We start from the raw sequence: 139,570 nt of genomic DNA, 5'->3' as shown, positions 1-139,570 counted from the left end.
AATAATTACGAAAGACAACAAACCTTAATTCAACTTTAATTTTTCGTGTGCCGGCCTGAGTGCCCGAGCGGTTCTAGGCGCTACAGTCTTGAACCGCGCGAACGCTACGGTCGCAGGTTCGAATCCTGCCTCGGACATGGATGTGTGTGATGTCCTTAGGTTAGTAAGGTTTAAGTAGTTCTATGTTCTAGGGGACTGATGACCTCAGAAGTTAAGTCCCATAGTGCTCAGAGCCATTTGAAACATTTTGAACCAATTCCTAGTGTCGCATACGTCATTTAATGGATATTTAAAGTGTCTTTGTGGAATTAACTGATTCTTCGTATAACATAAAAGTGAAAAGTGATTTAGTGACAATTTAACTGTAAACAGCAATAAATTTACACCGAAACAAGACGCATTCTGAACATTGATCAAGGGTATGTTACCTCTGGAATTACGTCGTGTAGTTGTTGAATACGAGACGTAGCGACGCCTTGACGACGGAATAATAATTTACAACTCAATATTCTAGCAAAACCCATGATGTGACATCGGCTTGGGTGATGGATTGATGATTGAAGACACTATATTTTCAACGGTTGAATATCCATTCTCAAACCGGGCATAAGAACTACAGTCAGCAAGTTCGCGTAAACATGAAAAGTCTGTCGAACTTTTGGTTATCATTTCCGATCGAGGGAGTTATCGCGTTATCGATTGGAGCAGTCGCTATATTTATAAGTGGAGAAGATCGATAGACACCGAACACTAGTGCTTTAATTACAAGCAAGGGCGGTGCACACACTCCGGCGTGCTGCTTCATCGAGACGTTGATATCGGTTTTGAGAGGCAGTATCTGAAAAATAACCAAACCGCGCGAGGAGTTTGCTTTTATAATAGTTACAGATTGGCGTTGTCGTTATCGACGGACGCCGTTCCACGTCATCTCGACTGGGACACCCATCACCATCGAGCCGAGACAAAACGAGACGTCACACAGCATCTTTATCGGGGCAGTCACAACCACTGCCTGCAAAAGTATTCGAGTCACAATGTTTCCTCTCTCCCCGAGGAGCCTCGAAGAATATAAAGTGCAGGATGACCTCGCTTCTTAACGTCCTCTAGCGCCTGCTCTCTCAAGGTTGTTGTTACGGCCAAGGCCTTCTGAGGTCACGGTTCCCACAGGTCTCCCAAACGATCGGGATCGCCGCCAGACTGCTGCCGAAACAACATTTTCGTTTGTACTTAACTCAGTGCCATTTTAATGAAGGAGTGAACTAACATCAAATACAGCCCAACCCGAGAAACGAGAAACTACTGGTTATACTGCACGCGCAGGCTTCTGTGACATGAGTTGTGAAATATGCATGTGGCTCCACGTTGTCAGAGTAAAAAGAGGAATGGGGTGACGAGCTATGGGAGAGCCATTCCGTTAAAGAGCAACCCAGCCAACATCTAGTTATTTAGCGAGAATGCTGTATTTTTGCTTTTCAAACATAAACATATTTTTTAAGCAAAAGGCTGTGTTTCCAGTTTATGACAAGTGACGGAGAATATACAGCTTACTTGCTAGTAGACTCTTCAATCCCTTTCAAGTTTGACTTGTCAGTCCACTTTCAAGATAAAATCTATTTTATTACAAAAAGAGGATGGTGAGGTTGCACGTATCTACATGAGTACCCCACAACGCACCTAACGGTGGGTGGCGGACGGTACTTCTGGTACTAACAACTGATCACCCCTTCGCTGTTCCATTCGCGAATGGCGCGTGGGAAAAATGATTGAAAGGTAACCTTCTGCTTTAGCTCTAATTTCTCGAATTTTCTGTTGTGGTTGTTCGGCTCTTCCTGGAAAGTACTCTCTCGAAATTTGAACAGGAAACCTCTGTGTGGTGCACAGCGCCTCTCTTGTAGCCTCTGCCGCTGGAGTTTGTTGAGCATCTCTGCAACGCTCTCGCGTGGGCTAAACGATCCTATGACGAAACGTGCAGCTCTTCGTTGGATTTTCTCTGTCACATGTATGAGTCCTAATTGGAAACCGCCCCACACTGATGAACGACACTTGAGAATCTGTCGAACGAACGTCTTGTAAGCAACTTCCTTTAGGTATGAGTTACTTTACATCTACATCTACATCTACATCTACATTGATACTCCGCAAGCCACCCAACGGTGTGTGGCGGAGGGCACTTTACGTGCCACTGTCATTACCTCCCTTTCCTGTTCCAGTCGCGTATGGTTCGCGGGAAGAACGACTGTCTGAAAGCCTCCGTGCGCGCTCTAATCTCTCTAATTTTACATTCGTGATCTCCTCGGGAAGTATAAGTAGGGGGAAGCAATATATTCGATACCTCATCCAGAAACGCACCCTCTCGAAACCTGGCGAGCAAGCTACACCGCGATGCAGAGCGCCTCTCTTGCAGAGCCTGCCACTTGAGTTTATTAAACATCTCCGTAACTCTATCACGGTTACCAAATAACCCAGTGACGAAACGCGCCGCTCTTCTTTGGATCTTCTCTATATCCTCCGTCAACCCGACCTGGTACGGATCCCACACTGATGAGCAATACTCAAGTATAGGTCGAACGAGTGTTTTGTAAGCCACCTCCTTTGTTGATGGACTACATTTTCTAAGCACTCTCCCAATGAATCTCAACCTGGTACCCGCCTTACCAACAATTAGTTTTATATGATCATTCCACTTCAAATCGTTCCGTACGCGTACTCCCAGATATTTTACAGAAGTAACTGCTACCAGTGTTTGTTCCGCTATCATATAATCATACAATAAAGGATCCTTCTTTCTATGTATTCGCAATACATTACATTTGTCTATGTTAAGGGTCAGTTGCCACTCCCTGCACCAAGTGCCTATCCGCTGCAGATCTTCCTGTATTTCGCTACAATTTTCTAATGCAGCAACTTCTCTGTATACTACAGCATCATCCGCGAAAAGCCGCATGGAACTTCCGACACTATCTACTAAGTCATTTATATATATTGTGAAAAGCAATGGTCCCATAACACTCCCCTGTGGCACGCCAGAGGTTACTTTAACGTCTGTAGACGTCTCTCCATTGATAACAACATGCTGTGTTCTGTTTGCCAAAAACTCCTCAATCCAGCCACACAGCTGGTCTGATATTCCGTAGGCTCTTACTTTGCTTATCAGGCGACAGTGCGGAACTGTATCGAACGCCTTCCGGAAGTCAAGAAAAATAGCATCTACCTGGGAGCCTGTATCTAATATTTTCTGGGTCTCATGAACAAATAAGGCGAGTTGGGTCTCACACGATCGCTGTTTCCGGAATCCATGTTGATTCCTACATAGTAGATTCTGGGTTTCCAGAAATGACATGATACGCGAGCAAAAAACATGTTCTAAAATTCTACAAGAGATCGACGTAAGAGATATAGGTCTATAGTTTTGCGCATCTGCTCGACGACCCTTCTTGAAGACTGGGACTATCTGTGCTCTTTTCCAATCATTTGGAACCCTCCGTTCCTCTAGAGACTTGCGGTACACGGCTGTTAGAAGGGGGGCAAGTTCTTTCGCGTACTCTGTGTAGAATCGAATTGGTATCCCGTCAGGTCCAGTGGACTTTCCTCTATTGAGTGATTCCAGTTGCTTTGGGTTCTTCTTATGAATACCGTCAGTCGGCCATCTGCTTTTCCTATTCTTTGTTTTAGGTGATCATTCCACCTAAGGTCGCTCCGGGTGGATATTCCTAGATATTTTACTTTTTATTGTTACCCGTAACTTGTCGTCAACAGTGTATTTGTGCAGTAGCAGATTTATTTTGCTATTTATGCGCAATATGTTACATTTACTTACGTTCAGGGTCAACTGCACTCCCTGCGCAATTCATGAATCCTCTGAAGGACTTTTAGCTAATATTTACTGTCTTCCGGCGTTCCGACCTTCTTACCAACAACCACACCATCTGCGAACAGCCTTAAAGAGCTACCAATGCGTTCTACTAGACCTGGTATATACATTCTTAACAGCAACTGTCCTATCACTACCTGTACATCTGTCGGTTGTGTTCCATTAACAGCGACGTGTTGAATTCTATCTGGAAGAAAGTCTTGAGTGCAGTCGCAATTCCGATACTCGGTAAGGTCGTATTTTCTCACTAATCGGTAGCGCGTGACGGTGTCAAATGCACTCCTTAAGTCCAGCAACAAAGAATCAACCTGAGTGCCGATGTAGTAACAGAGCGAACTGAGTTTCGCAGGATCTGTTTCTGCGGAATCTGTGTTGATTTTCATAGAGGTGATTTTCGTTTTCTCCTGAAACGTCATGATACGTGGGAATATACTATGTTCCATAACTCTATCAGATTGATGTCAATGAAATAGGCCTGTAACCAAGTGCATCTGGTCTACCCTTCTTGAAAACGGGAATGACCTGTGCTTTTTCCAGTGGCTAGGTACCCTCCGTTGTTCTAGCGACCTACGATAAGCTGTTGCTAGAAGGGGAGCAAGCTCTTTCGCATAAACTCTGTAGAATCTTAGAGGTATCTCCTTTGGTCATGATTCCTTTCCACTACAAAAGGATTGTTTTTCTGTTACGCAATCACTTATCTCAATATCTGCCATATGGAAAGTCATACGACAGTTGAAAGGAGAGATCGTGTTACGATGTTTCGCCGTGAAACAATTTCGGAAGAGCGAAGTCTGATTTCGGCCTCCTATCTGATGTATTCCTTTTAGGTGTAATAGCCGTCAGTGAGTGTCTGGATATGTGGTTTCGAACCGTTTACTGATTTTACGTAAGACCAAAACCTGTGATTTGTAGCCTCAGAATCGTCGTTTTTCAAGGACCAGCAGCTGTCAGAAAACGTTGTGGTACTCTATGTGCCTTTATAATGCTTTTCCATTTGAGAGAAGTCCTGCTAGAAACGTTCTGCATGTTTATCACTAATGGCGCAAGGTTTGCGAAAAGAAAGCTAAAGCATCATTCAAGAAAGGTAGTTTAAATGACATGTTACATTTCATAGGATAGTATGATACAAGTAGTTATTGTAGAGGAATGTTTATGTGAACTTGTGCATGAACCTGTACATGAATTAAGTTGAAGTTTTGTACAACACAGACACAAATGGTTCAAATGGCTCTGAGCACTATGGGACTCAACTGCTGTGGTCATAACGCCCCTAGAACTTAGAACTACTTAAACCTAACTAACCTAAGGACAGCACACAACACCCAGCCATCACGAGGCAGAGAAAATCCCTGACCCCGCCGGGAATCGAACCCGGGAACCCGGGCGTGGGAAGCGAGAACGCTACCGCACGACCACGAGATGCGGGCACACAAACACAAATTGCAAGTATAAATGTTTGGGGTAAGCAAGACGTTTATTCACCACAGTTGTCAGTCACTACCAACAACTGCCAGAACTGTAAATACTGAGATAAATGTGGCTACAAACATAACGTGATTCTGTATGTTCAAATGTGAATCATCAGCACTACTGTCTAACGACATTCAGTTTTTGGATAAATATTTCTGAACTGGCACACTTTAGTTATTTTTCTACAGTTAAATCTGTTAAATATAAAAGTTTCGCCAAAGAAGAGTAACTAATAGGACGAGTTTTCTAGGAATGCAATAGGCAGAAGATAGCGGTATGCTATAAAGTAGAAAAGGCAAAGAAATTAAAGTTTTTCGTTAGTTTAGTTAGCACATCAAGTGGCTGCACTAGGCAGAAGTAGTGACATAGCTATGCAGCAAAAATACTCAACATTGTAAGTCAGTAAGAGAGAGAGAGAGGGAGAGAGAGAGAGAGAGAGAGAGAGAGAGAGAGAGAGAGAGAGAGAGACAGAGAGAGAGAGAGAGAGAGACAGAGATATATTCCTTATCTCTTCTTATGTGAAGCAACAAGGTCTACCTCAGATACAATAACATATTTCAGAGAGTTGATAGTGCATTTAAGAGCCTGTGGTCTAGGGGTAGCGTCTTTGATTCATAATCATAAACGTCTTCGGTCCCGGGTTCCATCCCCGCCGCTGCCTAAATTTTGATAAATAATCAGCATTGGCGGCCGAAGACTTCCGGCATAAGAAGTCAGCCTCATTCTGCTAACGGCCTTGTCAAAGAGGGCGGAGGAGGGGATAGAGGTTCACTTCACTCTCTTGTCCTAGGGGTGGGAAATTGCCCCTAAAGGCGGAAGAATCAGCAATGATCAACGACAAGAGGATGCAGAAGGCAATGGAAACCATTGCGTTAAAGACACGTAATGTATATCCACAGGACATGTTTCCTAAAATTGAAAAAGTGTCACGATGATCTCTCCATTGGCAAAAGATTCCGGAATAGTCCCCCATTCGGATTTCCGGGAGGGGACTGCCAAGGGGGAGGTTACCATGCGAAAAAGATTGAATAATCAACGAAAGGATAACGTTCTACGAGTCGGGGCGTGGAATGTCAGAAGCTTGAACGTCGTAGGGAAACTAGAAAATCTGAAAAGGGAAATGCAAAGGCTCAATCTAGATATAGTAGGAGTCAGTGAAGTGAAGTGGAAGGAAGACAAGGATTTCTGGTCAGATGAGTATCGGGTAATATCAACAGCAGCAGATAATTGTATAACAGGCGTAGGATTCGTTGTGAATAGGAAGGTAGGGCAGAGGGCGTGTTACTGTGAACAGTTCAGTGACCAGGTTGTTCTAATCAGAATCGACAGCAGACCAACACCGACAACGATAGTTCAGGTATACATGCCGACCTCGCAAGCTGAAGATGAACAGATAGAGAAAGTGTATGACGATATTGAAAGGGTAATGCAGTATGTAAAGGGGGAAGAAAATCTAATAGTCATGGGCGACTGGAATGCAGTTATAGGGTAAGGAGTAGAAGAAAAGAATACAGGAGAATATGGGCTTGGGACAAGGAATGAAAGAGGAGAAAGACTAATTGAGTTCTGCAACAAGTTTCAGCTAGTAATAGCGAATACCCTGTTCAACAATCACTAGAGGAGGAGCTATACTTGGAAAAGGTTGGGAGATACGGGAAGATTTCAATTAGACTACATCATGGTCAGACAGAGAATCCGAAATCAGATACTGGATTGTAAGGCGTACCCAGGAGCAGAAATAGACTCAGATCACAATACAGTAGTGATGAAGAGTAGGCTGAAGTTCAAGACATTAGTCAGGAAGAATCAATACGCAAAGAAGTGGGATACGGAAGTACTAAGGAATAACGTGATACGTTTGAAGTTCTCTAACGCTATAGATACAGCAATAAGGAATAGCGCAGTGGGCAGTACAGTTGAAGAGGAATGGACATCTCTAAAAAGGGCCATCACAGAAGTTGGGAAGCAAAACATAGGTACAAAGAAGGTAGCTGCGAAGAAACCATGGGTAACAGAAGAAATACTTCAGTTGATTGATGAAAGGAGAAAGTACAAACATGTCCCGGGAAAATCAGGAATACAGAAATACAAGTCGCTGAGGAATGAAATAAATAGGAAGTGCAGGGAAGCTAAGACGAAATGGCTGCAGGGAAAATGTGAAGACATCGAAAAAGAAATGATTGTCGGAAGGACAGACTCAGCATACAGGAAAGTCAAAACAACCTTTGGTGAAATTAAAAGCAACGGTGGTAACATTAAGAGCGCAACGGGAGTTCCACTGTTAAATGCAGAGGAGAGAGCAGATAGGTGGAAAGAATACATTGAAAGCCTCTATGAGGGTGAAGATTTGTCTGATGTGATAGAAGAAGAAACAGGAGTCGATTTAGAAGAGATAGGGGATCCAGTATTAGAATCGGAATTTAAAAGAGCTTTGGAGGACTTACGGTCAAATAAGGCAGAAGGGATCGATAACATTCCATCAGAATTTCTAAAATCATTGGGGTAAGTGCCAACAAAACTACTATTCACGTTGGTGTGTAGAATACATGAGTCTGGCGATATACCATCTGACTTTCGGAAAAGCATCATCCACAAAATTCCGAAGACGGCAAGAGCTGACAAGTGCGAGAATTATCGCACAATCAGCTTAACAGCTCATGCATTGAAGCTGCTTACAAGAATAATATACAGAAGAATGGAAAAGAAAATTGAGAATGCGCTAGGTGACGATCAGTTTGGCTTTAGGAAAAGTAACGGGACGAGAGAGGCAATTCTGACGTTACGGTTAATAATGGAAGCAAGGCTAAAGAAAAATCAAGACACTTTCATAGGATTCGTAGACCTGAAAAAAGCGTTCGACAATATAAAATGGTGCAAGCTGTTCGGGATTCTGAAAAAAGTAGGGGTAAGCTATACGGAGAGACGGGTCATATACAATATGTACAACAACCAAGAGGGAATAATAAGAGTGGACGATCAAGGACGAAGTGCTCGTATTAAGAAGGGTGTAAGACAAGGCTGTAGCCTTTCGCCCCTACTCTTCAATCTGTACATCGAGGAAGCAATGATGGAAATAAAAGAAACGTTCAGGAGTGGAATTCAAATACAAGGTGAATGGATATCAGTGATACGATTCGCTGATGACATTGCTATCCTGAGTGAAAGTGAAGAAGAATTAAATGAGCTGCTGAACGGAATGAACAGTCTAATGAGTACACAGTATGGTTTGAGAGTAAATCGGAGAAAGACGAAGGTAATGAGAAGTAGTAGAAAACCGAGCGAGGTGGCGCAGTGGTTCGACACTGGACTCGCATTCGGGAGGACGACGGTTCAATCCCGCGTCCGGCCATCCTGATTTAGGTTTTCCGTGATTTCCCTAAATCACTCCAGGCAAATGCCGGGATGGTTCCTCTGAAAGGGCACGGCCGACTTCCTTCCCCATCCTTCCCTAATCCGATGAGACCGATGATTACGCTGTCTGGTCTCCTTCCCCAAAACCAACCAACCAAGTAGTAGAAATGAGAACAGCGAGAAACTTAACATCAGGATTGATGGTCACGAAGTCAATGAACTTAAGGAATTCTGCTACCTAGGCAGTAAAATAACCAATGACGGACGGAGCAAGGAGGACATCAAAAGCAGACTCGCTATGGCAAAAAAAGGCATTTCTGGCCAAGAGAAGTCTACTAATATCAAATACCGACCTTAATTTGAGGAAGAAATTTCTGAGGATGTACGTCTGGAGTACAGCATTGTATGGTAGTGAAACATGGACTGTGGGAAAACCGGAACAGAAGAGAATCGAAGCATTTGAAATGTGGTGCTATAGACGAATGTTGAAAATTAGTTGGACTGATAAGGTAAGGAATGAGGAGGTTCTACGCAGAATCGGAGAGGAAAGGAATATGTGGAAAACACTGATAAGGAGAAGGGACAGGATGATAGGTCATCTGCTAAGACATGAGGGAATGACTTCCATGGTACTAGAGGGAGCTTGTGAGGGCAAAAACTGTAGAGGAAGACAGAGATTGGAATACGTCAAGCAAATAATTGAGGACGTAGGTTCCAAGTGCTACTCTGAGATGAAGAGGTTAGCACAGGAAGGAATAAGTGGCGGGCCGCATCAAACCAGTCAGTTGACTGATGACAAAAAAAAAAAAAAAAAACTGTAAAGAAAACACAATGGAACAAGGACTGCTGAGTGCTATTAAAAATGCAGGCCTCATTCTGTCACAATGAAGAAAACTCTACATCATTAAATTTTCTGGTATCTATAAATACTTCTGTTATCTATTTTTGAATATCATTGTGAGAAGGATATATGTTTAGAACATTTTTGCACCAATTTGAAGTACTTCCAGAAGATAGCATTCACAGCATCCTATGTCATCAGTACCACAGGATATCATCTGAATTAAAAATGTCCCTTCAATGTTTCAATGCTTATTAGACAGAGCACTTCACGGGCTGAAACCAAAGATATGTATGTTACCTTTTGACAACATAATACTTTTTCAAGAAATGTAAAAGACCATCACTACAGGCACTTCTGAGAGCCAGGGCCTGTCTGTTCAGTGGGGCCAGGATCAGTAAACTACACAACTTCCAACAGTGTGGCAGAAATGTTCAACAGACTCAGAACAGCTTATCTTACACTTAGTATACATTAAGTGTCATTTTGCTCAAACAAAAGTTGATTTCCTCAGGCATATTACCAGTGAAGAGTGAGTAAGAGTGGATAATCTTCTCATGTCAGCCATGCATGGTTTTGCAACACCACAGACAACAAAACATTTGCAATAATTTCTTGGCCATCTAACTTTGTAAAAGAGTTTGCTGAAAATGCATGACTGTTAGTTTGGTTACTTCAGAAGGAAGTTAAGTTTCAGAAGACATCATAATGTCAAGGGCCATTTCATAAATTGAAGGATATACTGATATCTGATCCTGTATTAGTATTTCCTGATTTCGAGAAACAATTTCATACTTGCCTGTGATGCAAGTAACAGTGTGTTAGGCTGTAACCTGAGTCGAAATTAGAATAGAAAGGAACAACCAGTGGCGTACACATCTAGAAAGTTGAACAAGGCTGAACGGAATAACTCAAGAACTGAAAAAGAGATGTAAGCATTAATTTATGGAATTTCTTATTTTCGTTGTTATTTTTATGGTAAGAAATTTATAGTGGTAACAAAAGATAGCCAAACAGTATGTAACATTTCACTTTGTGACTAGATGAAAATTCGTGAGTAGTTTTGCGACAAGTATTCACCTCAAGTCGATCCCTTCATGTATTTCAGAATGTGATTTTCAGATAATTAATAGATTTTGTCACATATAAGCTTCCCTCACGGCTCATATTACAAAATTTGCTGTACGTTGCGATTCCACTGTAACTGGATTAAGATATCTTGACTACAAGTTTGCCAACGAGCGACAGAGTGATGATGGTTCTCCACATTCCAATCCTGAAGTTAATTTGAGATACTCCTAACATCCCAATCACAATCGATCTGCGCTTTGTGTCCAGTTTGCTGACGTCCTTTGTTACTGGATGCAACTACGTTGAGGTCTTGCGTTTCTTTCATGATGAACTGCAACTCCTAACTAGCTACAAGAAAAAGCAGAAAGAAAACTTCTAACATCAGAAATTTTAATCATGAAAACTGAATGAAAGTCACACACATATTGGGAAACGGAGTGGGAAATTGCACTGAAGGAATTTTTTAAATGTGACTATTGGAGTAACCAAAACAGTTTCCACGGAATGTGCATGATGGTAGCAAGATAATATCTGTAAGGTTCTACGATTTAGTAGGCAGTTTTATTAAGAGGTATGACTGTTTACACGAGAGGGGTGAGAACAGATAAAATAAAAATATCGTTGCACCAGATGCTTCGAACTGAAGTAGCATTATTTTGAAACGCAGAACATAGATTTTCAAGGTACTGTACCATACTTTTTATTCGAATTTATCAGTTCTCCTACAGCACGACTTAGATGAAACAGTGGAAACCCATCTACAAAATGGCTGTGTGGCAGTGATATACCGGCAATGCATGTGGTGGTAACATTGTGCCTGCAACACCATCAGGTGTGTTTATAACCTATTAACAACAATAACAAACCAGGAAGTATCCTCTGAGAGAAACCTGAAACGAACGACGGTGAGTGACAACCTCTCTGTGCCAAAGTGCAGAGTAACTGAGGGCACAACTTAGTGGGGATTCTACATTGCCTCTACGGCAGTCGTAGAGGCGCCCTTCAACTTAAAATTACATAAGGCCGGAGACCCATTAAGAAATTAAATAAAAGAAAACGTCAAATAAGCTCAGATTTCTAGAAGACCCGCGATGGATGAAGGAATTTTATTTGTCCGACGTTGCAGTTTTCGAAATGAAAGGAGTGGCATTTATGTTGATGAAGGAAGTGACTGACAATCTGTAATGATGAAGGGCTATCACTCGCCGACGCGTATGAGTGGTTTCTTTGAAACTGAATTTTCATGGATCCCAAGTGACTGTAGAGGCCAATTCGGGAGTTACATATTTTCCACTGTTCTGTTGGGAACTGTCTGCGTAGCATTATTTACCCCCAGAGTTACCGTTGTTTCCTAGCATTGCGCATATCAGTTACTGCTTTCCGCCTCAGCTGCTCGAAGCGCTAAATTCCTACTCACATTTTGCGATACTATCCTGGAAGATTAATTGCAGTAATTTCCCAGTAACCAGATTCACTTTTACAGCTTTTCATTTTGTCCTTTAATAAATCTTTGTATCTTTTCTGTTGTCTTCCTAGTTTTCTTTGACCATCATTCAACCGGGAACACATAATTTGTTTTGGTAGACGGGATTCGGGTATGTGAACTATTTGGGCCGTGAGACGGAGCTGCTGCTTCGCGATCATGGCTTAATGCTAGCAAAGTTTGCTTCTTCCAGAACACTGATGTCACTGCGCCGACCTTGCCATTACACCCTTAGGATCATTCTCTCGCAGCAGTAATGGAATTTTTCCAGACATGGTTTGTGGCTTCAGTAAGTAGTCCAAACTTCACACCCATATACCTGTAGCTTGGTATACTTAGATGTTATGCTGACGTCATGGTTATTAAAGAACCATACCTGCAGACGATTAAAAGCCGTACTGGAACATTTGAGGTGATGTATTTCAACATCAATATTTGCATTTGCTGAAAGATGGCTGCCAAGGTGTGGGAGGAGTTAGTCATGGACTGTGATTCTTGGGTGTATGGCGATGGTACGTTGATATAGAATCCGCATCTTCTAGAAATAAAGGCTTAGTCCATTACTCGAATATGCTCCATTAAATGCGTTTAGAATTGCTTGTACATCTTCTTCTGAGTTGGCAAGAAAGATATTATGACTGCATATTGAAATTCAGTGATGGTTGTAGTGAGAACATCATTCTTGGCCAGCAGCCTAGTGAAGTTGAAGAAACCACCATAAATCCTGTATCTTAATTCTACGTGCTTTGGCAGCTTTCTCTCGACGAGAAGAAGTATGCTTCTCACGAATATTGAAAAAACGTAGGAGCTATGAGAAAACCTTGATTCCCTCCTGTTCTGACATCGAAATTCTCTCCAGGGCATCCACAAGGAGTCTCTCTTGACTGAGTCGAAAGCCTGGACAAGATTTGTGATTGCCATGTACAGAGCATGTTGTCGTTATTTGTTCTTTGCACTTCTCGTGCGTTTGGCCCAGAAAATAATGCCTTTGATACTGTGATTAGGCCGAATTCCACACTACGTACAACGTGTACATAGGGTGAAATCATTCAAAGTACTTTTGGACTTGATGTAAACTAGTGTTCCATAACAGCTTGCCGCGCGGGATTAGTCGAGCGGTCTTGGGCACTGCAGTCATAGACTGCGCGGCTGGTCCCAGCGGAGGTTTGAGTCCTCACTCGGGCATGGGTGTGTGTGTTTGTCTTTAGGGTAATTTAGGTTCAGTAGTGTGTAAGCTTAGGGAATGATGACCTTAGCAGTTAAGTCCCATAAGATTTCACACACATCTGAACATTTTGAACATAACAGCTTAGTATTAGGCAAGTTTCTGACAGTCGTTTGTTTTGCCACTGGAAGGTTAAACTACTCAGCAATGAGTTTTTTACTGAATTGAGTGGCAAGAGAAGATGTTAATGTAAGCTGGAACTACGGGCGACGGATTTTAATTTCTTCTTTCTCGTCAGCTCTCTTCTTAGATGGATGCTGCTCCAAGGTTCTCAGCCCCTCCTGTCCGACATCAGTGCTCCTACGTTACCATAACTGTGTCTCAAAAAATGATAAATGTAGTTCGCTGAACTGAACTGCTACAAAGTTTGGAGTTTGTATGGCTCTGAGCACTATGGGACTTAACATCTGAGGTCATCAGTCCCCTAGACTTACAATTACTTAAACCTAACTAACCTGAGGACGTCACAGACATCTATGCCCGAGCAGGATTCGAACCAGTGACCGTAGCAGCCGCGTGGTTCCAGACTGAAGCGCCTAGAACCGCTCGGTTACAGCGGCCGGCGAGTTTGCAGTTTTCACCACTGAAGGAAATACGCTTGCGAAGTTTAAAAACATGGGAGTGCATTGTACCACTACAAACTTTCGTAATATTTTTTTAAAATTTTGTTAATCACGAACAAAAAGCAATTTATGAATGCGCTACGGTATTAATTTGTTTTGTTAACTAGTTTTCGGCTTATAAGGTTCGAAAGCAGCACTGGAAAAGATGTTACACGTCGAGAGTGAGACACCAGCAGACGGTAAATATCTTTGACAGAACAGTGGTAGTAAAAATATAAAGGAAAAACAAAAAAAACATAAAAAATATTAACACTAAACTCGAACAAACAAATGCGTATTTAGCATCTTCTGCTGCAGTCAGACAGAGGACGCCGTTGTATCCCCTCTAAGCATTCCCCACGAAAGAGGACCAGCTGCCTGAACGGGGCTTTGTTGACAAGGACTATGCATAGCCTCATATGATTTCTCATGCACTCATACTCTGCCCTGGAAGTGCACTGAGTCGCCACAGCCCTTGTGACCCTTTTATCATGTTTGAATAGTGCTGTGGCGAGTGCTGTGGTGCTCTTTCTGCGTCCTTACTAATCGCACTCTGTGCCAAGCAATTAGTAGAGGTACAGGTGTGGAATGATGGTTTCTTTACCCTGGACTGCGTACTTTGTTCTAGATGATATGGTTGTTAATCAGTTGTCGTTCATCATTGAATTCTCGAGTATTTCACTGCACTTTGTATGTCTATTCGCTGCTCCCACTGTCATAGTCAATGGTACCAACTACTATCAACACGTTGTTGTATATCAGAATTGACTTTGGTTAGGTTCATATGGCTCTGAGCACTATGGGACTTAACAGCTGTGGTCATCAGTCCCCTAGAACTTAGAACTACTTAAACCTAACTAACCTAAGGACATCACACACATCCATGCCCGAGACAGGATTCGAACCTGCGACCGTAGCAGCCGCGCGGTTCCGGACTGCGCGCCTAGAACCGCGAGACCACCGCGGCCGGCGACTTTGGTTAGGACTGGTTGAGATATTCACGGAACATTCTTAGGTTAGTTAGTTATTTAATTATATTTCCGTATGTAGTGCACCGATCATATTTGCTCAGAAAGGCACAGAACTGGAGGTAGAATGCTGCAGTGTCAACCACGGGCACGCATGGGCGTTCTGCCTTAGAAAATACAACCCAGCCATCGCAACATTCTGAGGCGAGCTAGCCAGGCGAGGTATGGAAACAGTTGACACAGTAGTACCTTAGCAAAAGAAAGTGGAAGCTTATCCCCACAGGCAGCCATGGAAGTGTTGGCTTATGAGCTACAAGGTTCAGCAAAGACCTCAGCAAGCTTAGTCCGAAAGCATATAAATACCTAGCTAAAGTGATCTGTTTTTTCTGCAACTCTACCACCACAGATTTGTGGCGCTTGGAGGCACCATCCAGAATGCTGTTTGTGGACAGTATTTCGATTCTGCGACACGACAGTCCGCCTTGAAATCCATGGGAAGTGAGGCTGCCGTCATACTGGGCCTGCACCGGACATGGGAAGCAGTTTGCTGGCCATCAACCCATGCCAATGAGTCACGGCCATTACAGCACTTGTCCAGTGCGTGCTCGACAGCGCTGGGGGCGAGCCGTGTATTGCAGCACTCATGGGTAGCTGTTTCCCTCGAGTGCTGCAGTACTCGGCTCGCTACAGCTGCCAGCCAGCGGGGCCAGCGTCGCCACTGACAGAGGCATGTGCGTCGTGCGCCACCACTCAGCTGACGCCGTACTATGTCAAGATTCCCGGATGACACACACAGGGGGCGGATCGACATCTCAGCCACGCTGCTGTTGCCTCTACTAACCATGGCAGGGAACGGTAATGAAGATTCTTGTGAGAGTCTGGCTGTTTTAAGGCACCACACGGTGTCCCCTTGTTCCCCAAATCCGTCAGTCTCCTTCAACTGGTGTCAGAGGATTGACGTCGCCTTTTCAGTGCAACATCTTGATCTACAGCCCACAGTAAGGTGAGTCAAGAATTTTAATTGTTGTTAACAATGTGACTTGATCATGAAAAACAGTCTTGACTATCATGCTCTCTGTAACGTGAATATTGTTATAAGTAACAAGCCAGTGGATTTATTGCACTTTAGAGGTAATGGGGGTCACGGTTTTCTGTGTACCTGCCAGAAGTACCAGACAACTTTGGAGGTCATTCACTATCACGTACAGAATCAGTAGCATTAGTGTGTATCGTGTGTATTATGAGCCATGGCTAGGCGGTATCGAGAATGGAAATTGTTAATGATTAGGCATAAGAATTAAGTTAATGTACAGTCTAGATACTGCCCTATAAAAATAGAAGTGGTGAGAGGAATCATAATGGCGTCTAGGATGCGCTGTCTGTATCTGGGGGCGCAACTTATACGAGCTATGGCGACAGCAGCAGCCATCTTGAAATCCACCATCTTGGATTTAGGGTGAGTGTGTGAAAGGGGAAGGGGGTCACGTGATGCATGATTTTGAACTACCTCTTTCTTAGGATTACACATGTGAAATCTGTTTAAAGACATCTTTGTTTGTGTAGGAGTTATGATCTGTTAAAGTTTAGGACACTTGTCAGAGTTATGACCTTCATTTCGCTGTACACTTAGTCGGTGTCTTTGTTTTTTTGTCTTTTTTTGCCAGGCCTGCTGAACATGTCGCAGGATCTGTGGGTCCATAGAGGTACACGCCTCCTCAAACGCCGGTAGAGATTGGCTACAATGTTGAATTTTACCTCACACACAATTGATTTTAAATGTCCCCACAGATAAAAGTGAAGAGTTGTAAGATCAGGGGGAGGGGGGGGGGGGGCATTATATAGGACCTCTCCTGCCTGTCCAGTGAACTCCTGAATATTCATCCAGAAACTGTCTGACTTAAAGTTGCTTAGTGGGGAGATGCACCGTCTTGTTACAAGAAGGTTGGGAAATCACTCTGAGGATTCAACAGCGTTGGAAGCACATAATCACGGAGTGCGTAGAAAACCTCTCCCAATTCAAGATTTCATCGAGAGACACCTGGCCCAAGATTCTTGTGTCCCAAATCCCAAAGCAAACCATCACTTTTTTCACCACCAGCATTCTTACAGGGATTCACCCACGAACGCTTTGCATCTGACAAATAACGATGATTCTCTTTGTTCTTTTCTCATTTCACATAAAAATTAGCTTCGTCACTAAAACTACCTGTCATATGAAGTATGGATTCTTGTTACACTGATTCAGAGTCCATTCTGCAAACTGCACTCGCCGGCCATGGTCATCCTCCTAGAGATGATGTTGCAACTGTAACTTGTATGGGTGCCATTGTTGTGTGCGCCACACACAAAGAACAGGACGCTGACTGACACCCAATGTTACTGATAACCAGCGCGTACTGCCACAATTGCCGCTGCGGTAGCTGTTCTTGGACGTCTACTGCGTGGCTTGTCCACAACAGAACCTGTTGCAAGGAATTTGTCTAATTAACTTGGATACTGTCATAGGTGAAATTTCACTTCACTCAGCAGCAATCACGCTGATTAACACAATTTTAATCCATTCCTGCTGTGTAAGTGCCATTGTGGATCACCTGCAACAACAAAGAGAATTGATCATGTCTTTGCGATTTCAGATTTCAGCAGGTCATAACTCCCACACAAAAAACGATATCTTAAAACAGATTTCACATATGTATTCCTGAGAAAGAGACAGTTCTAAATGATGTGCCACATGAACCTCTTCTCATTTGAAACACGTAACCCAAATCCAAGATGATAGATTTCCGCCGGCCGGTGTGGCCGAGCGGTTCTAGGCACCTCAGTCTGGAACCGCGCGACCGCTACGGTCGCAGGTTCGAATCCTGCCTCGGGCATGGATGTGTGTGATGTCCTTAGGTTAGTTAGGTATAAGTAGTTCTAAGTTTAGGGGACTGATGAGCTCAGCTGTTAAGTCCCATAGTGCTCAGAGCCATTTTGATAGATTTCCAGACGGCTGCCACTGACGCTATAGCGCCTATAAGTTGCGCCCCCACTTACAGATGCCCGTACCATACGCCATTAAGATTCCTCACACCGTTCGACTTTTATAGAGGTGTATTGAGACTTATGCCTCACCCTGTATTTTACTTCGTGTGTCTTGTAATTGTTGGTGTTTCAAAATGGGCCTCAAGAAGGCTAACCTTAGGACGAATTAGGGACACCCAGAGATAACAACCAGAGGCAGTTCGTTTAATATTGTAAAAAATGGCGTATCTGATGGTGGATGATACGGTCTTGCGTAGTCTGGTGGAAGCGCAGTCACCACAGCAAAATATAGATACACCGAAGAAAGCTTTCTTGCTTCTATCTCTGGACAATCCAATGAGTACGTGCCAGCTTTTGTGGAGGACTCAGGCAAGAGGCAGAGATGGTTCGGTGGGCTGCCGCGGAAGTTTGGAAACTAGCAAATTTAAGAGATATAAAATCTTATGTAAGTCATAAGGAGGCTCTCACGCAATTTAGGAAGGGGCTACTTCAATGATACGCAAAGCAAAACAGTACATTTAGGGAAAAGTTGGGCATGGTAATGATTAGGCAAATAGAATAGGAGAGATAATTTATCGTACATGCGAGCTGGGGCAGAACACTATGGTGAATGAAGTAATTTTAGCGAAGGCTAAGCAGACGGTGCTTGATGCATTTTTAAAAGGTTTTCCTTCGCTAAAGTCAAGTAGAGTATCTACAAGGGCTCTGGTCAGTTTATACTCAGCGGTTTGACTGACAGAATGCAAGTAAACAGATATGTCAACTGGATTTCATGCTAGTGGGACACTGCTTTCAGCCAATATAAGATGTTATAGATGTGGGCAGACGTAGCATATGCGGAAGTAATGTCACCAACCACGAGATGCTAACGTAGAGGCAGAGTTCAACATAATGGCAACGGGAAAGAGACAGATGATTAACGCCAACGGGAGCACGAAGTACACCTACGAATGTTACTAGTAAAATTAGACACTACTATGTCGGATGCAAAGGTGGATTGTGTGGTCACAGGAATAGCAGGGCACATGAATTGCAGAATATTGTTGGACGCAGGGGTGATTCTGTCGTTTTCCAATGGAGATCTGGTGGAACATTAGCAATGGCACCTAAAACGCTATAGATGCGTGTGTTGCGTGATTGTTTTCCGGAACTAACTCGCGGATGGACTGAGGAGAAACCTTAGCAGAAAGGGCAATTGTCTGCTGAATGTAGAAACTTTTGAGATGGGAAGCCTCGAGTCTTTGAAATCTGTGGGACGCCACTGAATGTGTAGCTGTTACACAAAAACTTTGACCAAGAATATAAGACGGACAGACGGTGGTTCACAAGGAGTTTTTTCCCAGAGTGACTGCGAGCACGGCAATGCCGAAAGGAAGAGGCTGAAAGAGCGAGGAACTAAAATTTCTGAAGAAACTGTTAGGAAACATTTCCCTGGTAAGCCAACTTAAAGATAGTCCAGGGTAGGGAAACTGGAACTCTTAGACACGCCTTTTTCCTGGTCTGAAACTGCAAGAAATAGAATCCAGGCAGTCAAGGGAAGCTCCTAACGAAATATGATTTAAAGCGAGGCTTCCTTGACGGACGACGTCGCGCGGGACACCTGACACATCTTGATTCCTGGACGCCTTGCCGAGCTTCTCTGCAGGTTTTCAGCTTATGACGCCAACTCAGAAAGAACGATTCTGGCACCACCACAGAATGTAGTCGCAACACTTCTTCCTCACCAACTTCAATATGGCGAGATCGAGCCGCGTTGGCACACTATGTGGGGAGAGTCATATCTGTTCACAACTTCAACGTCTTAGATCTTCTGTCTACCGTTTTATGTCTTGCAAGGCATGCAAATTCCACAACAGGTGCGGGGTGCTATCTTTCACAATGCTACGTGTTGCCTATAGCAGTTCTATCCTTTACCAACCAATTTCAAGACGGTCACTCAGTAGTTAGATACAGTATTTTCACTGACCCTTACGCCAGATTAAGAGATCTGCGTATGCACATGTTACCTTATAAGTATTGATGACACAGGATGCCTTTATGAAATATTATTAAGGATTAAGCATTTTTAACATAATTGTGAACGTACGCTGAGGTGACAAAATCCATGGGACAGCGATAAGCACATATACAGATAGCGGGATTATCGCGTACACAAGATATAAATTCATTGGCGGAGCTGTCATTTGTACTCGGCTGATTTATGTGAAAATGTATTTTGGCCGAACAACGAACAGATTATGAGCGCGGAATGGTAGTTGGAGCTAGACGCATGGGGCATTTCATTTCGAAGATCGTTGGGGAATTCAATATTCTGAGATCCACAGTGTCAAGAATGTGCCGAGAACACCAAATTTCAGGCATTATCTCTCACCACTGACAATACAGCGGCCGACGGTCTTCACTTAACGAGCGAGAGCAGCGGCGTCGGCGTAGTTTTCAGTGCAAACAGACAAGCAAGACTGGGTGAAATAAAAGCAGAAATCAACGTTGGACGTACGATGAACGTATTTGTTAGGACAGTGCAGCATAATTTGACGTCAATGGGCTATGGTAGCAGATGATCGACGTGAATGCCTTTGCTAACATCACGACGTCGCTTGCACTGCTTCTCCTGGGCTCGTAACCAAATCAGTTGGACCCCCTCTGACTGGAAAACCGTCGCCTGGTCGGATGAGTTCCGATTTCAGTTGGTGGGAGCTGATGGCAGAGTCTAAGTATGGCGCAGACCCCTCGAAGCCATGGACCCAGGCTGTCGACAAGGCACCGTGCAAACTGGCGGTGGCACCATAATGGTGAGGGCTGTGTTTTACGTGCAATGGACCGCACCCTCTGGTCCAACTGAAGCGCTCACTGACTGGAAGTGATTATGTTCGGATACTTGGGGATCATTTGCAGCCAACAACGGTGGAAGTTTTATGGATGACAATGCGCCACGTTACTGGCCACAATTGTTCACGATTTGTTTGAAGAACATTCTGGGAATTTCGAGGCATGAATCCCATGTGTCATTTATGGGATACATTCGAGAGGTCAGTGCGTGCACAATAGTACAACGGTAACACTTTCGCAATTATGGTCGGCTGTAGAGGCAGCCTGGCTCACTATTTCTGTAGAGGAGTTACAACTGAAACTTCCCCTTTGAATGTAAAGAAAGACGGTGCTGGTGAACTTCTACGTTATTTGATATAGAAACAGCTGAGTAAAACTGAACGTACTCAGACAATTTTCTCTTTACTTATTCTGATCATTTCTAAATTGACGCGCAATATTTTAGCGCAACGCAATCTGACTTTTAATAATCCCTACAAAAGAATAGCCCCGACTAACAACAACCTGTATCCTTCATGTATCACTTACCTCACAAAAATCTTCGTTACTCGAACTATTGCAATGATGCGAGCGTCAATGCTGCCGACTAAATAAAAGATTCTAACTACTGAAGACTCTAACTACTGATAGGCGTATAGTTAGCAAATGGAAGACTTTGATAGAGAACAAACAATGTGTTTACCTTAATAGTGTTCAAAAGTCATAATATATGTACATATTCTTGATATCTATTTTGGCAAATTTCCTTTTTCTGACGGACACAGGTCCAGATCGTCTGCTCATATTAACATCTCAGAACTCTGGCATCTCTCTCCGCACATCCACCACTGCTGGCGGCTCACCTCCAACTGCTCAACGCTACGCGCTGTTCACACTCAACAGTCCAACACTACACTAGCGAATATTCCAACAATGTGTCCAACCAGCCACAGACTGCACACAGCACAGTCAGCGATTTTCATACAGAGCGATACGTGGCGTCACCAACATAAAAACCTAAACAGCCTACTTACACAACTACGTTTTGAGTCCATGCCACTTCGCGCTGCTTCACTATGTCAGGAAAATGGAGATGCGATACGATATTAGAAGGAATCCCATGATTCTGCTCTCCTCAGTGTTAACTGCTCTCCTCAGTGTTAAATCAAATGATTATTAATTCACTTTCATTCATTTCAAAACCGCCTAAGCATGGAGTGGGGTATAGAGCTGTCGCGTAGATATTGGTGTGGATACAATTCGGCTTAGACAATGTGTAGCAATAGTGCCAGGCGTGAGTAACAGCAATGACGTTTATGGGGTGGGATTTCTTGCATCAGCATTGTGCTAAAATCAATCTTTGGCAACACACGGTGGAGCTTGACGGAAAATGTTTCATTCGGTCCAAACAGCTGCCAGCGGAGCATTGTCGCGAAGTGTGTCTGTGTCTATTGAGTATCAAAAAGCATTTAAACCACGTACAGTCACACTACGATTTGACTTATGCAACTGCGTACACTCTTTGACACAAAACCGGGTCAGCGTCCGACCGCCGCAGAATGTAAATCCGCGCCAATCCTGGCATGTGACAAATAAACTGGTTATGCTGATAATACTCAATATCATGCTATCTGCCGGAAGTTTGTTTAGAGTACATTTTATGAAAAAAGCAGCAGTCTTGATAATAAGTATGACTAAAAATAAATACTGTAGCGTCCTGAAATATCTACAAATTTTCCAGTGTATAGTTGCTCTGTTCGTGCGTATCCGCTAATATTTTTAATAATCCTGAAATGTACCCACTTTTTGCAAGAAACTCTAGAGCTACCACCCAGAAAAATTACGAAAGGAGAGTTACTCGAATTATAATTTATTTCAACGTACATAGCTAAATCCAGTAAACAAAGAGTTTTTTAAGTTCTTTTCATATGCTTAATAACTAATACTGGACCCACAGTAGGTATATTTCTACCTGAGATACAGTGTCCCCAAACGTATCGTTGCTGTGCTGCTGACAGAAACATGTCAGATAATTTATTCTGTGCTTCTGTGTCTACCGTAATTATTGCATTTATAATGAGCTATAACGAGACCTAGTCGCAGATCTCAGATGGGAAATGAAAGACACCGTATGTACAGTGTCACACAATAGTAGGGTACGTTTAGCCTGTCTCTTAACCTCCGACATTGCTGCCATTTTCATTAATAGCATACAGGTGTAATATATAATAGTCAACAACTGTTTATCAACTTGATTTCAGCTAACGGACGTATATGTGGCATATATGTGGCAGGCCAAGAGTTCTAGTTCAAAGTAATACCTACTTGATATCCTGCAAAAGCCTTCGAAATGTGCACTAGGATGTTAGAAACAACCTGTATGTCCTTAACATTTTCTTTATTTTTTAAAAAAATTGTCGTAGAGTTCGGGAAACCTCATTTCTCTGCTGTTATTATTGGAGATTGATGATACATTTGCCACAAGACTAAAACACAAAATTTTACTACACTGCCAATTCTACGAACTAAGTGTAAGGCAAAGTAAATGATTTCCCCTCGCTGCATGACTGTCAGCAGTATAAGACATTGTTGGTCCGAACCTCAGAGTAGGAGGTGTTGCTCGACCAGCAGAACACTAGCTCAAAATCAGGTGGCGGAGCAAATTTTTTTTAACCGTGTTTGGTGAGACATAGGTGGAAGGTTTGTCGCTTCGCAGTCCTGAATACCAGCCTGTATGCTGATCCTAGGGTTAAGACGAAACTTCGTCACAATGTCCCGTGAAAAGAGGACATGTGACGCAGTATGTAGTACGTCGAATATAGACTTCAATTTCGGTGCTTCCGTTCAGGTTATTCTACCGGAGAATGGTATGTGTCTGCTATAAGTTTCGGCCTGTTCTTCTTTGCCTTGCAAGGTACATATCATAAATGAGGACAATACAGGGCGTGGTACGGCATGTGGTGAAAAGTACATGCGATACGTATGTCATCATCATTTCCAACTGCATTATACGTGAGAAGCGTATTTTCGTTATACAGCCTTAGCTGTTGTGAAAGATTATGTGGTGGCTGTGAAATGCTTTTTAATTATTTTGGTGCTTACGATCTCAAATGTACAAAAATAATTGTTTCCATAACACACGAGTGCTATTCGCAAGATAAGATCCGCTAGGTCGCGAAATGGAAACCGCATTGAAAATGCAAACTTTATTATTTGCAGCAGTTTGCTACACCTTCTAGATACTTCTCTACATAGTAACCGCACCTATTCAGACATTTGTCGTAGTGTTGTATCAGCTTCCCAATACGTTCGTCATTATGCTGCTCTGCTGTTTGTTATCTGCGCCAAAATGCCAGCTGTTTGTGTGACCAGAGATTAACGTCAGAGGAAGGCAAGTTCGGGTGTATGGTGGGTGTTAAACAACTTGTAACACCATAGCTCTACTGCTCTACTGATTTATTTTGCCTTTTTGTTTTATTTAATATTACATCATTGAGCTTATGTAAATGTTGTTGGATTGAATCCATACCATGGGAGTGGTTATTCTTTTCTCCGTTATAAACTTCATGTCTTTTGGAATGTGGGAAGTTTGACCTATGTAATATATACGATATGAGCAAATGATATGTTTGTCTTCTCACTTAATGTCTTTCTTTATCTTTGAGATTGAATAATTTTGTTAAGTAATTTTTTGTAGAAATACCAATACGTGCAAATGTTTTGTTTTAATTAATATGTTTGGCTGTTGTTATGTAATTGCTGATCCTCACTTAGGGTTCTTAGTTATTTTGTATGTAAAAGGTGTTGTGGTTCCCCTCGGGAACGGAACTGTGTAGCGCGCGCAAAGTGTGGTTGGCCTAGGTAGAAAAGGTGGAACAAAGAGTCAGTCGGGGACGAGCTACCAAACTAACAACTGCACATGTAAAAGTTGTATATTGTGCTGGTGCCGAGAGAGGCTTTCCGTGCCGCTTTCCAATTCCTCGGATGGATGGATGAAGAGCTGGAATTATTCTGAAATTGGTATCTATCATCGCCACCAAGAAATGACAGAGTCCAGCAACTCTACCTGTAAATCCACCTACCAACATGCAATCGCCACCACATTGCGCAACCACTGTAATGGAACACTATAATAATGTACAGTGAAGGATCAGCTCATTGGATGTTTAGTGTACTCAAATACAAGATAATTTTTAACTGAACTCTTGTACCCGATTTATCCTCAGTCACATATCCACTTAGGGTCCCTCCCACGCTACTGTGCTTACCGAGTGTCCTTTAATGAAAGAAAGTTAATGTGGCAATAGAGTGAGCTAAAGTACATGATGCTTGCTGAAAATAATTTTTCTATTAAAACTGCTTATTAATATATTATTGCCAACTTCAAAATTAAAAGTTCTTAAAACTGAGGCTTATAAAGTTTTGCTTAGTAAATGAGCACATTACTGCCTGTTGTAAATCGCAAAAGGTGAGTCAGTTTCTTACGGATATGTCAAGTTGTGTTCTACTGCAGCAAGAGTTGAGAACTAATATCTTGTTTCTTTAGTGTATTGAAAGTGTGTTTAGTATGCTCTGCTACAGTGGTCAAGATTAAGCCCCCCCCCCCCCCCTCCCCAGAAAGTAGTTCAAATGCGCAAAATTACTTAATTATAGCAAGTTTCAATTATTCTTACTATTCAAATCAAATTCTGTACAATATTGGGTTCCTATTGTGTAGTAAAAGTGCATATTAATGTTGTAACAGGATTCTTAGTTTGCCTATTGTGCTCATGCTACATAGCGATTAATAGAAAGACAAGAATCTATGAAAAAAGTAACTTCTTTATTCAAAAGACAGTGGGAAGTAATCCGTTAGTGAATTCCATTTAACTTTCATTCTAAATAGAAAAGTATTTAGCTGAGAGAGACTTTAACCTGTAATCAGTTCATAATTTTGCAGTGAACTACATTTACAATTTTATGTCAGCTAGGAAAATGTTTGAAAAGTAATACTGAACCTATGTCCAATTTATGATTCTACATTGAATATTAATAGTAATGTTATAAAAACCATTCAGTTTGAATAAGCCCTGAAAGTAATAGTGTGTATTGTTATTTGTTATATTTATGCAAATAGTTTGTTCTGCTCTGTCAGCTTCCAATCTTACCATGAACATATGCAGGTGTCAGAGTTCATTGCACTCGTGTGTGGCAAAGTACAGGTTGTGTTTGTCCGTTAAAGTTACTCATACTTATTTTCTTGAACAAGAATGTTAATAATTATCTTGCCTAATTAGGCTGGCGATCGTTTTCTTCATTCTTTGAACAGTGTGGATAAGTAAAATATTGTTTGTTACTGTTTAAATATTTAAGTAATTCCGACTTTCACTTCCGATAAGCCACCTCCGTTAGGTACAACACGGTCAACATAACGAAATTCCTCTCAGAGGGTAACAGTGCTCTGTTGCTTTATACCATAATTGCTTTAACAAGATAGTTTTATTTCACGACCTGCCTCCAACTTCAAGGTTATGGTATAGCAGTAACGGACGACAGTGTTATAAACTCCCATCGGAAACGCTTCAGAGACGTTCTCGTTTCCCCTGTACGGTCGACAATTGTCGAGAAGGAGGAAGTGCATGACAGTTACGTTATGTGGGGTTGCATGAAACCACGTGAAACCTCGCAGCAATCACCCATACTTGGGTGAAGACACTGTTGTTCTAGGCATCTTTATGTGCTCACTGTGTGCTCAGAACTGAAAAGAGTGACGTGAAGCGGTCGACAGGCATACTAGAGACACTGCCCAACACATCTGCCCAAAGCTTCATCGGATTTTCACCGTTTCCATTTCACGACCTACTGGATCTTACTTTCCGAACAGCCCTTGTATTGCGTCATTATTTTAGTGTGTCCCAATCTGATTTTGTTACATACATTTAATCTTTACTTACACCTGGCATATGGTGTCGAGGCCGTTCAGCCGATTATGCCACTAACACACCATGCTGAGGTAAGAAAAGGGATACCACAAGTCGTTTTTCATTAACTCGTACGTACGAAAACACGTGAAAAAAGATCACAATGTCGAGCTTCAAACAAAAGATTCAGAATCATACTGCGTTGTCATAACACCGTACGTGGTTCGCAATCTTTGAAGAAGCCGCCTTCAACAGAAACTGTCAAACATCGTACTAAAAGCGAGACATAGGTTTCTGAATCTGCGGGTCTGGAGCCCAGCAATGGAAATGAAGGAAGAAACATTCAACGAGAATCAACACAACATCTTCCTTAAGCGATTCAGTGCAACCAGAGAAAATCTAAATGTGGACGGTCCGCCGGGTATATAAACCCCTTCACTCCAGAAAATGAGTGCAGCGACCCAACACTCATGGCATCAGACTCATGACAGCGCAAAGATAAGATAGCCATATACTACAGACATATATACACTGCGCATCAGAATGAAAGGATCACTTTTTCTAAACCATGTAATTGTCTCCTACTCAGACACATAAGTTTGAAATTTGGCTCAAAGATGCCTGCAATCTTCCTCTGCAGCGGTACAATAGCGTTGTGTCCTCTGGTCTTACCCTCGGGTTGGATGAGACTTCATACATCAAGGTGCCGACACATGTGAAAAAAGCGCCAGAGTTCAGAAGTTCATGTGACTTGTTATGTTGGTTAATTATGCACCATTGGCATCAAATTTGGCCACAGTTCTGTTCAAAGTCACCGTGGACTTGTTACTGGGTAGCAAAGTCGTCACAGTCTCTCTTACCCACATTTCACCTCTTCTTTTGACACCTCTGCGATGGAGTTCAGAACAGCGACGCTCAGCGTTGTAATGACACGGTTTTTTAATGACTGGCTGAGGAAAACATTTAAACACAAAATGCCTGAAGGTGACATAAATGGCGTCAATGAAACCACCTCTTTTCTGGGACGTTGATTCCCATACATTCCGCAGTCGAAAAGGACAGTTCACAGTGCGCTGAGCAACATGAAGACTTTCTAGACGCCCTTTTGACACTGCTGCACCCTCGGACGTTTCAACCTTCTGCACGGTTAATCTGGAGCGGCATCGCCACTGGACATGATCGCGCCACTTTGCAATGCAGTACAAACGCAAGTTTTGCTTTCGTGTGCAGGCTGGAATCTATAGGTAGCATTCAAAGCCATTCGACAAAATCTGAACGTGATCCGAAGCAGCAAAATGTCTTTATGCTTCGTCTGTGTTCCTGTTTCACGCCGTACTGTGGCGTGGCCATGGAGGGCTGCGACACTGACATATGTAGAAAAAAAACCAGTTTATTAAAGCCCTTGGTGGCACCCTCTCAAATTTAATGGTAACTTCAAAAATGTACCTCTACAACAAAAAGAATTCAGTAGCCCAGGACATCAGCAATAGTTGACCGCTTAACACACCTCTGAGGCCAGCTGCCTAATGCAGGTGCGTAGTAGGACTTGCAGGCTCTTTGCAGATTCTTTCTGTAGAGGCACATTTTTAAAAGATTCAGTAGGTGTGTGCGGGTGCCAATGAGGGTTTTGCTGAACCGGGGGGAAGGGGGTAGGGGTGGATCCCTTTGTCCTCTTGCTCATTCCACAGGAGGGTGTGAAACAGGAGCACTACAAAGCGTAAGAACCCTTTGCAAATTCAGATCACTTTCAAATTTCTTCGAATGGTGGTCTAGGGGTAGCGTCTTTCACTAGTAATCAGAACGTCCTGGGTCGCGGTTTCGAACCTCGCCGTTGGTTAATGTGGATGAAAATCGTCACCAGTCACCCTCGTTCTGCAAATGTCTTGTCAATTAAGGCAGACAGCAGATAATGTTGCAGGGCACTCTCTAGCTCTTGGAATGGGAAACTGGCCCTAAAACGCGGAAGAATCAGCGTTGATCAGCGGTAAGAGAACCCGAAAGAAAATGGAAATCACTACATAAAGGACACAAATTTCTACATCAGTATGACTTGCAGCCATGACGATCTCGATCTCTCCGTTGGCAATATATTCCCGAATTGTTATCATTTCGGGTCTCCAGGAGGGGACTCCCAAGGGGGATGTGACCATGAGAAAAAGACTGAATATCGAACAAAGGGTAACGTTTTGCGAATCGTGGTATCAGGAGTTTGAACATCGCAGGGAAGTTACACTATACGAAAAGGGAAACGCGAAGTATCAATCTAGATATAGTAGGAGTCGGTGAAGTGAAATAGTAAAAAGGCAATGCTTTCTGGTCAGACGAGTATTGGGTAACACTAACAGCACCAAACATAGTATAACGGGAGAAATGGGAGAAGAACTCTTTATGAGTAGGAAGGTAGGGCAGAGAGAGAGAATTACTGTGAGCAATTCAGTGATAGATTTGTTTTCATCACAATCGACAGCATACCAACACTGGCAACGATGGTTCAGGAGGAGGAGGAGGAGGAGGAGATTAGTGTTTAACGTCCCGTCGACAACGAGGTCATTAGAGACGGAGCGCAAGCTCGGGTGAGGGAAGGATGGGGAAGGAAATCGGCCGTGCCCTTTCAAAGGAACCGTCCCGGCATTTGCCTGAAGCGATTTGGGGAAATCACGGAAAACCTAAATCAGGATGGCCGGAGACGGGATTGAACCGTCGTCCTCCCGAATGCGAGTCCAGTGTGCTAACCACTGCGCCACCTCGCTCTGTGATGGTTCAGGTATACGTGCCATCGTCACAAGCAGATGATGAAGAGACAGAGTAATTACATCAAGATGTTGAACGTGTAATTCCGTACGTGAAGTGAAATGAAAATGTAAGAGTCTTGGGAGACTGGAATGCAGTTTTAGGGGAAGGAGTAGAAGAAATGGTTCCAGGAAAATATGAGCTTAGTATTAGGAGTGAAAGAGGAGAAGGACTAAATGAGGTCTGCAATAAATTTCACTTCTAATAGCGAATAGTATCTTCAGGAATCACAAGAGAAGGAGATATACTTGGCAAGACGAGATACGAGAAGATTACCTCAATGTCAGGCAGAGATTCCAAAATCAGATATTGAATTGTGAGTTGTATCAAGGAGCAGGTATAGAATCACAGCAGAATTTAGTAACGTGAAGAGTTTGCTGAAGTTTGACTAGTCAGGAAAAATCAGTGCTCAAAGCAGTGTTATGCTGAACAACTAAAGAATGAAGAGATACGTGTTTATAGGTATTACCATAATGAATAGCTCAGTAAGCTGTTCAGTTGAAGAGAAACCGACGTCTCTAAAAAGGCTATCACACAAGTTTAAAAAGATGTAGGTACAAAAAGTTAACTGCAAAAAACCATGGATGACAAAAGAAATGCTTGAGTTGATCGACGAAAGAACTAAGTTCAAAAACGTTCAGGAAAAACTGAGTAATACAGAAATACAACTCACTTATGAGCGAAATAAATGGCAAGCGTAGGGAAGCAAAGGCGAAACGGCTTCATAATAAATGTGAAGAAATCGAAAAAGAAATCGTTATCGGAAGGACTGACTTAGAATATAGAAAAGTCAGACATCCTTCGGTGAAATTAAAAGCAAGCGTGATAACATTAAGAGTGGATTGAGATTTCCACTGCTAAATATAGAGCAAGGACGCATAGGTGAAAAAAAAAAATGAAGGCTTCTATGAGGGGGAGGGTTTGGCTGATGTAATAGATGAAACATGAGTCAACAGGGAAGATATACAGTATCCAGAATTAATCAGAATTTAAAACAGCTTTGGACGACCTGAGATTAAATAAGGCAGAAGAGAGAGACAACAATAAATCGGAATTTCTAAACTCATTGAGGGGAGTGGCAACAAAATGAGAATTTACGTTAGTATGTAGAATGCATGAGACTAGCGATATGCCCTCAGACTCCCTGAAAAATGTCAATCACACAATACCAAAGACAACAAGAGCAGACAAGTGCGAGAATTGTAGCACTAACAGCTTAACAGCTCATTCATCCAAGTTGCTGAAAAGAGTAATACACAGAAGAATGGAAAAGAAAATTGAGACTGTTAGATGACGATCACTTTGCCTACAGGAAGGGTAAAGGTGCACAAGAGGAACTTCTGACGTGACAGTTTATAATGGAAGCAAGACGAAGAGAAAATCAAGAAACGTTCATAGGATTTTTCGACCCGGAAAATATCGTTCGATAACGTAAAACTGTGTAAGATGCTCGAAAATCTGGGGAGAATAGAGGTTAGAGGATGAGACGGGAAATATACAATATGTACAGCAACCAAGATGAAAAGATCAGATTGGAAGACCAAGAGCGAAGTCCTCTGACCAGAAAGAGAGTAAGACAGGGATGTAGTCAGTCGCCCCTACTGTTCAATTTATACATCGAAGAAGCAATGACGGAAGCAAAAGAAAGGTTCTAGTGTGAAAATAAAATTCAAGGTGAAAGAATATCAATGATAAGATTGGCTAATGACGTTTCTGTCCTCAGCGAAAACGAAGAATAATTAGAGGATCTTCTGAATGGAATGAACAATCCAATGAGTACAGAATATGGACTGACTAAATCGAGTAAAGACGAAAGTAGTGAGAAGAATGGAATAAACTGTCTAATGAGTACTGAATATGGATTGAGAGTGAATCGAAGAAAGACGAAAGTAATGAGAAGTGGCAGAAATAAGAACAGCGAGAAACTTAACATCGGAATTGGATATCAACGATATCACATAGTAGACGAAATTAAGGGATTCTGCTACGTAGGTAGCAAAATAACCCATGATGGACAGAGCAAGGACGACATAAAAAGAAAACCAGCACTGTCAAAAAGGCCATTCCTGACTAAGAGAAGTCCACTATAATGAAACATAGGCCTCATTTGAGGACGATATTTCTGAAAATGTATACGTTTCGAGCACCGCATTATATAGTAGTAAAGCGCGGATCGTGGGGCGACTGGAAGAGAAGAATCGAAGCATTTGAGACGTGGTACTAGAGACAATTTTGAAAATTGTGCGGACTGATAAATGAGGAATGAGGAGGTTCTCCGGAGAATCGGTGAGGAAAGGGATACGTGGAAAATACTGTCATGGAAGAGGGACAGGATGGTAGGACGCCTGTCAAGACAGCAGGAAATAACTCTCATAGTACGAAACGGAGCTGTAGAGGATAAAAACTGTAGAGAAAGACCGAGATTTAAAGACATGCAGCAAATAATTGAGGACGTAAGTTGCAATTGCTGCTCTGGGATGAAAAGGTTGGCATAGGAGAGGAATTCGTGGTGGAGAGTCTCAAACTTATCAGAAAACGGATGACTCAAAAAGGTGCTAATTACATCGAAAAGAAATTGCTGATGAAAATTTTACAACTGTTTTTTATTGTAAGTGTTGTGTCTCTTAATGAAAGACTGTATTTCAGTAACCAGCTCTATTCCTCTATAGTGGAATCAGGAAATGGCAATGCAGGTGGATCCAGACTGTAAATATGTGTCTCTTGCTACGATGCCCCAGAGACGGGCTTGCGTTTCGTCATCGTGCAACGAGGCTTGTTATCAAGCCATAGCACTGCTAGAATAAATCATATCCTTCCTTGTCGCAGGTGGACAGTCAGCAAACACCCATTTGTCGAAACATATTGAGCCGGTGCGTTTCTGGCGCCAGTTTCCATCGGTCGTCATTTTGATCTTTGAGTCGACTTCAATGCTTTTTTGTCTTCTGCTCATCTTTGGCGGCTCGGATTTAACGACAGCGCGTACGCTATGCTGGGAGGTGTGTCGGGATCAGCGTGTTGAGTCGTGAGGGCAGATCCACCGCCCATGGCGATTTGGTTTTCCTAGAGGTCGGAAGGACAAGTCCCTTCGAGTCTCTTACAAGCTACGCCGGCCGTTTTAGTTGGAGTCGCCGAGTTGCTTCGGTTGGTTGCGTCCGACTTAACTGAATATGCCAGTGTACTAAAAATCCTTTGGAACCGTTTTCGTTGTTTATCATTTACTTCGGTGTCGTGACTAACTATCTTGACGGTAGTTGAGGTAGTGTGGCTACGCCCAACCAACCGACATGAAGCGTGGTTAAAGACGTAGCTAGAAGTCCAACGAGTAGTAAGTCCGGCTCTGGCGTTTCAAGACACGCCGAGATACGGCCTCTATTCTACCTTGTAGTTCATTTGGTAGTTTGGCGTGTAAATGTGCACCGAGATAATTCTTGTAATCTTAACTTTAGGGCATGATTTTTAGCGAACTTGTTAATCAAAGTTTAAGGCCTAGCACAGGCCAAGTAACTCAGGGAGGCTAATTTGTTTCTATTCGGTTTGTATTGATCACCTGTTCTCTAGATAAGATTGTGTACTTTACGTCTCAGAATATTGTCTACCGTTGATGTGTGTTGTGTTACAGATAACTGGCAGCGGTCGACGCGAGCATACTGGGAGCAGAGCACTACAGGGGCAGAGAGATATTTAAGGCCCTGTCCTCTCCTTTACATCTTGGGTTATGTTGTCACTGTTGTGTGATTCCATCTTTCGGTGGAGAATTATAGCATCTGAAGTTCAATTGCCGTGCGAAGTTGAGTACATTTCTATGTCATTTCCTGTCTCGTGGATCTCTCGTATTGATCTGAATCCTTAGTGTGCTCGCGTCTATCGCTAATGCACACGCAATATTGAAGCAACGTCATTTTATTGGTATTGTCATATGGTCATGTTCTAGTTGTAATCATTCTAAGAATATTGTTGATTAATCAAATGGGTAAGTAAATTTGAAGGTTGGTTTGGTCAATTAAAGCACCTCCTTAATTGTTTTAGTCATTTGTGTATACTTTTGTTTAGAAAAGTTGGCTAGAGAAACCTTAAAAGATCAGTGTTCTTACCCTTAATCTGTTCCTCAGCTGATTGGAAGTAATGAGAGTTCTGATGGGAATTGTATGGACGTTTGTACTATTTAAGTAAAGCTTTACCCAAGTATATTTACCTAGTCATATTCAAATTTCAAGTTTTATGGGTCTTGTTCCGGTTAAAGAAATTTATTTGTTATTTGTCCAAGTGATCTCGCCTTGTAAGGCAGTCTCCTGTATTATTGTGATTTTATAATGCTTTTGATTGTAATAAAATGTGTACAACTACAACGGATTAATATTGTGATTTTGGTGTGTCACAACCATTACACATATAGCTGTATTTACACAACTACAAATTTCGTGCTGTGAAAGACTTTCGTGAAGAACTATCCTTCAGGACAGTCTTCTTTTGACAGTTAGTGATTGGATAGCGATTTATTGATCAACTGCTTTCACACCAACACTTTTAATATGTACGTGTCTAAGCAAAGTAAGCTCTTCAGATATTTCTTGTAGTAAAAAATTCTGAGTAGTTTCTTGCAGAGTATTAATAACTGCAATATTATTTTTCGTTTCTTACAAAGCTCCTAATGTACCTAAAGTACGAGAGTTGCAGGAATGGCTGTCAGTTTGTGATAAGGAGTACGACACCATTGAGTACGACACCATTTCTAGCAGCATCTTAAATATGAAAACGTAGGACATTCAGACAAAAACAGATTTGTATTTTTAGGTCCACACATTCTCGTACGAATGACGCGCCTCCGCACCATAGGTCAGTAACTCGCACATCCGACAAGTATCTCTAGTCTCGGAGGTAGCCGGTTCAATCCCTATGCAGAAAGAAATGTTCACCGCCAGTTTTTGGACAGGAAGTGATCACGTGAAGTTCCTGATCACCGTCACTATTAGTGATGATTCGTTGCTCATGTTTTTTGGTTAGGTTCGGCGGCCTCCTTGGTGCTATCCGGATGGAGATGGATATGTGCTGGCATCAGATAGACCCCTCTCCATTCTGTCGTCATATAACACGGACACGACGCCATTTCGAAGTACTCGCAAACACCATTATGAATGGGGTTATTTTGTGTGGAGGTGGAAAACACTTTCCAATTAAGGGAATATACCATTCAGGATATCCCAGCCAACAATGTCATACGACCATAGGTGTCCGCTAAGAGAAGGTAGATGGTGAGCGTTTAGCCCCTCCTTGATTCTGGCGCTATGGACTTTATTACAAAACGGTCTCGCAGTTCTGACAATCATTGTTTGAGATGGTATAAAATCGCTGCAGTGGGAAGCAACTTTCATTTTATATTTATTTATTTAATTTTGAGAAGTACTCATTCAGCGTTTCGCTTCGTTACTTTTTATTGTTATCCATCAGGATTTTTTCAGACGTTCTGATTTAGTTTCGATTTCAGATTTTTAATTTCCAGTGACAGACTAACTTTATTGGTACACGGATGAAAATATTTCCGCTGAATAACTTGTTGAATACCCTGCAGTTAACTAAAGAATAATGTCATTTTAGATCGTTGAATGAAAATGCCGGCATTCATATTCATAATACAGATATATGTTATGTTTTACTGAAATAGAAGAAATTTTAAAATCTTCGCCCTCTTGGGTGCATTGCTGTGGATGCCCATGTATACAATAATTTCTTTCTTTCTTTCTTTATAAGTTGTTGCGGATGGATTGACAAATTATGAATCGGTAACCCTGCGATTGTAGTTGTTTATGAGATACACAATATTTCAAAGAATACGAAAAAGTGGCAGATTGTACTACCACATTTAATATATTGTCAACGAAGCAACAAAGATTGGAATTTACCGAAAGTGTTATTGATAGTTACGAACTGCTGCGTTGTATTCAACTTATTTAAGGCAGCACGGTCAGCGAATTTTAGTGACAAATATTTCAGTTTTTTGTGATATTTTCGTTACTCTTATTCAGAACATGAGGTACATCTTGTCCTCTTCTACTTTCAGAACATGAGAAATCTTTTGTTCACTGGCACGATAGTTAATAAAACGCAGCACAAATGACAAAACTTCAGTATTGGATGTGATACAATGTAATGGTGGTGAAAGAATTCTGTTACCCACGGTTCAATATCTATCAAGAGAATCATGTAAAGACGACAAAATAAATTCCCAGGCGTCAAATTTGAAGAAGACATCCCACAAATCCAGTGTATGGAATAGAGTGCTAAACCGAGCTAACAATATGTGCAATAGGGAAACCTAAAGGTAAGAAACTGTGATGAATTAAAATGAGGGCGCGCAAAATATCTGAAGACCTCAGATGTTAAGTCCCATAGTGCTCAGAGCCATTTGAACCATTTTGAACGTTCCACTGGTCACACAAACAATGACAGAGAGATACAAACAACTTCTATCCGTGATTCACCTGAACAATTATCTTTCTATACCTAAGAACAATACAAACAAATTGTATAAAATACACCCGCTATTACAGCGTTGAACGAAAACTTTCAAAAACTACGGCTTCCAGATCAGATTCAGAGTTTAGACAAGAGTATTGTTCGATATTCCCTAAAACAATACAGTTCGATGAAGTCAGTGAACCGTGGGTACAAGCTTTGCTGTCGTACAGATATGTCAGGTTACATCTACGAATTTGATGTCTACCATGGTAAAACGTCTGATAGCGGCAAAGAGAAGTTCGCACTTGGTGGAAGTGTAGTGCAGAAACTGACAACCCGCCTTCGCTACAATAATTATGTAGTTGTGATGGAGAGTTACTTTTCTTCTGTGGAGCTTTTTGATTATCTAAAAACTAACGGTGTACATGCATGTGGAACTGTGCGTCCCCATAGACTTGGCCTACCAAACCTAAAGAGTGATCCAGAGATGTTAAGAGGTGAATTTGACAGTCAAACTTCGGAAGAAGGAATTACATTTTTTAAATGGAAACACATTAGGAGTGCATGTTTTTATCTAATTTTCATGGAATTGAAACAGTTAATATAAAACGGAAACAAAAAGATGGTACAAAAACTGATGTGACGGCCCCAGTTACAATTCACATATGGGGGGTTGATAAAGCAGATATGCTCCGATCCATTTATGACAGCGATTGTAAAGCTTAGAAATGGTAGCACCGCCATTGATATAACACTTGTGAATACATACATTATATATTCTGATTTCAGTGGACGAATGTCTATCCTTCAGTTTAAGCATATGTTAACTCAGGGACTTCTGACAAAGGTAAAACAGTTTTGAAGAAAAGAGGAAGACCAAAGCAAGAAAAGTCTCCCAGCTCTTTACTGAATAAAACAAAGAAGAAAGGTTTTCCGTCTTCATATGAAATTCTGACACAAAATTTCGGACTTCATTGGCCAAATTTTGTTGCAAACCATGCTAGATATGCTATTCATAATATAGAGTCAAGGCCTCGTTCTAAATATTATCACTGAAAGGCATTTTTGTGTGTCAATGACAGGAAGAATACCTTTTATGAGTATCACTTTTCGTGAAGTAATGTTTGTTACTGTCTGTACGGTTCTGACCTGAAGGGACTCTCAAAAATTTAAAAAAAAAATTAATAAAATTGCATAATATAATTGGATTTGGTTTCTCTATATTTCCTAACAACTAGAACACTGCAGAAAAATTTCGAAATGTCAAAGCCAAAAAATAAAACATCAAACCATAGAAGATTAGTGGAAACGCATGGTATTCAGGCATTTTAAGTATATACAATGAAATGTTTGCAGCAACGCTGGGCGCTGCATTGCAACTTTCGGAATGTAATTTGCTATTGCTACATTTCAGTTCTCATTGGTATGAGATTACGAAGATGTAACTCTGTACTTAGTATCTATTGTAGGAGCTAAGCCCTCTTCGGGTTAGTCTGTGATGTATTGTTTGAGTTCTGGGTGAGCGGACAAAGGGTTACTGTCTGCCACGCGGAGAAGCCTGAGGCATATATGATTAACGTTGGCACAGTTGTGTTCCACAGTGCTGAAGTTACGTTCTCTGTCGAACCCTGCGATCTGCAGACGATTGTTGGTGAGGTGGTGAGATGAAGCTGTGCCGTGTGCAAGAAGTGCAACTTGCTATACGATTTTGTTATTTATTTACGAGAAACGTGTGCGTCATTATTAACTGCTTCCTTGATTCGAATCGAAAATTTGCCATAACTTTCATGTGTTAGACCTGCGCCCCACAAGCCGACATCGGGTCTTTGTGTCTTTCTGAAGCGTTTTCGTTTCGAGGTTCAGTACAGAATCTGCTTGCTATTAATTCATCTGAATATTGGTATAGTCAGTTTATGCACCCGCCCTTTCAAGGAATCTTTGCGATCTGTATTGAACTGGATGTGTTTGATTTTTTTACATATTGGAACTCTGTGTACGTGCACCAGTAGTAAATGCGTTACTGTGAACTGCTTACATTTATGACTCCATTTATATGCGTTCATAATTCGATATTCCTTAAATTCAATTTTCCTTGCCATTCATTTTCATATTTAAACTGTTTAGGCTGACTTTGTAGTCAATATATGATCATACAATGCTAAACGCATAATTTACCTTCAGCAGTTGGTAGTATATGGTAGCTTTCTCACTGCAATTTACGAAAAATCGAACAGCAATCGCTAAGGATATTACACTCTATATTCCGTTGCATGATATCCACCCGAACTGTAGGTCTCTATGATGATGCAGGTAGTTGAGGCTGAGCGCTCTGTTCTACAGAAAGTGTGTTTGTTCGATACTTCCTGTTTGACCATCATTATAATAAATTGCGTCCTAACTGTACAATGGCAGGATATAAGATTTATACTTGGAAAAAGAAGGGAGGTAAGGGAAGATTCCAGTTAGATTACATTACGGGCATGCAGAATTTCCAAAATCGAGTATTAGATTGTATGGCATACCCAGGAGCAAATATAGACTGAGAGCACAATTTAGGAATGGTGAAGAGTTGGCTCAGGTTCAAGAGACTAGTCAGAAGGAATCAGTGCGCTAGGAAGCGGGATAAAGCAATCCTAACGAATAAGAGAGAGATACGCTTCAAGTTTCGTGAGGGTACAGATACTGCGATAATGAATGCCTCAGTAGGCAGTTACTTTTAAGAGGAATATACATCTCTAAAAAGGACAGTCACAAGGTTCCAAAGAAAACAAAGTAGATAAAAGGAAGGTAAATACGGAGAAACCATGTGTAACAGAAGAAATACTTCAGTTAATCGACGGAAGAAACAAGTACAAAAATATAAATCACTTAGGGATGAAACAAACAGGCAGTTCACTGAAGCTAGGAAAAATATAAAGAAATCGACAAAGAAATCATTGTTGGAAGGACTGACTCAGCATGTAAAAAAGTCGAAACAACCTTCGGTGAAATTAAAACCAAGAGCGGTAGTATTAAGAATACAATGGGAATTACGCTGTTAAATGCAGAGGAGAGTGTGTACATGTCAAATGAGTACACTGAAGGCCTCTGTGATGGGGAGGACTTTTCTGATAACGTGATAGAGGAAGAAACAGGAGTCGACAGGGTAGAGATAGGGGATCCAGTTCTAGAGTCAGAATTTAATGTATGACTTAAGATCAAATAAGGCAGACGGGATGGATAACATTCCCTCAGAATTTCTAGAATCATTGGCGGAAAGGAAACAAACCAGTTATTCACGTTGGTGAGTAGAATGTATGAGAATGGCGGTTAGCATCAGACTTTCGGAAAAATATCATCCACTCATTTCAGGAGATAGCAAGAGCCGACATGTGCGAGAATCATCGCACAATCATCTTAACAGCGGGTGCAGCCAAGTTGCTGACAACAATAATATACGGAAGAATGGAAAAGAAAATTAAGATTCTGTTAGATGATGACCAGTTTGGCTTTAGCGAAGGTAAAGGCATCAGAGAGACAGCTCTGACGTTGCGGCTGATTTTGGAAGCATGAAAATAATAGTAGTAATCAAGTCACGTACATTGAATTTGTCTACCTGGATAAACCGTCGGACAATTTAAAATGGTGCAAGACGTTTGAAATTCTGAGAAAAGTAGGGATAAGCTATAGGGAAAGGTGGGTAATATATAATATGTAATAGAGCCAAGAGGGAATAATAAGAATGGGAGACCAAGAACGAAATGTCTGGATTAAAAAGGTTGTAAGAAAGGGATGCAATCTTTCACCCCCTACTGATCAATCTATACATCGAAGAAGCAATGACAGAAATACAAGAAAGATTAAAGTGTGGGATTAAAGTTTATCGCAAAAGGATATTAGCGGTAACTGTAGGGCCCGGATTTTAATGACAACTCATATTTTTTTCTGAACTATAGGGAGAATTTTAGAACAATTTATACACAAATCTAGGCATTTTAGTGTTGAAAAATGTATTTTGATTGTGCATGTAAAGTCATATTTCAACAAATGTTAGTAATAGGTCATATTGCGAATAACGTTTAATATAATAGGTCATATTTCCGTCAACTTTTGCCAAAAATGCATATACCGTTTTCCTCGTATCATACGGCACACACGAATAAGAAAATGAATATGTTGCTCACGAGACAATATTTAACGTGCTATTATGAAAGACAAACAGATAAATTAGTACACAGCTTTAGTTCTCAGGACTGTAGCAGATAATCGGTGTACCACAACAGTTGTTTCGCGAACATAAGACATTGTTGCTCAGAGTCGACAACACGCTCTCAGAGCCAACAAAGGCGGCTTCTGCCGTAATAATCATCGCAGTCACACAGGTGTTCCCAGTAACCAGTTTGAATACAGCCTTTGCCTTGTTCAACATACCTAAAGCAAAGTTCTCCGACAGCGTGAGGTTTCGAGGGTATGTTCGAGAATTTGGAGAGAAGTTGTTTAGTACTGATGGGAAAATACTATTTTGTAAACTGTGTGCAGTTAAAGTTAGTGCAGAAAACCGCTTTAATGTGCAACAACACTGTAATACCGCTAAATACAGCAGCTGTGTAAGAGAAGTGCTGAAAATAACAGCAGGCAAACGCTGTTATTTGAACAGACAGGTCAGGTCAATTGTCAACCGTGCAATCATTCTGCAAGGATTTGTGTGAGATGATGATGCCCTGCTACATCTCATTGGAAAAGCAGAAGATTCCACATTTCAGACGGTTCTTGGAGAAGTACACAACTCATCCAGTTCCTGATGAATCAACACTGAGAAAGAACTATTTATCCGTAAGCTACAGTGGTGTGCTCAACAAAATACGAATTACTATTGCTGAGCAAAAGATCTGGCAGTCGATAGATAAAACTACGGATATTAGTGGGCGATATATTGCAAATGATGTTGTTGGTGTTCTAAAAGTTGATGGCCCGGGAGATATGTTCCTGCTAACGTGTGAAGCTCTCGATAGAGTAAACAATTCGAAGATTGCTGTTTCACAACTCTCTGAAGCTATTGCGGCCGGATGGTGTGAAAAGAGACAACGTTTTGCTGCTTGTAACAGATGGAGCTTCATATATGGCTAAAGCAGCCAAAGGGCTTCAGATTCTGTACCCAAGTACGGTGTACGCCACTTGCCTTGCACATGCGTTCTACAGAGTTGCCGAAGAGATGTGCTCAAATTACCCTGACGTAGACAAAGTAATTTCCTGTGGCTAGAAAATCTATATGAAGGCTCCGCTACGGGTGCAGAAATTCAAGGAACAAGCACCTTCAACGCCCCTCCCACCTAAACCTGTTCTTACACGATGGGGTTCTTGGCTTAATGCTGCTGAGTAATAATGCACCAACTACACCCAAATAAAGACAATCTGCTGTGAGCTTGATAGCGATGAATCAAGTGCCATCAAAATTGCGAAAGAAGTTTTTACAGATACATTGTCTCGAAACCTGGCATACATCAACGCCAATTTTCATTGATATTAAAAGCCATCAAACGACTGGAAGCTGTTGGCACTCAGCTATGTGCAACATGTGCCGAGTGAGTTGGGTCGAGCTCGTGATCATGTGGCTGACAAAGTGAAAACCAATCTGCGAAGTGTTCTCCAACGGAATCCTGGATATTCTATACTGTGCAAAATTAGTGACTGTCTTTCAGGGAATGCCGCAACATTTGAAGATACTAAAACAAAGCTGAACTCAAGTGACCTGGCTGCCTTCAAATACGATCCAGTGACGTCTTGTGAAGTGGAGCTTCTCCAGGTACAAAACTATCCTCAGCAACAACCGTAGATCTTTGACAACGGAAAACCTGAAAATGCACTTTATGATCCAGTGCAACCTTACAGATACTGAAGATTGACATACGGTATTAAATAATGTGAAACGCTTTAAATACTATGTAGAAATAAACACATTGTTTTACTGTTTCGATAGATTATCTTTTCACTGTACTTTGTGTTTAGAAAATAAAACATTCAAACTTTCAAAAATAGGTGCAAATTAGCCCCAAACACTATAGAAAGAAAGAACTATACTTACAATATTTTGAGAAGTGAGTTTTGTATTACTTTATGGTGAATCAAAAATTAAATGAACAAACAAGAATGCTTTAAATAAACTTCTATTAAGTCATATTTTAATTTTTAAGCTCATATTTATGTACGTTTTAGGTCATAAATGCTTGCATATATCACTGTTTTTTAGGTAATTAAAATCTGGGGCCTAGTGATAAGATTTGTTGCTGACATGGCTGTCCTCAGTGAAAATGAAGAAGAATTAACAGATCCGCTGAATGGAACGAACGGTCTAATGAGTATACAACATGAATTGAGAATAAATCTAAGAAAGACGAAAATCATGAGAAGTTGCAGAAATAACAACAGCGAGGAATTTAAACATCAGGACTACTGATCAAGAAGTTAGTTAAGTTAAGGAATTGTGGCACCTAGGCAGCAAAATTACTCATGACGGATGGAGGAAGGAAGAGAGAAAAATCAGACTAGCAGTGGTACGCTATTCAGTGGCGCCGAAAATGTGTTAAATTAGAACATGTTTAGTGATATTTTGCATTTAGTGAGAAAACGGTACGTACCTGGATATGAGTTCTTTATACCAAACTTAACCGACTTGGTCCCACTACAAGCCCTCAACGTCTGCAAAGTAAATTTCGTTATGTCTTGTGTAAGTCAGTACATATGGATAGCCGTCGACGAAAAGACGAATTTTTCTCGTAGTTTCAGTAGCGGTTTCGTAGCTGGCGAACTCAAAGGTGAAGAGCTCTCAAAACCAAAACTGATTTCAACGAAGTGTTGAACCAACACAGATCTTTTCATTGCAGTATATTTGTGAATGATTGTCTTAAGAGAGTTGTTATCTGAAGAAATTAATTCGTGTTTCGTGGTACTTTCAAGTGTATACTAAGGTAATATAGTAGGCTATGGTAGCTGATCTGAGTAGATATTACTGTTTTGTGTGAAATGTTCAGTAACATGTGTTCGTAACGTTACACAACATTTCCTTGAATATTTTACCTATTTTCCTTGCATAGGTATGTAAATACTTTGTGTGTTAATGTTCAATAAAAATCTCGGCTCTACTTATGACAAACAAGACTATGAATGCAGGAGAACTCGTCAGAGTCCTGCGGCATTAGTATACATGTAAACGTCCTAACGTAAAATCAGTTACTTCTTGCTCATTGTTTTGTGCATTGCATGACTTGCCTTTAAGAGGAAAAACATATTCTGATTCTGTTTTTGATGACTTATTGGAGTTTATAGCACAAACAGATGATCAAATTTTGCCGAGATATATATTTATACTTATATTTCTCATAGAACCAAAAAATATTTGCGAGGGGCGTTCAATGCGTAATGCAACACATTTTTTCTCAGTCAATTTCGGTTGAGGAAAATGTAGAATTTGTTGTGGGACATCATGGAATATTCCCGCTTCAGTCCCTATAGTTTCATGAAGTTCCAACAGGTGGTGATGCAATACGCAGCCTTCAAAACGGCCTCAGTAACAGAGGTGCGTTCCAAGGAGAGTGCTCTCTTTTGATAATACCAGATATTCATAGCGCTACAGAGACTTGGTAGTGAACAAAAGCACGGTGAGTCGTTGGGTAGGCGTCTGGCAAGATCGTGCAACATGCAAACCTGTCCTCATTCAGCCTACAGCCCGGATCTCAAACTTTCCGACTTCCATCTGCTTGGCCCATTCCGTGGGGAGCAGTGCGTGGATAGTGTGAAGGTTATTGATGCAGCAAGACGTTGACTTCGATGTTGACCAATATAATGGTACCCTGCGAGTATAAAGACCTCCCAGTAGGGTGGCGTAAGGTCGTCGCACTGACCGGACATTGTGATGAAAAACAGGATTTTATAGCCAAAAGAGTGGGAATAACATGGTGTATTGGAATCCTGAATAAAACCAACCTGCTTTCAGAAAAAAAGATGTTGCGTTACTTACTGAACGCCGCTCGTAGTTGAACCGTGCTGCGAAGTACTAACTCTCCTTGCTCCATCAGCTGACTAATATGAAACAAACTGTACAGTTTTAGCCGCGCGGGATCAGCCGAGCGGTCTCAGGTGCTGATGTCATGGGCTGTGCGGCTGGTCCCGGCGGAGGTTCGAGTCCTCCCTCGGGAATGGGTGTGTGTGTTTGTCCTTAGGATAATTTAGGTTAAGTAATGTGTAAGCTTAGAGACTGACGACCTTATCAGTTAAGTCCCATAAGATTTAACACAAATTTGTACATTTTTGTACAGTTTTATGGTATGTGTTATCCTAATTATCCTACAGGTTGTACGTAAGCGAGTACAGGATGTAATTTGCACTCAGGTCGATTTTCAAAGTGATGCTTAAGCTTGTGGTAATGGTTCGAAATCACAAAATTTGGGAAATACTATCCATACAAAACTTTTAATGGCAGTAAAACATGTAATTGGTCAGATGGGTATTTTGCTGTTACTATGCTGTTAGCACGCTTACGTATATGACACTGACCACGCACTAAGAGTACGCTGTAGAAACTAATAGAGAAAAGGGGAGCAGACAGAATCACATGTATGAGACAACGCTTTGCTCTTTGTTTCCTACAGATTTCAACTTGCGGGCGCCCATGATTGCATTCGTGCATATTCCAGTCGTGAAACATGTTACAAATACTCCAAACATTACGTGGACAAATGATCAGACCCTGGTGTTCGTTTTGTTGGCAGTGTTTATCACTGTATAAAGCTACTCTGAAATCTTGGGTTTTTTTCATAATGAAATAGGACGGATAACCAGCAGCTAGTATCAAGATACATCAAGAAAATATAATGAACACGCAGAGTGCAAAATTCACCAAGTAACTTAGAATAACTTATTTATTTTCCAAGGAATGAGCATGAAGGCTAAAAGACAATATGTGGAAAGTTCTACGAAATAGCAGGTAATTTAACTAAGTGCCACGACTGTTGATAAGTGGGGCGAGGAAATAGAGAAAATAGGAATGTCGTTGGACCACATGCATCCAACTAAATAAACATTACCGTCAACTACAGAACTTCGATATTCAAGATAATTTACCAGAGTCTGTAATCAAATTTATGAGTCCTGTTACAGCGCGACTTTAGTGTAATCGTGAATGCTCTTTTGCAAAGTACCCGTGAGACAGCGATAAACATCACTACCATTGCGACTGCAACTTTGTCAAATCCGTTCATTTCCCATTGTCCATGCTGATCATCCAGAAAGTATCCTCTGTTGGTGTGTACCGCGAAGCGTGCAACCGTGGTTGACAGCATTTGTGTGCCAAGTGAACAGTTGTTCAGTAAACATCCAAAAAATATTTTATTAGCAAAGCTATGTATCCCTCCATGCTTCTATGGTAGTTATTGGCCATGAGTTCTTCTACTGAAAATTCCGCGAGACGGGAGGCCCAATAAGAAGATTAACTAGAAGGGAATCTCAAATTAGCTCAGTGTTGAGCGAAGAAATTTTATGAACTCGTCAAGGGCTGTTGAAGAAGTGTGGGGAAGCAAGCCGGCTGCAATGAAGTGGGGAAGTATTGGTTTCTCTCCGAGTCGCTCAGCCAATCCCTGTGCAACAGAGTGCCTGACGTTTGTAGTAAGCTGCTTACAAAGAGATTGCACTGTATACTTATATAAAATGGAATCTCTAAATTTTGTTTCAAAACCTGGTCATTTTATGTAAGACTATGAAATGATTACCTATTGTGAATCCCCTCATGGTTACTAATTGTTTACTTAAAAAATCCACTTTCTGTAAAACTCTAAGAGTGGCGCATATTAAATCTAGGAAGTTTTACTTTTGGAATTAGATGCAGTTTGCCACAAAGGTTTCAGGAAACTACCTCTTTTACTTTTTAAATTCTTCCATTTTTAAAAGTATTTGAATTGCATAATATTAAAGTTAGTTTCTGTTTACCATAAAAACGTGTAGTAGAAGTTTCCATGAATACCTCATCTTCTTTTTGAATTATTAAACAAATTTCGTATCTAAATTTCGTAAAACGAGTTAGATTAACTAGTGTCTTTTATTAAGGGGCGTTGGAAAGCCCCATCCCGACAATGTTAAATTTAATAACATGGCTTCCCTGTATTTCCGGAGCCACTTTGGCCATTGACATGATAGTTTTACAGGAAATTAAACTATATGTTCTGATTCTACTGATCTAGAATAATTACATTTCAGCCACTGATTTCGGAAATATAATTTTTTAATTACATAGTTAAAATTTTGTATACTATTTTTGCACATTATCCTAAATGATTTTAAATATACATAAAATTATGTTCTTCTTTTAGTTCAGTAAACTCAGGACATGTATTTTATTACTCCCAGTAAATTTGAATACTCTACTCGACGTGGTTTCTGAGATTTAGGGAAAAATGCAATAGAAAATGCAAATTTTCAGGAATGGCTTCTAAAGTTTCAAAAGACTGTAATTCAATATAGGCTTCATTTTTTTTTTTTTTTTTATTTTTAGTCACTCAGAAGCACCCTGCACCATACTGTATATCATCCTCTTGATCTTTTTCCATGTTTTTTCTTCTTTTGTTCTTTCTGGACTCCCTAGTGGCCAATTGTGCTGCACACTTCAACCAGTGTAGATGATATTTAAACAATAAAATACTTACCACGTGAGTTTATACGTGAAATATATATCATTTTATCCGGAAAATTTCTAATTTTATAATGAGATAAAAATCCGAAAATGTCAAAAAAAAATTCCGTTCCAACTCCCCTTAAGCTACAAAGACAAGATAACAGCACTATATTCATTATTTGTAATAATCCGCCTAGAGGGTAAATGTTTAGCAATGAGAAACCAGACCTTAGTACAACTTGGGATGCAAGCACCACAAAATGATGCTATCAGTGTGCTAAACTTCGAAATTACAAACAAAAAAAAGTTACAATGTCAACGAACTACTTCAATACATTTCTCACAACAAACCACTTCTCAATGACAATCAAAGGAAATTTACGTTATCTCGGACGGGATCGACAAGAACACTGACGGATTTATTTAATTTGACGCACCAAGCGGCACCTGGAAAACTTCTTAATCGCCTGTGAGGGCCATTTCTATCCTCCACAACACCGGGTTCTTCGTGCCGTTTCTCCGATGCAGGCAAATTTTAAAACAAGGATATAAACTCCATGATCCACCAACGAGCATTTCTTATGAAATGAATGTATCATATGCTTGTCAGCCTTCGTTCGCCAATATAAAAGAGACAATACTCACTGAATAATTGACTGGGAGCGATAGATACATCTATGATCTTTTAACATTGCTGCACCTGATGATGCGGCTTTACGCCGCGAAACCTTGAATATCAATAAAACATAAATTATACCAGCTGTCTGTGGAATTCTTCTTAACATCAAGCCTTTCAATAGCTGCGGATACGCAGAATATGAAATACTCCGTGGTACGTGACTTACCTTTCATCAGACAACTGAAAATTAGGAAAGCTTTTACTAAAAGATACACGGATCGAGCTTCCTCTGTCAGACTCACTCACAACAATGATGTGTACGTTAGAACTAGTTTAACCACTTCTCGGCATGCAGTAGCACTATCCAAGACAAAAAAAGTTTGTCAGTTTTCCCGTCCTGGACATTTTGTAGCACCTTCCGCTACTTGTCGAGCCACAAATACAAAAGAAGAAAAAATATATATTTAGGTAAAAGTGACCAACTGGTTGTCAGGAGACTGATAATTTCCATGTTACTTGTTCTTTATTTTGGTCTGACAGAATCGTGGAAACTAACGACCACTATACTACGTTTTTCAGCCATGTTTGTATTGTGATATTTCCTTCTGGCAGCACTTGTTCGGATATGAGAAGGTTTTGTTGATTCTTTGCTTATGTGAGTATAACATTTAGACTTCTCTAGTGAAAAAAAAAAAAACGGTTGCCTTCAAACGTCTATATTTGTCGCATCCTCTGTTGTACTGGCGTAACCTGTCAATGCGATCATTTACGAAGTCGCTAGCTGTCGCTTCTAATGCGCAGGCCTCAGCTGAAGAACTACACCTCCTCTCCTCTACTGGCAGTGGCAGTTGGCAAAAGAGCGCGCGCCATCATTGTTGTCCCCTCCTCTGCTGCACATTCTAGCAGAAGAGTGGGGTGCTGAGGAAGGCGGAGATTGGAGAGCGGTATGGTACTGGGGTCACACTGGTGATCTGAAACATTTCTAGTCAAAGTCAGTAACAAAATCTTAGTTGTAAAGAAGGAATCACAGTTACTTTTACCTACATCATAAACAGCGTAGAAGTAGCAACTGAGAAAGAATGCGTGAAAATAGTGAGAAAGTAACTAAATCTTTCACTTCTTTTAATGTGATTACTCCAGTATTTATGAAGACAGGTTATACACGTTGCTTAATGCCGAATTGGAAGTTAGCATTCGTATTAAAATTAGGCGCGCGGGATTAGCCGAGCGGTCTAGGGCGCTGCAGTCATGGACTGTGCGGCTGGTCCCTCGGGCATGGGTGCGTGTGTTTGTCTTTAGGATAATTTAGCTTAAGTAGTGTGTAAGCTTAGGGACTGATGACCTTAGCAGTTAAGTCCCATAAGATTTCACAAACATTTGAACATTTTTATTAAAATTAAAGTTTTACAGGTTTTGTGCAATTTAAGGACATACCGGGAAGCACTTCATACGAAAATTTCACAGCAACTAAAGATATCGGGTGCCTGGAGCTGAAGTGTCTTTGCTGAATAGGGAGATACCTGCGATTTGATAGCTCGGTAAAGGTCTCTTGAAGTCTATTCTAGTCAACTGGTATTGTCCTTGTTGTATTTTTTTTTTTTTTGTGTCTCTGATGATATTGTGATATGGGCTGTCGATTTACTGGTTGTTAGGAAGGTTGTGTAATTGATCGTATTCAAATTACAGTTCCACGCTTGCCTCCTCTGTGCAGCCACCTTGTAACCTGTGGTTGTCCTTTAATGTTCGTTCTTCCTATTCTCGGAGAAAGTCGTAGTTCTTGAATCTATCATAGCCTTCTGTAGTTGAGGATAATCCTTTTCCCGTTGTTACCTGGCGAAACTGCTACCTTATAGTCGGGCTGGCCTAGAAAGTCTCGATTTGTGCAGGACGATATCCAAAAGACTTTCTTGACTGGGGAAATCCTTTATCTTAGGTGCGGAGAATTGGTTATTTAGAAATTGAATAATAAGGATTGGAGAAGTGAATGTCTTCTTACAAGAGTTTTCTGAATTGTTTTTAATTATATACATTGATGGTTTCAAGAACCGGTTATTAAATGTTTTGTCAATGTTAAGCGCCGTTGCCGGCTACGAATTACGATTTGTAGCCCTCCCCTATACAGAATTGTTGCATTTAAAGTAAATATTTTCCTTTTTGTCACTTATTAGACATTTCAACAATCGCTGTAGCCCATAAAAAAAATTTCTAATTCCCTTATGGTAAACCCAGCTCACCAAAATGATGAACTCGTCTGAAATAACTAAATAATGGAAATGAGTACTGCCGCACATGCCTTTATCGGAACAATAAATACACTCTCAGGAATTAATAGTTTGGTAGCACGTCACACTTTTTCATTATATAAAAAAAAACAAGAGAAAGCGTCCAGGACTCGTCACATTACCTCAACAACTATCGCCACTGCTGAACAGCGACAAGTGTGGCTCTTAAATGGATAATCTAAATGTCTAAGTAAGTACTTCATCTAACGCTCAAGCCCTTTTAATTGGCACTCAACACAACTGTTAGGCAGCAACGAACAGTTGGTTTGGATATGGTCCGGCAAAAAAGTGATAGTAATTTTATGAGATGAGATTAGTAGATCTTCAGAGATGATTAAGACAAGGCTATGATAATTTACGTATCTCCACGTAGTAAATGTTAACATCATTGACAGAAATATGTTTAACATAACATCGGTGGTGACACGCAAGTTTTATAAGGAGGAAACTTAATAATGAAAAGGAAGCTGAAAGTGAATTTATTTAGTAGCCATTGTTTGTGGTAAGCAGAGACTGTATATGGTTCAAACTGCTGTGAGCACTATGGGACTTAACTTCTGAGGTCATCAGTCCCCTAGAACGTAGAACTACTTAAACCTAACTAACCTAAAGACATCACACACATCCATGCCCGAGGCAGGATTCGAACCTGCGACCGTAGCGGTCGCGCTGTTCCAGACTGTAACGCCGGCCGGCAGACTGTATGTAAATACTTAAATCATAACTGATATGAGACAGAAAAGTCTGGATAATAGAACGTAGGTTGCATCTGACAGTTTAACATTCGATTTATTCTACGAATTTGTTAAATAAAGGAAAGGAAACAGAAATTAATAACGAAGTTCCATTGCTCATTCAATGGAAAACACTGATGACAATCATCTTGTCAGATGGAATAAATAAAGGCCAGAAACACTAGGTTAAGAGGAAAATGACAACTACTGCTGTTTACAGCGAAATCTTTATTCACATGTCACATATACGAGTTCCTCTGTGCATCAACCAGTTTAGTAATATCGGAGATTAGGCCCGTGCCTTCCGAGTAACTTTCCTTTATTCGTTGTATGGAGGGAGAGCGGCGCTTGCGCCCTCAGACCTGTGTTCTGAGAACCTGAGCGCGTCATATAGGCACTATCTCGCAGATGAAGGGCAGTTCCGAATCACAGCGCACGTCATTTAATGCGCCTATACCTTGCAGAGACAGGCAGTTCTCTGGCCTCCCTTGGTCGTTGTTGTCCGGCTGGTTAACTCCCCACGGCTGGAATTCCATGTCTTTTATGTGCCTTCCTGTAAAAAGTAAACACTACATCACTCTCAGTAGAAACTACATAAATCTAACTGCCTCATGAACATCTTCCGAATGAAGCGAGAAAGAGAGAGAGAGAGGGAGAGAGACAGGAAAAAAATGGGCCTCTAGAGATATGACAGGATACGTGCCTTCTCACAGCAGAAGCAATTCTTAACGCATTATTAAAATAAAAACGGGGTAACATACCAAGGGGGGTGTAATATGTAATGTAAGAATAGAAAACTTATTTATAGTTGTAGTAAACTGCGTGTTGACTTGTATGTGCCTACGATCTCCTGTGGCAATAATTCGAGCTCATCACTGGTGCTCTTACAAGTGACACTCTTCTTAATGATATCTGCAATAGTGGTAGTCTAGTGTCAACAATGCATGTACTATGGTAGTGGCTGGAAATAACTGAAAGTGTGATTAAGGAGACTTCGAACGTAGAAATATGAACTCGTAGCCGTGATTATGTTCGAAAATGGTCGTAAAGCTAATTTTTTCCGATCCGAAAAGAACATATAGAAGTAGTTATCCCATTACTTAAGTTATCGTAAGTCACTGAAACTTCTTATATTATTCTATCTCAGTTCATACCCCTAAATCAATTTATGCGTAACAGCAATTTCCTTGCCAACATGGCCCCAGATTTCATTGTAGGTGGTAAGTGATGGTACAGAACCTGTGCAGTATTGTGACCAAGTACTATTGGGAAAGTTTGTATGCGTAGGTACAAATGCATCCGCTACAAGCAGACATTTGGAATATATTATATACGTGTTCATAGATCACTTTATATTTGTCTCGTACTTCTACGGATAGTAAATACTCAAAACCGTCACTATGTAACGACGTAGTTAGCTTAAATTAAGCATATGTATGAAACACAAAACACTGGAGCAAGTAAGAAACAATACTGTGGCCACGGTCGAATTTAAAAGGTAAAAGCAACCGCGCCGCAAGAGAATTTCGATGTTCGTCGAAATTACATACATATTTAAGCTAAACGATACACTTCAACATGAAGTACATCCTCGCGTGTCCATCTTTGGCTGTATTCTAAATAAGGACATAGATGTTACACGAAGTTGCAGCGAAAGTGTTTTACAAGAATTAATTCGACTTTGTTCCAGAATAGATAAAATAAAAATTTGAATATGTGTCTTAAAATGTAGAGAGTATAAATTCAGCATGTTACGATTTTCCAAGAGGGAAACAATGTGTTGCGATTAAATGTGTCTAACACATTACCACCTAAAACAGGGTATGACTCGAAATACGACTCTGCAAAATGCACACATTGGATCACACCTCATAAATGGATGTCAAGAGTTGTCACTAAGACAGATAACGAATCTATCCCCTCAAGAATTCTGGTTACTCCAGAATGGGAATCTGCTGACCCCAACACAGCAACATCTAGCCTCTTAATGTAAAACAAACTACGGGACCACAAAAATAGCAGCTAACCCTAACTGGTCCACTATAGACCATGGAAAACTAAAAGAAGACCAGCGACTATACAAACTAGAAAACAAAGACAGATTCCAGACTGTTTAGAAGCTAGCGCTTAACACATCCACAAGGTGATAAAATTTGTTGCCTTACAACTGAGCCAGCAGAATGTTATTATGTGAAATATATCTACATCACAGAACTATGTGCCCTAATGGAGAATACTTACAAGGGTCGCTCGGAGGAAACAGAACTCGACAAAGTGTATGAAGATCTTGTAAGCGCACTTGAAAGTTCATTTCTGCCATACCAAGACAACGCCTCACTGCGATGTCTTTAGAAAATGACAGTGACGAAAAAATGCACTTTAGAAAAGTCAGAAGAAGTAGGCTAATAAGCGTAGAACTAACGAAAGCAGCGGCGGAACTCAAGTGTGGACGTAATTTCTCTCCAAAAAACGTAGGCTTACTCCAGAGATGTTCGATGGTTGGTTGGTTGGTTTTTTGGGGGAAGAGACCAAACAGCGAGGTCATCGGTCTCATCGGATTAGGGAAGGACAGGGAAGGAAGTCGGCCGTGCCCTTTCAGAGGAACCATCCCAGCATTTGCCTGGAGCGATTTAGGGAGGAGATGTTCGACTCACATGGGTTCCTCCAAGAACAATATCCGTTACCGGTGACCAAATCCAAATGACTGCCGTAATACGTATGGTCTAAAAACGTTGTAGTAAGTAAAATGAGACAACACTGTAACAAGCAAATAGTAACAAAATCAAATAGTAACAATGGAACTCTTATGGGGACATACATTTGAGTCATAGCATTATATGTAGAAACGCGGGTACATTACATTAGGAAAGTTTACACAATCTGCGAGACACAGAAGCTTTTAGTGTTTGCATACATTAACGCAAAAAACGGTGTAATGGCTCTCCCATCACAGCAGACGACGGAGAAAGAATAGTAAACGATACACTACCTGAACAGAATCTACATATCCTGAAGAATGTACATATTCTGAACAGGGAGGGACGGACAGCCACTAGCTTTTCAAGGGAACGCTTGACGGCGAAGTAATAGATATTTCTGTCGTAAATAATGAAACCCTGACAGCAATAGGAGATTTAGACCTCTCACGAAGATTGCACAGAAAGTGACCACAATAAAATCACAGACAGACAACATAGTAGAATATGTATGCAACGAGAGACTCTTACTCCACAAACCGAGATAGCGAGAAATCATATCAAATTGTCCTCTGCAAGTCCGCCCCTGGTAGCTGAGTGGTCAGTGCGACGGAATATCAAACCCAACGGCCCGGGTTCGATTCCCGGCTGGTTCGGAGATTTTCTCCGCTCAGGGACTGGGTATTGTGTTGTCCTTATGATCATCATTTCATCCCCATCCACACGAAAGTCGCCGAAGTGGTGTCAACTCGAAAGACTTGCACCAGGTGAACGGTCTACCAGACGGGGGCCGCGCGGGATTAGCCGAGCGGTCTGGGGCGCTGCAGTCATGGGCTGTGCGGCTGGTCCCGGCGGATGTTCGAGTCCTCCCTCGGGCATGGGTGTGTGTGTTTGGCCTTAGCATAATTTAGGTTAAGTAGTGTGTAAGAATAGGGACTGATGGCCTTAGCAGTTAAGTCAAATAGCATTTCACACTTTTTTTTACCCAACGAGAGGCCCTAGCCACACGGCATTTCCATTTATCCTCTGCAAAACGTAACAGGAAGCGTGGACTACACAATCCGTAAACTGACCGAAATGATACAGCCAGCACAAAGGACAGCAATACCACGAACAATAAATCAAAACTCTCAAAAATCCCATGGTCACACGCACACTCAAACCTAAGAAAAACAAGAAAAGCTGAAAAATACAACCAACGAGCAAACAATGCCAGAGAATAAGAAGGCAGGCTGGATGAAGACGGAGGAATATATGTATAAACAAGTGGGGAGAGACTGTAGAATATTTACTGTAAAAACACCTGATGACGATGAATAAATAGACCATCAGATACATCTCAACCTAAGAACAGTACACTATAGCCTGACTAGTGAATTGAAATAGTCACTTGCGCATTTGCGTGAGAAGAGGTCGCGCAAGCTATACCAAGACTAAAGAGAAACCGATGGCACCCACGTGGAATTCCTACAACATCGTAATGTTGGAACCAGCAAATACAGTAATCGTCAATAAAGTCACGGATTAAGAACCAGACGACCCAAAATCATACCGGCGAATTTTCTTACTGAATACAGTTGCGAAAGTCAAGGAACGCTTTCTTTACGACGGACCACAGTCATCCGCGAGCTAATGGGGCTTAGCCCGCATCAGAATCAGTTTAGGAACAACACATATCAACTGAAGGCGCGACAGAGAAACCTCTCCGCCTAATGGAAAACACAGGTCGGAAATATGCAACTTATAACGACAGACAAGGCCACGGGAGTAGACAACATTCCATTAGAACTACTGATGGCCCTGAGAGAGCCAGTCATGAGAAAACTCTACCATCTGGTGAGCAAGATGTATGAGACAGGCGAAATACCCTCAGACTTCAAGAAGAATATAATAATTGCGATCCCAAAGAAAGCAGGTGTGGACAGATGTGAAAATTACCGAACTATCAGTTTAAAAAGTCACAGCTGCAAAATACTAACGCGAATTCTTTACAGACGAATGGAAAAACTGGCAGAAGTCGACCTCGGGGAAGATCCGTTTGGATTCCGTAGAAATATTGGAACACTCCTGTGGCAATACTGACCTTACGCCTTATCTTAGAAGAAAGACTAAGCAAAGGCAAACATACGTTTCTAGCATTTGTAGACTTAGAGAAAGCGTTTGACAATGTTGACTGTAATACTCTCTTTCAAATTCTGAAGGTGGCAGAGGTAAAATACAGGGAGCGAAAGGCTATTTACAATTTGTACAAAAACCAGATGGCAGTTCTGAGTCGAGGGACATGAAAGGGAAGCAGTGGTTGGGAAGGGAGTGAGACAGGGTTGTAGCCTCTCCCCGATGTTATTCAATCTGTATATTGAGCAAGCAGTGAAGGAAACAAAAGAAAAATTCGGAGTAGTACTAAAATCCATGGAGAAGAAATAAAAATTTTGAGGTTCGCCGATGACATTGTAATTCTGTCAGAGACAGCAAAGGACTTGGAAGAGCAGCTGAACGGAATGGACAGTGTCTTGAAAGGAGGGTATAAGATGAACATCAACAAAAGCAAAATGAGGATCATGGAATGTAGTCGAATTAAGTCGGGTGATGCTGAGGGAATTAGATTAGGAAATGAGACACTTAAAGTAGTAAAGGAGTTTCGTATTTGAGGAGCAAAATAACTAACGATGGTCGAAGTAGAGAGGATATAAAATGTAGACTGGCAATGGAAAGGAAAGCGTTTCTGAAGAAGAGGAATTTGTTAACATCGAGTATATATTTAAATGTCAGGAAGTCGTTTCTGAAAGTATTTGTGTGGAGTGTAGCCATGTATGGAAGTGAAACATGGACGATAAACAGATTGGACAAGAAGAGAATAGAAGCTTTCGAAATGTGGTGCAACAGAAGAATGCTGAAGATTAGATGGGTGGATCACGTAACTAATGAGGAGGTATTGAATAGAATAGGGGAGAAGAGGAGTTTGTGGCACAACTTGACAAGAAGAAGGGACCGGTTGGTAGGGCATGTTCTGAGGCATCAAGGGATCACAAATTTAGCATTGGAGGGCAGCGTGGAGGGTAAAAATCGTAGAGGGAGACCAAGAGATGAATACACTAAGCAGATTCCGAAGGATGTAGCTTGCAGTAAGTACTGGGAGATGAAGAAGCTTGCACGGGATAGAGTAGCATGGAGAGCTGCATCAAACCAGTCTCAGGACTGAAGACCACAACAACAACGGCAGACATCGCAGCAGCATTTGACAACCTCTGATGGCTTCAGATATTTGCACTTCTTGGGGAGTTGCTGATAGCGGCCACACTGTACCACAGCCCCCGGGATTACTGTAGGGACAAGATTGCTGAGTGGCCAGAAGAGAAACGGGATGCGGTCAAAAGAATTACAAAGGCACACTCACACCTCAAGCCCATCTTCTGGGGTCTAGCAACGGAACCTCTAGTACATCTCGTGGGGAGCATTGACAGCGGTAACGGAATCCTAGCATATGCCGACCACCTGCTGGTGGAGGTGTTGGCCAACTTCGGAGTACAACTTGTTAAGAAAGCCAGTGACGTACTTCAACACAAATGAAACTGACGACTGTCCCGGACAAAACACTTCACACGTTACTTAAAGCTAAAACTTGTGACACGATTCCAGAGAATTGCGATCAACAAAGGTCTTTCCTTCAAGACCCACATACCAACAGTAGAAGACCAGGCTGAAAAATGCTACAGAAACTGGCAAATGCAGGTTACAGACTTCCACTAACGCACCACAATAATATACCTCTATGCAACTTCTGATTCCTTTATATGCTTCGCAGTAAGCAATTTGACACAGAAATTGCTGCTGGCGACAATCATGACTGCTGTGAGGTGCAGGCAGAGAGGTGTGCTTCTGCAGCTATGAGGAGCCATTGTAACTACCTCTCTTGAGTCCTCTGCGTAGTCTTTGGCGTCTTTCCAGTCGACATCGCCGTATTGAACGGTGATGCGTTTCAGGGACAAAATAAGAGCGCTCGCAGAAGAAAGTATCACCGATAAACCATATCTTAAGATAGGGCGGTTTAATACATAGCGAAGGTGGGATGAACAACCGCCAGAACTTAGAACGAGCTTGTAGGGAAATTGGCTCCTCGATCATGTAGGAGTACACCGCACTGCGCATACAAATGCCGGACGACAAAGTATGATACACGACAATTTGTACAACTCTCTCAGGAATCCAGACCCAGTCAGAACAATGGACACTATTTCAGTAATATTACAAAAAGAATACGCAAGAGACAGGATGTATAGACTGGCACCCAGACCAAACGTAACAATAACACTAAGTGGCAGCGTGATAATAGAGAAAATCGAAATAATATAGTATTAATATTAAATCGACACCCTAGCTGCAAACAGGCGATGATATACATCATATATATATAGTTAAAATATGGCTACCAGGCCATTGAACTTCTTGTGCGAACGCACACGCTATGCCCAACTCGTTCCGGACTTGGTACATTAATCTGCCACGACTAATAAGTGTGATGCGCAGATATCTGTTAGGAGCACTACGAATGTAGTGGTGTGGACATGCTGGGGGTCCCGGCGGAGATACGAGTCCTCTCTCGGGCATGGGTGTATGTGTTTGTTCTTAGGATAATTTAGGTTAAGTAGTGTGTAAGCTTAGGGACTGATGACCTTAGCGGTTAATTCCCGTAAGATTTCACACACATTTAAACATTTCTGAACATGCTGGGAATGTGGGTTTCACGGGGAGCGTGCAAGCGATAAGTCCCTGCACGCGCACTATCCTCCGTGCCCTCGGTGACTCAGATTGATAGAGCGTCTGCCCTGTAAGGAGGAGATCCCGGGTTCGAGTCCCGGTCGGGGCACACATTTTCAACATGTCACCAATGATGTGTATCAACGCCAGTTTGCAGCTAGGGTGTCGATTTAGTTATCATTTCATACATAATACAGAAATACAAAAAGTAGCGATAAACCAGACATGCGCACTAAGACAAGTTACTACACAACACAAACGTAGCTACAAAGCTATATATACACATGAAATAATATTAGAGACACTTGAAAATCGAGAAAATTCCGGTCAGAAACGAATAACTCCATGACCCCATTCCATAATCTGCGTTGCTGACGTGCTCCACGGAGTACTGACTGTAATAATTTCCATAATAAACTACTACAATAACAGTCTTTGAAGCATATTTGATGCAGTGACCGGCTCCTGTTGCATGTGAAAAAATGTAATTGTAAGAGATAAACTAAACAAAGACATGATAATTCACTGACCAAGATATAAAGGAATCGAAGAAGGGTCACTTCTTTTCATCTTGAATCTAAACTGCAACATCTGAAAGACTCTTTGGTGAGTTATTTGTGGATACACGTTTATGTGCTCACACTTTTGAATCATCTACATCTACTCGTACATCGATACTGCGCAAACCACCATACTGCGCGTGGCGGACGGTACCCCGTACCAGTACTAGTAATTTCCTTTCTTGTTCCAGTAGTATATAAAACGAGGGAAAAAGACTGTCTCTACACCTTTGGATGAAATGGAAATGAGCGTTTGGCGTCATTGGCCAGGAGGCATATTGCGGGACAGGTCCGGCCACCTTGTTGCAGGTCTTATTACATTTGACGCCACATTGGGCGACCTGCGCGCCGGATGGGGATGAAATGATGATGAAGACAGCACAACATCCAGTCCCTGAGTGGAGAAAATCCCCGACCCAGCCGGGAATCGAACCCGGGCACGTAGGACGGCAATCCGTCACGCTGACAGCTCAACTATAGGGGCAGACTATGCTTTCGGGTGAGCTCTAAATACTCGTATCTTATCTTCTTGGTCCTTACGTGCAATGTATGTTGGAGACAGCAGAATCGTACTGCAGTCAGCTTCGAATGTCGTTTCTCTAAATCTTGTCAGCAGAATCCCTCAAAAAGAATATCGCCTTTTCTCCAGGGATTCCCATTTGAGTTCCCGATGCCTCTCCATAACACTTGCTTGATGTTAGAACTTACCAGTAACAAATATATCACCCCATCTCTGAGCTGCTTCGACGTCTTCCTTTAATCCGACCTAGTACGCATCCCAAACACTTGAGCAGAACTTAAGATAGGCTCGCACTGGCGTCCTACATGCGCTCTGCTTTACAGATAAACCACTCTTTCCTAAAATTCTTCCAGTAGAACAAAAGTTGACCATTCGACTTTCCTACCACAATCCTCACACGCTCGTTCCATTTCATATCGCTTCGCAACGTTACGCCGAGATATTGCAACGAAGTGACTGTACCAAGCAAGACACTAGTAATGCTGTATCCGAACATTACGGGTTTCATTTTCCTACTCACACGCATTAACTTACATTCTTTTACATTTAGAGCTAGCTGTCATGCAACACACCAACGAGAAACTGCGACACCTTGCCGTGCTCCGCAGCATCATCAGCATACAGCCACAGATTACTGCCCACGCTGTCCTCCACATTATTTATGTATGTAGAGAGTAAAGTCCTGTCGCACTTCCCTAGGGCTCTTCTCACGACACCCTTGTCTGTGATGAACACTCACCATCGAGACCAACATACTGGGCTCTATTATTTAAGAAATCTCTGAGCCACTGTGAAGCTATTCCATAATTCCGTGCCTTCTTTAACGGCCTGCAATGGGGCACCGTGTCAAACACTTCCCAAAAATCTAGAAATACGGAATCTATCGGTTGCCCTTCATCGACAGTTCGCAGTATATCATGTTAGAAAAGGGCAAACTGAGTTTCGAAGCAGCGATGCTTTCTAAACCCATGCTAATTCATGGACATAAGCTTCTCTGTCTCAACAAAATGTATTGTATTCGAACTGAAAGGACTCTGCAGCAAACCGATGTTAGAGATGTTGGTCTGTAATTTTGCGGCTCGGTTCTTTTGCCCTTCTCATACACAAGAGTCAACTGCTCTCTTTACCAGTCCCTTGGAATATTGCCCTGGGCGAAAGATTCCCGATAAATGTAAGCTAAATAAAGAGTCAGTGCCGTAGAGTACTCTTTGAAAATTGATTTGGGTTTCCACCCGTATTTGGTTACTTATTTGTTTTCAACTCCTACAGTTGTTTCTCTACGCCAGGGACGCTTATTATCATGTCGTCCGCAGCTGAGTCTGTTCGATGGTCGAACGACGGTATATTGTACGATTCTCTTGCATGAACGATTGCTTGAACGTGAAATTTTAAACTTCGGCTTTCGATTTGCTATCTTCAACTGCCACACCACAATGGTCAACAAGTCACACTTAGCCATTTTGCGTAGGACCAGAATTTTCTCCGGTTCTCTGTCACGTCGTTTGCTAAGGTATGATGTATGCTTCACGCATAGATCTGTTCACAGATGCACGAATCACTACTAACCTTTGCTTGTCGTCATTTGAGCGTTCTTTTTTGAGGCAAGAGTGCAACGGACTCTTGTTTCCCCAGCATTTTCCGAAACCCGTAATTAAACCAGAGTGGGAGTTTTCTGTCCTTAATCCACTTACTAGGCACATTATTCTCAAGACCACAATATACAATCTTCTTAAACTTTTACCCATAATTCTCCTACGTCCATTTTTCTCGAACTAAGTGATCTCATTTCACTGTCCAAATGAAATGACAACAACTGCTTATCTACTTTTTCTAGCAGAAACACTCTCATTGCCTTCTTAACTGATTCATTAACTTCCGCAACAATAGTTGCTATAATGACACATTATCGCTAATCCCCGTTTCTGTACTGACGTTGTCGATAAAGTCCGGCCTATTTGTAGCTACAAGGTATAAGATATATACTTACCCACTGAAAAGCACATAATTGTATTGAATTCAGCAAGTCAGAATTTGTACAGAATCATTTACTTTGATTTGATTTCCTGCACAAGTGCGACAGCGAGACTTTGTAGAGCTCTAAGTTCCATTTAGCCACCCACAGCGTTTCGTAAGTGCGACAGCTATGACTACGTTTGGGAACCTCTCAGAGTTGCAAAAATATCCTGGCAATCAAAGAAAGTACTCTGATTGGCCTTAAGCATTTTTCATTCCAATGCGAAGGATCAGGACGAGCCGCTCCACATCTACCTGTCTTTTTTCTCCAGACCTCAATGAGTTAAGGGTTACGCTACGGGGAAGAGAATGATTATCATGGAACTTGAAATTCCTGCCTTTTGCCTTCAATCAGGAATAAACTCCAAAATAGGTTTTTCTACACCCTATAAAGGAACAGTCACGGAGTTCAACAGCATCCACTATAGATGAAATTCATTTAACCTCCAAAATCCTTGGTAAAATGTCTTGTTTGTTCGGCTATATGAAATACACTATTTCGCTACTGCTGTACAGAGTTAAAATTTTACACAAATGGTGCTTTTTGTCAGAAAACAAAAAAGGGGAAAACCGGTGGGACATTTTCTGGTAAAACCACCAAATTAATTTTTCAGATGACATGTAATCTCAAAAATATGAGGATAGCGACGACATTGTAATCAGAAGTGTTCAGCCAGTTAATGAGGTATTATTAAACAGAAAAAGGATAAATCACTGAGGTTGACCATCCAGTGTGTATGCGCGTTATCTGACAAACATTCAAAATAAAATAAATTATGTATTACAGTGTCAGAGATTCGTATTTCAGTTCAGAAAGTGCGAAATCAACTCGTTAACTATTAACTTATATTGTGTTCATGAAGCCAAGTTTCACCCCATTTTGTTTACTCGAAGATGGATGAAACATTGCTTATCATTAATATTAAGTGCTTTTCCAGTTTTAGCTTATTCCATTGACAAGAGAGCGTCGTCTTGTGGATAATAAACACAATGTGTAGCTACACTCCTGGAAATTGAAATAAGAACACCGTGAATTCACTGTCCCAGGAAAGGGAAACTTTATTGACACATTCCTGGGGTCAGATACATCACATGATCACACTGACAGAACCACAGGCACATAGACACAGGCAACAGACCATGCACAATGTCGGGACTAGTACAGTGTATATCCACCTTTCGCAGCAATGCAGGCTGCTATTCTCCCATGGAGACGATCGTAGAGATGCTGGATGTAATCCTGTGGAACGGCTTGCCATGCCATTTCCACCTGGCGCCTCAGTTGGACCAGCGTTCGTGCTGGACGTGCAGACCGCGTGAGACGACGCTTCATCCAGTCCCAAACATGCTCAATGGGGGACAGATCCGGAGATCTTGCTGGCCAGGGTAGTTGACTTACACTTTCTAGAGCACGTTGCACGTTGGGTGGCAAGGGATACATGCGGACGTGCATTGTCCTGTTGGAACAGCAAGTTTCCTTGCCGGTCTAGAAATGGTAGAACGATGGGTTCGATGACGGTTTGGATGTACCGTGCACTATTCAGTGTCCCCTCGACGATCACCAGTGGAGTACGGCCAGTGTAGGAGATCGCTCCCCACACCATGATGCCGGGTGTTGGCCCTGTGTGCCTCGGTCGTATGCAGTCCTGATTGTGGCGCTCACCTGCACGGCGCCAAACACGCATACGACCATTTATTTTTATTTTATTTATTTATTTATTGTTCCGTGGGACCACATTTAGGAGAAGTCTCCATGGTCATGGAACGAGTCAATACATGAAATTATAACACGATTGTAGAAACACATAAAATGAAACAAGTCGTTAGTTTAAATAAAGAAAATCAAGAATGTAACACTGGAATTTGCTTAATTTTTTATCTCTTCCAGGAGCTCCTCGACAGAATAGAAGGAGTGAGCCATGAGGAAACTCTTTAGTTTAGACTTAAAAGTGTTTGGGCTACTGCTAAGATTTTTGAGTTCTTGTGGTAGCTTATTGAAAATGGATGCAGCAGAATACTGCACTCCTTTCTGCACAAGAGTCAAGGAAGTGCATTCCACATGCAGATTTGATTTCTGCCTAGTATTAACTGAGTGAAAGCTGCTAACTCTTGGGAATAAGCTAATATTGCTAACAACAAACGACATTAAAGAAAATACATACTGTGAGGGCAATGTCAAAATTCCCAGACTATTGAATAGGGGTCGACAAGAGGTTTTCGAACTTACACCATACATAGCTCGAACAGCCCGTTTTTGAGCCAAAAATACCCTTTTTGAATCAGAAGAATTACCCCAAAAAATAATACCATATGACATAAGCGTATGAAAATATGCGAAGTATACTACTTTCCGTGTTGAAATGTCACTTATTTCAGATACTGTTCTAATGGTAAATAAAGCGGCATTTAGTTTCTGAACAAGATCCTGAACATGGGCTTTCCACAACAGCTTACTATCTATCCGTACGCCTAGGAACTTGAACTGTTCCGTCTCGCTTATAACATGCCCATTCTGTCTGATTAAAATGTCAGTTCTTGTTGAATTGTGGGTTAGAAACTGTAAAAACTGAGTCTTACTGTGATTTAGCATCAAATTATTTTCCACAAGCCACGAACTTACTTCATGAACTACATTATTTGATAATGTTTCAATATTACACACAAGATCCTTCACTACCAAGGTGGTGTCATCAGCAAACAGAAATATTTTTGAATCACCTGTAATACTAGAAGGCATATCATTTACATAAATAAGGAACAGCAGTGGCCCCAGCACCGACCCTTGGGGAACGCCCCATTTAACAGTGCCCCATTGGGACTGAACATCATTACCACTCTCAATATTGCGGAGGATTACCTTCTGCTTTCTGTTCTTAAAGTAGGAGGCGAACCAATTGTAAGCTACTCCCCTTACTCCATAATGTTCCAACTTCTGCAGTAATATTTTGTGGTCAACACAGTCAAAAGCCTTCGTTAAATCAAAGAAAACACCTAACGTTCTCAACCTTTTATTTAATCCGTCCAAAACCTCACAGAGAAAAAGAGAATATAGCATTTTCAGTTGTTAAGCCATTTCTAAAACCAAACTGTACATTTGACAGCAAATTATGTGAATTTAAATGCTGCAGTAACCTTGTATATACAAGCCTCTCGATAACTTTAGCAAACACCGATGGCATAGAAATAGGTCTATAATTGTCAACATTATCCCTGTCTCCCTTTTTATAAAGTGGCTTCACTACCGAGTACTTTAATCGGTCAGGAAACCGACCACTGCTAAAGGAAAAGTTACAGATATGGCTAAGTACTGAGCTAATATACGTGGAACAATACTTCAGTATTCTGCTAGATACCCCGTCATATCCATGAGAGTTCTTGGTCTTTAGTGATTTAATTATTAACTCAATCTCCCTCTTGTCAGTATCATGGAGGAGCATTTCAGGTAACAGTCTCGGAACACTTTTTTCTAAGAGCGCTATATGATTCCCTGTTGGGACTAGGTTTCTATTTAGTTCACCTGCTATATTCAGAAAGTGATTATTAAGTACTGTACATATATGCGACTTTTCAGCAACACGGACATCCCCACTACGCACTGATTCTATATCCTCGACCTGTCTCTGCAGACCAGCCACTTCCTTTACGACTGACCATATGGTTTTAATTTTATCCTGAGACTTAGCTATTCTATCTGCATACCACATACTTTTTGCCTTCCTAATAACTTTTTTAAGCACCTTACAATACTGTTTGTAATGGGCTGCTGCATTTAGATTTTGACTGTTTCTAACGTTTTGATATAATTGCCACTTTGTTCTACAAGATATTCTTATCCCTTTAGTCAGCCACCCAGGCTGCCCGTTCGTGCTAGTACCCTGTTTTAAACGTTCTAACGGAAAGCAACTTTCAAAGAGCACGAGAAAAGTCTTGAGGAAAGCATTATATTTATCGTCTACTGTATCAGCACTATAAACATCTTGCCAATCTTGTTCCTTGATAAGGTTTACAAAAGTCTGTACAGCAACTGGATCAGCTTTCCTAAAAAGTTGGTAACTATATTTAACATGTGTTGAAGCACAAAAATCTTTTAGACTTAAAATTTGTGCATCATGATCTGAAAGGCCATTCACCTTTTTGCTAACAGAATGCCCTTCTAATAATGACGAATGAACAAAAATATTGTCTATGGTTGTTCTACTGTTCCCTTGCACTCTCGTTGGAAAGAATACGGTTTGCATAAGATTATATGAATTAAGGAGGTCTACCAGCATCCTTTTCCTTGCACAATCACTTATACAATTAATATTGAAGTCACCACATATAACTAACTTTTTGTATTTCCTATAAAGTGAACCAAGAACCTCCTCTAGCTTTAGCAAAAATGTTGTGAAATCGGAGTCTGGGGATCTATAAATAACAACAGTAAGAAGTTTAGCTCCACTAAATTTAACCACACCTGCACAACATTCAAACACCTTTTCAGTGCAGTACTTTGAAACATCAATTGACTCAAATGGGATACCGTTTTTCACATACATGGCTACTCCCCCACACCGCAAAGAGCTCCTAGAAAAGCTGCCAGCCAACCTGTATCCTGGTAAAGGAAGCCTCTGAATTATCTCCTTATTTAAGAAGTGTTCAGATATACCAATAATTTCAGAGTCAACATCTATAAGCAGTTCACTAACTTTATCTCGAATACCTTGTATATTTTGATGAAATATACTAATTCCCTCATTAATCGGATACCCAAGCTTTGTAGAAAGTGGTTTCTTTGTTAGAGAGACTTCCCTTAAGCAGGAATACCTATCAGCTGACTTCAATCTAAAAAAGGTACAGCTCTAACACCCACAACTACCGGAATTTTCCCATGAGTGATCCCACCACCCCCACCTATGCTGTCACCTATAAGTTTTGCCAACCTCCCCTTCCCATACCTGTTGAGGTGCAGGCCATGTCTAGTGAAACCCGTCCTACTGATAGACTCCACCGACACCAATGAAATGTGACTCATGCCTTCTGTCATCAGCGCACCCCCAAGTCTCATGTTATTACGCCTGACGGCTATATTAAGATGAGGCCGATCGTGACGCTGAAACAGTTCCACGAAATGCACATTCGTGTTGCCAGTCTGAGTGGCTATCTTTTCCAGGTCACCATCTATGTCATACTTCCCATCCCTATCAATACTATTACCAGCCCCACCCACAATCACTACCTGATCCTCTTTAGTAAAATCCCTACATAACCCCCCTATGTTAAAAGTCACCTGAGCCAATCCTGCATTAGGCTTCACAATGCTGGTGACCTGGTACTCACTCCCCAAAACTTCCTGCAACTGCTGGCCTACACCTCTACCATGAGAACTACCTAACAGCAGAACCTTCTTCTTTCTCTTAGACTTTGCAACTGTCCTAGCCACCGTAACTGCTGAGGTCTGCTGCATACTTCCTACATCTACAGCTACTAGAGATTCCTCTCCACTAGACTCTGACAGTTGGTCATATCTATTACAAACACCAATAGTAAAACTATCTGAAAATCTCCTTCTCCTAGCAGATCTCTTGCCAACAGCCAGCTCCCATTCCCCAACCCCCTTCTCCCTCCTCATCCTATCTAGCTCCTCCTGTGCGTTTTTCAACTGCACCTGAAGGGCACAGATCTTACGCTCCTGCTCCTCTATCAACTTACTCTTGCTACATAACCTGCAGTTCCAGGAGAGGATCTCACCAGAATGCCCACTGGCTTCCCCACTGCATTCCCCCCAGTGAAAATACTTCGAACAAGTCTCACACCGCAATCCACTACTCACGAACCTACGGCAAAGCCCACACTTCTCACTCATGGTAAAATTTTACAATTATTGAAACAAGAAAACAACTTTATCTAAGTTCCGCTACTACAATAAGAGGATGTTAAAAACTGACTACAATTATCACAAACTTGCTCTACAAGGGAAGTAACTACTATTATTGAAAGTATTAATCAACAACAAATGAGAATATAACAAAATACTAACACAGAAAGAAAATCAAACGTCTAATGACAGTAACGAAACTGAAAGCAGTTCGCAAAAATTTCTTCTGAAGTTATTTCACCGGAAAACACCCAGAACACCGGTTGAAGACCACTAAAGTTCCTAAATAAAATACTATACACAAACAATTAATTAGTACTTAGCTTTCGATGCGCCGCTACAGCTGCAACTGGTCAGCGCGGAATGTAAACACGGGTAAGAGGTTAAGTTGCTCGATACGAAACACTCACAAATATCAGGCCACAACACACGAAATGCAGAGGTGAATGAAGAAACCACTAATAAGTCACTTATATAGTAAATATTATCACGAAAACAGTTAAAATATATATCTGAAAACTAAAAATAGATGAAAACTTAGAGAGCGATCTCACACGCAGTCACGCGCTTATGACGTCACACCAAAGATCCACATCATTGGCACCAAGGCAGAAGCGACTCTCATCGCTGAAGACGACACGTCTCCATTCGTCCCTCCATTCACGCCTGTCGCGACACCACTGGAGGCGGGCTGCACGATGTTGGGGCGTGAGCGGAAGACGGCCTAACGGTGTGCGGGACCGTAGCCCAGCTTCATGGAGACGGTTGCGAATGGTCCTCGCCGATACCCCAGGAGCAACAGTGTCCCTAATTTGCTGGGAAGTGGCGGTGCGGTCCCCTACGGAACTGCGTAGGATCCTACGGTCTTGGCGTGCATCCGTGCGTCGCTGCGGTCCGGTCCCTGGTTGACGGGCACGTGCACCTTCCGCCGACCACTGGCGACAACATCGATGTACTGTGGAGACCTCACGCCCCACGTGTTGAGCAATTCGGCGGTACGTCCACCCGGCCTCCCGCATGCCCACTATAAGCCCTCGCTCAAAGTCCGTCAACTGCACATACGGTTCACGTCCACGCTGTCGCGGCATGCTACCAGTGTTAAAGACTGCGATGGAGCTCCGTATGCCACGGCAAACTGGCTGACACTGACGGCGGCGGTGCACAAATGCTGCGCAGCTAGCGCCATTCGACGGCCAACACCGCGGTTCCTGGTGTGTCCGCTGTGCCGTGCGTGTGATCATTGCTTGTACAGCCCTCTCGCAGTGTCCGGAGCAAGTATGGTGGGTCTGACGCACCGGTGTCAATGTGTTGTTTTTTCCATTTCCAGGAGTGTAGATTACTACTTCGATAGTTGTTTAACATTATCGTCTAGTTATTACGGCTTAAAATTAATGACAAGCAGTATTTAGACACCTGATAAGAAAGTATTTCAGTTCTTTCCAGAAACAGTATTATCACTACAGCAAGAGGAACAGTATGCTGTTGAATTAATTGACTTTTCAGCAATTCAGCCAGAAACAGGCTTTCTTTATAGTTCCTTCCTGAGCTATGCTGTGGTGATTATAGATTTATTTGGTGTCACGTTAATATATATTTCATAATTTTTCTTTCTCAAACTAGTTTATTCCTGTTTACGTTCTGTCAATAAATCAATGTTCCTAAATTTTCAGAAGTGTACTTACAGCGTACACTGATCATCCAGAACGTTATGTCCACCTAGCAGTATGTCCACCTTTGGCACGGGTAACAGCAGTGAGGCGTCGTGGCGCTGAAGCAACGAGGCGTTGGTAGGTCGCTGGAAAGAGATGGCATCGTATCTGCACACACAAGTCACCTAATTTCCGTAAATTGCAGAGAGGGGGTGGTGAGCTCTGACGCTACGTTCCATCACATCCAAGATGTGTTCAATCGAGTTCAAATCTGGCGAGCTGGAAGACCAGCACATCAATTGGAATTCGCCACTGAATTACTCGAACCATTCCACCACACTTCCGGTCTTGTGATGCTGCGCATTATTTTGTTAAAAAAAGCCAGTGTCGCCGGGAAACACGATCGTCACGAAGGGGTGTACGTAGTCTGCAGCCAGTGTGCCATACCCTTTGGCCTCCATGGTGTCTTGCATGAGCTCCACTTGCATGTTCCCCAGAGTACAATAAAGCCGCCGCCAGCTTGTCTCCGTCTCACAGTACAGGTGTCAAGGAGCAGTTCCCCTGGAAGACGACGGATTCACGCCCTCCCATTGGCATAATAAAGAGAGTGTCGGGATCCATCAGATCATGCAACGCTTTGCAACTGCGCCAACGTCCAGTGCCGATGGTGGCTTGCCTGTTTCAGTCGTTGTTGCCGATGTCGTGGTGTTAACAATGGCATACGCATAGGTCGTCATCTGTAGACGTCCACCGTTACGAATGTTCGACACGACGTGTGTTCAGACACACTTGTACTCCGCCCAGTATGAAAAATTTGATGTTAGTTTCACCACAGTTCGCCGCCTGTCCTGTTTTACCAGTTTCAAATGTTCAAATGTGTGTGAAATCTTATGGGTCTTAACTGCTAAGGTCATCAGTTCCTAAGTTTACACACTACTTAACCTAAATTATCCTAAGGACAAACACACACACCCATGCCCGAGGGAGGACTCGAACCTCCGCCGGGATTTTACCAGTTTGTTTAGCCCACGGCGTCCAACATCTGTAATGAGGGGTGGCTGCCCGACTCGACGACGCCTGGACGTGGTTTCACATTGGTTTCGCCACGTGTTGAAAACACTCACCACAGCACTCCTCGAACACACGATGAGTGGTGCAGTTTCCGGACCATCGCAGTCTGCCTTCCGTCAAACTCAGATCACGCGCCTTCCCGATTCTACAGCACTCTTATTGACACTATATGCACCGTGCGTGTGTCTGACTGGCAGTCACACCTTTCCACGTGACACTGCTATCTCCTAGACAGTTTTATATCGATAGCGGATCGGTAGTCATAATGTTCTGACTGGTTTCGTATTTTTGCTTAAAATTGCAACTGGTTGTTAATCATGCAGTTAGATGACAACCAAGGAAGATAATCCTAATATTGCATTCTCGAGACCCAAGAGCAAAGGTAGTAGTGAGTTTTGCTACTTCTCAGTGCAATGTCTAAAGTTGTCGGGCGCAAGAAATAACTAGTGCATTATTTTTGTGGTATTTACTCTGATCCGACAGTATTACGCCCATTGTGGATGTTATGTTTTGCGGAGTAGTCAGAAGAAATACAAAAAAAAAAAAAAACCTATTTGTACCAACCTGTTTCAGTAACGAAGTCACCTTCAACAGCCTCATCCTTGAAGCCCAAGAGGTAGCCATAGTAGGTCGGCTCCAAGAGACGCAACACTGTCAGACCTCGGCTCCAAGTGTCAGGTACAGCCAGCGTCGCGTTCTCGGAACGGCAAACTTGGGCTGCCGCCGCATACACCTTTTTCTCCTCGTGGACCTTGTAGAAACGCCCTGCTACCTCGGACCACGTGTAGGAATTGGGTACGCCCACCGTAAGACGGCGCTCGCAGAGGAATGGCTCTACACCACCGCATTTACCGTCGTTCAGCAGTCCGTCATTGCGGACGTCGACGCAGTCCTCACCATCGCCGTTACCGTTACTAGGCTCATTGGGCATCCATGGCAGGTACGACACTGGGCGACCTGATGCAGAATAAGTGAGTCAATAAGAAACGGGATTTGGTTAACTATATACTTACGTCACGCTGGGAGTCCTGCGGCAGGTATTACAGCGGAACAAGACAAAAGAAACTTCTCGACTCACTGGTTGTAGTCTGTGAAACATTTTTGTTCCTCACGTTTCGAACAAAGCTGCCTGAAAAAAAGTTTTCCATGGACCATGGCCTTACATACCGGAAGACGAACCGGCAACTAAATCATTCGGTTGTGGAAGTCTTCATTTTATGATAGACAAATAAACTTAACCATAGTCTAGGAAAAATGTGCAGTAGGGCGTAAATAGTCTGAATACTTTTGAAACTAATTATTTGTTGACCGATTACGTTCTTGTCGTCATGTTCAGATTTATAGGAGTTCCATGCATAAGCTCTGCTGGCGCTGAGCTCATCGGCTCTGCAGTTTCCCCCTCAGTACAAATCGCCGTTATGTGTATTCTGCGTTGACGTCTGAACCTATGTTTCTGGCCGGTAATGCTGTTTTTGTGCAGTTAGCAATGGTAACGAAAACTGAAATCTTCGTTCTTAGTTTTTTCTATAAACTTAAAGTAGTAGGCCAGGTAAACAAGTGTTAGTGGTTCAAATTAGCTCGGAATATGGAGTTGGAAATGTATCAAATTCGAACATTAAAAACAACGTTGATGCCATTACCAAATTTGTGAGTCTACTTGACAATGAAAGAGGAAGTTTGCACATGAAAACAATGGAAATGTCAAGAAATCGTATTTATGATACCACAGTTAACACAAGGTTAATACCGGCATGTACTCAAGGACAAGAAATAAATCGATAATTTCTCACGATCGTCAGCGTATGGATTGAAGGGAACCAAATTACACATCGCTGCTATGGTATGGGGAAATGTTAATGGAAAACACAGGCCACATTTGCGCATCAGAGAAGCCTACATATTCCCCCTGCAATAATGGAATAAAAATATTGCATATCACAGATAAAAACTAAAAGAATTCGTGGATGGAGACAAGAATTTCTATAGAATGGTGTAGCACTGTACCTGTCCTCGAACTAAAAAAGCATTATCTTGCAATCTCGAAATCATTCAAGACAGTCTGGAAGATGATGATGACTTGCAATCAAGTATTTACGGACGATGAAATAATTCCTTGTCGTCGGGTACCAAGACCAGTGCGAACGTCTGTGATAAAAAGGGATCATCCTGCGAGGAACCACTTCACAGCCATGAGAAAACTACGAAGTGCTCGTAACAAAATGAGTAATATGACTCACACTGTCTTTAAAACATTTTTCGACATTTAGCGCAGTAAGAGAATATTCCCAACTTTGAAACAAAAACATATTTTCGAATTATTTTTTTAAATTGTACCGTAACAGCAGTACCGAACTTTTCAAGCTATGTTGTGCATTCAGTTGTGTTAATTATAAAATGTGACACGCAATGTATATTTATACTTTTGTGTTTAACGTAGTATATCTGTTTCGTAGCATTGGTACAACATGTTTCAGTAAACGATCGGTTATCAAAAATATCAGTTATCCGATAACCCCCGTCCAAAACTGTTTCTGATACCTGGTGCTCTACTCTAACAAAAGGAAACTGGATACACACGAAAATATTTCAGTAAATGTGGTACATACATATAATATTTCATGATGTTTATTGAACAAGTAAAAATACAGTGACCAAAATACCGACCCATGCGTCTGATGAAAATTTAAAAAGCAACTTGAAAAGAACCTGATATCCTGAGATCGTAATAAAAGGAAAACAGCGTGTCCTACGTCATTGTTAGTGCTATAATGGTGTCCAGATAAATTTACTTGAAATTAGAAATACGTCAGTGAAACCGAATTTATTTTCACGTTTTCTTTCGTGGTGGGATTTGTCCAACAGCTACAAAATTTGCAACACAATAAAATCACGTACCGGCAATCTAAGATAGAAGCTCAAGCTTAGTTCGCAGTCTCAGCAATGCTCGTAAAAGTATCATCTGAGGAAGACTTTGTAGAACTGCCAGCTATGAGTAACTGCAGAGCCTGACAAACCGAAGCAGTTAAAAGGGGAGCAGGAAATGAAACGAAACTTTGCAGGTTGAGATGATACGTGATCACAACGTCGAGTCAAATTTATAAAAGACTTGGCAGTATGATCCCACTTATCAATATGATGTTGCACCCCGCCTAGTGCATGCACTGATTCGGTTGGACCAAGCTATTCCACCAATATTTTAAATTGTCCTTGGCATCCTTCATACTGCCACTGGCACGGAGTTGATGTCCAAGCTGGCTCCACACACGTTCTATCGAGGAGACATCAGCGGATTTTCCTGGCCAAAGGAGTACCGCGACAGCAAGACAGCTCGTACAGGCACGTGCTATGTGCGTGGAAAATGTCAAAAGACATGCTGACATATGTCAGGCAGCACAAGGACCTCTATGCCATTTTGACAGCATATTCGCCGACGAGTGTCGTTCGGGATGGATAGAACCGAGCTTCGTCACTGAACGCAATGCGAGACCACACACTAGCAGTTAGTATTCCCAGGTCACGACCACTCCCAACGCAGCCGTTTGTTTGGTGGTGTTATAGCCAGGCTACACATGGGACTGTATTTTTTTCTTTTATAGCCTAGATGTTGCTAGTCTCCAACCAATGCTGCGGTATGACGCATAATTTTACAGGGAGTTCACTGCGTGTTCCTGGTTCGTAGGCGTAAATGTCGTGGTGCACAATACGGCGATACTGCCTTACGTTGGTGAAACACGATCGACCAGAATCTTGATGGAGAGTATGGCTGCCGTCACGTTTCGATGCAGTTCAAAATCAAATCACCCACACACATCAAGCTCCTACAAAACCGGATACTGCGCTTGTCGACTGGCGGGCCAATCAGAGACCCACAATGACGCTCCCTTCAGACTGCCTTCCGGTGCTGATAATGCTGTCTCACACGCCTATGTGGAATCTCAATGGCATTAAAAGTGATCGCTGAACATCTTTAGCTGTTCATACTCCTCATATACCCTGTCGGCCTAACAACAACATTAAAGTGGAACAACATTAGTGCACTCAGGTAGCTGCACACCTTTCAGAGAGAATTGCAAACCTACTTATTTACGCACTCGCTGATGGTGAGTACGTGGACGAAGTTACACTGGTCATGTCTTCTAGATGCTTCACCTTTTATGCAGGTAGACTTGTTAAGCTCAGTACGTCAGACTTAAGACCACTGCAGAGCACTGGATGTGGCCCACGTAACGCCGCAGTCTGCACAGAAGTACCGCCAGTGCTTCTTTCTCCACATCATCGGATTGGGAGGCCGCTATTAGTGAAGCGGTGAAGTACTGAGTGAGACAGAAAGTTCACACGCCGTACCTCCTTGATCAGTCTGCATATGTGTGGATTTAAGTGAACTTTGTAGAGTCTTAACGAAATTATATTCCTGCCATCGATATTCTCGAACCAGTGGGAAGAACGTTCCTAACAGACTGGCCATGCCACGCACACTCTGAAGAATTTCTTGGAAGGTATCAAGACGGTGTCTGCATTTGTAAATAATTCGACGCATATGATTTGAGTAAGATGTTAGGAGTGCATAATTTTCAATTGCTGTTTGGAAACGAATATCCTACACTTAACAAAGCACCTTTGTTCAGCCACATTTTCAGAGCTGACGTTTCTGCTACGGACATATTTACGAATTCAGAAATAAATTCGTTTGCCTATGTTCAGTCAGTTTTTGAGAATAATACTACATGGAGAATGATTTCACAATATTCATTCTGTGGTAGGAATTGTTTGTATTGTTGGTTGTACAGCGTGTTCAATAGACTCTCCAGAAAGCTTAACAACGGTGCCGGGATTAACACCTGTCACAGTATATCTATTATGTCCATTGTCGTTATCAGTACCCCTCGTATTTCAAAATGAATCTGGAGCGATGGAGTATTAGTTGTTATCGCTAGTCAACAACGCTTTCAACACAGCTACTATTTATTACAGATACACAGCGAGCCGTAGTTGCGCCCGGCTCTTCGAAAAGCGCGCCATGCAGAGTGCTTTCGCTTCGTGTCTAGTGTTTGCGGTGGCGCTTTCGGTTTGGCGCGCTTTTTGGATCAAGTGTACGGTTGCGTGACGATCTAGGCAGTATGTACTGGGCGGGACCGAGAGAGGTGGTGGCGCGAGCGGGGCCCTGTTGTTGGTCAACTGCTCGCCATGTGATTTTCCCGACCTCTTGGCTGTCAGGGACTAAGTCTGCCTTACCCGCATGTACGTGGCTTATGAAGCTTAGTATCCGTGGTGGAGGAGATCAGCGCGTGGGACCGTATGTCTTCTTATCGGCCGTTGAAACCACTGGCAGCGGTTGGCTCTGACGAGCATTTGGAAGTGCAACGTGTTCCCGGCGTTGTGGTTGAGTGAGAGAAGTTAAGTACTGTTGTTATGTAACAGAGTTAGAGAAGGTTTTCAAGTTCTATTTCACCAGTGGTTTTATTGGGGTCGTCCGACCACAGATTTCGTTTGCCTGTCCGCGGGAACATGGTAATTGGTTCTTGGTCGGGCCGTTTCATTGACACCTCGATTGGGTGATTTAGGGTCGGTGTCGCGTGTCTCTGTGGTTCAGAGTCTGTGCAGGCACCGACCTTGCTACATCTTCTGGTTTTGGGTAACTCCGGGAGGTGGTGGCTTGTAATGGAAGTTTTGGGACTGATCTGCTGTAGACCACCAGTAACTACTCTGCCTTTTGTAATTTGGGCCCTTACACGTGTCACTCCCTCAGCAAGCAAAGGAAAATTTTTTTGGGAACTGCCTTTAATGCGAAGGTTTGTGTGCTGGCTTATTCACATTTATCATGTAACAACTGATAGGTGTAATATAAGTTACGTAACTGGCGAGAGACAACTATTTTAGCTTTAGTACAAACTAGCTACTTAAAGGTGCTTCTTTGAAGGAATTGCTCTCTTATAGATACAACAAGTTTAAAATCTTACTATTGGGGAGTTGTTAACGTCACACCTGGCAATCTCCTTTCATAAATAAAATTTGTCAGCTATTCGAAATTGTTTTGAAATGGTTTCTTTTAATGCCAGACTTAAAAATTTATTACTGAGAAAGCCTTTTAAAATAAAAAGATAACCTTAGCAGTGTGTGTTATTTCACCAGTACCTCCTGGCCCCTACTTCCACGATAACGGTTTTGGAATAACATGTGTACTTGAGTTGTTGTTTGTAAATCGCCCTAATTTATGGTTCACACAGGTCAGAAATTCAGCCATATCTGTTTCAGTGGTATCAGCCCAGCATTTCTCTCGAATGATTACTAGAAACACTAGAGCCTACATCTGGGAAGTCTTACTAGAATTTGAACCCAACTCCTCCCAAATGCGAAATGTTCAAATGTGGGGGAATTCCTAAGGGACAAACTGCTGAGGTCATCGGTCCCTAGATCTGCACACTACTTAATCTAACTTATGCTAAGAACAACACACACACCCGTGCCCGAGGGAGGGCCCGAACCTCTGGCAGGAGGGACCGCGCAGTCTATGACATGGATCCTCAAACCACCCGGCTTCCAAATACGAGTCCAGTGTCTTAACCACAACACCACCCCACACACGCAAGGAGAAGATGAAAGGGCTATGTCTATTAAAAAGAAAACATTGGATACTGCCGGAAGTCGTGATAATAGAGCCATGATATTATGGCATGCAAAACGTGTGCGTCTAATACTTCAGTGTAACAATTTGGAAACGCTATCTGACTCGTTACTTTAAACAGAAACAGAATCTCTCTCTCTCTCTCTCTCTCTCTCTCTTTCTCTCTCTCTCTCTCTCTCTCTCTCTCTCTCTCTCTCTCTCTCTCTCTCACACACACACACACACACACACACACACACACACACACACACGCTTTCATAAATTCAACGCGGAGGAAGAAATTGGTCTGCTTATCTAGTACTTGCATACTGCACAGATTGTATTGGTTAGTGAAGGCAATGGACTACATTGAACATGCGTCGGCGTTCTTTATACAGCGTCCATCGGCGGCGAGGTGGCGTGGGGTGGGGGTGGGGGCGAGGTGTCTACTAAAACTTGCAATCCTAGGTCTGGTATAGAAAAATGGTTGAATCATTCGGGTGTGTATCTAAATCCTAACTGACATTCAACATTCACACGTATCACCGCAATACTAACAGAGGTTACGTAGGATAGTGTTTGGCAAACAGCAATCAGCATAACAGCGTGCGTTCACGTAGCTGTATCAACATTTGAAAATTAATGGCAAAGAAACAGCATTCGTTATCACTGACTTATTGGAGTTCATTAACTGATTCTGGTTGACTCTGCACTGTGAAAAGATCGTACCAGTTTCAACGAGATGGAGCCTAGCCACATGACACACACAAGCGGCTCAATACTAATAAAAAATGGTTCAAACGGCTCTGAGCACTATGGGACTTAACATCTGTGGTCATCAGTCCCCTAGAACTTAGAACTACTTAAACCTAACTAACCTAAGGACATCACACACATCCATGCCCGAGGCAGGATTCGAATCTGCGACTGCTACGGTCGCAGGTTCGAATCCTGCCTCGGGCATGGATGTGTGTGATGTCCTTAGGTTAGTTAGGTTTAAGTAGTTCTAAGTTCTAGGGGACTGATGACCACAGATGTTAAGTCCCATAGTGCTCAGAGCCATTTGAACCATTTGAATCCAGCGAAAACCTATCTGAACTATCTTGATAAGGGTGACGTTCTACGACACAGGGTGTAAATGCTGTCCTCGTTGCCTCCATACACGAATATCAGTATTTTCAGAGTGGAGACTGATAAGGGTCTCATCAGAAAAGAGAGTTGTATATCATTGCTGCCAATTCTACAAACAGCGGTTTCGTGCCCACGTGACACGAGCTTGTTTCCAAGCCAGATGCAGAGGGGGAGCCTTGAGAAGTGTTCCGGCATTCAATTCTTGCTCATGGAGCCTATTTAGCATCGTTTGTGTTGACACTTGCACTCCTGCAGCTGTTTGGAACTGCTACTGTAGACGAGTAGGATTGTGTCGTGGGGATTTCTGCTTGCTCATATACACAGATATCTGTCCAACTTGTCCGTTCCTTTGGCTTCCGCGGTCACTGTACCTGCCTCAAAGCAGGCAAATTTATTATAGAATCTGCACCGTAGTACGGATCTCCGTCAGAAAAATGCAATTTTCCCTCCAAACACGACTCCACCTAACAAGCATTCAACCGATCCAGAATAACACAGAAGCGAATCCAGCTCAGTAATGGCGAAGTCTCTTTCAAACAAGGAAGACCAATGGGCGAAAATTCGCGAATGATTTCCATTTGTCTAATGTCAACTGACTAATCAAGGACGTAAAACTGCTTCAGTGACTGATAATTGCAGACCCCCACGAAAGATGGCAAAGATCTGCTACTTGGTCGAAATGAAAACGTGGAGTTAACAACCATCATTCAAAGTGTGAGATATTATTTTCACTTGTGTCATTAAGATCTAATATACGAATAATTTAAGGGTTCAATTTCACATATGTATGCATACAAATAATTAGCAATCTGCACACTTCTTTCCACATTTGATGTAAATAGCGTTTGTAAACTCCACAGAAACCAAAATATACCAACTAAAATCGTAGGCATGTTACCATCCAGCCCAACGAATACTCCTTCGCTGGCTTGATCGGTGATTCCGAGGAAGGCGTACCATATGCCCTTCTCTTTGGGGAAGATCTGCTTCAGGCCGTCATAGGCGTAGCGATCTGGTGGTACTGCCAGCTGAGCTCCCTCTTCCTCGCAGGTCTTCTTGGCTTCCAGCCACTTCTTGTAAGTGCGGTGAAGTTTGATTAGAGCGTAGCCTGGTACATAATGGTAGCCTCGTGGTATGTCCGGCACCTCGGCTGCAACAACATAGGTCAAAAACACTGTGGATCTTATGTATTACAGCAAAAAGACGTTAAAAGATGGCCGAATTATTGTTCTACTGCATAGACAAACACGTGGTTCGTGAGAACGTGTATTTAAGGTGTGAACGATTCAGCAAGTCCATCATATTCCCTCTCGGTTTCCTTCTCATCTGCTAGAAAGGACTTCACAAACCCACATATGCTCTGTAATCTAGTTCTGAGACTGACTGGGCTTCTATTAAGAACTTTAAATTTTAAATGTGACTTTGTTATTGAAGCTCCTACCTTATTTCTTTTAAAACAGGGCCACAGAGGTGGGTTCAAATGGTTCAAATGGCTCTGGGCACTACGGGACTCAACTGCTGAGGTCATTAGTCCCCTAGAACTTAGAACTAGTTAAACCTAACTAACCTAAGGACATCACAAACATCCATGCCCGAGGCAGGATTCGAACCTGCGACCGTAGCGGTCTTGCGGTTCCAGACTGCAGCGCCTTTAACCGCACGGCCGCTTCGTCCGGCACAGAGGTGGGTTAATTAGAGTGCTTTGATACTGCTTTATGCTTTGTGCAAAATGAGTTTATCATTACACTCAACGTTCAGATAGATAAAATGTATTAAACATTTATTAATTGTGCAAACTGACGCTTCTGCAGCGAATTGTAAAGAACCAGCAAATCGTGTTCAGGAACTCAAAGGCCTGAAAATTTGCAGACACTATTTTTATGTGCCATGTGTCAACTAAGAACTTATCCTACTACCCTACTGGAAGGAAAAATATCACTATTTCACCTTCTCGGTGACATCAAGGTCATCAGAGCCGGATATTAAAATCTCTCGAACAGTAATGAGGACACCAACACTCCGTTAGTCACCTTATGGTCTGAGATGCAGGTTACTTCATGTACCACTTTCACTGCCCTCCTTTCCTGTTCCAGTCGCGTTTAGTCTGCGGAAAGAAGAACGGCTCGTGAGCCACCCCGTGGGCTGTAATCTCTCTAATTATATATTCTTGGCCTTTTTGCGAGATATACGGAGAAGGAAGCAACATATAGGATGACTTCTAGGAACTTACGCTCTGGGAATTTTAACAGTACAGTTTATTGTGATGCAGAATTACTCTCTTGCAGAGCATGCCTTTGCAGCTGACAGCATCTCCGTGATGTTATTGCGCTTACCAAGTGAACCTGTAACAAAACGTGCTACTCTTCTTTGGACCTTTTCTACTTCCTCTATCAGTCCTATCTAGGAATGATCCCTAACTGTATGTAATCGGTATTCTTTATATTTGCTTTTTGTTGAGAGTGAATTGCTACTCCCTGCACCAAGCATCGACCCTCTGCAGGTCTTCCATCACTTCGCTACAGTTTTCTAGCGTTGCGATTTTTCTGTATGCAGCATCATCAGCGAGAAGCTTCATGGAACTGCAACCTTATCGACAAGGTCTTACATATAACGTGAAAAGTGATGGTCTTATTTCACTTACTTACGTCAGAAGACTTTTCTCTGTTGAGAATGACACACTGTCTTGGTATTATATTACGTACGCTTGATTTTGTTCATGAGGTGACAGTGCGGAACTTTATTGAACATCTTCCTTAAGCCAAGGAACGCGGCATCCAGCTTGGTGCCCGTATCTTCTACTTTCTGAGTGTCGTGGACGAACAAACCGGGTTGGGTTTCAGACGATCTGTTACGAATATTAATCCCACAAGACATATTCACTAGAACTCTTCAGAATTGTTCCGACAGAGCAGCGCCGAAGCCGGTTATGGTTAGGAGACCATGCCTCAATGTTTGGCAGTGATAACAACCAGAGACGAACTTGTGGCGCCATGTGACCAACAGACTTACAGACAAAGCTACGTAGCCGGCAGCGAGCAAAAAGTTGGGCAGATCCAGGGAGGGGGTTTCCAGATGCAGTCTAATATGATAATGAAAACGTACTGCATACGTGACTAGCCCGAGCTAGTCAGTCACAGATTGTTCTGGCAACATCCCTGTGGTTGTCTACGAGCCATATAAATATGGGCACTTCACTGTACAGCATAGAGTAGGGAACGGCAGTATCCAGTCGACACTGTCTCTGTGTCACACGTCGCCGGATGTCAAACTTTGGCCGATTTGCTAGCCTCGACACCCACGGTCGCTACCGAGGTACACTCAGAGCAGTAGATGAAAAACTGATGGGAAGTCAAGCTTAGTGGTAGTGTCTGAGGAGCCTTCCATGCTGGTTAACAAGGTACTTTGAATTTCTACCTAGCTTCTTCAAAATATTCTCACCGTGTTCAGTACTCTGCACCACTTTCAGCTTGTCTATAGCAGCCCATCGGGGCTCTAAATGGGGCCCACAGCTACTTTCACTCATCAAGAGATTCGGCTCAGCTAAGATCCATATGTAACAGCAACGTTTCCTTCCAGCTCCCTCTCGAGACAAGACAGATTTTTTATTTTCGGAACACATGTTGGTTCCTGTGGAGGATATTTTCTATATCCATAAACGTCATAACACGCGACGGAAAAAAACATGTTTCAAAATTCTATATCAGACCAACGTCAGCGATACAGGCCTATAGATTTGTTTGTTTCTCCACGTCTCCAAGCTGCTATCATCCTTCACAATTTAAAGGTGTGCCACGTGTGCTGGGATGATTATTGTCCTTCCTTCTCCTATAAAGGGACTGGGAGACCTTAATGTACGAATCCACCCATCGACTGAAATAACGCGTAGCCGTCTTAGTTCAACATTTGCATCATTCCTACATTACCGCTTAACACTCTGCATTCAAGTTGCAGATTACAAATCGTTAACATATTTTATAAGGTGTTGCACAGTTTGACACACTAATTTGGTTTCTCAGCAATATGTTGAACACCGACACACACCATATAAAAACCGCTCTCTAACTTTGACACAACACAGTGCCGAAACAGTGTTTCTCTGGACGTGGATTCTGTCTTGGAAAATTACCATGTTATCCTGCTTCACAAAGTAGTAAGCATTCCGCTAGGGATTCTGTGCATCCACTTACTCTGTTGGCTGATACACTGCGAAACTGGTTATAACACCGAATAAAATCCGAAGAAGATCTGTCGCCACAATTCTCAAACTTCGACGACCAGAGTGATGAGACTATTAATTTCCGAACATAGGGCATTTCAGGAAAAAAATATGTTGCATTACTTATTGAACGGCTCTCGTGTGTCCTCCATCCCGGAGGTCTGTGCCTCTGTCGTACGACAATGTGTTTCCACATCCATTCTGCTTAAGTGATTTTGTAAACGCGAAATATAAAACTTCAACTCCCTTTTTATCTGCTTCTGTGGCCATACCAGACTAATCAACGAGTGACTGGATAGAAACTTTCGACCTGCTTAGCGATTTTACGTAGGACCAGAATTTTTTCCGTTTCTCAGAAAAGATCTTTTGCTGTGATATGCAAGTGGAAGTATCAATCTGTAATATTTTTGGACAACATGGTTGTGGAGAGAAGCAGCGATTAATATGAATAATCAATAATTCAAGAACAGTCTTAATCGCATTTATTATTGTTTTAATACTGCCAACCGGTTTCAACCCGACGTAGGGGTCATCTTCTGGGCGTTTACACCATTGGTCGATTGCTGGTGGTGTCACTCCTGTCTACATAACGGCAGGGAACCAGTTATCGGGTGCTCTAATCTTTGGGGCGTTCTGGTGTCCCTTAGGGGAATAGCGTCCAGAGCTGAAGATCAATCAAAAGTGCATTCGGCAAGTCTGCTGGAAGGCCGCATCACAAACGTGATGTAGACGTTGTGTAGACAGGAGTGACATCACCAGCAGTCGACCAATGGTGTAAACGCCCAGAAGATGACCCCTACGTCGGGTTGAAACCGGTTGGCGGTATTATAACAATAATAAATGCGATTAAAAGACTGTTCTTGAATTATTGATCAATCTGTAATAGACGCCAGAATTTTTAACGTTCTCCTGCTATCATTGGTGCGTTTTTTCATGTTTTATTTTTGACTTTCAATCGGGAATGCAACAGTCTGTGTTTCATCAGATTTTTCCGAAGTTAGCTAATCCACTTGCTCGGTACATACACTGTACCGCTCAATTGCCACAGGCAGGGCCTCCTCCACATCTCTGCTGAGGCCTCCCAGTAGACATGCCGAATGCACTTTTGATGTGTCTCCAGCTCTGGGCGCTATTCCCCTAAGGGACACCAGAACGACCCAAAAATTGGAGCACCCGGTAACTAGTAAACACCTTATCCCTGAGTGCTTGCTCGGAACACGCTACGGAGCGTCCACCTGTCCACTCACTTGGTGAACGGGTGAGCCCAGACAGCCAGCTTCCACATTGACTTTCCACCTCAAGCCACGCGTTACCAACCTGCGGCGAGGGCGGATCCCCACTTCGGTTACGCTACAAAGTGCCACGACAGCTGACACAAGCGACACTTAAAGTATCCCATGCGACGCGCCAGGTTTTCCTCCAACGCTACACTTCGTGGCTGCAGCCTGCTGACAGCTGACCGCATCTGCAGCTTTTCTCGAACTGAGGCCAGATCCTCCATCTTCCGCACAGAGCATACACACGCCCTTCCCATCCTATTACTGCTAACAGGAGGAGGGCGGCTTACGGAGGCACCTATGGATTACAGTCCATGTGTACGAAATTTTGGATGTAAAGATAAAAATCATATTTAAGGGCTCAAGAGTTCGCAGTTTACTAAATATTACTGGGGCTGAAACATTTAGATTCGTATACTTATCCTACACTGTCGTTATGCAAGAGGTCTCTCTTAGAATATAGTTCCGAGATTCGACGTACAGTGCAGTTTTCCTCCTGCCACTGCGTGAAAACTCAGTATTTCAGAGAGATGGTGTTAGTAACAGAAGGCTTCATTTATAATTATATCAGCACTCTGATGTCCCAGCGCTAAGGTGCGCTGTAAATTTCGCAAAACAACGTCCGTTAGGAAATAAGGGCATTACAATGGAAAATGATACCGTACATTAGAAACGCAATGTACTGAAACAAAGTATGATAATACTTATTACACACAGTGATAGATACAAACTCGCGTTGTCGATAATTTGTAGCAATTGTGTTTTCCTTGCTATTATTACAGTTAGCTGACACCATGTTTTACGACAAAATGTCTCAGTCTTAGACAGTGCTGAGAGCGGCTAAGAATAATACTGCATGTGATCACTCACATAGATATTGCAGTGCCCCGAAAATGATGCGGTATATAGTAGCAGTAGCCGTGTGTCTCTGTTATTATACTTATTGGTTCTATGAAGTACTCACCTTTCTCGCAAGAAATCCCAGCACTACCACCCTGCAAAATTACAAATAGACATTAGTGATACAGTTCATTTTCAAGTAAATGGGTTTTCATAGCTAAGTGCAGTAAACATTGGATGTGTTAAATTAATATCATCCTACATTACGATCTATGGATCAAAATAAACTGAAGAACATCAAGAAGAAAATTGCTCATAATAACATACCCACGAAAGCAGTCAAAAATAATACATTGTTTATTATGGACAAAAGTAATTATGCTGAGAAAGTGAAACAACTCATCAAACTCAATTTCTGCCATATCCTCACCAAAAGGTGAACCTTTAACGGAGAAAGTATAAACTTCATCAAGATCAAGACCTGAATCTAAGTAGGCCTATTTGATCAACATTAACCCAGTAGCTCCTAAACTGTGTAAACTCCCTAAACTGCACAAGAAAGGCCAATATTTACGACCTCTTGTGCCAGTCTACACCTCATCAAACCACAAAATTACGAAATAATTACATTTCCGTATCAAAACCAACACAACATTTCAATCTAAGCTTGGAATTGTAAATTCAGAGGACCTTGTTAAGAAAATTAAAGACAATTTCGAAAAAAAGTTACTACATAATGAAGCTCTCAGTGATCTGGAATACTGGGTGAAAAATTCGTCAACTTCTTAAACCGCAACATAAATGTCACTACGAACACACAAAGTCTCAGAATTTACAAAAAATCCACCACAATAGACACAGTAATACTCTCATGTTTACAGTTGTTGGACACTTGGCAAAACTTCCTTTCTCTCCTGCAATTAATGGAAGTTTGTGATTCATCTGCCGCAAGACCAAAATAAAATTTTATTCCACTATTGAAAGAGGTATCTGGGTATAACTTGTATGGCAAAAAAGTGCGGTTTATTCAAGTAAAGGAATTAAGATCCAACGATGAAGTTGTTATATGTGGGAGGAGGGAAATGGATTCGGCTGCATCTTTTCAAACAAGAACCAACCCGAGATCTGCCTTAAGCGATTCAGGGTAACCACAGGAAACCTAAACGTGGATGGTCACTCGGGAATTTTAACGCCTTTCCTCCAGAACGCGAGTGCAGTGACAAGTCCTGCCATCAGACTCCTTGGATGGAAGTGGTTTTTTACAATGGAATAAAGTAAAAATATGACAGTCATTTACTTCAGATATGGTGGTGTATGAAGTAGTTAGCTTTAGCATATTAAACGAATGAAATTTAATCCCATCATTTTTAAGTATAAATTTACAACAACTAAGGACATTTTGAATCCTTCAGCGGCACTAGAAATAACAGCAGAAGAAATCGGTCTGATGAGAGATGCTGGGAGACATAGTGCAGAGGTATTTTGAAACGAGAATACGATTGGCTGAATCAAAGATTGAAACATGTGATAGATACATCGCTTACGATTCTGTCCAAATTTGGTATAACTGCTCGTAATATTATAGATATGGTACCAACAGATTCATCAAAATTCTCTGGTCTAGTTTTACAATCTCGAGGGGATATAGATCTCGCCACTTAATCTGTTCTTAAAATACAGGGTATTTGAAAAAGAACTCCCTAGTTTTAAGTATACATGTAATGGGGAAATAAATGAAAAATTACATCGAGTAGATATTATGAAAGAGAATTCCTTCAAGTTTTGTTTAATATTAGTAGACGTCAACTTGGGATCTATTTGTTGCCCATTACATGTCTAAAGAATATTCCACATTTCGCCATATATTCACCAACATATCAAGTGTAGCTGCCCCAACCGCCACGACGATTCTTTCCCGTAAATGACTGATGTCTCTGATATTTTCACTGAACACAATATTTTTTATGTGTCCCCAAACGAAAAAGTCCAGTGGGGTTAAGTCTGGGCTTCGTGGTGGCCAGCCCTGCCTATCCACTTTCCTGGAAAGCCTGTGTCAAGAGCCGCACGCGCATAGTTTAATGAGGTGGAAAAACACAAGCCCCTTTTTCCGCCTCAATATCGTCCATTTGGGGAAAGACGTACTCTGTCAACATGTCACAGTAAACTTCCCCGTTTATTGTTTTTCCTACAAAAATGAAAGGACCAATCACACGGTTTTCCATCAAATTGTACGAGACATTAACCTTGGAAGAGTCACGTTGATACTGAATAACTTCTCGTGGATGCTTTGCCCTCCAATTCTGCAGTTATGACCGTTAACTGTTCCACTGACATGAAATGTAGCCTCATCAGAAAAGAGAATCTTTTTTTAAAAAATGGACACCATCATCAATTCTGTGTAGAAAGTCAACAGCAAACTCATACTTTTCGGTTTTATCAGTAGGTTTTATTTCATTTAACAGTTGTAGTTTGTAGGCACGGAACTTACGTCTTTTACGCACAACATGATACACAGTACCTTTAGGTACTCCTAATTGTAGACTACGTCTGACAATGACTTCTTCGGGCTCCGAACATACAAAACATGAATCTGTTCAGCAATATCTTCAGAAGTTCTCGGTCTACCTAGTGTTTTTGCTTTTAAAGCGCTACCAGTTTCCTTGAAAGTTTTTGCTGCAGGTGGTTCACCACCATACTACTACTACTACTAAAATCCGTCTGAACAGGTCTTGGAAGGCCCAACGGTACCGACCGGCCGCCGTGCCATCCTCAGGCCACAGGCGTCACTGGATGTGGATATGGAGGGGTATGTGGTTAGCACACCGCTCTCCTGGCCGTTTGTCCGTTAACGAAACCGTCACCATCATACTGACGTCAAAAATTACGTTGCACTGTTGTAACTGACTTGGTTTTCACAAGCCAAGTAAACACTGCGCTTTCTCTTGCGGTGTACACTTTTTGCTGAGCTGCTCTGCGCTGCACTGCACGCACGCCTGGACTGAACTGAGGCAACAGAGGAAAAAAGAGTACTGGTGCAGTCTCAAGGTCAAGCACACCAGTCAACTGCAGGGGAGCCCAACTTGGTGAGTTGATGAATCAAACACCACAAACTAGAATAGTGTATGTCACTTTGAATAGGTTCTAGGACACATTAAAGTTAGGGAGTTTTTTGTCAAACACGCTGTATTTCGGTGGATAACTTCGGTATTCACTTCATAAGGACTATGTTGAAGAAATATTATATCTGTTAAATAAGATTTTGCCGATTATCGAACATTTTCATTATGCTAGGTTTACAACCAAATTTACAAACAGGCTGTTACACGAAAAAGATCAATTATGAAATAGACAAAATACATATTACACGTAGCCAATTCCCAGTGTTAACAACATGGAAGTAGCCATTTTACTTCCAGCAACAAAACAAATTATGGAACTTACGAACTATGCAATAATGTTAAATTATAAATTAAATTAGATTTTGGTAGTTTATATGACACCCGAAAGCTTAGGAGACAGCCGCTGGAAAACTGTCTAGTTTTCAGATCTCCTGTAGTGAGGAGTGACTAGACAATATTTTGAATGGGAATGGGAACTCATGTCCGGAATCATGCCGTTTCCGTGCTAAAACCATTTGAAAACATGTTGGTAACGCGACCACATTTACAAATACTTCATTAGGCGTGACCCTTTACATCACTTGTTTTACAGTCCCACTCAATAATATCTAAAGAAATTGATCGTGGATGCGTTGATGGGTTACTTGTTGACGAGTTCTCTTCAAAGTGATGCCGTAAGGTCTCTTCTAAAGGAAAGTGAGGCGGAAAGGATATGCGACGGAGCCTGAAGTGGTGAAAAACGATCTTTATAAAGGCGACGAGCAGTTCTTTCACTGCCGTTAGCTTTGCCATAGTAACTTACATGCATCAAATATATGCCTATGTTCGTCTGTGAAAATAGACTCGATAAGCAACCTGAGCTATCAATAATCGGAATCTAACCTGCATAACGCTGTGTGCGTGTTGTAGTTTCAGTGTCATTAACGGATCGTTGCAACGAAAAGTTAAAACTAACATTTGGATAAGCTATATAACTGCGTATATGAATATGAAAAACTACAGGTACAAATGAACCTCTAACAATGAATATGTAAGCTATCTGACTGCGTTTCTGAATAAGAATTTACAAGTGGTACAGAATCTGGCTTGTGCAACGGAATTACGTGTTGTCGTGTGTCAGTGTCTCTGTTTTGGGCCTATGTCTGCACTCACATCGTTGGATGACTTCCTTTTTTCCATGTGGTTTACAGCAATTCGCAGCAGCATGCAGCAGCAGCTAAAGCATTTTGTTACTAAGGATCAATTTAATAAAAAGGAGTTTGCTTGGGTCCCGTTAACTACTGAATAACTTATGAGAAGGGATTTCATACATTAAGTCTATTTAAAACTTCAGAAATCATCATGAGCTATAATAGACAATGACATACGTATCAATAATGGCTGAGTGCCAAGTTAACAAATTATTTCAATTTAAAGTTACATTAACATTAAATAACCACAGCATATTTATTAATTAGATTTGGAGTTTAATTATTATTATTTGGAGGATAAGGAGGCTTCCTTAAGTGACAAGCAAAACATGGGACTAACAATCACGAGCCTGCCGGCGCTATGGCCGAGCGATTCTAGGCGCTTCAGTCCGGAACAGCGCTGCTGCTACGATCGCAGATTCGAATCCTGCCTCGGGCATGAATGTGTGTGATGTCCTTAGTTTAGTTACGTTTAAGTAGTTCTAAGTCTAGGGGACTGATGACCTCAGATGTTAAGTCCCATATAGCTAAGAGCCATTTCTTGAATCACGAGCCTAATTTTGCAATTGCGCTTTACGCTGTGCTTGCGCATTTTACCTTGAATTCCATCTTCAAGCGTAGTTAAGTCATCTAAATCTCCCCTGGCTATATAAATGAAATCAAGCCTTGAGTGTGGTAAGACTGCCATCATCGACGTGAGGGCAGCATGACACGTCCTCTGTCTCCGATCTCTCGACCGACACTACACCTTCCACTCTCGCAGACAGACCTCATCTCACAACAATGCTTAGAATCGCACTCCCATGTTTCACCCACAGATTGTTACTATTGATATCTGTGTGTTTATTTATTTCGAATTTTACACAATGCGAAGAATATCGTTAAGTTGGCTATATTATTTTCAATGTAATGGAGGGTTCTGACACACTCCTTAGCCATTCAAAAGGATCATGACGGCGTGTTCTGCAAACGTGCACTCAACCATGTTGCTCCAACAGTCACAGACACGTAAATGAGACTCGAATCAGGTCAGAGAGGTAGGATGGACATCAAATGACAACAGTCGAATTCAACCACCCTCACAGTGACTACCCTGTTGAATATCTATCTAGCAAACATGTTTTCAAACGGCTTTAGCAGGGAAACGGTACGTTTACAAACAAACGTTCCTATCAAAATACACTGCTGGCCATTAAAATTCCTACACCATGAAGACGACGTGCTACAGAAGCGAAATTTAACCGACTGGAAGAAGATGCTGTGATATGCAAATGATCAGGTTTTCAGAGCATACACACAAGGTTGGCGTCGGTGGCTACACATACACAAACAGCAGTTGACCGGCGTTGCCTGGGGAAACGTTGTTGTGATGCCTCGTGTAAGGAGGAGAAATGCGTACCATCACGTTTCCGACTTTGATAAAGGTCGCATTGTAGCCTAACGCGATTGCGGTTTATCGTATCGCGACATTGCTGCTCGCGTTGGTCCGGATCCAATGAGTATTAGCAGAATATGGAATCGGTGGGTTCAGGAGGGTAATACGGAACTCCGTGCTGGGTCCCAACTGCCTCGTATCACTAGCAGTCGAGACGACAGGCATCTTATCCACATGGCTGAAACGCATCGTGCAACCACGTCTCGAATCCTGAGTCAACAGCTGGGAACGTTTGCAAGACAATAATCATCTGCACGAACAGTTCGACGACGTTTACAGCAGCACGGATTATCAGCTCGGAGACCATGGCTGCGGTTAACCTTGACGCCGCATCACAGACAAGAGCGCCTGCGATGGTGTACTCAACGACGAACCTGGGTGCACGAATGGCAAAACGTCTTTTTCTCGGATGAAGCCAGGTTCTGTTTACAGCATCATGATGGCCATATCCGTGTTTGGCGGCATCGTGGTGAACGTACATTGAAAGTGTGTATCCGTCATCACCATACTGGCGTATCACCCGGCGTGATGGTATGAGGTGCCATTGGATACACGTCTCCGTCACCTCTTGTTCGCATTGACGACACTTTTAACAGTGGACGTTACATTACCCGTGGCTCTACCTTTCATTTGATCCCTGCGAAACCCTACATTTCAGCAGGATAATGCACGACCGCATGTTGCAGTTCCTGTACGGGCCTTTCTGGATACAGAAAATATTCGACTGCTGCCCTGGCCAGCACATTCGCCAGATCTCTCACCAAATGATAACGTCTGGTCAATGGTGGCCGAGTAACTGGGTCGTCACAATACGCCAGTCATTACTCTTGATGAACAGTGGTATCGTGCTGAAGCTGCATGGGCAGCTGTACCTGTACACGCAACTCAAGCTCTGTTTGACTCAATGCCCAGGAGCATCAAGTCCGTTATTACGCCCAGAGGTGGTTGTTCTGCGTACTGATTTCTCAGGATCTATGCACCCAAATTGCGTGAAAATGTAATCACATGTCAGTTCTAGTATAATATATTTGTCCAATGAATACCCGTTTATCAACTGTATTTCTTCTTGGTGTAGCAATTTTAATGGCCAGTAGTGTATTATGTACGCACTCCCCACTAGAAGTCCTAGAAGTTTATAGCGGAAATTTCCGAACATCTAACACGCAAAATGAGATGTTAAAAACTGCATCCAAAACATAATTGATTCATCAACCTATTTTTCCAAATTTATTATTCCCGATGCTCAACAAAGAACTTAATGTGACTTATCTGAGCCGTGGCACTTAATTGGAGGAATCGCTCTCCTGTTGGTTCGCGATTTTTGGGGGAGTTCGGCCGGGAAGGAGTGAGCTGTAGCTCGGGAGGAGCTACAGGTACGAGAAGTGGCGAAGCAAGTGAGGCCGCTTGCAGACAGAGGTACGTCCGCGCGTTGCGTAGAGGTTCTCTCTGGAGCGTCAACCAAAGCAGGAGGTCGCGTGCGCCGAGCCGGGCAGACGCGCTGTGCTCCTGTCGGTCAGTTGCGACCTCCGTGTTGTGTTCGTAACCCGATATGACCACTGTACAGGAGGAAAGACCGGCGGCCTTCACGTTCTGCCTTTCCATCCTAGACTTAGCCGGATCACAAGTGGCCAATTCCGACTTCCGATTCTGTTGAGGTGCTTGTCTGACAAAAGCCTGTTTTGTGTTTGTAAAAGAGGTCTTTCGGAGGCTACTTTTGAAGTCCTAGTCGAACTTGAGGACATTGATTTGCTTAGTGACGTAATGAGCCTACCCTTGATACGGGCAATCTTTTCGAGGCCGGACTATGTTTTTGTCGTGGAAACGCTATATAATGGTAGTTAGGGTGCTTCCTGTCTCTGTATAAGCCTGTTAATCCATCACTAAGTTTTGTAGCCACTGTTAATATTCGGTAACTAATCTATTCGCCTGATCTTATTGTTTAAAAATTCTCATCCCCTGTAGTATAATGTTAATTCCGAGGATTGCTAAGTATTGGAAAGATCCTGCTCGCACAAACTTGTCTAGGAAGGTATTTATGGTTCCCTTGGAGCTGAAATGGTTTTCATTCCCTCAATTTGAAATGGTTGAATCTTGTAATTTAAAAATTATTAATTTATAATTGGAACCTGTTGTAGCTGAGTACGATCTATTGGCCTGTCATCCCCGAGTTAACGTGAAAAACGTTTCCTGCACTTTTCCACCGTCGTGATTGACGGTAAGTCTAACGGTCGCTATCTCAGCGACTAAGCGATCTCCTATCGATGTGCTACGATTTCAAGACTGAAGGTGTAAAATTGCAACTATTAATTTTATTCAGTGTTGTGTCTCACTTCTTAAACGTACTTGATTTTATTTGTACGGCTGTTAAGATTAATACTCTGGGCAGTTTTGGCATGTGGCAAGTTAACGCTTATTAATTAGTAATTCGAATGAGCACTGTACTACATTCTTCTTAAATACAAAATTTGTATTTAAAGTTTTCTGGATGATTTCTCTTGTTGGTCAAGTTTACGCTTAGTAATAATTCATTTTAAAGAGCAACGATGCGTACGTTTGTTAAATACAAAATTTTATTTAAACTGTTGTGGATAAATTTTCTTGTTGGTCAAGGTCTGTTTAGCAATTAATACTTCGAACGAGAGCTGTGGCGTATTTTTCTTAAATATTAAATGTTTATTTAAATAGTTCTGGACGAATTTTCTTGATGTGGAAGTTGCGCTTGGTAATTCATAATTCTAGTAGGTGCGATGGCGCATTTCTCTTAAAGACATAATCCATTTAAATGGTTCTAGACAGATTATATGTCGCTAAACAAACGCTGAATAATTAGAAATTCTACGTATCATGTAGACCAAAGGTTGCATTTCATTGGCAGGACACTAAGAAGATGCAACATGTCCACTAAAGAGACAGCTTACACTACACTCGTTCGTCCTCTCTTAGAATATTGCTGCGCGGTGTGGGATCCTTACCAGGTGGGATTGACGGAGGACATCGATAGGGTGCAAAAAAGGGCAGCTCGTTTTGTATTGTCACATAATAGGGAAGAGAGTGTGGCAGATACGATACGCGAGTTGGGATGGAAGTCATTAAAGCAAAGACGTTTTTCGTCGCGGCGAGATCTATTTACGAAATTTCAGTTACCAACTTTCTCTTCCGAATTCGAAAATATTTTGTTGAGCCCAGCCTACATTGGTAGGAATGATCATCAAAATCAAATAAGAGAAATCAGAGCTCGAACAGAAAGGTTTAGGTGTTCGTTTTTCCCGCGCGCTCTTCGGAAGTGGAATGGTAGAGAGATAGTACGATTGTGGTTCGATGAACTCTCTGCCAAGCACTTAAATGTGAATTGCAGAGTAATCATGTAGATGTAAATGTAGATCATTTTTTGAAAATATTTTACCTTATTTGAATCGCTGTCAGTACTTAGATTCCGAGCAGTTTCCATGTCAGTTAAACCTTTGCTGGATAATCAGTAATTTAGTTGCGCTTTGTGACCAATTTCTTAAATAATATGATGTAAGCTCTTTCAGTCTGGAACCGCGTGATCGCTACGGTCCCAGGTCGAATCCTGCCTCGGGCATGGATGTGTGTGATGTCCTTAGGTTAGTTACGTATAAGTAGTTCTAAGTTCTAGGGGACTGATGACCACAGATGTTAAGCCCCATGGTGCTCAGAGCCATTTGAAACATTTTTGTAAGCCCTTACTGTTCTTGTTTTTTTAGTGGTTTTTTAAGTGGAAGAAAGATTTGCTTAATTTTGGGTCATATGGTAACTGATGAAAATGTATGTAAATAAAGTTATTGTTATAATCGAAGGTGCGAAAGATGCTCTCGCCGCCCTTCCACCCCACAGGCTTGTGTGCTGACCCTTGTGATCTGTACTTGTTCACGTCATTTCATTATTCTTAAAAATTATAGAACTGCAATTCACTAGTTTGACGAAGTCTGTAAAACACGCCCTAGTCAAATTAAACGTGCCATTGCCAACACAACATAGAAATTCATATTCTCATAAAGATCAATAAAGACTGTATAGCTCACATTGTACTACTTTTTACAAGGTTATTAATAGATTACAAGAACATATAAACAACAGCAAGAATAATAATTCTAACCTGAACCTGGAGATTTTGTAAAGTCTTTCACAACAGGATGCACACGAGCCACTTTGTTGTCGCATGTGTTAGGAAGCAGACATGTTTTGAGCTCGCTCTGTGAACTATCACACCATTATAATTGTATATCATTTCTCTGGACTACAAATGTGAAAGTTAAAAGAAAGCGTACATTATATCACCTCTTCAAATGACATCACGGTCAAGTTGTAACGCCGGAAGTGCATATCCTCCTATTTCCATCTATTGCACTATAATTTTTTCCTTGTTTTGTTACCTCAAGATATGACATTTCTGTGTCTTTATATATTGTAATTGTTTTACTATTTGTATATATATATATATATATATATATATATATATATATATATATATATATATATATATATATATGCATTTATGTCGATGTATAATTGGTTGTTTCGTAAATATTATTCGTATTTTTACACTGGGTCTTGCCTAGGGAAAACTATGCTATCGAACGAATACATCGATAGGTTGTGTGGAGAACCAAAGTGTTTAGGATCTTTGGTAGTGTGAACTCGGCCGCGTGGAGCGCGGGCAGAGAGAGTCTGGCTGGGGTAGGGTGGTGGAGCAGGTGTGTTGCGTGACGCTCCCGCGAGTTGCCGCGTGTTCGGGGTTTGGCAGCATGTTATTGCGCTCGACTTGCTATGATAGTTTCTGACACGATGTCGCGGACGGAAAGCATTAGCTGGCGCACATCGAGAGCCCGTTTCGCCTGGTGACCGTGTCGAGAAGAAGGCGCGCCAACATCCAGCTTCTGCAACAGCGACGGCCGACAATGAGTGACTGTCGCCACCTCCTCGACCTTCAATCAACCAACAAGGAAGACTCGAAGCACGTAAAGTTTTAGAACTGTATATCAGACCTCAGCTTTTAAAACTGTTGCATCACATAAATACAGCAACTTAGCATGAACCTTCGTTGCTCATTGTCCCAATTGCATTACCAAGCAGGGTCCCTTCCTTTTCCGGAATGAACCCGAGTGTCGTTGAAATTCAAACGCCAGTATTAAAGTAATATCATTCCGTTTCACTTCTTTAATTTCAAAGTTCAGTTAAAATATTCATAGCTGGCTACAATATTTAGATTACACAAGCACAAATTAAGAGTGCGAGTTTTGTTACCATATTTTAGCTTACCTGTGACTGCAGCTCAGCTTGGTACGTACTAAATTTTACAACTGTTAATTGTTCAGAACCATTTAATTCAAGTTCAAAGTTAAATCTCTTATTTCTAAATTGTGTAAATTCAAGTAGCTTTTGAGATGATTGTTGAGGTAGCCCAAGACTAACCTTATTTTACTGAATTTCGTAGTGCTTCAGAAACAAATCTCACTATTAATTTCAGTCACTAAATTAACTTTGAATTTTCCGGTTTTATTAATTCTTTTGCTAAAATTAGGTCAGAGTGTAGCGAAATTTATTACTTCCGACAAACTTTCAGTTTTCACACAACACGTGTCAACCTTCAGTTGCCACGCTTTTAGTGCTAATTATATGTGCAATAACCTCTCTTTTTCAGTTATTATAGTAGTTGTCCATAGGACTGGCGACCGCAATTTTCCTCAAATCTCAAATATCTAATTACCACTAGTTATTTGTTAACGTAACGACCGCACATTTACTTTCTTTATTAACTTTACCCCTTTTCAAAATTAATTTCCACCAGTTTCATTTGCATTTTTCCTTTCATTTAGATGTAACCCTTTCCTCCCTCTTTACCGACAGATTAACTTCGGTGACGATTGTTTTTCCCAAATTTCCATTAGGTACACGCAGTTTAATTTTTCACTGTCATTAAGGTCGATAAGTGAGGGGGAGGGTACAAAGTCTGTTTATTTAAAGAGAACATCAAGTATAAATCTGCTTCTAGCACAAGAGGAAGCAGCCTGGGAGATTATTATCAAGACTTCGACTTCATCAACTTAAGAACGTCCATTCCTTCACTGTGTTCACATTTAGATATTTAAAGGTGGACAACAAGTTCGACTATTTTTTTCAGACCCTAAAGTGATAAGACAGATGATCAAAGTGAGCTTCGATGCTGAACAGAAATACACTGCCAGTTAACCGGACAGAGAAGCTACTACTGAAAATTTTATAATTTTATTTTGTAGTAAACCTTGTGACTTAATTAAAGACTGTGCGTCCAACTCTAATAGTCCACAGTTTTACCGGAAAACCGTGCTGCAGACTTGTTAAATGGTTTAAATGGCTCTGAGCACTATGGGACTTAACATCTGACGTCATCAATCCCCTAGACTTAGAACTACTTAAACATAACTAACCTAAGGAGATCACACACTTCCATGCCCGAGGCAGGACTCGGACCTATGGCCGTAGCATCAGCGCGGCTCCGGACGAAAGCCCCTAGAACCGCTCGGTCACAGCGGCCGGCGCAGACATGGCCATTTCTCATTTGTCTGTACATCTGTGCCCACTACAACTACTCCTCTGAGACTACCATATGTTTCGTCATTGTTCTAAGAGGCTCACTATCAACCATGCCCTGTATGAATGATTCAAATGCTTCCTTCTACCGGTGAGCATTCAGGGAAGCCAGAGAACACCCATTTACACAAATATTCAGCCATATTTACAGAACTATATGTATCTCGCTTTTTACAGTTGGTGATTGGTAAGTGACATATTTATCAGATGTTTTCACACCAGTACTCCAAGCAAAGGACGCTTTTAAGATACTGTTTGTTGTTGAAAAAATCGTAAGTAGTTTTTGCAGAGTACTCAATGTTATTGATCACTTGTCACAAACCTCCTAAGGTACCTGAAAGATGAGAGTCACAGTAATCGTTCTTAGGTTATAATAAGGAGTACGATACCATTTCTAGGAGCATCATAAATTTATAACCATAGGAATCCAGTACGAATGCCTCGTCGATATGGTTGCACTATCGCTCGGAGTTTGGCATTCACGTTACGGTGCCCTCCACGACCACCAGCGGCGTACGTCGGCCCCACATAGTGCCACCCCTAAACAGTAGGGAACCTCCGCCTTGCTGCACTCGCTGGACAGTGTGTCTAAGGCGTTCAACCTGCTCGGTTTGCCTCCAAACACTTCTCGGACGATTTTCTGGTTGAAGGCATAGGCGACACTCATCGGTGAAGAGAACGTGATGCCAATCCTGAGCGGTCCATTCGGCATGTTGTTGGGCCCATCTGTACCGCGCTGCATGGTGTCGTGGTAGCAAAGAAAGACCTCGACATGGACGTCAGGAGTGAAGTTGCGTGTGATGCAGTCTATTGTGCACCGTTTGAGTCATAATACGACGTCCTGTGACTGCACGAAAAGCATCATCCAACATGGTGGCGTTGCTGTCAGGTTCCTCCGAGCCATAATCCATAGATAGCTGTCATCCACTACAGTAGTAGCCCTTGGGCGGCCTGAGCGAGGCATGTCATCGACAGTTCCTGTCTCGCTGTATCCCCTCCATGTCCGAACGACATCCCTTTGGTTCACTCCGAGACGCCTGGACCCTTCCCTTATTGAGAGCCCTTCCTGACACAATGCGGGAGCTATCGAACCGCGGTGTTGACCGTCTAGGCATGGTTGAACCGCAGACAACACGAGCCGTGTACCTTCTTCCTGGTGGAATGACTGAAACTGATCGGTTGTCGGACCCCCTCAGTCTAATAGGCGCTACTCATGCATGGTTGTTTACATCTTTGATGGGTCGACAGTGACAGAAATGTAGTGTCCGAAGAAGAGCTTACTGACTATGTGATGCGGCACAGTGTGTTCAACCAACAGGAGGTTCCAGAAAGAGAGAGTGACGAAGAAGTAACGTCTGCAGTTCACGTCTCTTGAGGTGAAGCTTCAGAAGCCTTGAGCACTTGTGAAATTCGTTGAGAGAGCCAAAAATACAACGCTTCTTAAGTTACGAGTCTGTACACTCAACAAAATAATTTGTTGCTCGAACAGTCCATGGGTATACTGCCGGTTCATAGTGTCCAAGGGGCACAATATTGCGGCGATCAGACATATCGCCATCGTCAGGTGAGCTGACGAACTGAGCTCCTGAGGGCGGGCGGCCGATTTAAATCCCCTCCCCCCGCGGGCCGCTCTCTTCGCCGTCCGCGCCCGCGCGCCGGCGGTCGCGAAGACGTGGGCGTCGGAATCTGTCGTAGCGTCTATGTGCTTGCTACGTCCGCCCTGGTCGCCAGTTCGTACTTCTTGCTGAGAGTGTTCTTAATTACATTCAATGCCGGATCCCAAGCCTGGCTGAGACTGTAGACGCAATATCGGTTGTGAGATCTTCCCTGGTGCGAATTTCGATAGCCTCCCTTACAACGCTGTCCCAATATTTAGAGGTCTGAGCCAGTATCTTGGTACGCTCATAATCCATCTCGTGTTTCTCAGACAAACAGTGCTCTGCTACCGCCGACTTATTTCGATGTTTCAGTCGAGTGTGCCTTTGATGTTCTCGGTAACGATCTTTGATGGTGCGTACTGTTTGCCCGATATAAGTCTTCCCACACTCACAGGAATTTGTTATATGCCGGCCGTCCTCAAACCGAGGTCATCTATCACACTTCCCAGTAATGCCCATGTTTTATTGGGCGGGCAGAAGACGTTTTTAACTCGGTGTTTCTTTAATATACAGTCGATTTTCCCCGATAGTGCGCCATTGTACGGAATAAAGGCAGTGGCTACCTCTTCTTCCGTGACTTCATCAGTCTCCACAGGTTGTGCTGCGGTGGTGGGACGGAGAGCGCGTCTAATATGCCTTTCCGAGTACCTGTTTTTCGGTACACAGTTTTGAAGTGTTCCAATTCCTGGGGCAGATTCTCTGCGTCTGAGATGCTGCGTGCCCTGTGTACTAGTGTTTTTAGTACTCCATTCCTCTGAGAAGGGTGGTTAGCAGCTGTCTGCATCCAGGTACAGGTCAGTGTGCGTTTTCTTCCTGTGCACACCTGTGGCTCAGGGTACCATCAGCACTTCTCTTGGCCATGACGTCCAGTAATGGTAATCTTCGTTCTGCTTCGGTCTCCTTAGTGAATTTGATGTTTGGATGTATGGAGTTTAGGTGTGTAAGGAAATCCAGGAGCTTGTCCCTACCATGGGGCCAGAAGACGAACGTGCCATCGACATAACGGGTAACAAGTAGGTTTCCAATTGGATGACGCCAAGGCTTCCTCCTCGAAGTTCTCCATGTACAGATTCGCCACCACCTGCGAGAGTGGGCTGCCAATTGCAACCCCATCCGCTTGCTCATAGTATTCCCCATTAAACAAAAAATACGTTGAGGTCAAGACATACCTAAAGAGTTCGGTGGTCATCTCGTCAAATTCCTGCCCAATAAGCTCGATTGAGTCTCGTAGAGGCACCCTGGTGAATAGTGAAACCATGTCGAAGCTCACTAGGATATCAGTGTCTTTCAGTTTGAAGTTGTCGAGACGTTTCACGAAATCCACGGAATGAGGATATGGTGAGGGCATTTAGCTACATAGGGGCTAAGTAATTCAGCCAGATATTTTGCCAGCCAGTAAATAGATGAAAGAGTACCAAGATCCTGGCTCATACCTCTAAATACTGGGACAGCGTTATAAGGGAGTCTATCGAAATTCGCGGCTACAATCTCAGCAAGAATTGGGACCCGGCATTGAATGTAATTAAGAAGAATCTCAGCAAGAAGTACGAACTGGCGACCAGGGCGGACGTAGCAAGCACATGGACGCTACGACAGATTCCGACGCCCACATCTTCGCGACCGCCGGCGCGCGGGCGCGGACGGCGAAGAGAGCGGCCCGCGGAGAGAGGTGATTTAAATCGGCCGCCCGACCTCAGGAGCTCAGTTCGTCAGCGCACCTGACGATGGCGAGATGTCTGATCGCCGAAATATTGTGCCCCTTGGACACTATGAACTGGTAGTATACCCGTGGACTGTTCGAGCAACAAATATGCCGGGAGAAACTGAAGAATCACAAAATAATTTGTGTCAAAAAATAGGTCAATCCAGAAAAGAATTTAGGTTGGTTGGTTGGGGAAGGAGACCAGACAGCGTGGTCATCGGTCTCATCGGATTAGGGAAGGATGGGGAAGGAAGTCGGCCGTGCCCTTACAGAGGAACCATCCCGGCATTTGCCTGGAGCGATTTAGGGAAATCACGGAAAACCTAAATCAGGATGGCCGGACGCGGGATTGAACCGTCGTCCTCCCGAATGCGAGTCCAGTGTCTAACCACTGCGCCACCTCGCTCGGTAAGAATTTAGGTGTCCTGCAATGTTGCAGAGAGCGCAGAAGAAAGTTTCATATCCAACCCTCGACGGTGTTAAATATCTGTTCTACTCCTAAAGAGTAGGGCTGCAATTAAATTGCACCAAATTCATGCTGACGGTTTTTATTGATTAGCTTTTTCTTGATCTTCGCCCGTCAGTGCTGGTTACGGGAAAGTGATACAGAGGTTAAGTCACGTAACACCCATTTTATTTCCTGAACGGTGGTAGTTTGGTGAGGAGTACGTAAGTTTTTGTATGGACAATGCTCTGAACTCTGGTATCAACGTAAATATTGAAACTAGTATATGGTTTTTTTTTTACTTTTATTTATTTCTTTTTTTCTTTTTTATTGGAACCGTATACTTCCCATAACTGCGTTCGTTACCTCTTGGAAATACAGTTACAGTGATATAGCTCTTGTTAGCATTTACGTTGAAAGCTTTCCCAAAAGTGTCCGAGATATGCCTTAAATTTGGAAGCAAGACTCTATAGTTATATGCAGCAAGACGGGCCTACGCTACTGAGACAAAACGCATTTTCCGTACGACATAGACAAAGGGTCAGCTACAGTTTTTTTGTATGGGATTATGACATATGCTAGCTTCTGGACCATCAGGTGGTGCTTAGGAAAACTATTTCAGATGTGTGTACCTTTCTAGGTTTTGTGGAAACAACTAGAGTTTCGTCAGGCAGTTTTCCATTACCACTTCCACAGCAGTTGTGTGATATTCGCTGCAAGAAAGTAGCATATCTAACTTCTCGATATTGGTGTACATGTCTGCAGGCAAGAGATGTTGAAGCAGGAATGACATGCCGATAGATAACACCGTTCCTGCTAGTTCTGCACTGCAAACAGGTAAGCAGTCAAAAGGCTTCATACAACGACGTAGAGTGACATGAGCGTGTTAACAACACGATAGCCGATTTCGGACTGTTAGCTTTTCAGTTTTGGAATATTTCTCGGGTTCTTCTCCGAAGAGTTCCAACTCCAAAACTAACACGCCTTATACCACTGTACTCCTTTTCTCCAATGCTTTCGAATGCCGTTAAAAATATGTCATTCTATTTAAAACATTGTACTTACTGCAATATACTTATCGATAAGATCCTTTCTTACATATCAAAGTATGTTCCCCTTTGCGTACTTTTACTTGCCGAAAACCTCCATACAATATATGGAACCGTTCACGAAATAAAAAGGGTGTTACGTTCTACGTGACTCAAGCTGCATACTTTTAATTTTAGCCAGCCGCGGTGCTCTAGCGGTTCTAGGCGCTTAGTCCGGAACCGCGCGACCGCTACGGTCGCAGGTTCGAATCCTGCTTCGGGCATGGATGTGTGTGATGTCCTTAGGTTAGTTAGGTTTAAGTAGTTCTAAGTTCTAGGGGACTGATGACCACAGATGTTAAGTCCCATGGTGCTCAGAACCATTTGAACCATTTTTTTTAATTTTATTTACTGTTATCCCTACTATTCTGTTTAATAACTAACAGTTACTCCTTTTTTTAGGTTAAAACTATACATCTTGCTCATATTCCTTTTTTAAAATGAGGTTTTTAAAAAGGAATTTCATAATCGTGCATGTTTGATAATCCTTTGTTGACAGAACTCCGAGCGTCACATTTTTAGTTCGGAGTGGAAACCATAAATCCTCATAGCCTCATATAGATTTATGACCCCATATGTATATCCCTGAACATGTGAGATTGTCAGTTTTTGATAGCTATGGAAATACTTGTAAGATTTCAAACGATAAACGTGAGACTCACCCAGTACATAATGATGCATGAGCTCTTCACCTACTTACTGTTATCTATAAGGAAATAGCTGTTCAGTACAGTACCTGCTCCCTGGTGCAGTGGAGGGCGTACTTCCAGTCCTGGTGGTGGTTCACTCGGCAGCCGCAGAACAGGTCCACGGCGGCCAGGCCTCCCGGCACTGCAGCTGCCGCCAGCAACACATAAAGCGCCACCAGCTGCATCTCACCCACTAATTCCTGCCGCTGCAACAACACAAGTACTCTTTATCATCTCATCTGTAATTTTACTAAACTAACAGCCAAAACCATCAACGAGTCCAAAACGCTTATTTTATTTAGCTATTTAAGTTACAGCACACGGTACATGACAAACTCATGTCGTATGTGTTTATATTTTTAATGGGATCTAGTACCAGGAGGAAAGGAAGAGGAGCAGCCCAAGGCGCTATTGCATTGATCCGAAGACTACATACATCATATTCTCCTCAAAATTAAGACTGTTTATTTTTTATTCTTGCAAATCCAATTCACTTGGTAACAGTTGTAATCAAAGGGTGAAGAGTGCCAAAGATGTTGCTGCCTTAGGGTCAAGGCAAATATCAGTGGAAGTAAACCTGCAGCTGCAGTCAGGAAACCGAGCCTCCTATTTCTCCTTTGCCTTAAAAACAAACAATTCTGTTGGGAATTTTTCTACATTTGTGGACTCAAACCTTTCTTATACGTTTGATGTGACATCAAGTGCTAGCTACCATGTCAACTTGTTCCACTTGCACTTTAAAAATACATCACGAACGCTGATAAAAATAGTTCTCCTGCTCTCTTAGGGTAATAATCTGTCGATGTTCATTATACATGGTTCTATATGAAATATGATATGATGCTTTACAAATCATTTTCATTCACTGTCAACCACTGGGTGGTATGTGCTACCCGCATTTTACTGTCTGAACTGTCGTTTAATATTATGTTCACCTCTAGCCCCGTTGGATACATTTTTCAGGTTATATCTTTAACAGGGCTTCATCTCTGAGCACGTAAGTGCAGTACGTTTCTTAGTCCCCAGAGGTAATTGCAATAATATTCCCTATCTTAAAATATGGTGTGCACTTGGAAAGTGGCGGGTAGGAGTGGCCGTGCGGTTCTAGGCGCTACAGTCTGGAACCGAGCGACCGCTACAGTCGCAGGTTCGAATCCTGCCTCGGGAATGGGTGTGTGTGATGTCCTTAGGTTAGTTAGGTTTAATTAGTTCTAAGTTCTAGGGGACTGATGACCTCAGAAGTTAAGTCGCATAGCGCTCAGAGCCATATGAACCATTTTTTGAACTTGGAAAGCCACTTAATGATTGCTGTAATAGATGCTGCGAATTTCTTAGGATTCAACATTTTCATGCTATGGCATTTCATTGTCTGCAAATTTATTGAGATACAGGCGGATTACTTACGAATCCTTAACAACGTGTAGTTTTAAGAGAAAGCCAATGTAATCAGTGACTAATTACACAGCATTCACCTTTTTAGCATTAGTTGGAATTAGCTCACAATATATAATAATATTTCTTGCAAGTGAAAGAGTACTTCCGTATTCCGCTGCTTACAGGTGTGTCAGTTGCAGTTACTCGTAAATTCACCTCCGGAAACATTTCTTCTTGGATACGTTGTAGCTTTCGCCATTCCATTAGTAAATGTTAACTCTATCCACTACTACTTTCGTATCATTTCCAGATATTAGACTAATGTCTGGAAGGTATAATAGAAAAAATATTTCGTAAACTACAGTAGTTGGGTAGTGGGGTCGTCGATTCAATGTTGATATCAAATTGATATGCAAATTAGTCCGCACCTCGTGGTCGTGCGGCAGCGTTTTCGCTTCCCGCGCCCGGGTTCCCGGGTTCGATTCCCGGCGGGGCAAGTATTTTCTCTGCCTCGTGATGACTGGGTGTTGTGTGATGTCCTTAGGTTAGTTAGGTTTAAGTAGTTCTAAGTTCTAGGGGACTGATGACCATAGATGTTAACTCCCATAGTGCTCAGAGCCATTTGAACCATTTTTTATATGCAAATTAATTAAATTGATCAATTAACCACCCCCGCCCCGACCACTGCCCCCCCCCCCCCTGTACCTGGATGACATAACTTGCTTTCTTAGCTGCACTTGTGCCCAAGCTACCTCCTCCCTTCCTCCGCCTCCCCAACCTACCTTACTGTTGGGAATTTCGAATTTTGCGGGAATTTCTTTGTTTCAGGGCTGTGCTGACACCCACCCCACCCCTAATCCAGTAATTGATGGGAAATTAAAAATGGCGATGCCCTTCCAGGACTCGAACGCTGGTCCTCCTGGGCAGAAAACCCAATTGTACCCCCTTAACACAATTATACTACCAGAGGTACTTGGAATGGGTGGGAAATTAATAATTGACGGCGCTCTTTCTCGGACACGAGCCCTGGCGCTCCGGATGAGGGAGAGGAAGGTTAGGTTAGTGTACTTTATCTATTTTGGTCCGGAAACTGACGCAAAGGTGGATCCAAATTACATAATTAATCACAAAGATTGGGTCTAATTACACAACTATATGCATAGCGCTACTCAAGGACGGCATAAAAGCACAATACACCACAACAACTGACAGTACCATACAACTGGTGTTAGCCTGCTGGGAAAAAAATTTCGCAATGCCACTTGAAACTAGCGACAGACACACTCAAACTCTACCACACCTACAAGCCGGTGGGAAAACGGTGGGGTGTATGGTACTATCTTATACTTGGGGGTGGGAAATACATTCAACTGACGAGATGCTGATGTTGGACAGAGAGGAGTTTAAAAAGGGTATTACCTGTAAGCATACAGTATCTACCGCTTTTTGATGTCAGAGTTCGGTACAGATGGCTGCCCAAAAACCATCCAGCAGCCCAGGTAATCGAAGCCAATACACGCTACCACAACTGATGGAAAAAAATTGTGTCATAGTTCTAATTACACTTCGAAATTGACATGAAGAAACTGGCACTCGTAATGAACGGGTCATAATGCAGCACATATCCTAGGGAAAATTGTCGTCTTAAAAGACTGCACAGGAGGTGATAGTTGAATGTGCATTCTCCCCGATAGACGTCCACAAACTGCCGAAAATCGAGGCCCCCTTATTCTCTCCCTCCACCCTTCCCTCCATCCATCCACCTATGGTGGGGGAACACATGCTCTTTCAAGCGGCCAGCTGCTCCGCCGACCGCCTTATGGTGCGGGCAGGCCACTATTCACCCTTTGCCGTCACCCTCTGCGCTCGCTGGCCGCACTTGGCTTTCCACCATCTTGGACAACACAAACTCCAGATGGCTATTTGAAAAGTTAGCTGTTTGCGAAACAGAAAGCCGCTCCCGCAGAGCCTTCAGTACAAAGCGCGACGCCGGCATGGCTCAGCAGCGTGATAAATGAGCGCTGTCCCGACCAAGGGAGAGCAACGGCCTCGTACAGAAGTCGCCCGCGGTTCTGCACTGCACTATTTAAAATCATCTCGACTCCTATAATAAAGCAACTATTAAGAAAGAAAAAACATTTGCGTCTATAATAAATGTCCTCTTTCCACGAAAATAGGCAAAGTCCATTTTCTTTTAGTTTCATCAGCAAAATCGGTATAATTTTTGCGTTATACTGCAGTTGCATCCCATTATTTTGTGACGTCCAGTGACGCGAACCACCACCGATCACAAATGATCGGCAGGGACATGCCTACCCTACGTAAAATCATGAAAATACAACTCTTTTGATGCGACAACTACCGGTCACCGCAGAATGTCCTCCTTCTTTCTAAATCATAACCAGAGTGAAGAAAAAACGAGAATTTGAACTCCAAAGAAAAAAAATCGATATTAAACAATTTCTTCCAGCTTGTTGAACAAATTACACGATCTGAGAGCGTCTCTCACATTCAGTGTCTGGAAATAAACTCTTGTGCACATGTGTATTACAAACATTTGAGACAATCTTATGCATCATTGGCACACACGTCGGGAAAAAAATACATTCATTTAATATTTGACAACAATTAACTATAATTCAAGAGAACGTAGCTGTTTTGTACACTACGACAGATACACTTTTACCAATGCGATGCTATATCATACTAGCATTTACGAAACAAATCTTGAGAGCCTATCTCGCTCTGTGTAGGTGAGAGATTGAAATTTAATTAAAAGATATCTTCGCAACGAAAAAAAGAAACACTTGGCAGGAATCATTCCATGGTGCCCTAGCCATCTCCTCCACCCACCAGGCGGCACGTCGTTGATATCAATTTGATAGACTAATTAATTAAATTTGTCATGAGAATCACTTTGCATGGCGAGTAATTTTTTTTTTTCAGCAGTCGTATTACACTCTCCATGTAGGACAACTGGGAGGGAGCACAATGTTCTTTTCGAGGAACACTATTGAGAAAGACATCTGAAGCTGACCACAGTTGAAGTCTACAACCCACATCATACATTTAGAATAAGAACCAAGCTATTAAAAAGCACGATCGTAACGCCTATGTTACCATCACGGTGCATGAAAGCTGTCTTGAGTCTACAGGCACACACGGTCGCTGATAGTGCTACACTTTCAGGCAGAAATGCGGTCCGCAATTTGGAATCAAGTCTATCCAATCAATCACATATTTGCATTGGATCCTGTAGAGATGTCTTTTAATGATTACAGGAACTGGTGAATCATATTCATGCCACTCTCGTGTCTCTAAACGAGTCACCTTTTCTGTTTTTGAACCTATCTGCTAAGGATTTCAGACACCAAGAACTCCAGCGCTGCTCTGCATCTTGTAACTGCTCCTAAGTCTCTGCCCCGCCGTTCCTGCAGCTTAGTCCATGTGATCGTCCCAATTTAAGCCCGACTTGTATGGAAGTCGGAAAGCGCTATATCTAAGACCTTCTGCATCCTGTGGGGAAACAGGACGAGCTGAGTTAATTCTACAGGAGCGCGTTTCGACCACTCGGTGGAAATGGGAACATGGTGTCATAGCTCAGCCAACCGTGTATAGTGTGTAAGGCCAACGCCAAACGAAGCTTTCCCCTGCAACACGAGGTAGTAAAAGAGATAGCACGAGCAGTTACGGTGGTGTTCCTCGTTGGGAAAATTAGGAAGACTACATATCATACATGGCATGGAGGAAGGACGAAGATTTGGCAACACATCTCCAAACTACATACAGGTGGTCCAAAGGAGATCTGGGTCTCTCAGGATGCATTCATGTCTATCACCCAAACACATATGGCGATCCTATTAAATATACAGGTACTGGGTTAATTGGAGCGGGTGGTTTGTGATTGAAGTCGCTTCCACAGACTGATGTAAAGTTGCAACACCTGTACTGTAGGATGACCATATCCAACAGACTATCAATCACACGAGAGGGTTCCCGTATTGCTCCTTCATAAGCAGTTTAACACACTGTTTTTTTTTTCAATTGTAAAGCACCCAATTAGTGTACACCGCCATACACTTTATTTTTCTACCATGACCCTTGTCAGCTTCTGCTAAACCGGCATTAATACGTTTCGATCCTCAGGCTCTCACAGAAAACTGAACCTCGCATGGCGTAAACTATACAGCAACCACACCACAGGTTTGTAGAAATAAAACACAGACGCATTGTTTCTCATCGACAAAAATCTGGAAGAAATCACAAAATTTGGAAACTGGAAGGGTTTCTGGTATTATAGAGCGCTTCCAACAACTATTCGAAGGTGATTACCTGTACAGTTAATCCCATTTTCCCATCGAAAGGGTAGCGGATGTCTCGGTGCTCCGTTTCCAAAAGCATTGTTCCTTCATTTTGCAGTCATGTACATGACTGCTGTTACAATGTTGACCATCGCCAGAAGGTGCTGTTCACAACACGCGAGATGTAGCACAAATAAAAAGAGGTACTGTTATCTTATTGGTGAAAAACAAAGTAGAAACGTGTGTAGGTTATCACAGCATATGGAAATATAATGAGTCTATAGCAATGAGTAACACTTCCAAACAACTGTATTAAGGTGATGACCTTTACATTTAAGTGGCAGATATCCAGTGTTCCATCAAGGTTGCCTCCATCTCAACGGAGTAATGTCAGTCAATCATTATGAGGTAATCAACAGCGTACCCAGTGGATAGTGAGGACTGGAAAGACGCCATTGATATGGAGTGATGTACTTTAATACACACTGCAGTTGATAGCGAGATCAATTTTAGCAATTTTACCGAGAAGTCGGAGAGAGCAATATCCAACACATTCTGCAACCTGTTTGGAAACAGAGTGAGCTGAGCTAATGCTGTAGGAGCATGTTTCGACCACTCGGTGGAAGTGGGAACGTGTTCTGTATCATCACTGAACAGCCCCTCCACTACTTTGCGAGTACCATCGCGAATGTAAGTAGATGACTGTGCAGTATGTTCATTCATTATTAATTCTCGAACATATTCACCGAAGTATACCTCTAGCACTTCGATCATAGTGGGTAACTTAGAATGGGAGTCACGGGGCATTCTCGCATTCTTAGGATAAAGTTAGAGACCGAGAGAGCTCTTCGCATTGTCTTTGACCAACGCTCCCTGCAGCTGACCAGAAGCAGATGGCTACATTCCACGTTTCGTGTAGGAACCGGACGAACCGAGGATGTAACTGCTGTCCCGCGCTCATCCAAGAGCACAAGATTTCTCCAGATGCGCGAATGTCCAGGAGGTTAGCGCCCCTTACCGGTGTACAGTAGATATGAAACTGTTTTGATGATAAACAGACGGTTAAGAACAAGAAACGGGTGTCTTTTATGCATGATGGAACTCCAGATGGACGGAGTTTGCTGTGTTTTACGTAAATCAACTTCGCTAGCAATTTTGAAGTATTATTCTAGTATCTGGGGCCATTACCAAGAAGGTATTGGTAAGAGAAAACATAAACACATGCACTCCTAAGGCTACAATGCTATGCACTTAAAATACGCTATAATGTTAGATCTTTGCGGTTTCCGAACTATTAGTGGTGTGTAATTTAACACTGTTACTATCCCAATGTAAGGAACATATTTCTAGCGCATGACACGCATTCCCCTTGAAGGTTTCTCTACCATAAACTATTATGATAAACTGTAAAATGAAAAACTACTTCCTTAAAAGATCAATTCCTTGTGATACACGTACAATATTGCTTTACAGAGGTGTATAGCCCCCACTACTCACATGCGATCACGGTCCAGAAATTATACTATGCTCGCATCAGTCCTATGAAAATGATCGTTAGTAACGGGGAATGCCTCTTACGAAGAAAGGGACAAACGCATGGCAGTGGTGTCTGACATGTGAAATAACACGTCATTCCGCCACTAACTCCGTAAACAGGACATCTGTCAAGCAGATGAATAAACGAAGACTGTAGTACCTCACAGACACCTGTCACTTGGAATCACTGTACTTATGAAACTGAAGACTCGATTTTATACCCAAGATGCGGCAGGGGAATGGAGTGCATCACGTAAATCTACGTTCGTCTTGAGGAATGTGTCGAAAAAGGATGGAAGTCCTCTGATGACCGAGAGGTTTGCTGTTAACGATCGCAAGTAGACGGTCCTCCACGTCACACACAAAACACGCAGTTCTATGCGAGTCGAACGCAGGTTATGTCACACAACAGATGCATCCCGACAGAGCAATGGAAGAAAATGGTCAAATGACCTGTAGCGACATTTCCCTCTCTCTGGAAGGCATCATCATTCTAGCATTAAATCCTACCTCGTTACAGCTCAATCTCACCCTATCACTCCATCCACTCTCTGTCATCCTTTAACGCTTATGCAAGCAAGTTTAGAGGCAGATGGTTCTCTTTTTTACAGGAAAGCATCGAAGACAGCATTTAAATTGGGCGTTTCACTATTAACTCAATAGGCATACAATAGAATGCTGCCTCGACGAAAAAAAAGAGATTGTATCCTGGGTTCCCGGTGCTTCCATCTCCCCGTTTTCCCGCATTATCTTGCTATCGTATACTCGTTCCCATGTACAAGAATTGTTCTGCACCAGTCCGAAGACATGCAAGTACTCCTTCAATTTCCCGGCATTTCGACGTATTTTCGCTCAATTTATACGTACGTTTCGCAATTTTGTCGATTTCTTTTATGTGACTTCTACCCATGCGATCATGACATAACCTCTCATTCTGTGTTCTAAAATTGCTTGTAAATGTAGTACATCTGCCAACACCCAGCGCAAACGCACTATTTTTCTGGTCGGGCGGCGTAGTATAGCACTGTATTCGAATGCATTCAGTCACCTCCAACCGCATATTCTACAGTTGCAGGACGTTTGGTCTGTTTTCTGTATATCTGGGAGCCATCCGGGACACTAGCACATACACAGACATACAGAAAACAGAGCAAATGCACTGAAAATGTGGAATATATGGGTTAATAATTACATTTACATGTACAATAATTACATTTTGATACTTGTTACTAAAAAATGGAATTTCATCTCTAATATAATAATGCTAAACCACAGAGAACTGCACAGCATATGAAGCAAACTTGCCATCAATAGTAGTTGCTTTACCACGGTAGTTAAATTCAACGTTTATCGTCTCAACAAACTGTGTACGCCACAGACACATTTTCCCTAAGTCATACGCGGCCGGCTACGATTCAATCGTCTGCTCCTGGGAAAAAGATGACACTTCATCTGACGAGACCTCCCACACTGGTGCTCCGGACTACACAGGGACAGCGAGGTATCCATCTCCTCTTTCACAGACAAACAATGACCGATGTGACAATTAGCGTGAACAACGTGCAATCGTGACAAAAGAGACTCGTCACCAATAGCCATTTCATTCGACACAAGTATTACAAGTCCGATATGTATAATTGATAGGTCTGGTTTATTTTTAACGTTTACGGTTACAGGCCTACCTTCAACAATTCTTTTTAATGTACCAGCGTTTTAGCTACCAAGAATTTGATTCTACTGGTGTACCTTGGAGGAGGTATACTGGTAAAAATTCGTATCGTTTTCTCACATATAGTAGGCAAGAGAAGTCAGTACCTTTGGATAAAGTAACAGATTGGTCTAGTACTGAGAAACAATGTGGTGCTCGTAATACTGTATTTCAGACTAATCCATTATATGTTGGAGTACTGGTTAGTGGTAGTGACTCATGAACTGTATACACTCTGTGACAATTCATGCACGAGCAGGTCCCAGTTTGCATTACCGGACGGCTTGCATTCCTGGTATCTGACCCGGAAGCACGTATTGATATCATCTCAAAGACCTTTTATCGAAACAAAATAAATGCGTCAGCTGCAGTTATTGTATTAGAAGAAATGTGATACTACAAATATGATTTAGAACAATTGTAAAGACAGTTTAGGGACACCTACATAGAATATGTATTTATGCCTAATTGTATAAGATGTGCTAATAGTTGTTATGATTTTAGGCAGGGTCGTTATTGACCTCTGTGGTGTACATATTAGAACCTCAATAAGTTAAAACCTCACAAGTCATATCTCAGACGCACAGCCGTAGGCCACCCTAGAAATCTGCCTCCTGGTTAAGGAGCTGTCCTATATTATAGGACCTCAATAAGTTAAAAGCTCTGAGGGCAGGGGTGGGCGTGATCGAACCCGAGGGTGGGCGGGGGAGGGGGTGATTAATTGATCAAATGAATTAATTTGCATATGTTTGATATCAAAATTGCATCGAGCACCCTACTACCCCACTACTAATTATATACATAACACATACAATAGGAATATTATTCTTACGGCATGTATTACGTCAAAAGATGACTGCTACTATTGCCCCACATGGGAAAGGGAAACATCTTTCACAGCAATGAGTGCCGTGATTGTCTCTGTAACGCCCCCTGTCACACAATAGTAGAAACAGATACCTGTGGCAGAGGACTAACGAACTGTTCACTTACGCTCGTTCGCCCACATTCGATTCCTTTTCTTCTGGTGCACACCACAATTTCAAAACGCGTCATGTGAATAGCTTATTTCAGTAGTGGTACAAGTCGATTTTTGTTCATTCTGAGATACGGAGTTCTAAAGTTAATTGAGGGCTGAAAGATCTGAAGTTGAGATACCAGAAATATTCAAGCTTGTGGCTTCTTGCTAGAGATGAATTTCAGAAGCATTATAGGCAGAAATGCGGAGGTAATGGACTTGTACCACTATTGAAATAAGCCCTTCATATAGTACCTGTTCAGCTAGCGCAAATCATGCGTTATATCAATGTCTACGGCACATAAAATTAGGCACGATCGGATGCTTATGGGTCTTTATGAGCACTTATTTGTCAATCATGTTTTCACTCATTCGAATTCAAAGTACACTTTCGTTACCTCATTTCACCCGCGAGGGATACGGGAACATATTTAGTTCAGTGCTATTGGTCTGATTATTATGAAGGGCGATTTCGAAAGCAGAATATGTCCCAGTAACGAATGTTACAGAGAATTTTGAAGAGCCACTATGTAGTGAAATTTGAAAAATTCTAAAATATTTTGCCGCTTAAAGTTATCTAAAAATAACAAACCCTCTTCGTAAGGAAAGAAATATACATAAGTATACTTGGTCCACTAGAGTTATTAGGTCACCAGCTAACTACGTCTTAGTAACTGATAAGCTAGCAGGGTAAAAGGAACACAGTTTATAGAGGACAAGATATAGGATTATTTAATTTTTAGTTATTTCCAGAATAGATATGTTTTCGAAATGAAAGAAAATGATAAACAAATAAATAACCAACAAAATCAAAGCCTTTATAAAATGTATTTGCCTAAAGAGAACAGCATCAAACGTTTTTTTACCAAAGCAGATTAAATAAACAGCTAACAGACTATCAAACTAAAGATACAGAAGACGAAAGGCCAAATCTAAAGTCTGTAGTATAGAGTAGCAGGACAAGTCTCAGAAACCAAAATTAAAAGGAAAGTCATAAAATTTGGAATGAGTATATACTGAAAGCTGTTAAAGAAAACTAGGATGTATACAAGGAAGCGTGCTGAAAAGTGAGGCCTCCGAATTTTCTACTCTGTTCTTAGCATCGGTTGATGCATTACATGTCGTGGATATTTCATAGTCGCATTTGCCAATTCGCTGGCGCAAGTTGCTGCCCTCTGTCGCTAGAGGGCTCCTAGGTTTAGCATGCAACATGGTGGTGTGTAACGTAACTACACTCCTGGAAATGGAAAAAAGAACACATTGACACCGGTGTGTCAGACTCACCATACTTGCTCCGGACACTGCGAGAGGGCTGTACAAGCAATGATCACACGCACGGCACAGCGGACACACCAGGAACCGCGGTGTTGGCCGTCGAATGGCGCTAGCTGCGCAGCATTTGTGCACCGCCGCCGTCAGTGTCAGCCAGTTTGCCGTGGCATACGGAGCTCCATCGCAGTCTTTAACACTGGTAGCATGCCGCGACAGCGTGGACGTGAACCGTATGTGCAGCTGACGGACTTTGAGCGAGGGCGTATAGTGGGCATGCGGGAGGCCGGGTGGACGTACCGCCGAATTGCTCAACACGTGGGGCGTGAGGTCTCCACAGTACATCGATGTTGTCGCCAGTGGTCGGCGGAAGGTGCACGTGCCCGTCGACCTGGGACCGGACCGCACGGTACATCCAAACCGTCATCGAACCCATCGTTCTACCATTCCTAGACCGGCAAGGGAACTTGCTGTTCCAACAGGACAATGCACGTCCGCATGTATCCCGTGCCACCCAACGTGCTCTAGAAGGCGTAAGTCAACTACCCTGGCCAGCATGATCTCCGGATCTGTCCCCCATTGAGCATGTTTGGGACTGGATGAAGCGTCGTCTCACGCGGTCTGCACGTCCAGCACGAACGCTGGTCCAACTGAGGCGCCAGGTGGTAATGGCATGGCAAGCCGTTCCACAGGACTACATCCAGCATCTCTACGATCGTCTCCATGGGAGAATAGCAGCCTGCATTGCTGCGAAAGGTGGATATACACTGTACTAGTGCCGACATTGTGCATGCTCTGTTGCCTGTGTCTATGTGCCTGTGGTTCTGTCAGTGTGATCATGTGATGTATCTGACCCCAGGAATGTGTCAATAAAGTTTCCCCTTCCTGGGACAATGAATTCACGGTGTTCTTATTTCAATTTCCAGGAGTGTATGTCGGTGCGTCAGAAACAGCGTGCTGTAACTGAGTTTCAGCAGCTAGCAATAAACGCTAAGGAAGGCGTCTCATCAATAGTCGCCGAAACGTCGGAATTGTATGGTTGACAGCGGCCTTAAACCCAGAAGAATTTTATTGACTGAGTTTCTTACCGTCTACAAATGGAACATCTTCTCCTTCAGCATAGTAATGCCACACCACACACGAGTGCAGCGACATCCGCAACAGTTCGACACCTCGGGTTCACTCTCATCGATCATCCTCTATACAGTCCCGACATGGCCCCATCCGATTTTAATCTGTTTCCAAAACTTAAAGAACTCCTACGAGTACTTCACGAGGACTTCGGTTCGATAGCGATGAAGCGGTGCAAGCACTTGTTAGGTTGTAGCTCCGTCAACAAACAGCCTACAGTGACAGTGTCAACAAACTGGTCTCTCGTTGGCAGAAATGTGTTCGTCGCCAGGGTGACTATTGAGAAATAAATATGTACACATGAAGAATAAAGATGTACAATGTTGATAAAAATTGTTTTATTAAATAAACTCTTAAGAGTTTATACGTGTAAAAATGTGAGGCATTACTTTCCCACATGCCCTCGTGTAAATATAAATCGGTTTTCCTTCGATATACTTTCTACGATTGGTCGTAGGTTCATTATTGCCTCCTGAGTCCCTGTATTTCTCCGGAAACCAGATTTCCTGTCAAATATCAATTGGGCAAACCGTTTTGTATCTAGTTGAAGCATAAATTGGAGCAGTACTAAGTTCCGCACAGCATCTTAACAGGTTACTTGCACCGGTAGCGCCTTTCATTGAGTCTGTGCAGTTTTCCTTACGTCATCTAATTTCGAGGAGAAAGGAAGTGATGCAGGTGATAAGTCGACAAATCCTTGCATACCTCAGCGCCGGTGAGAGATAATTTGGTGATGGCTCACTGCACGATGGTTCCTTCGTAATGGAACATAGTGGAACCTTATCATGTACCATGGTTCCAGAGATCCTATCTGCAATCCTCGACTCTCTCTCTCTCTCTCTCTCTCGCTCTCTCGCTCTCTCTGTTTTCCTACCCATATAGTCAGCACATTAGCTGCTTTAAATACAAAATCTCATTGCTTGGTTGTACACATTATTAATTTGCATTAGTTTCCTTTGGTCTTATTTGTAGTTGATTTTCATACAAAGAAATTTTAGTAACAATGGTCTTACATTGCTTTATGAATTCTCAAATAGACATTAAAAGTAACATGAAATGTGGAAAACTGATGTGGATCATGCGCGCTCAATTAACGTAATTTCGGTCTTCGTTCCTGCAGAAATAAATATGCAGACATGAAAGGTGTAGAATGTTAACAAAATTTCGTTCAGTTAAAAAGCTTTAACAGTTTTAATATTAAAAAATCCGGAGCATCACTTTTCAACACGCCCTTGTATAAAAACTTAAACAACCCCACAGATGAGATGAAGCAATACTGTAAGTAGAGAAGAAATATCACTAATTATACAGTAAAAAAGCACACCAGACTTATTGGGATAGATTTCTTTCTAATATCGAGAATGATATTCACGGGAGACGGAAAGATATGAAGTTCTATCAGTGGCGAAGCGTGGCATTTTTTGTAAGGTATATTGCAAATCACGAATTTCTGAAGAAGAAAAAAAATCTTAAAACAAAAACTTGTAAAACAGAATCACTGCAAAAGTAACTTAGTTACATATTTCTACTAAGAATGGAACTACTACAGAATTTTTTATAAATAAATACGTAAAATATTAAACAGCTACACGTTAATGAAGATATAACACATAGTTACTCAGTGTTAAATCTTTTTGTAGATTGTTCTATCCTCCTCTTCTTTTTCTGCACGTAAACATCCACAACACGAGATATGAACTCCTGCCCTCTGGTTGGAGATTTCATAGTTACCTCCTCTATAGTCAAAAGCGTCACGTTTGATAATCTGTCATTTGTCTTGTGTTGCGAAGGTAGGTTAACACTTTTTAATGTACTCGGGCTTCTTTCGCAGTATGCGGTGGTTGCTGGAATTGCAAGAATCGACGACATTAATTTCACACATTCACAGAACACGTTTTTAAATTCGTTGTTTATAATGGATTGAAGGAGGTATAGAGGCAATAGACGTTTACACATAAACTTGACTTCTCATTTCAGATTTTCACTGTCAAAAAATGATAGAATTTAAATAGTTTTCCAACTTCACATATCGGGAAATTGTTTGTCCAACTGTAACCAGAGACATTTTCCCATCTACAAGTTCTGTAAAATCTGTTTCGTGAATGTCCTAGAATCTAGTTTCCCTGTGTACTACTACTGTGTCAATTATTTCTAATGTTAGTTTTCTCTCTTTCTGAATACTTGCTTCTGTTTCGTTAAAATTAATTGCAGATACTACTACTTAATTTTTAAGACTCTTAGCTTCCACTATGCGTTTCAGAATAATTTCCTCACACCTTAGTCTTTCAACAGCCTTAATGCAGTTTTCAATTTGAAGCTTACAGCGTGTTATGCCCACAGCTTTACTTTGCAAGACGTGGAACAAAATATTAGTATTCTGAAAAATCGAACTGTGTATCTGCAGCAGCACAAGAAACGTTTGATCATCCACCATACTTAAGGCAGTTGTATCAAATGGCTTTATGTAAATAATTTCCATCCCACTCTTCATTGTCTATCACATCATTAGCTGCTGCTTTCAGGTATGTATAGTGAACAATAATGGTTTGTACAGTGCGTGAATGAAAATTCCACCCCGTTTCACAAAGCGTCTGTAGTTCCCTTTCCATCAGAAGTTTATTTCTTATACAGGAAGGGCTAAAAATGTGTGGAATCCAGGTAGATTTTTCACAAAAATTTTCACTTGCGTAGTTATTTAATAAACATAGATCAGGGCTAGATTCAACCGACGTGCATGGCAGTGGATAAAGAGAGCCTGAGGATATGCTTATTTCACAATAGAATGAACACTGTAATTTTTCCCTGCCATTGCACTGCAGTCGTCGTATGTTTACGATACCAATTTGTTTTTATCAATATTCCACCTGCTTAGCACTTGCAACAAAACTGTGGCTACGCCAAGTGCACACTGGTCTTTGGATATGTCTTAAAACCCTACGAATCCCTCTTGTACTCCTCCTCATTCCTTGTTTGAAAAACGAAAAATTACACTGATTTGACTTCGAGTTGAGGCATCAGTTGTTTCGTCGGCTTGTACTGAAATAAATGGACTATTATTAGCGGCACTGGAAATTTGTTGATGAATAACATTCGTGATACAAGCTATAAATTCATTCTGTGTGTCAGAGAAAGTGTCTAAATACTCCAGCGGATGCTAAATGATTTTTTCATGTATTGTTCTTCTTCTGCCAAGAAATCCAAAAATGCTAAATAATTTCCTTTGTTTACTGACACCTCAAATTCGTCCTGATCTCGAACTCTTGCCGTGCTAACACGCAGATAGTCGAAATAAGTCTCTTCGTTATACTTCTGTGTCTGTCAACCTTTCCGTTCTGTTTCAAAGCTTCCAGGTGAGTTTGCCCCTGAAAGATCATGGTTAATTCTTACCCATACATAGTTGGTTGTACTTAACAGCTGCTGTTGTATGTGAAATGGAAAATTCTTGTTTTTTAGTTTTCGAAAGGAAATTTTGATGACTCTCTTTGCCTACTCCCTGCTTACAGCATTCAAAACCGTCATTACCCATTCCTAATAGTACACAGTAAACACAAAAAAGTTAGTTCGTAAAACGCTGTCAATTAACCACCGTTCTGAATTGTTCTATTGTGTTTGGAAATGTCTTACAAATTTTCCAAAATATTTCGTTCTTTCACCAGGAGTTTTATCTCCCAAAGAAAGGCGAGAGAAAAACGTAGGGTTTTCAATCAAAAAATTCAGTCGATCTTTTGATGAAATAAACGCGTCCATGGCAGTTAGTGGTAGTCAGTAATCCAATGCGCTACAAGATGATTTAATTACACAGCTTATAGTTTTCCTTTCGATAACGCAATCACAAGACAAATTGATGATGACACCACACACGTGACAGGGCACACTGAAATATACTTCACTTATCATTTAATCGCTATCACTACTTACTACATTTTAAATACGAAATTCTTCTTGCAGGTTTCACCATAAGTACGTCTAGCACTGTTCATACGTAAATGTACAGACACGTTGCTGAACTACAAACCTTTGAAATAAGTAAGTCTACTATACTTTAATCTGAGGAACAATGAAAATACATAAGGTATTTACTATCACCCTGCAACAACATCCAGAGATGTATTCACATTTAATTTCTATCAATTATCAATGACTTCTTGCTCTTTGTGTTTTAAATAAACACTAAAATTATGACTTAATGGTTTCACATGCTATCCTGGTTGCTGTTGGCGTGTTAGACGATGCGGAGTAGGGATATATTTTAGGGAACTGATGAATAACTTTTCATTTTACTTATGCGGAGAGAAGTAGCAAACTCCAGCTTTTAAAAACCGTATCCACGCTGTAGAAACCCCAGTTCGCCACATGAAACAAAAGAGGCTTACAGGCCATGCTCGCAACAAGCACGGAATTCCGAGCTGCTATTGGTCTCAAAGCTAGAGATGAGATGCATTACATGGGCGGGTGCATATACCAATTTTTTGGGTAGACTCAACCTTAGAGCCCTAATAGACGCTTCACCACTGGGTTTTGTAAACTAAAATACAACAGAAAAGGAGAAGATAGAACTAAATAATGTTTAGAACAATGGGTAAGTAATTAGGATTATGGTATAATAATATAGGGCAAGATACGGAAATTGAAGCAATAAATGCGAAGGGATCAAAAGAAATGTGTCCCACGAAATAACATCCCCTTAACAGCACTTAAGAACATTAAAGCGACAGGAAGAGATTGTACAACTGCTGAATTGTTAAACTATGGAAGAATGGCGCTGCACCAATGACTGGCGGCTTTTAAACGAATTTTTGAAGAACAAGAATACGCCCAAATATTTAAGGCTTTCCAGAGTAATTTGAATTTAAAAAATGAAGATAAAAACCTATGTAGCAACTACGGAGGAATAAAGTTTGATGTACTCGGCATACAAGATATGCTATGATTGTAAACACAAGACTTGAAAACATAACGGAAGAAATACTGCATGAGGAAGAAGTAGGTTTTAGGAAAGGACAGTCTACGATAGATGCAGTTTTTATTTTACAGTAAATAATACAAGAACGCAGAGAGTATAATGAAAAAAACACACATTGCTTTTAACGACTTTAGAAGCATTTTTGACAGTGCCAATAAGCGAATTATGAAGATAATGACAAACCGCAGACATCCCAAACGCCTAATAAATGCAATAAAACGTTAAACATTATTTGGAAAAGGTATATACCTAGACAGGAAAATCTTAAATGACCTGCTGTATGTTGACGCAGTGAGGCTAGCAGATACAAGGACCGTCAGAGAGTAATTTACTTCCTGAAACAAATAAATGCCAAATTTGACTTGGAGATCTCTACAGAAAAAAGGAGAGATAACACAGTAGAACCAAAACAGTGACAGATACGAATACTTCAGAACAAGTAAACCAATGCACTTACCTGGGATGTAAGGCGACATGTGGGTACAGCAAAGATACACACAAGAAACAGAGTAAATTCTGGTGGGTATGTGTAAATTTTAGCAGAAACCTTAAAAACAAAACGAGGAAAGACACTAAAATTAAGTTCTACAAAACTGTGTCAGCCACCAAACTGATTTATGGAAGCGAGACCTGGGTGATTACTAAAAAACTAGAAGGCCGTCTTCATGCACAAGACATGAAATTCCTGAGAAGTGTTAAAGGTTGCACAACAGAACACAGACAAAAGAGACAAAATACTAGAAAATAACTAAAAATTATAGTTACACGATAAAATTCTAGATTACAGAATAAACTGAAACGAATACAGAGAAAGAATGAAGAGTGACAGATTCCACTTAAAGGCTAGAAACTGTGTGTCAAAGAGGGAACGGTAGTAGAGGAAGACCCCGCAAAGATGGCTACTGTAACAGATAATTTAGCTCATACCTGAAGAGAAGAGCAAGACTTGTCCGTCTTCTCCTTCTACAGCTGACATACTAGCGGGCACTCGGCATCTCAGAAGCAACTGTTCTTCTCAGACGTCAAACAGTGGAAAGCCATTTGGTGCTGATTGCGCACGGGCGAGGTTGCCACAGCTTTCACCGTACGGTGAAGCGTGTGACGGCGTCTGCATTAGGAGGAAGTTCCGTGACTACGTTGGCCTGCCACTGCCTAACGGTCGGTAGGTCTGGTTATGTGATCTGTGGTATCACTGTGTTTGCATTACCTACATCATTCCACAACAATTGTCAACATTTTCACATGTGTACCAGGTTTTTTTCTTCTTTGTGATCGTAGATATCCTTTTCATATAAACTGCTTGGTTCATAGCCGAGTCAAATCAACATTAATACTCAAAGTTTTAATCCCATAGCAAACAATACGCACACTGTCAAGTTTAGTGTTTGAGGGTATCAATTGGTGAACTATAGTGTTACCAGTCATGATTACGTGAATGAAGCTAGAAAGTTCGTATCACGTTTTAAATAAACGTAAAAAATGCTATATCCTAGGAAATAATGCCATCTGTATAGAATTTAATACTTCGATATCGAAAAATTTGAGTCGTAAACTGGTGTTTTTAAGACAGTGTTACCGACGGAACGTAATATTACCTTCTCTCCGTCGTTTCTCCCTGTAACCACCGCTCGTTGAAGAAAATGAAACACAGAAAAATATGTTTTCTGATAATCCGCCTGCAGCTGGTACCTGTGAACCAGATAATCGAGATGTTGGCTCCCGAATAATGACGTTATATGCCGTCTCTCTCTATTATATTTTAAGTATTTCTTGTTGCCGCCATCTTCGACAGCCGCACAGACAAGTTAGTTTCACTGCTTTGGCCTCTATAGTTTATTTTTAACTGATTTTTTACCTGTTTTTTGATCTTTACTACTTTTTGTCGATAGTTTAACTTTCACTTATAAGAAACACATTAAGACGGCCGTTAGTTGTTCACGACTTGCATCGAGAATGGCAACCTGAGGTACTAATGAGTGAGAAGCCCAATGAAACTGCGCAGTTTGTTCGTCTGGAGTACATAATTACGGACTAAAGCTTAGCCCATTACATTGTTTTGTATGACTTTATCTGACTTTCAGTTCTACAGTTTTTTCCTCGTATGCGTGATATTCGACCGTAGATCAATTGTAATGGAGAAGAAGAAACACGAAGCGAAATACATTTATGAAAACATGCAGTATTTTCTCCTGGAGTTTCATAATCTGTTGGGAATATCAGGCCATTATAAGAGCTTTGGAGGATTTAAGATAAAATAAGGCAAAAGGGATAGATAACATTCCATCAGAATTTCTAAAATCACTGGGGGAAGTGGCAACAAAACGACTATTCACGTTGGCATATAGAATGTATGAATCTAGCGACATACCATCTGACTTTCGGAAAAATTTCATCCACACAATTATGAAGACTGCAAGAGCTGACAAGCGCGAGAATCATTCCACGATTAGCTTTACAGCTCACGCATCCAAGTTGCTGACAGGAAAATGGAAAAGAATATTGAGGATCAGTTTGGCTTAAGGAAAGGTAAAGGCACCAGAGAGGCAATTCTGAGGTTGTGGTTGATAACGGGAGTAAGACTAACGAAAAATCAAAACAAGTTCATAGGATTTGTCGACCTGGAAAACCCGTTCGACAATATAAAATGGTGTAAGATGTTCGAAATTCTGAGAAAAACAGGGATAAGCTATACGGAGAGGCGGATATATGTACAAGAGCCAAGACATAATAATTTAGCAAGAACGAAATATTCGGATTAAGGAGGGTGTAGGACAGGGACATAGTCTTCCCCCCTACTGTTCAGTCTGTACATCGAAGAAGCAATGATGGAAATAAAAGAAAGATTCAGGATTGTAATTAAAATTCAAGGTGAAAGGATATTAACGACACGATTCGCTGATGACATTGCTATCTTCTGTGAAAGTAAAGGAGAATTACTGGATCTGCTGACTGGAACGAACAGTCTGATAAGTACAGAATATGGTTTCAGAGTAAATCGAAGAAAGACGAAAGTAATGAGAAGTAGCAGAGATGAGAACAGCGAAAAACTTAACATCAGGAATGATGGTCACGAAGTAGATGTAGTTAAGGAATTCTGCTACATAGGCAACAAAATAGCCAATGACGGACGGAGCAAGGAGGACATCAAAAGCAGGCTCGCACTGTCAAAAATAACATTCATGGCCCAGTGAAGTGTACTAGTATCAAACATAGGCCTTAGTTTGAAGAATAAATTCTGAAAACGTACGTTTGGGACACTACATCGTATGGTAGTGAAACATGGGCTGTAGGAAAACAGGAATAGAAGAGAATCGAAGCATTTGAGATGTGGTGCTACAGACGAATGTCGAAAGTTAGGTGGACTGGTAAGATATGGAATGAGGAGGTTCTGCGTGGAATCGGAGAGGGAAGGAATATGTGCAAAACCACTGACAAGAAGGGACAGGATGATAGGGCATATGTTAAGACATCAGGGAAGACTCTCATGTACTAGAGGGAACTGTAGAGGGCAAAAGCTGTAGAATAAGACAGAGATTAGAATACATCCAGCAAATAATTGAGGACGTAGGTTGCAAGTGCTACTCTGAGATGAAGAGGTTGGCACAGAGTGGAATTGTTGGCGGGCCACATGAAACTGATGACCCAAGATTGGTGACTCAAGAAAAAAATAAGACAGGAATTCAGGATTTTGTTATCATCAAAATAAGCTAACGAAGAATTTGGGGTAGCTTCCTAGATCGCACTTCCTTACTGAGTGAAGAATTTTTTCTTCAATCTTTTAAATTTTACAAATCCTCACTACCTAACTGCGTTTCAACGAGCACTGCACTGACACACACTGAGGTTTCGAGTGAGGATACCTTTTCATAACGCGTCCACAAGCTTAGCATCCTTCGTTATTCATTGAAAAGTTTTGTAAGAAATTTAACAGCGTAACCGCTCTTGCTGGAAAATGAACATATCTTGAAACAACAACTGCGAGAAAACCACATAAAACAATTCATATGCATCTGTAATTCAACATTTCTTCAATCCATTGTTCATGAACGAAATAAGATTCGCTGAAATAGGCATCGTTTCAATATTGTTAAAAGACGAAGAAGAGTTTGGGGCGGTTGTGTGTTAACTTCGGCTGGTATGCAACTATATTTGTACATTGCGCGATAATTGTTACAAATATTGGCAATGCGCGAAAATTTCATTCTGGTTATGTCCCTCTACCGACGTGTGTTGAGCATGTAATGCGTCATTGGCACGTTTCTTTGCTCGGGTCGAGAGCCGTGCATCTCTTAAAGGAGAACAGCTTACAAAGCAATACGTCGACATTAACTCGCATCGTTTATTTGCGTGTTCGTCTCTGTTATACGGTTGTCTCTCTGTCTGAAGAAAGGCACTGATCGTTGGCGGAGGTAGACCAAGGCCGTAACACAAACCTCTTCTTCTGCCGCTGACATAGCCATTCACAAAACTCATGGTACGTAAATGATTTACGAAAAGTCAGTAGCCCTTTCTTGTTGAATTCGACTTCAGTAAGGTGTGACAACATACCAGCTTTAGTCTGTGAATGCTGGCAACCAGCGATAAAACTACAAGGGGATACACGTGCCTCTATGTCGATGAACCAAAATGCGTACTCTAGCTTCCACTACCAATCTCAATCCAGTTACTGTCGTTCAGCATAACAAGAACTGAAGCATATCCCATTATGAAATGTTCAGATGACGGGCTCAAACTGTTAGCTGGACCGGAAGCGAAAACCGAGTTCCAGAGTTCCTGTCTTAATGTATCTCTTAGGAGAGTTGTGAGCCGAAACTGGATAGCTCAGATATTAGCGATAGTGATCTCGTATAGTGACACCTAGTAAGTATTCCGGTCTGGTACGCGGCCAGGGAGCTTCACAGCAGCGCGCGTTCCAATATGGATCGAAGGCTTTATTACAGAAATAAGTCTTTGTTACTTGGACAAAGAAGAAAAAGGTCGTTGAATGTTATAATTATGCTGCAATAATATCGGACACTGTGGTTCTGCCGGCACAGTTCCACTGTGGTAACATGTGAATCCCCGACTCATCAAAATAAACAGTGAGCCAGTCTTATCCTGACTCTCAGTTCTGCTGTGGACACCAATTTTGGAACTACGTTGTGCTGTTCCCAACAGGCCACTAGTCGGTTCTAGAACATTTTAATGCATTTCTGTTCTTAGATTCCAGTTGTGTATGACCGAAATTGTTTCAGTTTTTCGAAAGATGAGTTTTAATATTGATAATGATGTGTTTCTCTATATATGATAAGAAAAACTGAGTTCATATGATAACATATTTCTTAAGCATGTATTTCACGTTACGAAGCCACCCGCAATGAGTACAGAAACAATTTTTGGATAAAAACAACCACATAAACGTTAATTATTCATCGTGGTACATTAAAGCATGTTCCATCTTCTCATCATAGAGTCAACACTCAACATTACACAACGACATAGTCATGTAACCCTCTGTGCATCACCTGAAGAAAACCGGTTAATGGAATGAACAAATATTTCAAAATAGTGGCTGGGTCCAGTTTCCCCTACTTACATTGAAAAAACAGTTCTTAAATATCCATAATGGATATGCTTAATATATAGCACGTATTTTGTTTCCAAGTGCTTCCGGTATCTATAAACTTGTGATCGATTTGAGTCTCGCTCTACACAATCATCTGACTAACGTGAACGAATAGCGCGATTTCTCCCTGAAGATGACAGTGCTACAGGAGGTAGCAACGTTGATTACTTCTATGTCAGTAAATGAGACGCAGTGGCTGTGCTTCGTGTGATTTGGTTGGGATAGTGTTCTTTTTCCCCGTTGCAAGACATAGGTTCTCAGATGCATATCTCTGAATAATCCTTAAATGTGTGTTATTAATGTCTTCAAGTCCAGCAATCGATTTCGGTACCAGTCATCTGAAAAAAAAAGTTATTTACTACTTTAGTCCGATTCTAGCAGACGTAGCATCTCCTACATACACAATCTGTACGAATACACGCAAGAGATTTCAGTGGGGAGACCATAAATATCCTGCAGCCGCTACGTGCTACCTGTAAGCGACGATAGCGTAAGATCAGTAGCACAGTTTGGGGGCCACAAAGCATTGCGACTGCTAATGTACGCTACAGCGGCTGTACTCACGTTCCAATACGGACTGAAGGCGTCTCGTTGTCACCTTCGTCGGATAGAATTCCCCTCGACGCTGAGCCGTTCTGGCGCACAGAGTTTTTCCCCGCCGTTTCGAAAGCGCTATCTCGCTACCTTTATCACGTACTACGTACGTTCGGACTGTGGTCAGAGAGCTTCCTCTACGTGTCTGAGAACTGGCGTTATTGGGAATTCGCAGTAGTGAACATTTCTTTATGCAGCCGAAGGTTTTCGCAATGTTCTTACTCATTTTATTTCTGTTTAGCAGACTGGCCACCTGTAGCGCTAGTCGCCAACACCAAATTTATTTTTCCGTCATGTCGGATTCCAGCGTTCCAGAGCTAAAAACCAGTATTTGGCAATTTTCGTAGTACAGTTTGCGTACTAAGAAAATGCCATATTTGGATACATTGATCGCCTAAGGTCCCACCGTAAGATCATTTTTAATTTCTTTTTATTTTGACAGAGTTAAAATTTGGAAACGCGACGTCGACATACCGGGTGATCAAAAAGTCAGTATTAATTTGAAAACTGAATAAATCACGGAATATTGTAGATAGAGAGGTACAAATTGACACTCGTGCTTGAAATGACATTGGGTTTTATTAGAACCAAAAAAATACAAAAGTTCAAAAAATGTCATCTGATCAGAATAGCAATAATTAGCAAGACAAAGCAAAGATGATGTTCTTTACAAGTAGTGCTCAATATGTCCACCATCATTCCTCAACAATAGCTGTAGTCGAGGAATAATGTTGCGAACAGCACTGCAAAGCATATCCGTAGTTATGGTGAGGCATTGGCGTCGGATGTTGTCTTCCAGCATCCCTAGAGATGTCGGTCAATCACGATATACTTGCGACTTCAGGTAACCTCAAACCCAATAATCGCACGGACTGAGCTCTGGGATCTGGGAGGCCAAGCATGACGAAAGTGGCGGCTGAGCACACGATCATCACCAAACAACGCGCGCAAGAGATCTTTCACGCGTCTATCAATGTTTTTTTTTTTGTTCTAATAAAACCCTATGTCACTCCAAGCATGTGTGTCAATTTTTACCTCTCTATCTATATTATTCCGTGGTTTATTAAGTTTTCAAATATATACTGACTTTTTGATCACCCGGTATATGTTCAATCTATCGTTTTTGTAGTTCGACTCAAACTGTATTCTCCTTTAACCTTGTACACTACGAATCCTGCTCTGTCTCTTACATCACGATCATAAAATACCTCGAGGAAGCACTTGCAATATGTAGAACAAGTATTCTGTTCAAGCGGAGCGGCACGATGTTCCTTCTTATTGTTTTTCTTTTAGTTGTCCAAATCTTTTTCGGAGCAGCTATGCATATCCAGGTGTTTTATGATATGAGAGATGTGACAGATGGCACTCGCATAATATGTTACAGATTGTATGTCTTCAGTTGACTGAAAATTAATGCTAACACCCTCACTCTCTTTCAGAGGTTTACGTTTTTCTTATTTCTCTTACTCTAACATTGTTGACGACATATGTAATTGAACTAATATGTAAAAAAAATGTAAAAGCACTTACCTAATATACCCATCAAATTCTCGCAAAACAAGGAAACCACTTTATTCTATGTTGGCAAATTTATAATGTAATTCCTTGGCAAAGAAGGGCTCTTTTCTATAAAGAAAGGTTTCTGTTATAAGAACGTAGGAGTCATTTTATGTATTGTACTTCCAGCGCGAGCATTGATTTTTTTGCTGTAACTTCCAACACACTTGGTTGTTCTCAGTACTCGTAGACATTGTCAATATTTGAAATAGAAGAATACTAGTATTGTCTTCCACATGCATCTGTTGACAATGTATTGTTCACTGCGCTTTTCCGAGTGAGAACATCTGAGCTAGATGGAGAGAGCAATCACAACATGAATTATGGTGTTAAACCATAGTACAGTGTCAACTGTCTCTGATGATGTGCTGTGTTATGCACTGTATTACTGTTAATGTTTGTTCTAAGATATTAAAGTTGAGGGAAGTACTTCTGCAAATTTTCAAATTGAAATTAATCTGCTGCCTCATTAAATTTTCAGCATCCCAGTACAATGTCAGTCGATTATGCAGAACAGCAGCAGCAGCAAAACAACTCTTAGTGTGTGGTCCTTGCAAAGGGTTCAGGCACGGCAGGTGAAATGACAGAGAAGCATACCCTGCCGAGGTTGACACTGCATCTTAATGGTCGCCGTCGGCTACTGGGACAGAGCGGTTCTTAAGATCAAAGCCTATTTCCTACTGGCCTCATGAAAATCGTCAAGGTTGCCATTAAACTACTGCAGTGAGAAAGTAGTTTACTCATTACACTTTTAATGAGCAGAATACAAATAATCAAACACGCACAGTCGATAAATGGGAAACATTTGTTTATCCTCCTTTCACAACCTCCAGCAGTGGAAAAGTGTGCATTATACGAGACCCGTCACTCGGTCCAGAAGCCATTTAAAGAAGACCTCAGATGACAAGGAGTCGCCAAGTGTATGCTACCTGTATATACTTTACATACATTAAACATGTTTCTGCAGGAGGTCATGTGTGGCCTGGGGTTGGCGATTACTGAAGGGGAATTGCTAGTTTACTTTCTAATTCAGGGGTAGTCAAACTTTTTTACCTACCACCGACTTTTCTACATTTGGTAACAGTTGATCGTTCTAACCGGCCATCGGTATCACTGTAATGGTGACATAAAATAAGGTATTCGGTGAACTTGATGAAGTATGTAAAACGGAGTTACATTAAGTTAAAGGATATAATCATTATTATTTAACATAGACTTTATATCAAAATTTTATGAAAATCAAATGCAAAAAATTTTAAAACCTTTGCTTTATTATAATTCCAATCCTGGATCACAATGCTAATTTGTAATCATGTTATTAATTTTGATTGGTAATGACTATCTTCAGAAATTTAGGCATATAGAGGTAGAGTAATTTACTAAACACACATAACGATACGAATGTAAATCAGAAAAAAACTATAAACCACTGTGTAGCATGTCTGTACCTAAGTAAAAACGTGTTACGTTATACATATCACGCTACTACATATGATGGAGTATTCAAAAGCATTAGTCATTTCGGCTTCGCAAAACAAATAAAATTAGATTTTGTAAAGAGCACCACTGAAGCGCACATACTTCACATGAAGAGAGAATAAGTTACACGCCTGTGCAGCAGCCAGGAAACGTGCCTCCATCCGATCCGGATGATGACGGTGCTGTTATTTACCATTTTGTAAAGTTATCAGATGATCAAAACCAATTGTAAAATGGTAACTTCCAGCATGTTCGAGTAGCTGTTGGTCAGGAACTTGTGTTAATCAGTAGAACAAAAAACCAGTCAAAAGTTGCAAATTTTAGTTTTCTTTATTCGCTCGATGACTAGTTTTAGGCAGAGAGTCATTTTCAAATCATCGTAACATAGTCGAAAGTGGCATTCCCTAAGATGTCAAAACCATGTCAAAAACGTGCAACGAACAGTTACATCGTATACAGATTCTACCAATTGTAAAATAATTTTGACCAGATATCTCAACGGTGCGAAAAGTGGAAATTGTCTCTAAATAACGCAAAGTGAGTGCCGAAATGAATCCACCTAATTTCGGTTGCGCGATATGTCACACGAATCTAAACGCTGCGATTCAACTACTCCTAAATACTTTGGGATTACAATTATGAATATTCTGCAGTCCAACAGGTCAGATTGTTTGCTAAATCTACTAAAGAGATCAGGAGTACCAGGGCCTTTTAAAACTTCCTTGGGGAACTCCATATATTACATATGTTTTAGTCTTTGACTTTCCGTCAATTACAACTAACTGTGAGATTTCTGACCGGAAATCATGAATCCAGTAGAACAGCTGACACGATTTTCCGTAGGCACGCAATTTGGTAAGAACTCGCTTGTGACGAACGATGTTAAAAGCCCTCTGGATATCTAAAAATAGGGAAATTGATCCAGTGTCAGCACTTAAGAAAGAAAAAAAATCTGCAAAACTGCTCACTCTCATCTGTCGTTGATTATGACACTTCTTGACACTAACAGATCTGCTCGAATGGATGAATGGCTTTAGTGGCTACCTTTGCTGGCTGGTGTTGTAGAATTTTCAGGTGACCACTTCAGACGTTCTGTGATGGAAACAACCTGTTTCACTCAGCTTCTTGAAGAATAGTGAGAGCTAATTTCAGTAAATAAGCTGTGGTATTGAGGCAAAAGTTTCCTAATTAAGTGGCATCAAGTTTAAGTGTTTGCAGTAGCCAGGTCGCTGTACATTTAGTTATTTAACTGGTAAGGTATATCCTTCATGAGAAGATTGAATCTTTTACTATAGTGAATGTGTGGACTGGTCTGAAGATAAACAGAATTAGGTTGTGGCTTATCCACAATGCAAATATTTTGTAGTATCCTTTGTAATAGCATATAGTTCACTGAGTAATTAAGGAAAATGGAATTTCTGCCAGAGAAAATAATTTTCAAGAAAAGAATTTTTTTGAAAGCAGCATTTAAATTCACTGATATGTTATCTGGAACTGTATGTATTCCGAAAACAAAGGAAGTAGTTTAAAGTACACTTGTTCGCCCACTGCTTGAATACTGCTCACCGGTGTGGGATCCGTACCAGATAGGGTTGATAGAAGAGATAGAGAAGATCCAACGGAGGGCAGCACGCTTCGTCACAGGATCATTTAGTAATCGCGAAATTATAATGGAGATGATAGATAAACTCCGGTGGATGAATCTGCAAGAGAGACGCTCAGTAGTTCAGTGCGGCCTTTTGTTGAAGTTTCGAGAACATACCTTCCCCGAGGAGTTAAGCAGCATATTGCTCCCTCCTACGTATATCTCGCGAAGAGACCAAGAGGATAAAAGCAGAGAGATTGGAGCCCAACAGAGGCATACCGACAATCTTTCTTTCCACGAACAATACGAGACTGGAATAGAAGGGAGAACCAATAGAGGTACTCAAAGTACCCTCCGCCACACACCGTCAGGTGGCTTGCGGAGTATGGATGTAAATGTAGATGTAGATGAATCAGTTTGACATCCCATGCGTTAGTGATAGGAAGAGATTTTAGAGAATTTTCGTTTGGAGCAGAGCATTGTATAGCAGTGAATGATGGAAGGTGGGAAAAGGGGAACAGAAGAGAAACGAAACGTTTGATATGAGGTACTAAAGTAGTATGTTGAAAATAAGGTGGACCGATCAGGAATGAGGAGGTTCTCCAAAGAATCGGTGAAGACAGGCACATTTTTTTTTTTAATTTTTTTTTTTATTTTACTTTTATTTGGCAGGGAGAAATGACAGAACGATAGGACACACGTGAAGGCATCTGTGATTAACCTGTGTGGTACTAATGTGAAGTGTAGAAGGTAAAAAGCGTAGGAGAAGACAGAGACTGAAATACATTCAGCAAATACTAGAGGATATGTTTGTGAAAGTGATACTCTGAAATGAAGTGATTGGAGCAGGAGACGAATTTGTGGCGGGCCGTACCAAACCAGTCACCTTCTGGCACACCAAAATATTCTAAATCTGCCACTTGCTTTCAAACTGTGCAGCTATAGTTAAGATATCTCACACTAGTTCCCACGGCATTACTTTCTCACTCAACTCTCCTGTAAAATCTCTCAAACCTCTCTCTCTCTCTCTGTGTGTGTGTGTGTGTGTGTGTGTGTGTGTGTGTGTGTGTGAGTGAGTGTGTGTGTGTGTGTGTGTGTGTGTGTGAGAGAGAGAGAGAGAGAGAGAGAGGTGCGATTTGTGATTTCAAAATTATTGCACCGGATCGTTTTGTTAAGTACTTGCGTTGTGGTGAAGGCAATGTTTAAGCAGGACGTGCAAATGCAGTCTCATAAAATTCCCGTCCACAGAATAGCAATTGGGACTGCCCTGTCTTCCGAAAATCTGCTACAGTTAACAGACTCCAAAGGCTAAATACACTGCCTGACAAAAAAAGTGAAGCACGCAGAAGGTCAGGGGAAACGGGAATCAAACTTCCGTTCTTCAGAGGGTACCTGATGTTATTTCGTTGATTACAATTTAAAGTCAAAATTACAAATAACTTGGCAAATGAGCCCAATATTATCAGTATGAGAGTGCACCCTTTGTGGCCTGAATGTAAGTACTGGTTCGGTAGGTGAAGGTGTCACGAAGTCGTTGAATCCTCTCCTGAGGCAAACCACCCCACAGCTGCGGTAACTGGTGCTTCATGTGCTGGATACTGTTACTGGGACGGAGTCGACGCCCAAGCAGGTTCCACGCATGCTCTATAGGGGACAGATCTGTTGATCGCGCTGGCCACGGGAGTGCCTAAGACAATTCACAGACAAGCAATTCATGTGTGGACAACCACTGAAAAATTACTCCACGACATTATCAAATGAGAGGTAACCCATGACGACGCAGGACGTCCACGAAGTGCCTCTGTGCCGTCACAGTTCCCTCGGTCATTGCAGTCATGACATCTCCATTACAACTATTCAGCATTAAAAGAACAGGTACTTCTACTCATGAGATGGCGTCTTTTCACATCCGACATCCAATCTCATGAACATCGAGTCCTGTTTATTCTTTTGATGTTCAGCCGTTCTTTTGGGGCTGTTTTACCTTACTGATACGAGATCACATTATACGTAGACAATATACGAGGGTAATTCCAAAACTAAGTACTCCTATTTTTTATAAGTACATAGACCTGTTTATTTCTACAGTGGTTTACATCAGTTTACAGCTTGAACATTTGGCTATTTTTCGACATAATCACTATTTCTGTCGATGCATTTTTGTAGACGCTGTGGCAGTTTTTGTATGCCCATGTCATACCAGCTCGCCGCCATGCTGTTCAGAAAGATATGAACCTATTCTTTCACCTCGTCGTAGGAGCTGAATCGCTTTCCGGCCAAATGTTCTTTTAACCTGGGGAACAGGTGATAGTCACTGGGAGCCAAGTCAGGACTATCGGGTGGCTGAGTGATTATCTTCCACTGAAACCCAGGAGAACAACGGTTTGTCGAGCGATGTGTTGGCAAGCGTTGTCATGGAGAATTTGTACGCCCTTGCTCAACATTCCTCTTCTCCGGTTCTGAATTACCCGTTTGGGTTTTTTGAGAGTCTCATAGTACCTGTCAGCGTTAATTGTAGTCCCAGCGATTCAGCTCCGGGGCATACAAAAACTACCATAGCGTCTACAAAAGTGAACCGACAGGAATGATGATTATGTCGAAAAATAGCTAAATATTCAAGCTGTAAACTATTGTAAACTATTGTAGAAATAAACAGGTTCTTATAAACAGGTACTTACAAAAAAAAAGAAACAGGAGATCTTACTTTTGGGATTACCCTCGTATGAACTTTTATACCATGATGATGGCTATGAAACTAACCTGGTAATGGGTAAATAGGTACATTACTGGCATTCGAATTCAACCGATGGCGGTACTATCATCAGGCACATTTCCGACAGTCTTCTTAAACTGTGCATGTACAATAATTATATGCAGACGACTTGCTACGGAAGAATATCCGAATTTCTGTTTGTCGAAATTACTGTCTCAAGCCCATTTACAGACGTTAAAAAGTATTGGTGTTCATATGGAGTACTCGTAATCAAGTCAGAAGGAACAGGGCCTGCTCTGGGTCTCAACGGGCTGTATAATTGGATAAATAAAGCATCAAAAACGACTGGTTATGCTCCTGGAAAATCGAGAATCTTGTATAAATTGGATTGAAAAATTTGCAGCACGTCTTATACGACAGCTTTTTTGTGAAAACCAAGAAAATTGAAGCTATTTTACAAAATCCACAGTGTTGGGCAAACTATGGAGTATTACTTACATACGAACGTCATACGTCTAACTAATGGCTATTTTGCTCAGAAGCTTTGCCGCGACTAACAGAATCACACCTTCTGTACAACACAAGCATATGCAGAACTGAGTTGTCTCCAGGCGTCCTATCGGTACCGAACAATGGCGGTTATGTGGAATTGTCAGAAAATAAATTGAGGTTTCTGTTTCAGCGCAGTTCTGGTAAGGTCTGCATTTCCTTTTAGTGTATGGCACAGTAAGGAAGCGTCTGTGAAGAAGAAAGCAGAGTAGTTTCCACTGAACGGCGTTACAATCAAACAAACGTTAAGTTATGCAGCGGTTGTTGTGGCCATAGTACTTCTCATTGAGGGTGGCCACGTTATACTAGAACTTCCTAAACCTGCGAATCATGTACTGTTACACCAACAAACGTACGAATAATAACTCTGTTCTCCAGTTTCCAGTGGGAGCATACGAAGGGGGCGGGGAGGGCACAGAAGCCTCCTCCTCCCCCTCCTCTTTCCAGACGTCCATGTCTTCAAACAGTGTTATGATGTTTGGTAACAGACGAGAAAGGCTTGTATTGTTATGTATATTGTAAGCTGTCTACTGTGCCAACTGATAATAGGCATGCAAAAATTAAGGGGGAATGCATCAACACCAGAGGTGCGTAAGCGGAGATCTCAATACCGCGGCATTGTAAACCTATGGAGTATTCAGCGTCCCACAAGCGACGGAGTAGGGAGCGATTTTCAACAGGCCAAGATTCGGCTCCTATGTCCCAGAATCTACTACGGCAGCGACGGCAATAGTGCCTCCGCCGACTGGGTACCGCAGAGTGGCGACTCTTCCCATCAACTTAGCATATCTCTAATTTAAGTTTTAGATACACAGCCGTGACACCAGAGTAACATACATTGCTAGCCACATTTCATGAGACCACACTCAAACTGATGGTGGAGTAGGTACTCTACAATTGCACAGTCAGTTAAGCTGGTTGGCACCAGGACAAGTCGAGAATATTTATCCACGCTCACCCCGCCATCCTCTCTTCTCCCGATGACACTAGTTGCCTTTTCTTGGGCGCTTGTTGAGACATTTAAAAACGAAACCTAAATCTAGAAATCATGGAAATGGGTTGTCTTTCTCCTTAAATAGGTCACAGAAATAAATTTCTGAATCTGATTCTAGCTTGTCTGTAAGAAAAAGCAGTTCATTTCCATCTCATGTAGTTCGTGAGATCTTTAAAAGCTTTCAGTAAAATCAGAAAGAATTAGACCTCTTACGACGCTTGTTCAAAAAATTCCGGAACATTGTTAATTTCACGCCAATAGTGTGTTGGAGCGATATGCGGTTGACATCCCTGCAGACGCCTAAGTTTAATGTGTAATTGTTGGGAGTTTCATTGGTGTATGTCTAGTTCAAAATGGTTCTAAGCACTAAGGGACTTAACATCTGAGGATATCAGTCCCCTAGAACTTAAAACTACCTAAACATAACTGACCTAAAGACATCACACACATCCATGCCCAAGGCAGGATTCGAACCTGCGACCGTAGCAGGCGCGTGGTTCCGGACTGAAGCGCCTAGAACCGCTCGACCACAGCGGCCGGCTTGTGTATGCCTGTTAGATATTGTTCAGTGCTGTGTTGAGTACAACGATGTTCCGCGCTGTTTGCGAATTTTGAGATGGCAGAGTTAGAGGAGCAACGCGTCTGTGTTAAATTTTGCATGAAACTCAAGAAAACCTTCACAGAAACACACGAAACGAAGCAGGAAGCCTACAGTGATGAGTGATTAAGCCGTACTTGCTGTTACGAATCGATCAATCGCGTTAAAAATGGCCAACCGGAAGTTAAAAAAAGACCCTTGTTGAGGACGCCCTTCGACATCCACCGAACACACTGAGGTCAGTAACGGCAGCGAAACTGTGCGTCCCAATCGAAGACTGACTGTCCGAGACACTGAAGAAGAACTCAACATTTCAGTTGTATCATGTCACGAAATTCTGACCCAGCATCCTGAAATACACCGTGTTGCCGCCAAGACCGTCCCACGGCTCGCAGGTCAACACTAGAGAGACCTTCGCCTCGCAACCTGTGAAGAGCTTTTGCATCGCACAAAAGAGAACGAGATGTTCCTTAACAGAAACATGGCTGGTAACGAGACTTCTTGTGTACTCTTATTATGTTGAAACTAAGGTTCAGTTACACAATGCGTCGGAAAAGGTTTCCCGAGACCAAAAAACGCTCATCAGGTCAGGCCAAGTGTCAGAGCCACCTTGATTCATTTCTTTGACTTTGAAGGATTAGTTCATCACGTATTCGTGCAAGAGGGACAAACTGTTAACCAGTGGTACAATCGCGACGTTTTGCGACGCCTGCGTGGAAATGTGAGAAGAAAACGGCCTGAATGAGGCGAGACAATTCATGGCTGTTGCAGCACGCACCCGCACATTCATCCCTGTTGGTGGGTGACCATTGCACAAAAAACGAAATCACTGTGCTGCCTCATCGTCTGTATTCTCCAGACCTGCCCCCTGCGGACTCTGTTTTTATTTCTAAAGTTGAAAAAACCATTGAAAGGACGAAGATTTACAGCGATGGACGAGATAAAAGAAATTTCGCAGACGGCGCTTCGCGCGATTCAGCAAGAGGAGTACCAGGACTGCTTCCGGAGCGAATGTTTAGCCTGGATTGAATGAGATTGTTTTGGAAATTAAAGCTTAGCCGTAAATTCATTTGTAGCCGTAAAAATCATTTTTTAGAGGGATCACTACAGCCGATTGTTAATCTAGGGCTTATCAGCGAAGTGCAAAGGAGGACAGCTGCCCGCACACTCAAGCCAGGAAAAAATTATGATCTTCATAAACCGAAATCGCACCATCCGCCGCCCCACAGTTCAGTAACAGTCTGAAGTATCTCACGCTGTCAGAACACGTAATGAATGAGGTCTGGTAGCAAGTGTGTCCAGAGTAGGATTGTCATCCGTCCAGACACATGGGACGTCACCGTTATGGACCTTCTTGTCCCGCCATTCCGACAACAAGCAATTTTTTTCCCGATTTTGCAAAATATTGTTGCGAGCTTGCTCAAGTACTGAAGTAAAGCCATCAGTTAGCACAATACGTAAATAAAGCCTCAATTTTATTTAAGTCAACAAGTTTATGTTGACAAGGCCGTCTCACAGATGACGTTGCATGCTGCGTATCCTGTACTGACGATGCAGTCGTCTTCTAGATACAGCGCCATTCTTCGACCAAATACCAGACTTCTTCAGCTGTACGGGACTGGACTATTTAAGGGGCGAGGCGTGGAAGACTCGGGCAGTTATGTTAAGTCGATTCCTTCTAAACGTAATACGAACAACGTGTACAAGTTAGTAAGGTTTGAAGTGTTTCCTGCTGGTATATAGGGCGTGATATGTACAGTGACGTGTAATGCGGTGACTATGTGCTATTGTCAACTGTTTATCACTAACAAATTATCATAGCTCACGAAAATGTCTGATTGAAAGAGAAAGTGTCACTTTTCGAATGATACGCAAAACAGTGGTCTTTTGTCAAAAGAGGACGTACGGATCAGGAAGTGTCGTGTGTGATTTATAGTAACTATATATATGACGGTAGTATCTGTTCCCGAAAGAACAGTTACCGTGGATGACCATGCAGCTTTGCTAGAAATGAAATGATAGTTAAATAGACACCCTAGCTGCAAGCAGGCGTTGATACACTTCACTGGGGACATGTTGAAAATGTTTGCCCCGACAGGGACTCGAACACGGGATCTCCTGCTTACATGGCAGACGCTGTATCCAGCTGAGCCACCGTGGGCACAGAGGATAGTGTGTCTGCAGGGACTCATCCCTTCACGCTCCCCGTGAGACCCACATTCCCAACATGTCCACAACACTACATTTGTAGTGTGCCTAATAGATGTTTGCCCATCATACATGTCGGTCTCACGGGGAGCGTGCAATGGATAAGTCCCTGCAGACGCACTGTCCTCTGTGCCCGCGGTGGCTCAGATGGATAGAGCGTCTGCCATGTAAGCAGGAGATCCCGGGTTCGAGTCCATGTCGGGGCACACATTTTCAACATGTCCCCAATAAAGTGTATCAACGCCTGCTTGCAGCTAGGGTGTCTATTTAATTATCATTTGATTTATAGTAGTTTCATCCAAGTAACTCACGGAGGTAAGGCAGATGTGAGGCATTACATTTCTGCGAAGAATACTAAAAATAGATTCACTGTAGCATCTACACCAAAGGCTCTTTACACAATCATGATTAAAGAAGATCCCCAGGAAGCACTGCTCCTTGCTGCAGCGGAACAAGCAACTTATAAATTTGTCAAGCATCATCTGTCCTTCAGTTCTCTTGACTGTACCGTAAAACTGAATGCCGCAATGTATTCTGACTCCGAAGTAGTTGACTGAAGCAGACGGAATCCAACAGAAGCTGATGAAGTTTGATTCACTGAATAACGAAACATCGGAGACAACTGCAAAGTTTTCCCTAGACGCTTTAAGATAACAGCAGTTTCCATTAGATGAACAGTTAAAAGCTTTTCGTGGAGACAATACCAACTTCGGAGGGATTCACCAAATTAAAGAAGAACTAGGAAAATACGTTAAAGGAATTGGATACTCTGCCCACATTCTCCGCAGTAGTATATCAAGCGGAGCAGGAGGCGTAACTGCCGACATTAAAATAATAGTCATGAAAATATTTTTCAATATACTCGGAAAGAACAGAGAAGCTGAAAGCTGCTTAAGCGTTGCTATCAGTCATCTGACGCTTCCATCTCACTCAAAAGCAAGATGGCTGTCGTTAGTGCCCGCAGTTTACGGGTTTCTTTAGCTCTGGAGTCCATTAAAAAAAATTTCGACGTCGAGGACAGGCCAATTAAATTAATTTCAGATTTTTTCAGTAGTCTGATCAGTGAAATTTACCTCATGTTCCTACAGTTAGCCCTGTTTGAACAAAATATAAAGTGTGGAAAAGAATAAAGTCTCGATAACTTAAATAAGAAATATATTGATATACAATCAAACATGTCTGAATGAAAAGAAGGTACCCAAATTATTGGCATGCAAACCAAGATCAATTTGAAGAAATTAAAGAATGAGAACCTTAATCAAGAAATAATTAATTTGATTTCGAAATATGAGGGTGAGACAATGGCTTTCTGTACCACAGAAGTTGATTACTTAGCGAAATGGGCTATTTCTGTTAACAAATATCAAGTATTTGATTGGATGATGCTATCTAAACCCCAGACTGGGTGGTGACTGAAAACACTGTTATGCAACTGACTAAAAATGGTGTGAACATTTCAGACTACAACTGTTTACAGCAGTATATGTATCTGAAGATATGTTTAAAAAATAAGCGTGACTCGATAGAAGAGAAGTCTAAACACTACGTGGAAGGATGGTGGATGTACTTCCTTAAGGAAACCGAAAACCCTGAACCTAAATGCCAACTACTAAAATTGTCCGAGCACTTGTTTTCTAACCGGCCGCGGTGGCCGTGCGGTTCTGGCGCTGCAGTCCGGAACCGCGGGGCTGCTACGGTCGCAGGTTCTAATCCTGCCTCGGGCATGGGTGTGTGTGATGTCCTTAGGTTAGTTAGGTTTAAGTAGTTCTAAGTTCTAGGGGACTTATGACCTAAGATGTTGAGTCCCATAGTGCTCAGAGCCATTTGAACTTGTTTTCTAATCCCGCACACAACGCCGCTGTGGAAAGAGTACTTTTGCAGATGTCAGACCAGTGGAATTATGAAAGAAATCGACTCTGCCAGAGACTGAGGAATCAATCTTACAGTGCAGTTTAACTACAAGCTGACTTGCATTGAGTCTTATAAATAGGTAAAAGCGAAAAAGATTTGTTGAGAAATGTGAAATCTTTCGAAAAGTGTGATGTACCAACTACTTCTGCCGCAACAAGTTCTATGTAATTGTATTCTAAATAAAAAGTAAGCACCTTAAATAAATATTTTACTTCATTTCTGCACCCCAATCTCAGTGCCTCGACGGGGCCCCAGCTAGATATGGCAACCCTGCTTGCAGACATTGCTGTCTAACATCAATTGATCACGTCCAGTGTCAAAGGTAACTAACGCTCACGACCGTTACAGCGTGCATTGAAAGCAAATTTGATTTGCATCCTCATAGTGGTGCTAATAGCGCCACTCTTAAGCGACTGGCGGAAATCTGAATAAATATCATGTTTCAGATGTAGAAATACGACGACCAACTTTAGTTTATGTCGCACAACTCCTTCTTGGTGTTGACGTTTTTCTCGTGTGTGTAAAACAAAAAGCGAGTTAGGCTCAACGGTTTGGTCTATTGTGTACTGAAATGAATTCGAAAATCGGCATGTTTACTGGAGATGGAAGAAAGTTTTGAAGCTATTGTTATACTTACGGCCCACCACTTGCGTGTTAGTTTTTCCAGGTTTCTTGAAGAATGTGACTCGAATAACGAGCTTATTATCAAGGTATTTAATGTTAAGAGGGCCATTGGTGCAATGAGAAATATGTATAGTCATACCATTTCTGAAAGTATATTATTCTTGTCATCATCTTGAATGCATGAGCAGTTAAGCTGATTGTGCCATAATTCTCGCACTTGCCAGCTCTTCCAGTCTTCGTAATTGTGTGGACGATAATTTTTTGAAAGTCAGATGGTATGTCACCAGATTCATTCATTCTACACACCAACATGAATAGTCGTTTTGTTGTCATTTCCCAGAATGTTTTTAGAACTTCTGACGGAATGTTAATTACCCATTCTGCCTTATTTGATCTTAATTCCTCCAAAGCTCTCTTAAATTCTGATTCTGAATCCCTTTTCTCTTCTAAATCGACTCCCGCTTCTTCTCCTATCACATTAGACGAATCTTCCCCGTCATTGAGGCCTGCAATGTATCCTTTCCAGCCTTCAATGTACTCTTTTCACCTTTCTGTTCTCTCCTCAGCACTTGCCAGTGGAATTCCCGTTACACTCTTAATGTTACAATCCTTCCTTTTA

The 139,570-nt window shown here is 41.9% G+C and overlaps 1 protein-coding gene across 1 annotated transcript; it reads right to left on the bottom strand.

The window, feature by feature from the left end:
• Positions 1 to 50,517: 50,517 nt before the first annotated feature.
• On the bottom strand, positions 50,518 to 133,071 carry LOC124594061 (macrophage mannose receptor 1-like). Its single transcript, XM_047132411.1, has 6 exons — positions 132,973 to 133,071; positions 101,282 to 101,440; positions 83,442 to 83,472; positions 77,883 to 78,134; positions 69,817 to 70,209; positions 50,518 to 50,684 (listed from the first exon to the last, which is right to left on the bottom strand). The coding sequence occupies exons 1-6, from the start codon at positions 133,069 to 133,071 to the stop codon at positions 50,518 to 50,520; spliced, it is 1,101 nt and encodes a 366-aa protein (XP_046988367.1).
• Positions 133,072 to 139,570: the final 6,499 nt, after the last annotated feature.

The sequence above is a fragment of the Schistocerca americana genome, chromosome 2 (assembly GCF_021461395.2).
Source record: "Schistocerca americana isolate TAMUIC-IGC-003095 chromosome 2, iqSchAmer2.1, whole genome shotgun sequence".
NCBI classification, from domain to species: Eukaryota; Metazoa; Arthropoda; class Insecta; order Orthoptera; family Acrididae; genus Schistocerca; species Schistocerca americana.
Note: the sequence above shows the minus strand (reverse complement) of the source record. Positions and strands in the feature narration are given on the sequence as shown.

Bases quoted from the DNA above. Each gene is read 5' to 3' on its own strand.
- LOC124594061 (XM_047132411.1), bottom strand. From the start codon at position 133,071: ATGGACGTCTGGAAAGAGGAGGGGGAGGAGGAGGCTTCTGTGCCCTCC. The intron at 83,473-101,281 runs GTACTGTACTGA...GTAATTTTGCAG, and splicing joins TCCACTGCACCAGGGAGCAG to GGTGGTAGTGCTGGGATTTC. The intron at 50,685-69,816 runs GTTGGTACAAAT...TACTTTTTACAG, and splicing joins TGACTTCGTTACTGAAACAG to GAAGGCACATAAAAGACATG.